At 39.8% G+C, this 124,919-nt stretch overlaps 7 protein-coding genes across 7 annotated transcripts; 5 read left to right on the forward strand and 2 right to left on the reverse strand.

The window, feature by feature from the left end:
* Positions 1–24,606: 24,606 nt before the first annotated feature.
* LOC146979437 (speckle-type POZ protein-like A) lies at positions 24,607–35,798 on the forward strand. The gene is made up of 12 exons (XM_085789271.1): positions 24,607–24,777; positions 25,931–26,013; positions 28,132–28,249; positions 28,578–28,699; positions 28,842–28,993; positions 29,457–29,584; positions 30,862–31,039; positions 31,607–31,662; positions 31,887–32,009; positions 33,483–33,625; positions 33,727–33,780; positions 34,291–35,798. Exons 3-12 carry the CDS (start codon positions 28,172–28,174, stop codon positions 34,433–34,435), a joined length of 1,179 nt encoding a protein of 392 aa, XP_085645397.1. The 5' UTR covers positions 24,607–24,777; positions 25,931–26,013; positions 28,132–28,171; the 3' UTR covers positions 34,436–35,798.
* Positions 35,799–37,151: 1,353 nt separating this feature from the next.
* Positions 37,152–57,226, reverse strand: nxph2a (neurexophilin 2a). The gene is made up of 3 exons (XM_085789281.1): positions 56,649–57,226; positions 56,341–56,490; positions 37,152–40,091 (listed from the first exon to the last, which is right to left on the reverse strand). Exons 2-3 carry the CDS (start codon positions 56,383–56,385, stop codon positions 39,348–39,350), a joined length of 789 nt encoding a protein of 262 aa, XP_085645407.1. The 5' UTR covers positions 56,386–56,490; positions 56,649–57,226; the 3' UTR covers positions 37,152–39,347.
* Positions 57,227–61,515: 4,289 nt separating this feature from the next.
* LOC146979439 (UDP-glucuronosyltransferase-like) lies at positions 61,516–65,742 on the forward strand. The gene is made up of 5 exons (XM_085789269.1): positions 61,516–62,416; positions 63,736–63,867; positions 64,011–64,098; positions 64,705–64,924; positions 65,230–65,742. The coding sequence occupies exons 1-5, from the start codon at positions 61,556–61,558 to the stop codon at positions 65,510–65,512; spliced, it is 1,584 nt and encodes a 527-aa protein (XP_085645395.1). The 5' UTR covers positions 61,516–61,555; the 3' UTR covers positions 65,513–65,742.
* A 6,504-nt stretch (positions 65,743–72,246) lies between these two features.
* LOC146979440 (granzyme B-like) lies at positions 72,247–74,279 on the forward strand. The gene is made up of 5 exons (XM_085789284.1): positions 72,247–72,325; positions 72,457–72,604; positions 72,773–72,911; positions 73,155–73,415; positions 73,591–74,279. The coding sequence occupies exons 1-5, from the start codon at positions 72,274–72,276 to the stop codon at positions 73,741–73,743; spliced, it is 753 nt and encodes a 250-aa protein (XP_085645410.1). The 5' UTR covers positions 72,247–72,273; the 3' UTR covers positions 73,744–74,279.
* Positions 74,280–97,578: 23,299 nt separating this feature from the next.
* Positions 97,579–99,150, forward strand: LOC146979441 (granzyme B-like). The gene is made up of 5 exons (XM_085789282.1): positions 97,579–97,708; positions 97,840–97,987; positions 98,142–98,280; positions 98,506–98,772; positions 98,940–99,150. The coding sequence occupies exons 1-5, from the start codon at positions 97,657–97,659 to the stop codon at positions 99,087–99,089; spliced, it is 756 nt and encodes a 251-aa protein (XP_085645408.1). The 5' UTR covers positions 97,579–97,656; the 3' UTR covers positions 99,090–99,150.
* A 19-nt stretch (positions 99,151–99,169) lies between these two features.
* On the reverse strand, positions 99,170–102,924 carry rabl3 (RAB, member of RAS oncogene family-like 3). The gene is made up of 8 exons (XM_085789286.1): positions 102,829–102,924; positions 101,930–102,021; positions 101,506–101,635; positions 101,300–101,414; positions 101,043–101,193; positions 99,993–100,064; positions 99,582–99,620; positions 99,170–99,451 (listed from the first exon to the last, which is right to left on the reverse strand). The coding sequence occupies exons 1-8, from the start codon at positions 102,872–102,874 to the stop codon at positions 99,395–99,397; spliced, it is 702 nt and encodes a 233-aa protein (XP_085645412.1). The 5' UTR covers positions 102,875–102,924; the 3' UTR covers positions 99,170–99,394.
* Positions 102,925–103,078: 154 nt separating this feature from the next.
* On the forward strand, positions 103,079–116,109 carry gtf2e1 (general transcription factor IIE, polypeptide 1, alpha). Its single transcript, XM_085789270.1, has 6 exons — positions 103,079–103,253; positions 103,808–104,103; positions 106,700–106,857; positions 112,785–112,980; positions 113,230–113,465; positions 114,465–116,109. Exons 2-6 carry the CDS (start codon positions 103,814–103,816, stop codon positions 114,923–114,925), a joined length of 1,341 nt encoding a protein of 446 aa, XP_085645396.1. The 5' UTR covers positions 103,079–103,253; positions 103,808–103,813; the 3' UTR covers positions 114,926–116,109.
* Positions 116,110–124,919: the final 8,810 nt, after the last annotated feature.

Here is a 124,919-nt window from a genome sequence, read left to right on the forward strand (position 1 = left end):
TCTGTTCACAGGCAAATTACATCTCCACATTTTCCTCTCTCAGAAATACATAAACAGGAATGACATTTGCCTCTGAGCAAACAGAGGCTAATGCTGCATTACCGTCAATCAGTCAACTTGGTAAATGTTTGTCTAAAGTATGATGGATGATGTGTCGACAACATTAAAAGGCAACCGCTTCCTAAACCTGAAATCTTGCATATTCAGAGACAGCCGGCGTGATGCTCCAGACAGCCGACCGCCGACGCCCTGCTGCTTGACGCTTACCAGAGGCGGGATATGGCTGCTTCTTAGCGGACGGCATGTTTTTTCCTTGGAGAGAGACACATCTGGCCTTGGATAATCTCTCCTTAGTCTTCTGCTGTGTAATACATGCAAAGCTGTGCTCCATGTAATTCCCCAACTGCTCTTTTTTTTCTCTTGACAAGGGTAAAAACGACCAGTAGTTTTTTTTCCCCAGGGTTAGGGTTACACTATACAAGTGTGAAGAGAATAAGACTTTCAAGTACATTAAAGGTATAATAACTTTGGACTTGTGGCTGATTTTTCCTTATTTCATTCCTGATTGTTAAAAGAAAGTGTGTGGGTGAGTAAAATACAGTAATCACTGGAAAAGTAATGGCAGGTGGAAATGTGGTGGCATTGTACAGTTGTACATTAGCATTCCTGATAGTGTGCAAGTAATACATAAAAATGTCATAATTATGGTTTGTGAAAGAAAATCAGGACAAAATTGAGATTGAGCGTCATGCAATGTTAATGGTAATGAAATGAGCGGTGCGTGGCCAGATGCCTCGAGCCTTAGCAGTATAATATGTACTAGCAGTGTCTCACTTGTTTATTTATTAACAGAGGAATTGTCTGCTTCACTTGCTATCACTGAGGCTTGACAGCTACAGAGTCCAGGTGATGCATGAGCCAATATGTGGACTGGAGAGAGCTCAACGTCGCACATCAATATGAAAATCAGTTTCTGGTAGAAATAGCCCAGGGCAGTACATCCAACCTCAAAAAGTGACTAATCTTAGGGTCATAAACCCTGCACAAGAAGCCCAGGGTCTTTTCAGAGAGACAGAACTCAGAAATGCCATCATTTTCCATCCCACAAGCCAAGGACCTCGCTCCTTGCATTAGCAGATTTCTTTTAATAGTGTGTGAAATAGCAGGGTTGCCAGAACTAAGCAAGAGCAAATAAAAGAGAGTGAAGGGGATTGTGAAAGGTGACCTTAGTCTCTGGAGCGGCAGATTAAAAACTTCAAATGCTCTGCCAGAGGCTGTCCTAAAGAAACAAAAAGACCACAGGCACGATGTTACAGTAGATGGAGGTGGCTGCCAAATATCATCTTCTTACAGAGAGGGATTATGAATTTCACAAGGCAATGGTGGTCCCATTGGTAGGAATATTAGTCCACACATTGTGTTCCAGATCTGCATATATTTCTGTTTATTTTCTCTTTTCCTGACTTTCAGAACTTGGTAGCAGCAGTCTGCTTCTGGAAAAACACACACACACACACACACACACACACACACACACACACGCACACACGCACACATACACACACACACATACACACACACACATCCAATGTCTCTTAAAAATCTTTTTATGATAAGCCGGCTTACATGACTTACACAAACTTACATGGCAACTCTGCTTCACTATTTGAAGTAAATCATAATGGCCATGCTGACACCATGTCTTTTTCATCCTGTGAAACTAAACTGTTGCTGCAACTATAAATATAAAAATGCAAGTCACAGAAGGATTTGTTCCAGAATCGGATTATTATCTTTTTTATTTTATTTTATCTAGCTTTGATTTGATCAGCAGGTGCAAATCTCATAAAATGAAACATTTTAATAGGATTCATCCTGTGTAGTTTGGATAATTGTATAAAGATAAAATTACAACAGTTTTGAAAAAGCACTCCTCATATTGTTTCCAGGCAGGAGGTGCTGCATCCTGTTAGTTTTCATTTGAATGAGTGGACATTGCACTATATAGGTGACCAGGCAGCACTTTTCCCGTCTCTCCAGTGGCGTGATAATAACTCCGCTCTCTTAATTACAGACTCGGCTTCCCAGAGAAATAAAAAAGAAAAGCAAGAAAATGATTTTACTCATGAGGAAAGTGAAACAATGGCTCTCCAAATCCTTGAATGGATTTCTATCTCAAAGCTCATGGTGGAGACGGTTTGAACTGTAGCATCGCCGGGTGCTTTAATTACTGTTCAATGACTTTACTCCGAGTCCTTGGCCTAGTTTAGATCTCTTATCAAAAAACAGCCATGCACTGAGAAAAGATTACTTTTTAAACTCTGGGAAAAGGGGAGGGCAGACAGAAAACAAGCTGATGCTGTTGCACAAATACATGGAGGGGGACACAGCCCAGAGCCATTTGGAAAGCAATAGCCCATTCCAAGATGTGGCATCGAGCTGGCATCCACACAGCTCTTAAATTCCTTTTCTCGAGCCAGATGGCTATGGAATTACACATTTTTTAATCTAAAGCATGAACCTCTCTGGGCTTGGGGAAATCTTCTTGGGATAGCCATTCTGGATTTATTTGCAGAGGAGACATCTCTTGCCCTGGAGGCCACATTTGATGGTAAATACGAAGTTTGACACTGAATGTCCTGAGTCCACTTGGTTCTACTCTAGGAGATAAGTCAAACCCACAAACTTTTACCAACATGCTGTACATGGAGGCAAGCACAAACACTGTCTTGCTGCTTTGTTTGAAATGCACCATACTAACAGCCCATATACTGATATAAAAATATGATTTCAGTGATACAGAAACAAAGTGGGATTTTGTGGGGGTGGGGTTGCATATTATCTTCTTGTCACCAGCAAAATGGTAATTCATTTTGGGTGCAAATAAAACAATTGAAACAAATAACATATAACAATAACATTATTTAGTGGGTAAATTATGTTGAACTGGCTAGTTTGATAAGCTAAGCTAACTGGCTGTATCTTCATTGTATATCAATGGGCAACTGCACAAGTGGCGTCAATCTTCTCCTGTAGTCCTCCTTTCACAGAAACATATTTAAACCCCTGTTTGTTTTGTTGTTTTTTCACCACATAACAAATCTCATTTTTATTAACATCACTTTTCTATGATAAGAATTCTCATATGACATGTGTTGAGTGGAGTGTTGTTTTCACCCTGAGAGTTTTGAAGCACTTATTTAAAAATGAGTGTGAAACTGATCTGACTGGTGCTGACTGGTAATATCACCAGCATAGTGTTGATTACTCTCTCAGTTACTCAGGCAATCTAGATTTGTGATATCTACATCTCTTAATATCTTTGCAGTGGCTGTTCATGTTGCAAAAAAATGTCAAGTTGACAGTGGGCTTAAATAAGCCCCTGACTACAGTAAATGGCACTTATACCTAGTCAAGAGGCTTTTACTGGAGGAGACATGTCTAATTTTGCAAACAAAAGAAAAGTCTGCCAGGTGCTTGGCGGTCTTTCCAGTCTGTGAATGCAACATAAAGCAATGCACTTAAAGGTTAATTAGAAAAATTATCTGTTGAGCTGAAAACAAATGATACCACGGAGTCCCCCTGCTGGCAGACGAGTTAATCTATGGCAGGTCTCCTCACTGGTCCACCTGCGATCCGTCTCCGTCACTCTGCTGACAATCCCTGCGGCCCGCTGAGAGGATATGCTCCATCGCACCGCTGTGACTAGCCTGCTAATGAATACAGAGGAGCCCAGGACATTCAGACGCCCACAAAATGGCTGGGAAGGCTCCTCTGGCTGCTCAGATCATTCTCCGGCCGGATGTCGGCTCAAATGAAGCGGAACATGGCTACTAGACTGAGAGTGCAGAGAGGAACGCCAGTCTGTGCGGACAGTGATTGCTCTGAAGTTTGAGATTTATTCAGTGAACCCCAATAGATCCCTAAGGGTGAGAGAATAGGTTGCAGTTTATGGGCAATCTGATAGACAGGGTTTAATCTATGTATGAAGATTATGTGGTAAGAGGGGAATATAGGGAATGGCTGAAAAAAAACTACTTTGAATGGATGGTTCATCCTCATGGCTGACTTTAGTATCGGTCCAGATAAACACATTTTTATGATCCATTAAACGTTCGTATAGGGTTTAGAAACTTGAAAGGATATTAAGTTAGATAGAAAGACATTTACAGTAGTGGCTGGTTTCGTAAAGCAATGCAGGTAGCATTTTAACCTTGTCTCAGGCAATTGAATTCATCCCTGTTGGGTGCCTGCAGTAAAGCCTGCAGAAACATGAGCTTAGGATAATGAGAAAGGAAAATGTGGTCTCCAGCTCCATGGAAGATATGAATTTCTCAAGATGTGCTGGTCATGTGTTTGGCCAAGACACAGCAATTATGTTGAAGATATCAAAACAAACATTAATGACTTAATGTGTAGGCTATAAACCAAAATGAACCTGTTAGATGAACGTATATATGTTTGGGTCAGAGTGCTATGTCACAGCTTAATTTACCGTCCCTGCTGACATTCACAGCATGCCATCAGACACCCTGCTGCATTCCTGCTTTCATTAGCAAAACAACCAGCACTCAAATATGACCTGACCTACTGTACTGACACAGGAAGAACAGGGAGAGTGAAGGAAGTGGAGGAAGCTTAGAGCTCAACACCACATCATTTAGCTGTCAAATACTTCACAGCCTCCTCTATTTTAAAGATCCACTTCAGGAGTTCATTTTCCACATATGTCAGAGAAACAAACCTACGGAGAAATTAATATGTGATACAAGTGCAAAAAACCCCCAAGAAGATCTGAGAAGGTGATGGTTAACCAAAGAGACTTTTCAGTGATTTGGAAGAAAAAAAGTGTAAATTACTCAAAAAAAAAAAAAAAAAAAGTTGAGTTGGCCTCAAAGCACAACTCAGCTCATTCACACAGCTCCTCGGATATGAAACACACCTCAAAAAAGCTCCCAGCATGTTACAGCCTACAGCTCAGTCACTGACTTACAATATAGAAAACATTAGCATAAACATGTCTTCAACAGTTTTCACCATTTTGTAGACAAAACATTACTTACTATAGAAACAAATGGTGCAAATGAAGGGATCCCACCAGAAATGAGACCTCTCCCTCTTATTGGTGTTGTACAGTTTTCTCCAGTGTGCCATCACTTGAAATGTACAGTGACATTTCGTATTTTAATATTTCCATATTTTCTACATGTCATACTAACGTTTTAGTAAGACTTGGATTTGTATACAAAAATGACATATTGTCAACTGAGTAATGCAAAATATGTCAGGGTTTTTCACTCACCATCTGCTGAGACCAGGCTGGGCATGCAGGATTTGGCCATATTCAGTGACGATGCAAATGCTATTGTATAAATCATCAACAGCATATAGTCTATATGTCTGCAATACATCGTTTTCTGAAGGTCATTTTGAGTACTTATACTTAAAAAATTAGATACTTAAAGCAACCATTGTGGTCAGCATCCATGTGCACACACCCTGCTTAGCACTGAGACTAATACCTGTTCTGACAAAAAATCAAGGTTGATTTACTCATCCTAACGGCTGCAGTTACTCAAGATTGTTCAGTTGTTCTCATTACCAGTTCAAGTGAGATCTGATGTCTCAGGGATGAGGCCATATGTTAGCACGGACGGTCAGTGAAGTGATTGACAGTCGACCACGGGGAGCCTGTTCCCCCAGGCACTAGGTACACCCATGCCTGTCACAGCAGAGGCACACACATTCACAAGTACACACAGTCATAGCCCATATTTTCTTTTTCTTCTTCTTCTTCTTCTTTTAAAACCAAAGTCAAGAGGCAGTCCATGTGATCTGCCTCTGATATGATAGATGTGACTCAAAATGGCTTGATTTACATATGCATATTGTATTTTGATCAGGTATGTTTCCTGTTTCCTAATATTTTACCTCCTAACATCATCCTGGATTTAAATGCTTTGTTTCATATTTTAATTTTTAATGAAACTAAGATATTCTTGATGAGACAAAATGTTGATTTTTTATCTGAGTGTAGGCTATACACAAATCAACACAAAACACTGGCTGAAGAATATACTCATTCAACTCTACAGCTACTACTTAATGATGCACTTAAGATTCATGTAATCTGAATCAATAAAGGCTGGAAATGCATTTCTACAGATATAACAAACTGGAGTCTCTGGACACTACACATCCAACAAATAGGTGCATTTAACTGTGTTAAACATCACTTACAATACACAAAGGTAATGGTGCATATGGGGCATTTTGATTAGTTTGCAGAGTTACCTTACATGCAGAGAATATAAACACGTCCAGAGGAAATAAACATATTCAATGCAATTGTACTGGCTCCTACTAAAATGGGTCAGATTAGGTTGAATGCTACTTAGCAGCATTTGTCAGTCAGGAGCAAGCAGCACTTTTATATATGAGTTTTGAAAGCAATCTATAACATTTGAAAGAACTCCAAAGAGACTAGATTTTCTGTGCTCAAACAGCTGCAACATCAGTCAAAAACACTGCATATTTATTTAAAGTATAAAGGGAAAATAACAAAAGACAGACAAGCTGCACTGGGAGAAGTTAACATCAGGTGCAAGGATGTGACACATATCTATAATAAAGTTTAACATCAGGTGCAAGGATGTGACACATATCTATAATAAAGTTGTGAGTGAGAGTGAGATATGAATGCAACCTGGAACTTCTAACTGGCCATCTATTCACAATGGTTATTATGGTTAAGTTTAGATTTTGGTATATTTGTTTAGCACAAAAAAATGCATACAACACTGTGCAACCAAATTCATGGCTAATATATAGCAATGACAGCATCGTAACAAAAGCATGAGGGCAGGATCTACAAGGCTCTGGAACATGTTGTAAACAGACTCATTATTCAAATGACTTAGGTGAAAGCGAGCGTGTCTGTGGCAATAATAATCACTCAGTGAACAGGACAACTGTGTTTAAAACCTCAACTATAACATACTGTAGTCAAATTAACCAGTCAGAGTGTAAATTTTACCACCCTCCTTTGTTTTCTCCTCTAATATTTAAAGCTCCACATTAGACATCTTTCTAAAAATGTACTAGCACTTTAACTATGTCGCAACTAAAACCCAGGAATCAACTTGAAAGGTGCAACACTATGATTGCTAATGCTCTTGTCCAAAACTATGAAATTAGGATCAAGTTGTAACAAACCAGAAATCCTGTCTACATATTTTTTTATCAAGTGTTGAATTTTGGTTGTTTGTCTCTTTGAAAACATGGATGACACTTTTTTTCTCCACAAGATACTGTACATGATACAGGTCGACAGTTCCTGTTAAGTTGATTATTTACTTACAAGGCTATGCTGCTAAAGAGTTGGGAGATGACCTCTTTATAATTATTATTACAAGTGAAGTCATGACAGAGTCATATAACCCATTATCACAAATCATTTCTCAGATCTATTAAGGGGTTTCAAAACATGAAACACCTTTAATCCTGAAACCAACAAAGAGTATAGCTTGAAGGGTGTCAGTTTACAGTATAAAAAACATGTCACTACTCAATCACAGAAATTTTTCCCCAGCAACCTGAGATTAGGAGATGGTCTAAATGTGCACTTATATTATTGTTAGAAACTTTTATTCAAGTGTCATTTACCCACTTTTTTTTTTTTTTTTTACAAAGTCTAGACTTTGTGTACATAGTCAAGCCATATTCCTGAAACCAGAACTTCATTAGGATACCATTTTAATATACTGTTCCAAAACTCTTTTCCCTCAGTCAGACACTTTGTAGTCTCCAAGTTACAGTAGCAAACTTCTAACAGCGCAGTGAGTGCATGTGTTGTATCAGCATGGTTGATGTCACAAAGTGTCCCCAGAAGACCATCATAATTGTCCTATGAGTGATGACAACCACTTCATTTAGTTCTGCATTGACTATAATAGGGCTCATTCACTGTGATCCTCGAATGACATTATATTATGAGGAAGACGGCCATGTCTTGAGTGTGACAGCACAGGGTGTAAAATCATGTCCCCTTTCATCAAAAGAGTTATGATCAGTCAAGTTGGGCTCATAACAAATAGCAGGCTTTGCGCTTTTATCAGCAACGCCGTGACCCTCAACGCTGTGACCTCATCATTAATATGGGAAGGCCGGATGATAGATCAAAGCATGGTTCAGTGGAGCATCCCTGGGCCAGAGCTGGCCTTGAATCGTTCATCACACCAACCCTATGGGGACTTTACGAGGGTCTGGGGAGAGAGGACGCTCTCCAGGCTGTCACATTTGTTTAACCGCTTTTGATAATGGCTCCCTTTTAAAAAGATGATACACACAGGAATTTCTCATTAACATATAGTTGTGATTTTAGCCGTGACGACATCTTGTAATGTTAATGAAGCTGGACAGTCACAGAGTGGGTTCAACAATGTGTTTCATGCTTGTGTTGGTACAGTTTGGTTCAGGCTCGAGTCAGAAATACTGAAAAAAGCTAATAATCTGATAATGCATGCCGCTACAGTAACTGGTGCTTGAAATCACAGAACAAAATATGTTAAATACAAATTTTGGCCATATGAAAAGGCAAAGAGACTGAAGGGAAATGCCAACAATGAGCTATCACCTATGTGAGTTGGCGATTTGAAAGCATATTTAAATTGAGTCCAGTGCATTAGGCTCAAACAACAATTTTGATAAGATTAACATACCTAAATCCATATCATCTGATAAGCTTGGAAGTAAAAACTGACAAAGTTGGTTAAAAGGCCTTTGTGTGCCTAAAATACGCTGCCTCTCTTTAGTGGAGGGAAACCAGCAAAGGGGAAACAGTTGTGCAAGCAGGTGTCAGGTCACAAGGGTGGTTAGGGTAGGAGCTGAAGCACAAAAGTGTCCAGAGAGTGTGACCCTCTGCGTAAATCTGCATATTCGCATCAAGTCCAATCCAGAGCCAGTTAGAGACAGAAACTGGACTATTAAACCATTTAATACCAATAATATAATCACGTAATATAACTCAACTTCCAGAATGAGCCAGGCGTCTCTGACAGATGTTTCCTGCTAATGGGGGAGGGGGCGAGTGCTGAGTGGTTTGGGGAACAATTTGAGTTTCAGCCATAATTGAGCAAGACTGACCTGATTTCAGTTTCAGCTCAGTTTTACTTTTAGCTGGTACAGACCCTCACTCTGAGTCATGAGCTCATACGATCATTTTAACTGAAATACCTAAAGCTGACATTAACTAACAGTGACTCATTCATGCTGCCTACACTTTTACGTGGAAGAGAAAAAAAAACTAATAGCCTACACATCACTACGCCATATCTGTTCAAAATAGTTTCTAAAGTTGGATGCAGTTCCTTCAGTTACACTGATACTGAAAAGGTTATGCTTAGCCCAAGGGCCAAATTTAGTGTTCGATTTCGATTTTGAAAACTACATTAAAAAAGAAAGAGGACATTTTACAGTTTTTTTTGTTTGTTTTAATGTAAGGTATTTTAACCTAGAGCTGTTATACTATTTAGACTGGATCAATAAAATCAATATGACACATCATATTGCCGGGGATGACTTTGTGGCATACAGTACTGAAAAAAAACTGTCTTCTCTTTGTCTTATAGACAGCATTTTTGTTATGTGATATACCTGATAACATTAGGCTTAAATGGCAATGAATGCATCTGCTTAATTTTCACACCACTCACACTTTGAGCTGCAATAATCACACCTCAAATTATGTGAAGTTCCTGACATTGAGGTACTGAGCAAAAAATATATGTATATAACAGCTGATTTTCTCAGAATTAACTATCTCTGTTTTAACCTCCTCCGTGTCTATAGTTGATTAATTGCAGGGTTAGCAGCAACAACAGCTTCCTTGACAGCAGCTTGAATTTAAAGAAGACCGGTAGCTTTGTACTCTGTGTCACTAAGGCGAGTGAAGTCCTTGCCTTCTGACTGCATCTGTAATGGTTTGCTTGGTGGTTTCATTATAACCTCTATACTAATAATAACTAAATAATACAGGTGTGAAGGATTCATATCACTAGTTTGGTGTCTGGGTAACTTTGGCTATACGTGACTTTAATAAAGCCTTTGAATGAGTTGGTATTTTGTCCCAGGAGGCCGAATTCCAGGTGTGATAAAGTGACTTTGATGAAACATCTGGGTAACACACTACTACACTTGTGACTGTTCTATGAGGCCTTCATGAACCATTGCAACAGAATGCTGAAATTGGGTATTTTGTTCTTGTATTTCCAGGCGCAAATAGGGGACTTTTATTTTGAAAAAAAAAAAAAAATCACACTTTGTTATTCCATTGTAATGTCACGTAAAAACTGTATATAATGTGTTATGAAGCTGTCGTGAATGCATTAAGAACACATTATGAAAGGTCTTATGAATATGCTATGCACCCACCCGTCAAGTAAAGTGTTACTGTAAAGTGTTATAAATGCTTTAAGAAGATATAGGGAAATCCATAAAAGCTGCTGAGGTTGCATAAGCTTCTTTGTTTTTGATTTTCTCTTTCTACAGTGTTTTAATCTGCCATGAACAAAAGCTTGATCTGTTTTTAACATAAGATGAAAGGGAAATTATTGACAGTATAAAAAAAACACCATATGAATATAATTTTGGTGAAATGCTGACAGATGTTACTTAATCTTCAAGTTGAGAGCATTAAAAAAAATGTTAGATTTGTGTGGAGTAACAACACATTGCAAAGGATTTATCAGATTGCGTTTTTGTTTGTCGAGCTGTTGTCACGATGTCTCTGAGGTTTTTCGTCACTGTAGATCCTTCTGTGTGGCTGCAGCACGATGAGCAACACACAGCCAAGTAATCTAAATAATACAACTTGATGAATTCCCTAAGATTTAATATGACCTTCATAACCTCTTCCCATTTCTGAGTCTCTGTGTACAGTATGTGTGTGTGTCCGTGGTTTTTCCAACTTTTCATTGATTCTGTGTGATTACTGACTGAATCATTCAAATCCAAGATGCATGACTTCAGCCAGACATACTGTGCTTATTGCATTCAGGAAGTTCCATGTTTACCCATCTGTCATGTTTTTCACTAAAATGTTCTATGTGCACAAGAATCTCTCGGGGGTTAAACTTTTCTCCCTGCTGATCCGGAGTCATTATTACATTTAAATCTGGGCTTTAACAACATCCCAGCATCACTATATTAAAGTTTGGCTGTTGCTGTTTGGCAAAAAGAGTTTACGTGACTCAAACACCTTCCCTAAAACTACTTTTGAAATCTATTATAAAAGTCACTCAACATTTCTCCTCATGGCCTACACGACTTTATGTTTTGTTAAAGTCCAGCCAGCCGTATCCCTCAGGCTGCTTTTCACCTACGATAAGAGGGACAGTTTCTTTCAGCACAGACAGACATAGCTCAACTCCTACAGGTAGCAGCTGACATGACTATTAGTCTTTCTTCTGGTACTTGCAGGTGTCAGACTCGCCGGTGCTCACTTGTCAGAGCTGCTCTGTGTGCTGTCTGAGGTGATTCATCTTCTTGCCAGCATCATTAACTTCCTTGTGAAAGGACTGGCAGAAGGAGACTCACAGCAGAGCTCCAAAGAGTTTATGTGCCTTGTCAGAAGCTACTTTCCCTCCTCTATAATCAGATTGAAACTCTTTCTTCCATATACTTTTTCAGCTTTTAATTGTTGTTCTCAGGCTCCTCTATCTCAGGATGGAAAAATGTTGTGGAAAAAAGGAGAAGGGGAAAAAAGACTCCTCAGAGAGCCAAATGCAATGCAATATTTAGTTCATTGTTTAAAATGTTTCATTAGTGAATTAATCTCATCCTGGAAACCATTCAATAATAGAATGAATATTACAATTATGATAGTGGAGTTAAGAAACCAACTAAAAATACTAAAAAGATTAAATGTGGTCACATTATTAATGCAGACACATTTATCATCAGTAAAAACTAACTAACAAACAAAGAGACAATGGCGTAAACACCCAAGGCACTATTCTATTTTGTAATTTCCCCATTAAACTAATGGGTTTCTGTGTTTACCATTAATTGCTTCATTTCTGCTGTAGATGTTTATTTCTACAATGGCATATGTTGACTGATTGTTTGCTTTGTTTAGGCTCCTAAATGAAGCCACTTAATTAGTGATTGAAACGTAAAGACCTGTCAAATTAACCCTTTTTCCAGTACATTACGTTTATGCATTAACAGCAAAATGAATTCTTACGCTGGCACAAGTTACTGGTATATAGGTCAGACTTGAAACAAATGATAAGTCTGGGCTTGATGAAGCTCTAAAAGATGTCATCATGTGCTACTGTGCACAAGAGCAATGGCCTGCAGCAACAATAATATACAAAGCATATCTCCTATGTAGCACAACACTCGGGAGTTTGTGAGAACCACTGAACCCGAATCCACTTAATATTCATGTATTATGGCTGCAAATGGTCAGATGTTTTGATGTTTTCTTTTCTGTGTTTTTGAGAGATTCTCAACTTCTTGAAACCTTTATTAAACGTTTTTTGAATTAACAGCAAATGAGATGTGTCAGATCCCTCAGATTGTTTTCTTGCGGGAGAAAATAACAGGAAGCTCACCCCCTGACCTTTTCCTCCAAAACGTACTTCTTCTTCAGGTGCTTGATAACAAGTTATTATCCAATATGGCAGCCTTTTCAGAGCCAGAGAAAAGTGGCAGAGGGTCTGGACCAGGGTGTTATTAAGCTGCAGTATGGGCACTTAAGGATTTCTATGGACTGTCCTTCAACCTCGGAGTGTTTTATTATGAAACTGCTCAGCTTCAGATTCAGTTTGGGTCTTGTCGTCTTTTGTTATTTTGCGGAGGAAAGCTTTCCCTTCCTAAGCTTGCTGTCTGAGAGGAGATATATCTGAATTCTATTAATGTTCTACTGTCAAATATATTCATTAAATTTAGCCCCTTAGTGCCTGTGGCTTTACTTGTATCATCTGAATTTAATAATACTAGAAAGTACATGCATTCTTTTGATCTGATGCAATTGCAGACCGGTTGTTGCAGAACAAAACACACCCAGGTCTTAATGGAGCTGTCACCAATAATAGCTGTGACTTCATTCTATGCAGTACTATACAGGTGCTATGTGGTATTATGTGTCAAGTGCAGAGATGATGGCGAAATTGTTGTTCCCTGGGCACTGCGGATGATTCTCGTTCCTTGTTCAATAATGCTGCTCATAGAGAATACACGCCCATTTGTTTAGAATCGTTGTTTGCTCTATATATGTTGCAGACAATTGAGCCAGCAAACCTCCCCCTTGAATTTACAGTGTTTGTTAATAGGGTTATAGGAGGGGAGTAAGAGGGGGAGAGTGCTAATGGGGAAAACACTGGATACAGGGGGAGTTTCATCTCTTGTGTCTCCACTTGATTAGTTTAACAGCTCCTTTGATCTTTTGCTGTGATTGAAGTGTTTAAGTGGAACATGGGGGGCAATGGCAGAGCTAGAGAGCAGGCACCGAGTAATGTGCCACCAAATGCCTATGAGGCACAACATCTTAATGTCAGGGGGAAATTAAAACACTTTTCCATTACCAGGGCCCTTGAATCTTAATTCATTTGTCCACACGCAATACAAAATAGGTGACAAGGTCAGTAAATACTCATTGAGTAAGATGGGAATGTTGACCTTTCAGAGAGGGTAGAATTGAGAATATTTTCAAAATATATGAGAAGGAGAGTTCATATATTTCAGTTTTGGATATGAATGAAGCCTTCACACACAGCGGCAGCTTCCACTGATTAAAGCCACACTCAGCAACTTCTCACATCCGCAACCATAGCAATGAGGGATAACTTTTAAGATAACCTCATATAGATCCTGGGGATATCAGCAAACAGGGCACTCATGTTTATCACACTGGGTGCACTGTTGGTCACATTTACTCACCCCTTGCAACAAGGCAATCTTTCAGTGGGACCTATTTCAATTTATCATCATCTTTTAGTTATTTTTTCCCCTCATTACAATTATGTACATTGTTTGAATATGATTTGATTACTTCTCAAAATTAAATGTGGATTTTCAAATAATGGGTCCTCAGTTTCATAAACATAAACCGCTTTCTCATTTGAGGACAGAAACAGTCAATTTTTGCTACTTCAAATAAAAATGACAGTTGTCTCTGGCTTGCTAGTTCCATGAGTTTGTTTAGAACAGCATTGCTGCATCACCTAATCATATGGTAAAGATGTATTTGTCCATCTTATAATACCCAAACCTTGGGCAGGTGAAGTAGGTGAAAAAAACAAAAAAAAAACAATCGACAGGTTGCATTCATGTTCATTCAGTTATATAATAATAATATTTTTTTGGAGAAGTCACTGTGATTTTGATCTTTGACCTTTCACCACCAAATCTAATCAGCTCATACTTGAGTTCTAGTGAAATTTTCTTTTACCAAATTTGAAGAAATACCTGAGTGTTACTGAGATATTGCATCTATGAGAATGGAACGACGGGTGAACAACCTGGAAACAATCAGGCTTTTGCTCACTGGCATGGAGGCATAAAAGTGTCAGTGTGGACACAGCCTCGGATTTCCTTTGAAAAGTCCTGACCTCCAAGATGGAAACAGCTGGGTTAGGATGAACTCCACAGTTGGAAAATAGAAATGTATTTGTATAAACAATTTATTCAACTGGGTAGAGAGTCTCTTTCCAACTGTATTACTTTTTTTTTTTTTTTACAAGAATCTTACAATGGTTACTTTTAAGCCAGTCAAGTTATCGGATCAAATTTTTGTCATTTGTCAGACCATTATTTATTTGTCTGCTTGTCAACCATCATCAGCCTTCAACTCGTGAAATCCTGACACTGGATCTGTACGAGTCATAAGCTTGAGGTATCTTCAAGACACACTTCACAACACAAACAATTTGGTACCTGTAATGTTATGTCAATACCACTGGACACAAGACAGATGTTGTTATTACTTTGTCATTTCAACATTTTGCACCAGTTGGAGAACCTCAGAGATCCTGCTGCGCTGCACCAGAATGTCAACTAATGACCGGACAGTCGGAAAAGAGCAGCAGATTTGTTACCACTGACAGAAAGCAGTGATGGATACAAGACTTGGTGAACATCCACAAAACAACAGCCTGCAGACAGTCTTAAAGGTCTAGTAACAGTAGCTGCACAAGGTGTTACTGCAGATATATAAATAGATGCCTAATACAAGACTACAGACTGTGAAAGTAAAATGTCATATTGAAATTGTGAATGAGTTCAAACAATAATTAAATTAAACTTGTTTTACAGAGAAAGAGTGTTTCGTTATTTTCTAAAACATTGTCATTCCTCACTGGTGTTGCCACTGTTTTTATTTCATGTTAAATGCAAAATCAGTATTGCAGGACTACAGTATGTTGATCAAGAGCAGCTGTAAAAGTGTGATTGTAAAATTGCATTCATGTGTTCAAAGTTGAATTTTAAGTAAATGACTTCTGCTTAACATTGCATCAGTTTATGATGTTCCACTTTAATTATCACTGGATGAATTGTAGTTGCATTGTAATGCAATGTTTCAACTATTTTTAGATTAATTTCTTTTTCTGACCTTATTTTGTTTATAGACTTATATATACCAGTGGGAAAACCTCACTCTTAATAGGCACTAACCACCGATGTTGCATCCTCTTCATGGTCTCATTAGCTTCTTCTTGTAAACTTTTAAACAGTAAAAAGGGGTTTGCAATATCTGCTCTTACAAATGCACAGACATGTTTGTGGTTTTGGAAAATATTTTCAAAAAAATATTTACACACACAACACATATTGTGCCAAATGACCCTTAGTTGTACATTCAAATAAATCTCTGATCAGTGTAGTAAACCTCAGCCAGGGAACAGAATGATCTCATTTTATTACTGATATAACTAAATAAAGATACATTAGGTTAGCTAACATTGATTTACCATGATGCATTCAATAAAACTGACTTGTATTAAAATTATAAAAACTGATTAGACCCTTGTTTTAAAGGAGTGTTAGGATAGAAATTACCTTTGAGTTGTACAAATGCACAAAATTACATACATATTAACTCACAGACTGACAGATATTTAATTAAGATAATAAGTGTAAAAGCAAAGGACATAGTCTTATATTAGATGTCTATTTTTCCTGTTAATGTGTTTTAATGTGACTTGCTGAACCTGGTGCCACAGATTAAGCTGAATAAACAGTGACTTGTGTGGTTGGGGTACCTGAAAGATTTTCTCTGTCTTCATCACCAGTGAGTGTGAAATAACAACATCTGTGTTTATGTTAACACTAAGATTAAGACAGTTTACCACCAACCATCTAAAGAGCTGTATAGGTTCACAGTGCATCTGTAATTAATCTGTAATGAGGGACCAATCTTTAAAACATTACATTACATTTACCAGACATGTGGAATATTATTTCCACGGTGGTCTCATGTGGTATAACTATAGCTACCCTACATGTCACCTTGAGAGAGCACAGTGAAGTGTGGAATTTTTTTTTATGTCACCTTGACCCTATACAGTATGAAGCATAAGGGCTGTCAAAATGACTCTGACTTTGGCGAATTCCTTCAATAGTCGGGTCTGGGCTGCCTGTTGTTGAGCTTGTTGCCTGCGTTAGCACAAGCTTAAATCAGTAGAGATTATCCACAGATTCTTGTTAGAACTCCAATCACTCCAATTACATTTGCTCCAAAGTGACTTTTCCCAGTCATCCGGCCAGGGATTTCTTTAGCCATCAATTAGAAACGTCGCTTCTAATCTGAGCCTGCTTCCCAGACACTGGTCATTTCCCATTAGAGTCATTTTCCCCAGGATCCCGTGGAGCGATAGACATCTCCGCCGCTCAATAGAGGAGACGTGGAGGAGACCATAATTAAAGAGGTGGCATTTACTCTCAGTCAGGCTCTCTCAGAGATCTGAATCTGCAATTACCTTCCAGAAAATAGCATTGTCAGGACAGGACCCACGTTAATAATGGCCCCCATCTCTGGGGCAGGGTACAGAATGCAATCATTTCCACTGAAGCCGCACTTTGATTGTTTATCGCTTTACCCTGGGTTATCAGCCACTCTACTGTAGTGAATGTACACAGAAGGAAATAATCCTGCAGGCCACTAGCCGGGCCATTCAAGTATTTTGCTGAGCGGTGACTGCGCTCATAAAGGGTAACTTTAACACCATGCTCATAAAGGTTGTAATATCATGGCTAGGATTCACCAACCAGCCGTCACTAAGTCTCACTATCTATACACTTGCCTTGCTCTCTCTTTCTCTCTCCCCCTATCTCACACACACTCCTTCTATCTCATTCGCAAATACTGAAAGTGCACAGACTCCCCGAAGCCGCTACCAACCCATGCCTGATGCCTGACTTTCCAGATACTTTATCAAGTGCATAAGGACCATTTGCACAGAAGGCAATTAAAAGCTTTAGTGGTTCCTGCAGGCAGAGGGGTAGTTTGGGGGCCCCAGTCGACACATGAGCCAGCACCTTATTGGAGAGGGCTGGCTTTGTGCAGCAAAATGGCTTCAGTAATTTATACCAAATAGACTGCAGGTAGGGTATGAGAGCCAAGAGGAACGCATCTGCATTAATCAATATGAAATTATCCTGGACATAATTTGTGGAGGGCAGCCATGCACCTGCCTAGAAATGTGATTGGGGGAAGCCTGCACATAAATAAGTGACTAAACACTGCTGAAAATCTGGTGGCCAGAACAAGAAAAGAGATCCAAAATCAGATCCAATTGTCTGTCAAATCCCAAAGAAACAGAGGACTGAAAGGGGAGAAATGATTAATGTTCAACCGCGTTCAAAAGTACTAAATTATGAAACACACTGGGTGCTTCTGACACCAAGTCATCATGCTTTATTTGTGCTAAACAGATTAGATGTACCATTAAGTAAATGTGACTTGACCTAGAAACAAATTTAGTTGTAAAGAAGACTGGTTCTCAAGGGTTGTAAGGAAAGAAATCTATTAGCATGGTAAATTCTGGTGCCAGAGATAAGCGTGTCCTTAAAATGACCATATGCAAAGGTAGCGATAGTGAGGATGGCCAGCGGATTATCGCGTTTGCATATCTTCTAATCAATCCACTTGTGGAGTTCATGTGTAGAGGCCAAGATCACAGTGTCATGATTTTGAATCAGCCAAGTGTTCATTTTCCTCCGACTGCAGTTTTTTTCTTTGTCCTAATCATAGGCCACTTCTTCCTTCTACTGATACGCCCCTCCACCGCAGGCTCCCAATGTCATTAGTGTCAGTAAATAGAGGAGAAGCCGAGGGCATTCTGGACATGGTCTGCCCCTTCTTTGGCAGCTGGTGACCTTCCTGGTCTATGCGCTCCATGACTTTCTCTCCAGTTTCTTTTTTTTTTCAGGTTTCAGACAGCCCAGCTCTCTTTATCACTCCCCAGGATCAGCAATTGCTCACCGACAGTCTCTCAGTAATGCATCCATGCTGGGTATCTCTTCAGTGCACAACAGTGTGCTTTGCAAATGCAATATACAAGGAGTGAATACAAGAGGAGAGTGGAGTGTAGAGAGTTCAGTGGATTTCAAGTACCATCCCACACAGGAATATTTGAAGCTATGAAATGTTACTTTAGGCAAGATTTGAATAGCATTTCACCTTCATTGTGCTGATTTTAGACAAGTAACAGGAAAACACGGGGGTCAGGGTTACATGTGCTCTAAACCACCAGGCTTCCATCTTGTTTGTGATGGCAAGATTTTCTATGTAATGTTACACCTGTCAGCCTGATCAACAAAGGCATAAAGTCAGATAGGAGAATATCTGTCCTATTTTCAAAGATGAAGTTTTGTCAAACCCAAATTCCAAGAGGAATCTGGCTTTTTTACTTTTCTTGTTTTTATTATGATAATGCAGACTGTAACCTTGAGACTAGAAAACAGGGGCCACATTTGAGTAAAACAACAGGTTGTGTTAAATTTTGTTATTTAAGTTCTTGGTGACTCACAAGTAGTTTGCCAATTATGCAGAGTGAAATACTGAAAAACATCTAGAGCCCTTCCTGTGATACATGCTTCATAAGCATAGTAGCAGAGGCTTAATTGGTTGAATTCCTCTCTTGGCAGACAAGGAACTGTACCCCCAGGCATAGATAAAAGACTTCTAAACTCTCTTTTGTGGAGCAAGGAGATGAAAGGGCAGAGAAGACAGGAGCTTGTGAGGAAGAAGCCGGTCCCAGCTGCCAGTTAGTGTGCAGGTGTAGCAGACGAGAAGAACGACAGGTTATCACGAGCTCCCTGCTTGGGAAATGAGACGCCTCGTCATCAAGTCATGATGTCTTATTCCTCCCTCAACTCTCGCACCCAATCACCCTCATTCCTGACATGACAGACGGCATGTTGTTTACAAATATGAAACGCTGACTGTACAACGGTGTCTGCTCAGATTTAACAACCTCATTTTGCCACAGTTAATATTAAAAAAGAAAGAAAAACAGGATTTAAAGACTGTGAAAGCTACATCTTGCTTTTTGTCAGAAAATGATTGATTATAATGTAAATGTAAATGTAAAAAATCAAAATGGATACATATAAATATTTTACATCGGAACATCAATAATGTTCAAACAACAATTAGTGTACACATGAAACAGACGATCTAAGAGAATAGGAGGAACAACACATTACACATACATTTACATAGTACTTTGTTTCATACTTTGGCAGACATGACATGGCATAGGCTACATTCAAACTGGTAAAGGAGACAAGGTAACCAGTGATGCTCCAATAGTGACTACTGCATAACCCAAGTAGACTACACTGTCCCTACCCGAAGAGGTGAAGCCTGTTGTTGTGTAAGTGCCTGATATCTTGCCTGTTACTAATTTACTGCAGATGATTTACAAGTAAATTGGTCTTTCATTTGTCTCACATTTTGTTCTCTTAAAATTAAGGGACAGAATAAGCTACAATTTAGCCATCTGTAATTTAGCCAAAAAAGGGGTAAATTACTGTCTGCAGTAGAAGCAGTGCACTGAGCATTCATCAGGACTAATCATTTACTCTAATGTTAACTGTTAATATACTGTAGGTTAACCTAATGTGGGATGTTGTTTAGGGTGTATTAAATTCACAAATATTAAAACTGTTCATTTGCGCTATTATCCATAAGACTATATGTATGTATTCTTAGGTTTCAAGGTTTTACCACAAATTGTGATGGTATAACATTATTACAACTGACAGTAAATATAAATGTACCTGATTTCAAAAATAGTTGTGAAAACTATACTGGTAATCATAAAAATGGACAGCTTTTCATTTAAAGAGGAGAAGAAGATGATTGATGTTTAGATTTTGCATTGACATCATATCTAATTTAGTTTTAGAGTTTCTAACTACAACACAACCTTTGTTATATGGACAAAAATAACCACTACAGTCACTACATTTTCACTGAAAATCTTACAACATTGTTTCAAAACTGTCAAACTACTTTTTGTTTGTGAGCTGTTCATTTGCACCACTGCTATCACTTTTCCTTGAGAGAATCGCTAGCCAGATGTAGTTGTATTCTGCCGCTGGAACAACATTCAGCAGCATACACATCTAATTCAATACAATATCAGTCTGTCAAGTGCACAAAGAATCATGGAGAAATTATCACATTAGGTTTGTTCCCTTTAATCAAGTGAAATGTGGAAGAATGTGGTTGAAATGTGTTCATCTTAAAACTAATAACCATGATTCAATTTCTCAAGAATGTCATAGTTCATTTGATAATCAAACCAGGGAGAAAAAAATGTGCATTTTGGATAAATTAGTGTCTCATTTCCATACCAAGCGGCACTATTAATAACATGGAGCTAGTGTGCAATTTCTCTCACTGCTCCATGGGAAATGAGCTATGAAGAATAGCAATAATTGTCAATGGACATCTTGGCAACAGAGCATCTGCTTCATGCTGTATAATCAGCCCTGTCAAAATCGTGAAAGGGCTCAAAGATTGTTGGGAAGGAAAACAAGGAAACCACTTAATGAAGAAGAGCGAAATGGAAACAAGTGTAATTTAATTTTGTTTGGAGTTTCATTACACTCAAACCCTCTTGCAGTCTCCTCACAGTTAATTTTCTGCCAACTCTGGTGTTAAACTCTCGTTTTGTAACACTGGACACTTCTGGTTCATCACACAAATGTAGTTTTGTATTGTCATTTTTTTTTGAATAAGTGTTGGTTTTCTGGCAGTGTCATGGGGTGTTATTATATAAAAAAGGTAACATCACAATGTAATTATAACAGCTAAAAGCAGTTTTGAGGCCTTTTACCAGTTATATTTTACAAAGTACAATACGTAACAGTATAGGAAATCCTATTATATGTGTGAATGTCTGCTGAAGAGCTCAGTTATCTGAATCTAACCAGCTCCCTGAAGGAGACAAAATTTCTTGTCATTTTAGGGAGGGTTAAGCACATAACGGGGGAAATGGTACTAAAACCTTTCTTAGTGATTATATCTTAGTGAGAGCCCCGGTCCAGAGTGCAGGCTCAGTGGAGCTGCACATTTTAATATCGGCACAGTGAGAGAGAGAGGCACTGTGCTAAAAATTCATACACAGAATACATATTACATATATATATATACATATTACAGTATATAACAGTTTAAAAGCAATCTGAATGTGAACTGTCAATGTGCAGCTGGTCTGGGAATGTCTTATTACTGCATAACACAGAAATTCTAGACAACTGTGGCTGTAGAATAACCTCAAATTGAAGATAAGAGAATAGACATGAGGCACTATGACATTTGACTCTATTTGCTAAACCATACAACAAATTCTCTTATCAGTTCATTTTGAACCTATAAATTGATTAAGATAATTATGTCACGTGTTTGATTAACACAGGCAATACATGAGAGGTGTGCATATTTAACAAGTGTGAGCTACATCAAATTCAGATGCAGGAGATAGAGGACACCTTCGATGATGGAGACAAAATATTCTAAGTGGAAGGAGATTCTAATTTTACACTTTGCATAATTTTCATGAAATATTCCATACATTTCCTGACAATCACTGTGATTAGTTTGGCAAGGAGATTCAAGGTGATTCAGTAAAAGAAACTGATGACAGTCTACAGAATTATTGGCATTTTATTAGGATGGGATTAGACTCATCATGATACTTGGCTGTTATCATATGTATAATCTACAGTTGTTTGTTGTTTTAGTAGTAGTATTTTATTCATTATTATTTACAGAAATGTAAAAAGATGACAATAACAGGTATCCCAGTTATCTCAAAATAACTGAAATTTAAATGGAGGCAAGTGAAGTAAACTTATGAAACTATAAGTGCCAGCACTTCACAAAATACCCATTTACTGCTCCAGATGGATGAGAAACTCTTGTGAATAAGGGATCTGTAGATAATCGGACCAACTAATGCCTATTTTCTGTGCCCATCTTCTCAACATTTGGATATTAGCATATATGTTATTACTTTGATTCAATCAAATTGGATAAAACTGAAATCTCTGGTCGCTGCCATCAACTCCTTTGTTCAGTATGATGACTTGATTTCCAAGTCACTGAGAGAAAAATAAGAGCACGACCGTTGTCAGACTCCATTTTTCTCCTGACATGACCATGTTCTGATAAGGTCACAGGGGCTCGTCTTGTCACTTTTTTTTTCTTCCTGCTCATAAGTTCCTTCTCTATCATTCTTCATCACTGAAGCCATTGAATACTTGTCAGGAATAATATCGGTGGTATTTTAAGATCTTCTTAATTAGAGCAGTATTGTAGATTGGAAGAGGAGGACTGTCACAGCCATTGTCTAAGGACATATTCATGCAGAGGGATATTCATTCCCAAGGAACATATCAGATAGGACAAAGACACAGAGCAGGTATTCAGTGCCATTCATTCTGAAGCCAAACATGCACTAAGAATAGAAACACAGCAATCAAACTGATGTGAACCTGAAAAAAGAGCTTTGCATTCAGTATTAAAAAGTGAAATGCGCCATGTGCACACACTACAGTATGTGCTGCATACAGAGTGCTAGGCCTAGTGCTTTCAAAGCTGATAAATACAATTAAATGATTATTCCTGAGACTCCCCTTTCTCGGATTGTTGGACTATGTTGTCTGTGGACACATTCAGCAAGGCCTGTTTCCCTGCCCTTAAATTAAACTGATTTAAATTCATGATAAGTATGCCTTTATCTCTCCAACTGTGATCTTATCATCCATCCTTTCTACTTCAAGATGGGTCACTGTATCATCGCTATGGTATTAAAGACTTTTGATGTGGGCCCCAGAATCAAAATGTGACATTTTGCTGCTGTGTTTACAATATAGTATATGACCAAACTGAAACTGGCTTACTTAGGTGTTTTGGTGTTTTTCATCACTCTGAAGTGCAAAAATCCAAATGACTGTACCACACTCTGTCCATGAATGTAGACTGATTGGTGCTGAGGAGCCATTTATCGCTCATAGTGCAGAACAATGTCCATCCATCTGAAAGGGAATTAGTTATCACTGGCCTACAGGGAGTCTTTATGGTGTATTGTTTCAGAGAATGACTTACCCCAAGCTGCTTTGTGTTTGCTAAACGAGAAACATCAGAAGCAGAAAGAAGAGACAGTGGCTGAGAATGAGCTGCATTTGGGGGTTTCATCTATCGAGACTCTGTTCTTTACTTATTTTTCGATGTCTGTATAGCCTATGAGGATGGGCAATTATGGGCAGATAATAGGCAGATGATGAGTAGGCCTACACCTACTCTGTCCATATACATTATTTGCATTTTCCCATATGAAGACCCTCAAGCATGCTGTGAATGAATACATTTATATTCAGAATTCTATGTACAAGAAAAAAAGACGAACCTTTACAAATTATAACCTCATCGACCCACACAGACACTATAGCCTATAGGTACTTACACTAAGTTACACATGTAGCCTAACTTGTACAAGAAAAAAAGACAAACCTTTACAAATTATAACCTCATCGACCCACACAGACAATAGGTACTCCTACACTAAGTTACACATACTTTCAGATGGGTCAAAGTTTAGCCCACTTGTTGGCATCTTAAAAATAGTAATGTACCAGTATTTTACAACATATAGCCTACAAAGTGACTGAATAGAGACAAAGATCGCAATAGACCTAAAATAAAATTATATTGTAGTTTTAATAGCCTATGTTTCAGAAGGGCTCTTGATTTAGGCCTAATTTAGTTTAGTTTAGTTTAGTTTATTATTACGGGACAATGTACAATACCATTAATCAAGAACAGAGAAGAGATGGTTGCAACTTCAAACTTACTTACTGCTACCACTAAAAAATAAAAAATGAAAAATTATATTATACCTTCATCATACTATCATCTATCAGTTTTATTTAGGGTTCATTTTGATTTATTATTATGGTGGTACTAGTAGCAGTAACAGTACAAGTATGTTTGGATGAGGGGAAAATAAGAAAAAGAAAAAAAAGAGATGGACCAGGATGTTATCCAAATGTGGCGCATGCGCACTGGCTCTATTTTCTAGCCTGTTAAAGATACCAGCCAGCTAGACAGATGTAAGCTAGCACAGATATAAATTAGACAAAGAAGCCTTGAGAAGAGATTGAGTGAAAAAGAGTTTAAAGTAACCGAGGGTGAAAGGAGCGAGTGTGACACAAAGCTACATGCGTTGTCCGATATATATGGAAGTATGAAATTGAAAGGTACGCCGTCACCATGTCTTTTTAAACTTTTTGTGAGCATCAGTGCAGAGATTAGCTTCAGCTAGCTGCTGTTTAGCCGCGGTTGTTTTCCCACCAGCCGAAAACGTGAGGGTTTACGTTAGCTTGGGTAGTTAGCATCCTGCCACAGGAATCAGGCCCTTTGTTTTACACTGCGGGCTCTGCACGGGACATGAACAGTTTAAGTTGATGTGTCGTTAGCTAGTTTGTGGTTCAACATAGGACCATTTACCGTGAGTCCGACCGGTTGTATGGGGAAGGATTTACTGTTAACAAGCTAGCAGATCAGTGTTAGCTGCATTTGCGGTCCAATGCTAAAGTGAACTTAACATTAATCTTGCTAATGAGAAGATTCATGTTAGCTTGTGTTAGCTAAATACGTATTTCACACATAATTGACAGATTCGCGAAATCCTATTGTTCTTCATTTTGATTATGGGGGCTTTGCTTGATTATCTGTCTGTATATGTTTATAGGAGGCGAATCGTGAAGCGATATTGATGGTTTGGGATTTAGTGTTGACACTTTAGCTGATGTTACGCTAACATTGAGCTGTTGCTCTCCACTGATTTCGATTACATTGTATCAGACGCAGTCACATCTGCTTACATCTCGTATAACATATAATGTTGGGCCAGAGCGAGCCGTATAGCTCAGTTAAGATACGACAATTTAACCTTAAACTACTGCGAACTAGCTAGGTGCCTTTCCGGATAGCATCACTTGTGTTGTAGTGAAGGCGAGGTGGCACGACCCAGCTAAGATGTTAGCCAAACAAAGTTGCCGGTGAGTCCTGAGTTAGCTCATTTAACTGACTGGTTTATGGCCCTCGGTTATTGACAAAGCTTCACGGGAAAGCGTTGAAATGTGATGTGGTTGATTATGATACATGGAAATGTATACAAACCCCACATTGCCTGTGTGGGCTAACACAAATTGGTATCTGAGTATCTTTTTAATAACGTGGCATTCTTGAGTGGTTTGATCGCTGTCACTATGTTCATTTATGTCCCTTGGTAGATGTGACTGTTCTGGTTTATTGTGAGAGCTGTGACTTTATTGCCAGATGCTTCAGTAGCGTTAATAGCACTTCATTTCCATTTTCAAGGTCTAATTTTTGTTTCTTTATCTCTAGAGTGGAACATGGAGATGGGGCCATGAAGGATCCTGTGATAACTTAGAAAAACTCCATCATTATACATTTCAACCAATCAAGAGGTGATGAGAAGGTTTTCATTTCATTGCTTGTGTTGCATGATACAGTACATATCTATTTAACATATAATCATCATATGTAAGGGTGGCATCAGTGAACTGTACAGTTGTTGAATTTGAGGCCTGGTAGCCCAGTGTTGTGGTACTTTATGAGACTTGGAGGCCCGTAATATCATGAAAGGTGAATCACATTAATAGAGACAACAGGTATCATTTAGTGTGGTCCCTGCTGGCTTGGCCATACGTGCACATTGTCTCACAGTTTGAATACTTTTACCCCAGAATATTGAAAAATCAAAAGATAAATAAGAGATTTTCAATGTAAATGAAGAAAAATGCTGGAAACATGTTGCTTAGGGGACACAAAAGAATTGAAATTTAGAGATGAGAGCTGGACGGACAGAAGTTCTAGCCATGTCATCCTTTCCCTTGGCTTTTAGTGCTTCTTGTCATCTTGCCATGGATACATCTCTGTTGTTTGTAATTATTGCATCAAGCATTGTGTCAGTGTGCAGTACATGAAAATGTGTGTATGGTACATTTTTAAATGAACGATATAGTTGTATTGTATTTGTAGGTGTTTGCCTCGCTCCATTTGCCACTTGCCAAAAAAAATGACATTGTGGACCATATTTATACCTTGCAGAAGTAACAGGAAATACCCTAACTTTGAGATTGCTTGATCGGAGATATGATGTGGCTTAGAGGCTTTGACATGGAGTTCACTTTGTAAGAAAGGTGAAATGAAATGTGCAGACACTCTTCACAGTCTCAGGTGAGGAGGGAATGTAATACTCTTAGGCCAGGTGTTGCTGTACAAAACTGTTAAGCAACTAGCTAGTTCACTTCAACAGTGAGTCAAGAGCATGATGTGAGAAGCTGTTTGTTTTTTTCCACTACATGTTTCCAATTAAATTATCTCAGGTAAAATTGTGCAGATAGCTATCCAGATATCTTCCTTTGTTTACATAATGAATCGGAGACTAACACTCAATTCTCAGGGAGGCTGAGCTCAAGTTATGAAAAAATCTATGTGTTGACTAAAGGCATAGTGTGATTTAATGTCTCCCTAGTGTCCACAGTTAATTTGTGATTAGCAGACTGCCCCATCTGGCATAATGTGCCATTTAAAAACTTTAAGCTGCACCAAGCACACATACATTTAGCTGCTCTGCTGTAATCGACAACAGGATTGTGTTGATTCTCTTTACTTGATGCCACACTATAGGGATTTGATACGGTTTGCCTGTGTTGTATGCATGGTGTTGTGCAGGATGAATGATATTATGTTTTATATATTTATCCCTCATGGAAAATAGATTATTATTAGTTAGCCAGGATAGTAGCAAAAAGCTTATCAGTACAATAAATGGGGGAGAGGAGAACATGTTGTGCTGTAGCTCAGTATTTGTTGAGTTGTAAGTTCCAGTACATTTGAAAAATAATTCTGGAAACTTTTTTCAGTTTTAAATAACACTTGAGATTTCACCTTTTAGAGATAGTGTCAGTCTCACTGTTTATGGTTCCTGTTTGGTCGTCTTTCAGAAGTTTGAAGTGTGACAGGATACTGAGTGTTTGACACCGCAGCTGCTTTAGTCTGAGGTGTTCTAAAAGTGATGAAAATAATGCCATAATTTCACATTTTCACACCATGTCATTAAATTACAGGAGGTCTGTTTTACCTGTGGTCTTTTTCACAGTCATTTCTTCTAATGATCTGGAGAGTAGCTTTGAACATGTACATTAATGTGACCAGCCAGGGAGTGTGATTTTTCTGAAGCTGTTTTCAGTAATGCTTTCCACACTTAAGTAGGTACTGATTCTAGCATAGACCACACAATTTGCTATGTTACCATAGATACATTTGCATCATGTGTCACCATACCCGTGCAGCAATTGCAGCTGAATTCACATATTTTGACTTTGCCATGAGAGTTCAGACTTCTGTTTTTTCCATCACGATCACAAGTCAAATTCCAGGGAAGGATTTTGCCATCTTTTTTTTTTTTTTTTTTTGCTAGACTTTAAACTATTGGTTAAAAAGTTAGTTGATTTAGTAAATGAAATCTGTGCTTTTAATTTTTTGCAAAACTAATGATATCTACTCTCTTGAATGATTAGCGCTTAAAGGACGTGAGTGAGTGGTACTCCGAAGCCAGTGATGTCACGGGTTCCCACCCCTCCTCCTCCTGGGGAGATGTCAAGTGGACCTGTGGCAGAGAGCTGGTGTTACACACAGGTATGGGCATAATGGAACTAATTGTGTCATGTTGTGTACACAAAAGAGCCAGATCATATTTGAGATGCCAGTTACATTAGGTGTATCTTTTTGAATAGTTTTCAGCCATAGAAAAGGGAGAGGGAAAGCCCTGAGCTCTGGTATTTCCTTCTCAACGTGCACTGCTACTTTTATTTTTCCTTCTTTTGTTAATACGCCTTTTCACAGCAGACAGTTTGACGTGCTGTTAGTCATAGAACAAAAAAAAATAGAAACAAAAAAAAAATAGAAACAAAAGAAACAAAGCTTTGGTCTGATGGTTCCTTATGTTTCTCTTTCTGGTTCCAAGGTCAAAGTTGTGAAGTTTTCCTACATGTGGACCATAAACAACTTTAGTTTTTGCAGAGAAGAAATGGGCGAGGTGTTGAAGAGCTCAACCTTCTCCTCTGGTCCCAATGACAAAATGAAATGGTAAGTACTTCCGTTAAACAACGCATTGGAGTGGCATTCCTGAAGTGTCCTCAGTGTTGTTTTGACACAAGTGATAAAAGCAGTTGTAACTGTCTTGTCTAGTATGATTAGTAACGTGCAGTGGCATCTGTTTGCTTTCCAGGTGTCTGCGTGTCAATCCAAAGGGACTTGATGACGAAAGCAAAGACTATCTGTCATTATATTTACTACTTGTTAGTTGTCCAAAAAGTGAAGTCCGGGCAAAGTTCAAGTTTTCTTTGCTGAATGCTAAAAGGGAGGAGACAAAAGCGATGGGTGAGTACAAGCAGAATCATCACCACATCCACTCATTATTATGTACGTTTGGTTTTCCTTGTGTAGCCTCACTTCAGGTTATTTTCAAAGGCAGTAGACCATTCACGCAGCAGCCGTAATCCTCTGATGCGATGCTCATGGTGGGAAGCCCAAATTCTGTAACTCATCTGAATGTCAGGAATTTGACAAATAGTTGTTGTGGAACACTTCATGATCAATCTGCAACCGGAAACACGATGGATGATGTATGACTGCTTGTTTTTAAACCTGCTACACTTTACCTTTGCACTATTTATCAGTTTGGTTTGGTTTGGTTTGGTTGGAGGTAAATAAATTTATCAACATTTCAACTCTCGAGCAAGGTGTTTTTCGAGGCTTCCCACCCTCAGTGTGAAAATGATCGTCATGTGATATGGTATGGTTTCTAACAAGACTGAGTTATTTGTTTTCTTGTGTTTTACAGAAAGCCAAAGAGCATATAGATTTGTCCAAGGTAAAGACTGGGGCTTCAAAAAATTTATAAGGAGAGATTTCCTCCTCGATGAAGCTAATGGACTCTTACCAGATGACAAGCTCACTCTCTTCTGTGAGGTAATTATTACTAAACCGTTACAATTCTGTTTACACAGAGCCACACTCTCCTCGCTTTTACCTGAAACGAAGGTGGAACTTTACAGAAGTGCTTAAATGACATGTGAATGGGATTGTGAAGAGTAATTTTTCCCCATTGAATCTGTTGCTCATTCTCCAAGGTCATGGTGCTGGCACACACGGCTCTTCTCATCTGTCCACAGAAAATGGCAATCTCTCAAATGTGTGTCCTTTCTTTTGGCGACGACATCCTTTAAATATGCCTGTTACATGTTGTTCAATGAAGCAGAGAAGATTTAGAGTTTGGATATCAATCATTAGTGAACTGACTGTGGTGTTGAGACTAAAACAGAAAGTTACTGTGTATAATTTATGTGAAAAATGTGATCTCCAGCTCTGAAATGGGCACAAAGAGGCTGTATTGTTGGACACAGCTCCTAGCATTATTTGGTTGTTTCAATTACTCTCCTCTTTGCTGACTGGCTGAATGATCTGAATTTGGATTGCCAAACCCCATAATGCCAAGTATGTCTGTTCAGCCTCTGTTATTCTCATCTGTCTTTATTGTGTAGCAGTGTCGTATTACTGAGCTGCTGATGTGTTGTACGTGGGCTACAGATCATTGAATCTTGGCCAATAATAGAAGATCATTATAGTGCTGAAGAATTCATACTCCAAGTGTTACTCTTAGTTGAATCGCAGCTCAAGTCTCTAATTCTTGTCATTGTGCATTTACACCAGAGTGTAAGCTGCAGTGCCATTTAACTACAACCACACTGATGACATTTGCTTCAAATTACATTAAAATCTGAGGAAGTGAAATGCTTCCCCCTTTTCTCATTATTTACAATGACACTTGTTCTGAAAATAATTGAATTCATTGTGTCAAGAAGAATAAATGTCTCCTAAAATGCTCTCTCAAGGGACAAGTTAAATTGAGTTTCAATGAATTTTGATGTAAATGCAATTGGCTGAATTCTGCCAGGACTGGACAGTGTGCCGGAGAGTAGTTCCAGAAAGATTCAGCATTTTCAGAGACACTGCCACTTTGAAAAATAAATTACATTCAAATGAAAGACAAATGCCTTTTCTCATCAATTAGGTGTTTCAGCAAAGTGAATTAACTTCGGTCTCAAGCGGATGTGTTTAGTCGTTGCAACTGTAGATTTTTCCTCCAGTGCTGTCAGATATGTTTGCTGCTTAATGTGTTGCTATGCTTGGTCTTGATGAGTCATCTTCATCGTGCGCTTCTCCCTGTGATGTTTCTCATGTTGCAGGTGAGCGTCGTCCAGGACTCTGTTAACATTTCAGGCCAGTCCAACATGAACATGCTGAAGGTACCTGAGTGCCAGCTGTCCGATGACCTGGGGAACCTGTGGGAGTGCTCACGTTTCACAGACTGTAGCCTGTATGTGGGAGGGCAGGAGTTCAAAGCCCACAAATCCATCCTTGCAGGTAAGACCGTCCTTGGCCACCGCCACTTAAGCACACAGCAACGAGGAGAGAAGCCTCCAAACAGGCTCCAGCAAGACACGTCTTAATGCCCCCTCGTGGAGAGCCCATAAGCACGGCTGTAGTGGGGTCTGTGTCCGTGGCTTGATTTGTGGCGGCCTAGTTCTGCAGTGGGCACTAATCCACCCCACCACCCCTCCTTGGCCCTGCTTGACCCAGATGATTGTAGGATCCAGGAGATTGAGAGGCTGGCCCTCCTCTCCAGTGTGTTTCCATTAGACATGGTGGCAACTGCAGCAGTCAGGAAGAAAATGCTGACAAAGTGGCAGCTCCACAGATTTTACAGCATTTTAAAGAAGCTGCACCAGTTCAGTTGTAATAGTTTGTTTTGTACAGTTTTTTTTATGTCAGACAACTGTATCCCTTTTTAAATGCTCTTTTATCAAATGTGCTTTCTTTGTCACATAACTCAGGGTTGGTATGTTTTGAATTATTGATTTGTTTTTTCAGCAATTGAATTGTGATTTTGGCTTGTTATATTTACCAGTGTCCAATTTATCTCTTTGACAGCAAGGTCACCAGTGTTTAATGCTATGTTTGAACATGAAATGGAAGAAAGTAAAAAGGTAAGAATATCTGCTTATAATATATATATTTTGTCTCAGGTCATTGATTTTTGCTCATTAGTCCCATTTATGAGCACAGTGGTACAAGTGCCACACAAAGATATTTTTAATGAACATCACCCTCAACTCATTGCTAATAATACTCATCACCATCTGACATGGATGTTTTTCAGTTCCCAAAGTCTTGCTAGTGGTCAAGTAACCATTTGTAACTTTTTTTGTAGAACCGTGTTGACATCAGTGACGTGGACCCAGACGTCTTTAAGGAAATGATGGGCTTCATCTACACAGGAAAGGCCCCCAACCTGGAGAAGATGGCAGACAATTTGCTGGCAGCTGCAGATAAAGTAAGAACCCAAGAAATGTTTATATTTTAATAAGCATCTACCTCCGACTTATCAGCAGTAAAACAGTTTCCTTCAGTTCTGGCTTTAGTTGGTCAATTTGTGTGGTCAGTGTGAATTAAATGAAGTGCAAATATGTAACCTCACGAATCTTGTCTTTAGTTAGACTTGAGATGTTTTTTTTATAAACCAACATCACAGTCCTCTGTCTGACCATTCCTGTCACTATATTAAATTGACAATGTGACACTGCCATCCACTTCACCCCATGATTGTAGAAAAGAGCCAAGGATTGTGCACTTGTCTGTAGCTCTCCTTTTTTTCCCCTTTGTGGTACCTTTCATGAGAGCAATCAAGTGTAACACTATCAGTGTCTTCTCAGAGAGACTGTGCGCTGATATCCCCCATATTTAAACACATTTAAATAATCTCTCTGCCCCGGTTTGTGACATCTGGTTTTCACTCTAACCTCGAGTGTTGCTGCTCAGATCAGGCATAAACACCTCTGAATTTGGATGTGGCTGGAGAGCATGCCGCTGCGTTTAAAATGTTTGGCAACCAACTATAGAAACCAATCCTTCTTTGTGTTTGCTGATAATAGCAGAACACAGTGCTTGGATCCATCAGCTCTTATCAAAATAACTGATGTGCAAGTTTGATTATTTATTTATTGAAAATTGGCACCTTCAGCGGCAGTTTCAGACTTGTATCATCATGAGGTATTAGTATTAATATGAGGCCACTTAATCACTGAAACAGTCATGTTAAAATCTGATGCACTGAGGGACAGTCATGTAGCTTGCTGTCTCTCTGTGCCTACATCTAATGTGACATCTTTTCATCACAGATAAACTATAGAGAAATAAGTCTTTTTTTTTAACATATTTGTACACAACATGAAAAATTACCTCTCAAAGTATAATAACGTACTACTGTTGCTGTATGTTTTGATGCCTATGGTCAACATTGTGTTTGGACTTTGATGAGGAAAATAAATAATAAATTCCTATAGGATGCTCATTTGACAATTTATATTTTTGTGTGTTGTGTACAAGTGGAGGTCAAATTTTGCAGCCACACATTGTGTCTTTTTAGGTTGTGCGTTTATAATCAGTTCACTTCAATAGTTACCATGGCGATATTTCCTCTCTTGAAGGATAAGCAACATGCTGAATTCCCCCTTCATGATAACCCTCATCACCACTAAATTAATAAATGTGCACCATGTGGTGAAGTTGTGTAATTCTGTGTTTTTTATTATTTCCATATTTACATTTCTTCGTTAGTAGTTGAGACGTAATTAATACGATTAATAGATTTCAGTAACTTTTTCTACATGTGCTTTTTATATGTTCTTCAAATAGTTGAGACAAAACCTCAAAACATGAGAATCCTCATTGAATCTTACATGTAACTGCATCATTTTGTGTTTCTGTGTGTGTCTGTGTGTATGCGTGTCCCCCGCTGCCACCCCAGTATGCTTTGGAACGTTTAAAGGTCATGTGTGAAGAGGCCTTGTGCAACAGCCTTTCAGTGGAGAATGTGGCCGACACCCTCATCCTAGCAGACTTGCACAGTGCCGAGCAGCTCAAAGCACAAGCCATAGATTTTATCAACAGGCAAGTATTGCAAAAAAAAAAAAAAACCTCCAGTGATAAATTCCTGCTGCCATTTCTGTTTACCAGCCCTGAATGCTTACCTTTTTATCTCCTTGCCATAGGTGCAGTGTCCTGAGACAGCTGGGCTGTAAAGATGGAAAGAACTGGAATAGCAAGTATGTAATTAGCTGATATATGTGACACAAGATTAATAACACACTCTTATCTCTTCCCCCAACCAGATGCATTAGAATTCATTGTTTTAGCTCAGGCAGACAGAGTGCTATTTGCCTTTTCAGTTTGAAGCTCCATATCTCTGTATCCATGTTATTAATAGACTCATACCTGCATAAACCCTTGAAATGGAATATTTGTAGAATTTTAAAAAGAAGGGAGGTGGTCGCTGCGGGAAGTTTTTCTTTCAGATGATGTAGTGTGTTATTTAAGGACATTTTGAAAGGTTGAACCTAAAATCTGTCGCTGTTGTATTCAACATGCGAATACGTTCCAGTCCTGCGTTCATTTCAACCTATGCTCATGCATAAGGCACTAATGGCCCTTTTCAAGTCTGACTGTGAAAATCTGCTTTTTTTGCTTTGTCATTACCATCCCATTTATGTTTATTGATTTTTAATGTGCACACGTCTTACGTCTGAATGGTAACTTCATTCTGCTTGTGCTTACAGTCATGCTACAGATATAATGGAGACTGCAGGCTGGAAGTCAATGATCCACTCCCATCCCCACTTGGTAGCCGAGGCCTTTCGTGCCCTGGCGTCAGCGCAGTGCCCACCCTTTGGTCTTCCCAGGAAGCGTCTAAAACAGTCGTGACTGGCTGACTGTGCCCCAGGACTTTACTGGAGGCGTGAAGCATGGGTTTACAAAGGAAGGACTAGCGAGGGTACCACTCTTATTTCCACCAAAACTGAACACACTTGAATAAAGAAGAGTGGAGCTTTCTGGCCAGGAATGTGGGGAGGCTGGCACGTGGACGACTGACATCAATGCATTGGGAAAAAATCGGTTCAGTCGGTGTTGCTTGCTTGCTTTGCTTCCCCAGCTGAATTCTGTTCAACCCGGGTAGCAAGTCAAGCTGTCTGCTACTGTTTTTTTCCCGTAATTTTAAAAATGGCCTTAATATATCTGCCATTGCTCTGGGGCTGCTCTAGAGTACTTTGTCTATTTTACTCTGTGCCTGCCTTGTCACAAAGACCAGGCCTCCTCCAGGTTGCACTAGTTCCCATGAATAGTCATTTTGATATGGAGTTCTATAGGAACGTAACAAAGGTTTAACTAAATGGGAAATATTATATATATTTGTAATGTTTAGCCCGTTTTGTGACTAGACATTAAAAAGCATGAACACTTTCAGTGCAAGGTCAGTTCTTTACACTTTTTAAAAGATGTGTATGCCCCATATTGATGGCACCATTTCTATGTAAATGACAGTTGAACCATCTTCAGAAGACTAGTGTACAAGAAAGTCTGTTCTATTGCATATTTGTGGGGAAAAATAATCTGCCATTATGAAGACCCAGTGTCAAACCTAACGATTCATGTAAGACAGAAAAGTGTCTGTACCTTGGCCCTAATATATTAGAACATTGGAAGTATATGGAAGTATTTACTCAGTCTCCCATTGAATGACATATTCCAGATCATACGTCTGTGAACTGTTATAGATAAAATTTTAAGAATTTTTTTCCTTTAGTATCGCCAACTTGCAAATATATATTCTCAATATATTGTGGTTAACTAAAAGTGGAGAGACTAATGCATGGTCATGTTATTGTCAAAGAAAGTGTCCAAGTACCAATTTTGTTTTTAACAATTTATTTTCTGCAATTATCTGACATATTTGTGCAGAATTAAATGAATTGAGTATGTGCAAAAATTTCCTCTAACATGCTTGGATATTTGTAGGATGCTGAGCATCACTTCTACTGGCAATGTTATTCTGTGTTTGAATGGGGGGGTTGTCATGTTTATTCAGTCCGTCTCGTATGTAGTGTGGTGTGACAGACACTTCAGAGGATTTTGTAAATTAAAAGAGTAGCATCATTTTTACATGATATTACTCATCATTCAGCGTCATGTTGAGATGTTGAAACTACTTTTGGTTGGAAGCAAAAAAGATGAAGTTGTTGTCTGCAAGAATGCCTGCATTAATCCATTAAAACATTTTCCAGCAGTACGAAGTGCCCCAGGTTTGTTTATTTATTTTTAATTGGACAAGTCAATGTAACAAGTGATTTCAGTGTGAAAAAGGATGATTATTATCCACACCGTCTCTTTTTAATGACCATATTAATGGATGTGGCTGTCAGACAGGTGATTTGTTTTCTTCTACTGGTTTCTTTTTAAATAGAAGAAACACCACTGGTGATAATCAAAAGAAAATGTGCTTTAACTGCATTAGCTTAGTAACATGTTTAATGTTGAACCTTTCACGCCACATGAAAGGCATTTCTTCCACGTTTTGTGTGTGAATGTGCGGCGCAGGCTCTAATTAAAGTGAATGCGAGGCACCTCTTTCCTGCTGGAACAGAGACGTCTTCATCAGCAGCTCGCCGATCCCCTCCACCCCTCTCAGCACAGATCCTAGGAAAATGCCAGATACCATCTCTGCTTTAGGACGCCTCTTCAACCCTCTATCTGCCTCCGCTTTCGCTCTCTCCAACCAACCGTAACGCCTGAAAGTGGAAATGCCTGCAGTTGCACACTCAAAATTAAAAATTTGTTCTGTAATTTGGATCGTTAAACAAGCGATGAACAATGACACTGGGTCAAGAGTTTAGATGCTTGAATATGAATATGGGCTTGTTAATATGACAAGGTCTGTTTCGTGAGGCTGTAGCAGAGAGCAGTGTCCTGACTTACGTAAAGAAGTAACAGGTTGAGACAAAAGAAATGCTGCATCCCTGGAGGTATTCTGTGATGGATTGGATGTTTTTAACTACTACTTATTTTTCTATTCCTTCAAGTGTATAATCCTTTGTTCCCCAGGGTGTAAAATTGCCATTGTCAGTTCGTGAGGAGTACATACAGTATCAGCTGTGGCTGGAGAGAGCATGTGTGGACTTTTGCTAATTTTTTGCTTTACATTTCTAATGAATTTTCCCTTTGTGATTGTTGTTCTTAAGCAACAAAACCTGATAATTAATATTGCCACTTGAAAACCAGGGGGGAAAGGTATGTTAACATTCCTCTTAGTTTTTCAAGGGTGAGGATGTGTGCAGCAGGAGAGGCTGGTGTGACTTGATGCCTAAGGAGTAGGTGCCTCACCCTGATCAGATAAGAGTAATGGAAGCGAATGAAAAGACCCCTGTCCCTGATGGCCACAGCAAAATGGATGTGCTCCCTGAGGTGTACCTCTGGTATCATCCACGCCTGTGGACACAGATTTATTGCCCATTAAAAAGCTACACTGAAATGTACCTCTTAAAATGGTGTGTTTATCCTGTTGAGAAGTCGTTGTCGGAATGAAATGAGACAACCGCGAGCGCCGACAGACTAGAGCTGACTCAGTGTGACAATATGCTGTGAACCAAGTTCAAATAAGGTTTAATGCCATAAAAACCTAAATTGATCTTTACAATTTCATTTTAACAAAAGTAACCCCCTATGAAATCAAATATTCCAAAATGAACATTTGTACTTACACTATACACACATCTGTGCTCTTATTCATATTTTACAGGGGAAACCGTTAAAACAAGATTAAGCTAGCAAGAAATCAAAATAGGTACAATCTGCAAGGATTACAAAAAATGGAAATCAAGGCAATCTCTAACTAGAAGCAATAAATATGACATCTATCTACATGATACCTCTGAACAAACACCAAAAATAAGGACCAGTATACTCATTGATATATTTCTCTGGGGGAAAAAAAGAGAATAAATTGACATCTTTTACTGTGAAGCCATAATTAAACACGTTTAGTTTTAGAGTTACACGATAATACACTGCATTTTCACAAAGGAGTAGAACTAAAACATCAACATAGATCAACTTGGATTTCAGTATTTCCTTATCATACACCGCTCCATGTGCGTTAATGTGACAGGGTCATTTACAGCAGATGAGGAAAGACATGAGATACAGCGAACAAAGAAACTGCCATGGGATCAGTCAGTAGCACATGCCCTGGCCCTAAATCCCTTGGATATGTGCTAACAACGCAGCGTATGGTATTTAATGTGTTGACCGTTTTAAACAACACCTTTTTGAAAATGTTTTTTTTTTTTTTTTTTTTTGAATGCTAAGTCAAAACACATGACACCGTTTATTATGAGCCTGGATGTTTTCCACTTTTACACAAAAAGTTGTTTGGTTTAAGCCTGCTGCACAACTGGGAAATGTCTCACATTTTCAAATTTAGTAGTCCCTCTTCTCATTAAAATTCCAGATGGATTCTGTACTTTTACCTTCTCTCTTTTTTTCTTTTTCTTTTGCGTTTGGTTCCTCCACTCTTGGTCTTAGGTAAATGAAATTTCCCAGGCTAATTAAAGCCTATTAAAGACAGGTAATGTCAGGGCTTGTGGCAGGACCATGACAAAGTGCTGATAATTGTCTGCCAGACTCACTAAATCCACCTGTCCTGCAATTATCGCCCCTACCCCCCGACCCCCACCTTTTCTGACACATTAATCCACTGCGGGTGTTGCACGGCAGGCTGATGCCTCAAAGTGCATCCTGCAAACACAGATGTTGGATCTCAGGCTAGTTTAGCGTACACATGCCTTATGATGATTGTAGCAGAAAACCAATACATTTTAAGGAACAAACAAGGCAGCAGCCAGGTTACACATGGATGGATACCTACATATGTATGTGTTATAATTTATGATCATGCTGTCTGGTTGCTTTTGGATTAGATTTCTTTGATCAATTTATTTTGAGTTGGGCACTTACAAATAGGTTCAATGAATCAATCCACTTTATTTCAGTCCCTACAAGAGACAGATAACAGATAAAAGATAGGTTGTAAGGGCATGTTAATTATTCAGAGCTACTTGAAAAAATAACCATTAATCACACTAATCTGAAATAATGGAGACTGTCCCGCCTGTGTTCTGTTAACAGGTACAAATGGATCATAGCTCCACTTTGAAGACAATGAACAGACCACTTTGACTAATCAGTCAAAACGTAGAGACATTTCAAATAGAGAATATCTAATTTTATGCCCTGTTGAATAATAATTCAAATGTCTTGGTATTGTAATTATTAACATAATTCAAAGTCTTGTCATATTTCTTCCCATAACTGACTGTTTAAATGAGGTGAGGAAATTGTTTGATAATGCTAGCATCATTGCAGCACTGGCAGAGAAGGCTGCTATATACTTCCAACTGAGAGGCTGCTCGCCTATGGTCTAGCCTCGAAGAAAACATCTGGACGACATGCTAATTATTCCTGTGGTTTACAGAGAACATGTGCTGCTGTGATATGAAGGAGTCACTCAGGGTTGGTAGCTAGCTCTGAATCCCAAGTCAACCCCTAAAGCCCAGTCCCTGGACACCTAACTATCTGAAGTGCTAGAGCTGTGTACTTGTGCAGTACATACAAAAGTTTTAGAATAATGTGCAGAATCCCTCCTGTGTGTGTCCCATTTTAAGTTACACCTCATGCAACGTGACTCAGGTATTTAGGTATTTCGGGACAAGGAGCTTAGAAGTTGACATTTACATTATTTGAGGACAAAACAAAAGGCCGATGCATACTAACAGCCGCTAGGTCATCCTGTGGAGGAGTAGGGTGTGTCACTATGGTAGTTGTAGTCGGGGCAAACCTTCTGTACCAGTTTATAGTCTACACTGTAAAAGGCTATATAGATGCATATGACTTTAAAGGGTTTCGAGCACAGCCAGGACACGTGGCTCTGCGTCTGCTCGTGATAGCACACCTTGGACGGGTCAAAGCCGCACAGGGCAGTCTTCTTGTTGCGGTCCGTCTTCTCATACTCAATGCGACAGTTGAATGATTTGGTGTCTTTGGTCTCCAGCGTGGACTGCTGGGCGATCTCAAACTCCACCACCTTGGAGGGCGGCACCAGGCTGACTGAAACGTTCCCCATGCCCGTGGAGTTGTGGCGGAAGTAAACACTAAAAGTGCCATTCCCGTGGTCCACAATCTTCCCTGTGATCAGCAGGTTGAGTTTGACAGTCTTAATGTTGGAGTGGAAATCCCCCCACCCGAACATCTTTTTGAACTTGCCAGTCTTGACGATAGGCCTGCGTTTAGTTCTGGCCTGTGCACCCTGAACATCTGTCTGGTTAGATAACCAGTCCCAAAAGTCCTCCATGTTCTGCAAATATGTTATTTCCCTCATGTTGCTCTTGAACCCGGGGGAGCCCCTGGCAAACAAACGCAGGGGGTTGAGCATCCGTGGACTGGCCCCCGAGGGAGAAATCTTCTGTTCATTACTGTCTCCCCACTCAATGAGCTCTGTGGCCCCTCCATGCACCTTCCTGCATGTGACCTTCAGAGGAAACAGAGCACAGGTAGACAGAAAAATTACATTAAATGATACATCAGAATTTAGTCTTTGCACTTAAAAACAGTTTATTAGATATTTTCAAATGTTCCACAGTTGCACAGACTGTGTATCTGTGTACCGACTTTAATGCTTGTTATGTTTCCATGTTGCACAGAAAGCGTCTGAAAAGGTCAGCGTAGTTTACACAGGCAGTAATACCTTTCACTGACAATAGCACCAGTTGTCTAATAACTGAAAATATTAAAGCTTTACTTTACAAAATGTTCTTCAAGAACATGCTGCACTTCAGTCAGATTGCTGAAGAAAATTCACAGTCTTTGAATTTGATGTTTTATTAAAAATACATGGAGTTCAGGGCAAATCTTTTACACAATAAAATTGATAAAAGAATCAAGTTGTCTTTCTGTACTTTACGCACCTTAGAAAAAGTAGTGTCAATAAAATTCATAACCCACAAGTGAGAATTTTCTTTTATATATACTGTCTGTTAGTGAGACCAAAGTCTACTAAGCTAACATTGGATGGGATATGACACTGACTGATTATTCACTTCATTCAGAAACTATTTAAGCAATTGAGAATAAATAGCTGCTATCAAGGCCTACAAGAGAAAAGAAATGTAACATTGGTTCGCCCAACAACAAAAAAATATTAAGATGGGTTATGTTGTCATTGGATATTTCTTTAGGAGAATCAGAAAACAGTTATGGTTGGCTTTGTCCAGAGTTAAAAAACAAAACAAAAAAACATTGCCCTTCTCTAATGCTCACGTCACACGTGTTTATTTGAACATAGCCAGGTTAGAATTGTTGCAGTCACTTTGTTTAAAGCTGTGTCACTCATCGTGACTCAACTTAAACCATTTTCCATTAAAAGTCGACACGCTATAGCCACTCTTGAACGTATGTATTTAAATGTTGTTGTTTTTGGGGGGCTTTTTGCCTTTATTTGATAGCTCACAGTAGAGATAGACAGGAAAGGGGGAGGCAGAGAGAGGGGGAATGACACGCAGGAAAAGGCTGTCCGACACGGGATTCGAACCGGGGCCACCTACGGTGAGGACTGTAGCCTCTACATGGGGCGGCCGGTTTACCCACTGCGCCACGCACCTCCCCATGTATTTAAATGTTTAGTGTCTTTTAAGCCCATGTGGGCTGGGCACAAAATAAAATGTGCATGACACATCAAATCAATCAATCAATCAATCAATCAATCAATCAATCAATCAATCAATCAATCAAAGCAGTAGACATGCTACTGTACCATGTGGGCCTACCAAAGGCCCTTTTGCTTTAAACATTGGTGAATAATCCTTTGTTTATTTGATGTGTAAATATGATTTTGTGTGTGGTGGTCTGGTGGATGAGGATGATTGCAGGCCTGTGCAGTATAGTGAATAGCACTAAGTAGACATCTAAGTAGACTTGGTTGAAGACAGAGTAACTTAAGTTGAAGCAATATTGCATTTATGGCCCTTAACTGTTTGTAGTTGCAGTTCTGGTTGTTATCTGCTCCCAGTGTCAAATGTGACAGTGTAAACATATTTATTGTAATTAAATTGCATTTCTATAATTTAGTTGCTTCTTAAAACTAGTAACAGCAGAGAACGTGTCAGACACTGAAGTATAAGGGAAGATTCATGGATGCACAGCTAAACTCCCACAGAGCTCTAATTTGCATAAAGCTACTAATATTTTAGGACAACTTGTCAGATTACATGACAATGAAAATCCCCTGAACTAAACACGTGAGCTGGTCCCAGATCAGTAATACTATTCTCATAAAGTCTATATGCTTATGAACTTTAGCTTATAGTGGTCCCCAACAATAAAATCGGCTTTGACAGTGGTGTGGTAAAGTATGTGCTAAGTGCTAATCCAGAGGCAGCAATGAACTATGATCCCTGCTTGTGCCTCAAAGCCTTTTAGCTTCAGGAGCGATTCCTGGTCCACTTCAGATAAAGCTTTAATAATTCACGGCAATAAGCTTAGCTAGTTTTATTAGTAATTAGTAGTGCCGGCTTTCCCCAGGCCCGGTTGTAGGGATCACTGAGAGAAGCAGATGTTGAAAGCACCGAGCAGCGGCTGTTTGAATTCTTACTGAGCTGCTGTGCACTTCTTCCAGACTAATTATAATTTTGCTGTAAGCTTAACTGAGGCACATGTATACAAAGCTAACAAACTACGCCTGTCTGCCACAGTTTGTTTTTTTGTTACACTCTCACTTAAAAACCTTAGAGACTGTCTTTACTACGACACTGTCCGATACAGTAACACCTTAATGTAGCAGGCGGAATCGAATGGTTATCTGGATATGTAATGTGGAATCAATGCGGTTCCCACGGACAGTGAGCCCGGCTGATCTATTAGCCCTCACAACGCTTAAACAAGACAGTCGCTCCCTGTAAACACGGATGAATGAGGCGACAGAGTAATAATGTCCCTCTGTGTAGCTCATCACGTCCACAGTCATTTAATCAGCCAGTTCCAGTGTCAGTATTCCCCAACGATACTGGCACTTAGTAATACCTTGTGCTCAGCTGTTAATTTGATTAGACTATTACAACATCACAATAACGGGTGATGCTCAACATAAAATCTGTGGGACTGAGGGCTCCTAACAGGAATATTCCTGTACTGCTGTGAACTCGTCTTACAGCCCGAGCTGTTATATCCATTTCACATTGGGTGTCACACTGCGCGGCTTCGGAGGTGAAACTGAATTTTGTCTTTCAGCAGTGTAAATCTCAGGTGAGCTTTGTATAGGGTGATTATAATGGAAATGAGAGAGGAGTTTAAGTATGATGAGCAACTGGGGAAATTGCTGTGACAACAAGGGGATCAGCAGAGGGCTATCTAATACTTAAATGCCCCAAGAGAGATGAAGAACTGGGAACTTGAAAGCTCGCGCTGACACGCAGGCTTTGGTTTCTTTCTTTCTGGCTGTCTCCCTGCACACATGTAGCGCCTACACACACAAGCACACTTCCTTCATTTAGGCGGAAGTGGTGTCTCTTAAAAACAGACTGAAGGAATCCGAGTTTTTATATAACAAGACGCTTTGAAAAAAAAAGAAAAAAAAGAGGCAAGGTCTGATGAAGGAGAATCTACAAAAGCTTAATTAAGATTTCTTAATCGGTGCTGCTGTGCTAGAGGCATTTCAGGGCCACTTGAAACAAGACATTATTATGATAATAACTGCCGACTTATGGAGCTGAAAACACCAGACCTCATTTCAGCAGCAAAAGAGAAAGTGCAGCGGATATGTCTGTGTGGTTTCGCTTCTTCCTTTTCCTGTAAGTCCTGAACCAAAACACAGAGGTGCGCACGAACCCCCCACCCCCCCAGCAGAGATGTTGCAGTTATATTCCCCAGCAGTCAGTGGTAGATGTGCTTTATAAAAGAGTGTGTTTAGTGACACAGCGGTGAATTTTAATGATACATCTACCAGTATGAACAAAATATATTTCCAGTCCTACTGTCTAAAACATACTGTATTTTTTCTTTGACATAGCCTACCATACAGATTTCTCTCACTGACTATATCACATTATAAACACTTCATACTTTATATTATAGTCACAATATTCAATAATCATTATCAAACTGTAAACCTCTCTGACATCAGGGGCAATGGGTTATTTGATTTATTAGCAAAATAATATGTCTTTTGTGTAATTAAAGTTGGAGTTATGATCTTAGACCTGAGGTTATATTCTGTTTCTCAAATACGTTGTCTGAGTGTAAATATTGTGGACTGTAGGCCCGATAAGGGATTCTCAACTTAAGTTCTATCTATCATCATATTTTTTTACTTATCAGTTGTTTAATGCAAGCAGACCCACCGGTTTAATTTGAAATATTAAATTGATTTGCACAAAAAGAAAAAGGGGAAAAATAAATCTTGATTCATAAATAGCTACACTTTGGCCCAGTATTAATGTTGGTAATATCAGATCAGGCAACATTTACTGATCTATACCATACGAGAGCAGGGTCAATATGATCTGCGAGTTTCAGCTTATCACATATTTAGCTGTGTGAGCCCATATGTCATCCTATAGTCAGTAATAAAAAATGCAAAATCTATGTCTAGAATCATTTAGAAACAGTGTCAGTGTCAGAAAAGTTCATCAATGAATCATAAAATAATCAAATTTAAAAGGCTCCTATGACTAATTCCTGTTTGTTTTTTTTAAAAGGCCAATATATTATTGTCAAATATTTGTATCAATATTATCCTCCAAATAAATGTGCCTACGCTGTTTATCATGACTTTGCATATTATGTATGGCTGTTTAATCACCTCAGGGCATATGATCTATTTTAATGATTTCTAAGGAGAAAAATATTCAATACAACCTCAGATGAAAACAGACTTTCAAAAAACTGCTACATTTTATTTTCTTAACTTCTAAAAAAGAAAATTGAACAGTGTTGGGGCATTCTTCTACTTCTTCAATACGCAGGACTTCATTATCTTATTAGATCTTCATTGACTCTTCAGACCTTGTCAGGCAGGTGATGAAATGTCATAAGGCATCATCACCTGATTAATTATCAGACTCTTCAAACTTTGTGATAACTCAACCACCGGTGAGCTCTGAAAATGAAGCTAAGTGAAGCTTAAAAGGCAAGGCAAGACAAAAAGCAAAAGAGAATATAAAAACATATCAGAATGCTTCCAGCTTGTCATTAAGAAGTACACACGTGAGTGAGGAGATCAATACAAGATCTGGAAGAACAAGAAGAGATGGAGATAAAATTGCACATCAGCTGGGCAGAAAGAGAAACCTCCATTTGACCGTAAAAAGGTGCTGCAGGAAGGTTTTGCGCTGATGCACAAACAGGGTCTACATTCCATCGCAGAGAAATGTTACCTGTTATCTCATCACAAACATCAAACCAGAGGCAATTTGTGAACAAAGATTATATTAATGATAAACACTTCGCCAACTGATAGAGTTGGAAATACTGTGGGTCGGACACATTGTGAGGAAAGACAATAAATAGGACAACAACCCAAAGCAAACCTGAAAATCCACCATCAACTACTTCAAGAAACAGAGGCTGAAGCTTCTGGAAGGGGCCGTCTGATTTGAACATTGCTGAAAATCTGTTGGTGGATCTTAACCCATGCTGTGAGAGCAAAGAAGCATAAAAATATCTCAGAATTTGAAGTGATCTGCAGGAAGAGCGGGTGGAAATTCCTAAATCAAGAATAGAGAGAAGAGAGACTCATCTGCTACAAAAAAGCATTTGCAAGCTGCGATATCTGCTCGAGGGCATTACCAAGTACTGACTCAGTAGGGTGCCCAGACTTTTGCAGATGCCATACTTTTTTATTTCTTAAGTTCATGAAATAAAAAGTAACAGAGCATTAACATTTGAAAATGTCTATTTTGATATCAGCTTTCTGAGGGGTTTGTATTTACTTCTTCTCACTTAAAAAAATCAACAAAATGTCGTACGCGCACTGACATTTGCACACAAGTGTGGATGTCAACGCAGGGAAAACTTGAGTGTTTGGAAAGTTCATCCTCTACAACATCATTTAATTGCAGGCGCTTCTCTGTCTGCACCTGACAGGCAGTTACTTTGTATATCACACTTGAGGCACAGCTGGATAAATTACCTTTACATCTTTTTTCACAAGCAATTATTCCTCTAGATCTATATGGCACTTTCTTTTACATGTGTCAAAAGTAAATTCACCGCCAAATATAACTCTGCCTGTAGACCTTGGTTGTGCGAGTAACTGCAAATTATTGTTACTGCAGAAGGGCTCCCTTTACTTTTTAAGTGTTTTCACAAACTACCTTGAACAAAACCTCTTAATTTTGCATGAATCATCTAACTAAATGCTTATTAAAAATATGTGGTCTGCATCTTTCTCCTTTACTCTATTCTTCCAAGGGCATGTTTGTATTGCTTGTGTATTTCTATGTCCACTTTGTGCATATGTAAATCTGACTGCATGTGCGATTTTTACAAGTTTCATAACTATTAATGCCACTGGTATAGTAAATTCATATTCATCTGTGTGGCACACACTGTATATTTAATTTAATGGCACATAAATCAATACTAAACAGAGGTTTTAGTGGAACTTAAATAGTGACAGTGGCCTGAGCAGCATGAGTCACGATGAATCAGCCTCAACATTCATTTGTAATGAGCATTATGGAGCTGGCTGTCTGCTTGTCCCGTGGGTAGACATATCTTTTAGAGGCCTGACATAAAGGTAATTGCCACAGTGACCAGAACTAGCCTCTAGAAAGTTATTAAGAAGACAGTGACATCTGGCTTCCGGATCATCTGAAGAGATGCAGTGAAAATGCATTTGCAGTGAGCAGCCGGCAAGATTGTGCTCGGCCATGATGGGCTCTGGGCCGCGGGCAGGGCAACGGTACTGTTTTGATGGTGACTTGTGAAGCAGCCGCCCCCCCCTCCCGCCCCCCCATGACCTGAGATCTGCGTACTCATTCTTTCTGTCTCTTTTCTGGTTCTGCGTGAGTCGTCTTCATCACCAAGTTTCTTGTATGTGAGCTGAAATGATCAGCTCTTCCGTAGTTTTTTTTTTTTCCCCAGCACATAAGGTTGGTATATGCGTCTGGGGAGAATTGGTTTCAGGCATCTTTCTCACAATAAACAAAATGGGCAATTAACCTGCTCATCAGTGCAAGCAGAGCAGTTCCAATGATGCACTCCACTGTTCTTCATGGATTTATCTGTGCAAATTGACCTCACTTTGGTGGTGCAATTCATTTCTCTGCTAATTTTCTGTGTCTGAAGCTTCATTAACTTGATGCGCTTCCACGTAGTAAAAATCTGGACGTCCCACGGAAATTACACCGGCTTCACCGCTGCCTTCCCCGGCATCACTGCAACACAACACCTGCCATATTAGAGCTGCTCAGCCGGCGCTGCGAGCATTAGACCACAGATTGTTGCAGAGCTGGATTGACTGCAGCTTCTTGCTTTCAAGTATCTAACATGACAAGCCGCTCCACTCACATTAAAACCATTCTCAGGCTGCAATCCCCTGCCCCACGTCCTTCCCCAGCCATCCACCTGATGTTACAGGGCATATCATTTGTAATGATTCACACCCAGAGCCGGTTCCAGGAGAGAAGGCCCTGGAGGCGCATAGCCAGCACAGAGCGAGAGTCTACACGCTGCTGAAGAATAGATTGGTGCTGTGATCGCTGGAACAGCTTCACGCTCCAGAGCCATCACTTTTAATCAGAGGCTGTCCAGGGAAACACATGGCAGGCACTTCAGCACTGTGGTGGATCGCAACAGCAAATCCACACCAGGGGCACCTTACCAATCACGCAAGGCTATGGTTAGGGTGTGTGTGTGTGCGCATATAGCATATCTACTCCCCTTTAGTATAATCCTTTAGGCCATTACCCCATGACCTCGGTGTGAATGAGACAGACTACTGCGTCTAATATCTTAACACACATACTTCTTAACTAACACCCCATATGAAATTTGAGGCTTAATTCATACATACAGAGTAATTCAGGTGAATGTTAAGAGCAGTGGTAATCTAGATGATCATTGCGCTTGGTATTCCTTTTTATGGTGTATTATATGAAATACAATTTCTTCATGAGGTTGTGTGGTGGTAATGCCAACCTCCAAAGGCCTAAAAGCTCCAGTCACCACCTTTCTAAACTGACATTAGCAAACTCTGACTGAGTGTTGATAGAGACAGGAGTGGGGATGACACGCTTCAGAAAATGGAATGCTGATGATTTCATTAGTATAATCCCAGTAGCATCACCAGTTCTCTATCTCCACAGTGCATTGCCACATCAACTTTGGGTGTTTGAGTACGCGCTGAATAATAATTGTGCAAATTTGGTCTCCTGCTTCACATTGAAAATGCACTGAAAACTGTGCCCAAAATGATTTCACGGGAAGACAAAAGCACTGCAAAGATCATGAAACAATATTCTGCTGCACCTGGTGAGTGTTTTTCTTTTTCATGTTCCCCAATGATGAGCGTTGCGTTCTCCTACAGAGCCGCAACAGCATAGGCGTCCAGCCACTTTGGAGACATAACCTAAACCTTCACGCTCCTTGAGCTGTGTAATGTTTAATACTGTCGGATGCAACACACGAATGAAATGGGCATACGGAAATGTGTTGCGTAAATTAAAAACAGGAACTCCAGTTTTCACTCTAAATTCCCCTAGTTAGTTTTGGTGTGTTGCTTAAGAATAATTAATACACAGTGCAACTTAGTTGTCAGCACAAGGACATTTTTTAAAAGCAGAAAATTGTTGTTTTCTTTCAGCAATATTGGCTGTTAATGAGTTTTATATGAACTGACTGAAGTATTCATCTTACAGTTGTGTCCCTAAACAAGATGCTGTACCTCTACCACTTGTAGTGCTGTTGATCTGCCCTGACCTCTGACCTCTGACCTCTGGAGATACACTGAGAGAGCTCCATCTATACTCCTCCCTCTATGTAGAATTTTAAATGCCAACTACTTGTGTTCCACTCAAGTCTTGTTTGATTCTCACACAAACAAATGTGGTCATCTTGAGCACTTTTACGTTTTTCTAGTCGACTAGCTCTTAATGTATTAAACTAAGACGAACCTGTTTCTGTGACAAAATATTATCTCATTGCTTATGATGTCACTCGAGGCTGCTCGCATACCATGATTAGCATAAATTATAGCACATAACATATCCCTCCTGTGGCTAGCATAAATCATATGATGTGAGTCATTAGTCATGTTTCTACTGTCAGAGCTTTTTCTGTTATTTCTCAATCACATAAGCTCCTGTACTCCTGTGCTCCTAACAACTGACACTGACTGAAACAATGGCTCACATCACCTCTTTTGGACTTTGATTGACTTTTTATTTTTGTTGGTGTTTGTCTAGGTCTTCCTATGGAGAATTTAGTGACATTAAAGCATTTCCCCACAGGAAATAATACACTGAACTGTGCAAATTACAGTGTGTCTCTGCTGCTGCTGCTGTGTGGAAGCTATGAACACCACATTACAGAAACGTGCCTCAGTGTTTCCTAATAAATAGAATAATTACAGGAAATTATAGCGCAGTTATCTCCGACCTCATTGACACACTTTGTCTCCTGTTAGAGCAATCAAGAGCTCTCAAACTATCTATATTTCTAACTATTTATCTAACCATGTAGCAGTCCTTTCATACCTAGTACCACAGCAAATAGTCACCTACAACGTAATCTGTAATTTTTATGTTGAACAAGAAAATATCAGTGATTTTGTAAAATGTTGACTATAGAGATCTGTTGGACATATTTCCATCAGCGCAGAGCAGGTGTGAAATGTTATCTTTCAGGAAAACCACTTCATCTCTCATTAAACCAACTACAACTTACATGGAACTGTGTTGGAAGCAGATGCAGCAAACCAGTGTCATTATCACACTACACGACGCTGCTGTTTTTGTATTATTACTTCAGCATTAAAGCCAGATTGCACCTATTCACTGTCAGGCAGTGGAAAGTGACAGGTTATTGTAGCAGACTACTTCTTCAAACAGTAATTGCTTTTGTGTGTTTTATCATGGTAGTCTTCAAAAAGGAATCAAAACAGATTTTTGTTTCCTTTATCTGGGGAAGACGGATATCAAAATAAGACTTTTTTTTATTAAAGCTGCTGATAGTTGTGCTGTTCAACTGCAGCATCTTTTACATTTACTTCTAAATGGGGCCATTCATACACTCCCAAGGTATTTACCCCGTAGTTTACTTATCAGGACAGATGAAGCCTGTAAAACACCATCAAGCCTAAGGGACTCTAATACTGTCAGCTTATTACTGAGCAGTAATGAAGTTACAAACAAGACACATCCAAATCCTTTAATTAAACTAAAGCAACTATTACACATAGAACATACTTTTAAGTTGCTGCAGCAGAACTGATCCTCTCAGTTGTTGTTTCTTTTTTTTACTGTAATGTATTACTGGAGAACTATTATTGATACATGAACATGTCAGTAGCATGTCAGTCCTAATCAAGAGGGAGCTTATTAACTGTCACTTATACTGTATGTGCTATTAGTCAGTGGCTATGCATCACATTTTTATAATTTCAGTTTTTATTATATCTTTGATTATACTTTTTAAAATATATTTTTAATATAGGTTTTGTATGTAATAATGTAAACTTAATTGCAATGCTATTTGCATCTTTTTTTGCAGAGGAGGGCCACAATATCTATTTAAGAGTTAGAAATTATAGGCTGTGATAGACCTGTAAATGAAGGATTCATTCCCGCACATCAGTAACTCTGAAAAAGAAAAAAATAATTAAATCAATCACAAGTTGTGGGGAAAAAAACATTGTGATAATTTATTTTTGATCCAAATCTTTTCATTGCAGGGAATTTCATAAAATCTGACTTGTTAACCTACAGTAGTCACAATTTAAAAGTCTGTCTCCAGACATTTTGCAAATTATCTGCAGGAGATGACTGACATTTTTCACCTACATCGCTGGCAAGGCCATGAGGTGAAAGTGGGAAGTTGGTGAGCATGGCTCGGTGTGGGAAATTTAAATGCAGTGATGATGTCAGGTGTTCAGTAAGTGTTAACAAAGATCCCACCAGGAGAGAGGAAGCAGAGCGGGTGGAGGCTCTGGGACGAGAGCCTCCAGGTAATCTGGATACTTGTGTTATCGCAGCACCTGCCAAATGTGACAGCAGCAAAGCCCCTAACACTTCACTTTTAGGCAGGCGTTACCTTTCAACGCATCATCAGTTTCATAATCCCCTTACATGGTCAAAGCGCCATCTCTTGTGCTGGCTCCTGACACCTGCAGCGCACCTCCGTATGGCTGATAGCAGGGATTCAGGAGGATAATACCACAAAGCGTGTTGGACTCAGTGTAATTATCATTCTCATGACTAATTTCAAACACCTTCTACTTTGTTCAACAATAGTATATGTGCATGTAAAACTCCTCAGATAATACTTGAAGAGGAATGGCATGTTGTTCTTAAATTAATACTTTATGTTACCCGGTTCGAGTTCATTCCTGGAACACGTCATCTAAATCTGTCTCTCAAAAAAAAAAAATTATATTGACAACCTTTTGTCAATTTTATGTTTTCGCTTCCACAAATTCATGCTGCAAACGATACAAGTGTTTTATTCAGAAATGCTTTTTGCTTGATTTGCTCAAACACACGTCCACTGAATTTGACAGAGCAAATGTTTCTGTTCTGTGAGCAGATTGCGCCACGACTGATTTCACAGAAACAGCTCCCTTTGAAGAAGAAACAAGAGTTGGGAAGACGTTGCTTCCTTTTTCTCTGAGTAGCTCTGAAGACAGGTACTTCACAAGAAATACACAAAGACAGAGCGGAGCTGACAATGCTTTGTTAGGGCTGAAAATGACAAGCTGAAAAGAGAGGCCTCAAAGCACAGAGCCAGAGGAGGAAATGCAAAACTGAGAATAATCAGAAGGGAGATTTATTGTACTTATTCTAAAGCTGTCACACCTTGCCTTTTACAGGAAAGCAACAGCGTTTTAATTAAAGAGGTCAATCATTCTCCTGCTCTCTGACATGTGGTGTGATTGCCTTTTCCAAGAACCAACCAGGTGGTAATTAAGAACTTCATGTGTCAGAGTGTTTGGAAAATATGAAACTGTTCAAAGGCTGAAACTTTGCTGCGGCGCCCGCTTGAGTGGTGGTTTTGTGTGATTACGGAGCTTATTATGAGTTTGGTAGTTCAAACACAAATGGAGAGCTCACAGGTCTGAAAGCAACAAGACAGCTATTGCAATACTTGATTGAATAAAAGACGACGTGACACCAAAATTCCTGTGGCGATATTCTATCATCTGCATGCAATTTAGACAAAATACCTGCCAATATACGATACGATGCCTGCATTGTATTTTGTTGCAGCAGAGCAGTAAAGAGCACTGCAGGCAGTAAAAGAGCTGCTAAACATCGAGGCTGTGCATCAGAGAGTGCCGGATGTTTCTGACCCTGCAGAGCAGTAATGACAACGCTATAAGGTAGCCGAGCCTCCAGATCTAACAGCGCCTCGGGCTGCACATTGCCCATAAAAATTCATAGCTGTGGACCAAGATCAGGAGACTCAACATCATATTAAACATAATGTTCCCTGCACCACAGCCACCAGAGTGGGTGCGACGTCTTCTGAGAGAGCTGCTCAGCTCTCCACTCCATTCTCAACAGTTCACATCACAAGAGGAGCTTGAGGAAAGTAATCGCGCTGTTCATAACTGCTCGACTTTAATCTTTAATGGTCCATCCAGCTGCCAGATTAGGGTTGTTGTCAATGCAAAGGGCAATGGTGTCACACCCATCAATCATTAGGAGCTTCTTTCTCTTCATTTCGGGACCTTTATCATGGATTTTTTTGCCAGTACGTACAAAATTATGATCGATGATTAGAAAAGTAACAGGTTCCAGGGCTCAATACAGTCAACACCACCTGTAGTAGCTGCAAGCTACAATTGAGGGATTTAACTCAAAGAAACAACAACCTTTCCTTCAGAGGTCTGAGACAACACACAGGCGGAGGACTTCAAATGCCACAGACAGTATTGTTTATGAGGGATTATCCAGTCAAGCCTTCTGGCTAGAAAGATTGTGACCCCAATACGAGAACAGATACACATCAGCACCATGTAAGCTCCAAAATGATTCCTGGAAGGCAGCACATGCATACAAGGCCCCTTCGCTCTGTCAATCCATGTTTAATCACTTCCACAGAAAATTTCTACTGGTCTGCCTGACATTTTCTCTCATATTTTTCTCCCTCCCCACCCAATTTCTCTGGTGGGCTTTTGAAGACTTAAGTTCCACACTTTTTTCCCCCCTCTCTTTCTTACAAGGCAAATCCTGGGCGAGGTTGATGTGAAGACCAGGCAGAGCAGGGATGTGAAGAATATAAACACAATTTTTTTTTATTGTCCAGAGGAAAAGGGAGGGTGCAGGGGGTTGGGCGGTGGGGTCTGTAAAAGAGACGAGGACCTTATCACAGCCCAGCAGCTCTGTAATTCGCCGCCATGATAAAGTGGCAGCGCGGAAAACCTTACAAGGCTGGCACAATCCAAAGACGGATTAGGTTTTTCTGACATAAGCTTCCTGAAAAACTAATCAATCAGCCCATGCAGTATTATCAGAAGCGTGAGATTAAAGCGCTGCTCCTAATCCCCCCACTGTACATTTTATTACACTTCCCAGTGTTAGTTGCCTTTAAATACACAATAAATAAATAATAAAACCAAACCTAATTGAGCATGGGGAAGGGGAAAAGGGTTAAAGAGCCCTTAGAGAGGGAATTTATGTAGAATTTGTGTTTTGTTATGAAGACAGGGATAAAACTGTTGTCCTTGCCAGAGCTCTTTTTGACTTTGAATAGAGCCTCACTGTCTCACTTCAGCACTGCAGAGGAAAAAATGTAAGTGGAGAAGAAGAAAAAAAAATCCTCTGGTAGAATTTTACAACAATATTAGCTGCGAAAAATGAGCTTATTCAAATTCACATCCCAACTCTCCTGTTCTAAGCATTTCCCCCCCGATGGACGAAGAGATAAACGATGAAGGAAGTAGATGTTAATAAATAAATAAATAACTTTTGAAATTAATGCCAAATCCTTTGAGGAATGACTTGTAATCCCTTAAATCAGTGCACATCAAAGTTGCAGAGATGAACTCCGAGCTTGTAGCGGATCCCGAGGACAAGACACGTTGAGCTTACTCGAAACCAGCTAAGCTTTGTCTCTTTAATGCGTCACACCCTTCTGTCAGGATGCCTGCTCCCTCCCTGCACAGTCCGACCCTGGACGGCGTTTTACAGTAACAGGGAAGGTAGCTATACTTTTAATACAGAACCTCTAGGCATGGGCCACGTAGATGTTTTGTCATGGCATAGTATTACCAAAGAGCTCTTACCCCCCCGACAATAAGATACAAAGGTGTAATAGACTTTGTCATCGTCTTCTCACACTTAATCCCAACCAGCATTGAAAAAACCCACTTTCACTGCATGCAATCTGTGGAGCAGAAGCAGGGCAGGACAGGCAGAGAGCAGGGCTCTCAAGTCATATACATTGTTCTGCTGTCATTGCACGGAGGATAACTGCAGCAGATGTCATGAGGAAGAATGGATTCTCCCAGGATGGCTTTGACCCTCTTATTTGTCCCTGGGGTATGGCACAGATGCTGGGGCTGAGGTTACGTTTTCCCTCATTTGATTCATGCTCAGAGTGTCTTCTCTATGAGTGTGTGTGAAAACACAAGACGGAAAATGTGTTTGTTTGTTTTTTTTATTCTTATTTCGGAAGGTTGTCCCAGACACTGAACCTCAGATTAAAATAAGAAATCAGCGACTGTCCTGCTGGTTCAGTTGTCTGAGGTGGATCCTGTGACGCCATATGATGCCCCAAGTTGAAATCTGGCCTTGCAACTCTGTCCCATCCTAAAGAATTCCTCCAGTGACATACTATGAAAAGAACAAAAATTGTTCGGATCTCAAGGAGTTTTGGTGCACCTATTTCATGCTTTCACTAAGCGTCAGCCTGGTATTTAATAAGCATTCTTTAGACCAGGTAAAGTGGAGGAATATTGATAAGAGCCAGTATGTCCCCAGTCAGACAGTGGTTGGTCTGCTGGGAAGGGAGCCACTGAGGCATATGAAGAGAGCCTCTCCTGGGAGGCAGCCTGTCCCTCTCTCTCTCTGGAGGCGAAGCTCCCAATGGGCATAAGGCTGATTACAACAGCAGCCGGAGCAGACAGCAGTTTGCCGCTTCATCTGCACAGTTCAAGGCTATCTTTAAAGAAGCCCTCCTAGAGGACAGCACAGATGTGAAGAACCTCTTCAGTCACATGGCATTTTCTGTTCAGGTCTGATCACGGCACGAGCCCGTAAAGCAAGGATGATCATAATAAAACTCCCACTGTTTTCAACCAGAGGACAACACGAGCAGCTGCTGGAAAGAAAAAAAAAGACCTAAAACTTCATATTTCTCTAAAGCCCATGATCTTTCTTTGAAGAGCTTATTCCTGCAATAAAAACAGAATTAGACTGCAAAAAGATTATGTCCAAAAGCTTAAGACAATCAGTCTCTGGTGAATACTAAATAATTTCTTGTGTATTCACGGAGACTTATGATTTCATCACATTGTATAAGTTATCAAGGAAGAAGAGTGCAGGCCTTGAAAACCTGTGAGTGTAATTTTCACCTATTATTCTCAGTTGACAAATTATTTATACTTTTCAAATTTTATTACTGCAACAGCACTTATTTTGGGTTCCACACAAAGGTTTGTAAATGATTGAAAGCTAAATAAATTTCAATGGTCCTTAATTACAAATACACCTGAATAAAGGAGGAGGTGTGGTGCTGGTCTTGTTGAGACACAAGTAGTGGATGCAAAACACTAGTACCAAATATTAAAAAGATTGAAAAAAAATGCTGCACAGTGGAAATAAAGTGTAAACTCCACAAGCTTCCACATCAGTCAATACCGCTTCATGTTCAGTGAAGGCGATTGATGTAACCACATTAACTCAACTTCTCCATTAAGATGCACCGCAGGAATCTTAATTAAAGACCACAATGATGCTCGTTAACTAAGAATGTATGCAAATGTGTTTTACATTATACAAATATGCCTTTTTATATATATCTGATTGAGAACGCTGAATGCTCTGTGATAAATCACTTAAAAGCCAAATAGGAATTATAAGTTAATTAAGTTACTAAGAAAATTAACAGCACATTGTATAATAAATAAATAAATAAATGGTGGTTCTTGGCAAAAGTAGAACCTGCTGTGGAAAAAAATACTGGACTGATGTTATGAATATTTATTTTCTTTTTCTTTTTTTTTTTTTTTAAATATCCTCTAGCAAATTAAACACATGAGATTAATGGAGATACTGAAGAAAGCTCTGTTTTAGAAATAATAAACTGCATTTGACTGAACAGACTGCAGGTTCACAATGAAAGCAAGCTCACCCCCTGTAAAACTGAGACATAGCACTAACAAATTTACTGCTGATGACTGCGTCCACTCAAATTAAATGGCATGAATTTCTTTCTATTGTCCTTTTGTTGTGGTGTGGTGAGTGATTTATCTGCTATTGCATGAAAAAAAAACTCTGCGTAACCTCTTTAGACACTCTTGTCCATGTTTTTATCAACTGGCATTCAGTCATCTCAAAGCTCACCTGGTGCAGGAGGAAAAGAAACAGGAACGTTTGCAGAGCACTCATCTTCAGTGACTTCTCGACTTATTCAAGATGAGCGGCGCTTACACCCTCTCTGGAAGATTTGGGGAGAGGCAGACGCACATGCCGCAGAAACATCGCTGTGATCACCTGCGAGAAAGATTCACGATGTTAAATCACCACAGTTTCTGAAAACGTGGTTAATTTTGAAAAGGCCCACACACACACACCCGAAAGAAATGGGACATTTGAATCTGAGAAAATGATGAACTTTTGTTTCTTACCGTTTCGTTTCGGAAAGGCACTACCTCATTTAGATGAGTGAGGAGACTGGAATGAGCATTGTTCAATCCACTTTCGGCAAAGAGTCCTAAAATCCTCTCACAACGCCTCCGCCTCTCAGGATGTTGAGTGAATTTTCCCTGAGCAGCTGGGACTCTTGGATTTCTCTACAAACAAGGTTCAGCGGCTCAGTTGAAACAACACTCCACTAAGTTGAGAATCAAACCAAAGCGAGATAAAAAACTGTGGGCTTTATTTTCCCCGCTACTCACTCCGGAGCAATGTTTTTTTTTTTTTCTTTTTTTAATAAGATGTCGATGCACGCGGCAAAGTGCAGCCAAGTGAGCCTGTATCCCAGTGACAGGACTGCAGCCGGTCAGACAGCTGTCCGCGCGCTGTGCGCTCTCCTCAGCTCTACTTCAGTGCGCAAAATCCTTCGCTGCGCGTCTGAAGACTCCAAGGTCGGCGCGCATCCGTGCAGAGTCAGCGCCAAAGATCTACCTCTGAAGTCTTACTCTCTCCATCTTGGAGACAACTAAGAGCCTTGATGTCACTGTTATCAGGTTTTGTTCACCAACACGTCCACATGTTTAACCCTTTAGAGGTTTCGTTACGTGTACAAATAGTTAACACTGTGTTTTCATAGGTGCTGTGAGTGGGTGAGCGGGTCTAAGAGAAATGTGACCATGGCTGCTCTGCACTTTGTGACTTGTTCTTAAAGGTGTGTGCAATATATACAAAACTTTAAAACAACACTTTATATTATTCCACTCTATGCGGTAATGCCCCCCAGCTTGCAACTACAGCCCTGTTAGGAGAGTTGTTTGATTCATAGTAGAAGCACCATGGTGAGTAATATTAATTCATCTGGGAAAGTGGCTGACACAGCAGTCCTGACCACACAGTGCAGGCTGCGGAGAGGTCAAGCGCTGACTATGTCTGTGCTTAAGGCAACAGGATTTTTCTACTGTAGACGAGACTACTTGTTTAGGGATCCACGTGACTCTGGCACCATCATGTGGCAACAGTCAAGAATCTCACCAAACAGGGAAGACTTGATACAAACACTCAATACACAAGATCAAATGTAGCTGTGCATTCAAATAGACTGTGCAATTGTATTTAAAAGAAAAACGTGTCACATTAAACAGTTTAAGGCCGCTCTGAAAATGATTTTAGTCAGATGGGGCCTTCTCATACGAATGACCGAAGCTCATGGTGCATTACAGGCTGTGAAACACTAGAACAAATAGTGTCTGAGTAAACAGATTTTCTTTTCTATGAAAATAAATACTTGCAGTGCTTACTAACTGGATACACATTCAGTGTCCTTATAACTGTTTTCTATAGTGCGTTATAAATTAACAGTAAGCAAATTTTACTCTCACAAAACTTGTCTCATTTAGTCATATAAATGTGTTATATGACAAATATGTGCAACAATGGGCCCTTACTGAAGATATAGAAATACAAATAAAAGCAAAGAGTGACTCTTTTCTGTGCCCGCATTTGTTCAGACATGTTTAAGCCACAAGGGAGAATGTGCATGCTGCTTGCTTAGTGCACAGACATATTTATCAACCTATTTCCCCACCCAGCATAAAGCAACCACGCCATCTGTAAACAGAAAACACTAAAGCCTTTTATTTTGCAGAAACACATATTTGGATTGTTAAGCTTACAGTTGACACCATGCTGTAACACCCACTGCCCTGAACTCTAAACACTGATACTGGGCTGCCTGTGACTTTACGCATGAGCTGGATATCAGCCAGCAGGGGTTAAACACTTCTGTAAAGAGTCATGTGATGCAATTACATGATAACATTGTGTAACTGATTAATACACACAGGCTGCTGCTATCTAATAAAGACAAATGAAGAAAAAAAGAACAGGTCAGTTTCTATTGATCCACTCACCTTATCAAATCACCAAGACAATAAAACAGAAATTCAGGACTCTGTCTTTGAAATTTGAGATAAACAAGGAACGGGTTAGAGATTAGATCTGTTTATAGGACGGCAGTACAGTGGCTTGTTAGACAAACATTCCCACCTTGTCTTTCATGTCACAACCCTGTTTTTGAGTGAATGGCTCAGTATTTAGTGAATGTAGTCACAGTCCTGCACATGTAGCGATAATAACTGATTCAGCAAACCAACAGAAATTATTTTCTAATATCTACTGGGGGTGATTCTTATGTCTCTGGCACCACCATCTGGTTGAACAGTAAAGTAATGTAATTGTTTTATGGCAAAATCAAAACTTCATAAGTTTCTTGTTAAAAGGCTGTTTTCATAAGTCATGAAAGCAGTTAAGAAGTCAGATGTTCCTCTCATTTAAACATTTTAATTAAAAAATTGACAGTGCAAAAAAGAAATTCTTCGGTCATAAAAAGCTCCAAATATGAACACAATCCACACAAACTGTGCAAGTAAATTGGCAAAATCCATATAAAAAGCAGTTTGAATGATTGATCTTGAATTAATTATGTTTTTTATTTGGCTGTGCAGGCAGATATAACAGACAGCAGCTTGTCTGTAAACTGGCACACAACACGCAGTGTCGTCCAAAATGGCGCATTTCATCAGGTTGTCAGCATGCTGTCTGGTGAGATTTTAGCTTCTATGAGCACATTAACATTTCATTCATATTGAGATTTTTTTTTCCCATTCTTATGACAGCTTTTCTGTGAGCTACACATGATGACACTACTATGTTGTTTGAAGCTAGGAATGGTTATTACGGTACATGAGTTCTGTCTTGTGGTGAAGGTAAAAGAAAATAAGTAAAATACTGTGTAGCAATTGCTACATACTGAAATTACCAGTGTTTACGCAAGTAAATCGTGTGTAGGTTTTTATTCTATACTAGTATAGTCTGACAAGATGGTTTGAGGGTTTTACATTGTAACCCCTTGTTGTTACAAGACTAACAGTAGGCTACATTACTCTGCGTGTTCACACAGGAAGCATTTCAGTCACATTTATCACTTTTATTTCTGAGAGAAGAGAAGATGCAAGTTTAATCAAAGCAGTTGTGTCTATATCTTTATGTGAACAAAATCTATACAAAGTAATGATATGATTGCGCTTGTTTATGAATAATCTCAGACTACTTTTAGCACTGTGACTGAATAGATCCCCGTGGCTGCTGCTGTTGAGGTGTTACTTTCGATTGAAGGCCAGTGTAGACAAGGTCATATGTTATAAGGTGTGATGCTCACATACACACACACACCGAGGCAGGAAACACTACTCCTACACCCTGCAGATACAGTAGCAAAACAAATTGGAAAAACACCACATCTACACAGGTAGCTGAGAAGTTGTCAAATGGCATTTTTCTGTGTGAAAACAGTTATGCGTCAGGAAGCGGCAGCATCTGGGTGCTGCTCCAGCATGAAAGAAGCGTTTTTCATGTTGTTTTCACCAAAAGAACTACACATCAACTCCAGCGCAGGCCCCCATTTCCCTGTCTGTATTGTTGAAACTGTTTCCTCATTGCTCTGTGGGGTTCCTTTGTAGAGACCAAACTGAGCACAGGAACACAGGAAAACTGAATGTCTGTATCATATTACATTGCAATGCATACATTTCACTTAAAACCACAAGTATCAACCTTCAGATGGTTTATATGGGATTCATCCTCTAAAGACCATAACGTCATATCCAGTAGTTGAACAAGATGAGGTCAAAACCTTGCATGTGGACCACTCAGTTGTATTTACTTAACACTCAAACACAGTTAAAAGAGACAGACTGTCTTTCTGTTTTGTGTAGATGTCTTTTTCAGGCTTTTGTCTTAGTGAGATAGATACATGAAAAATTAGATGTAGTTAGCTTGCTTGCTAGATAGACAGAGACACACAGAGGGACCCCCTACCCACACTCACACATGCACACCTCTAAATACGAATGTATATGAGAGACATGAAGAGGGCCAGTTACATGCCCATGCAGAATTTAATGTTTGTAATATTACTTAACAACGCCACTTGTTGTTCTTTTTTTTTTGAATGAATAAATGAATGAACAGTTACTTAATTCAATCTCACTACAAGTACAATAGTCATTGTAAAAAGAAGTTTATTACAGTAGGTGAACTCAGTTGTAACTGAAATTCCACACATTGCATTGTTCGTGTGATGTTATCTTCCCCCTTCCAAAGAGGAGGGTGTCGGTTTCCTATTACAACTGGCTTTGCACGCTACCGTTTTTTTTTTTTTACAATGAGTGTAAGTATACATGTGCGTGAGACTAAAAAGTATGGGGGGAAAAAAGAGGTTAATGGAGGCCGCTTGCAACAGCTCACCGCACGCATGTGTCTGTTTTCCAAGAGTGAGAGAGAAGGAGCGGCCAAGATAAACAGAGAGGACTTTGCACAAAGCAGTTGGTAGGACAAGCTGCAAATCTGCATGGCCACCATGACTTGCAGATCTTACTAACTGTTAGAGTCCACAGCTAAAGAAAAAAGAATATAAGTTTTTCTTACAAGAAACGTTTGCTAAATAATGAAGAATGCAACTTTTGATAATGTTATTACAAAAGACACTAAAGCTTTCTAGTTACAAGTTCATTGTTGGATAAACACACCATTTATGAAATATGAGAATGTATTTAGCCCACTTATAAATGTCTGAAGTGGGAATGAATACACTCAGGCATGACACGAAAGACTAACATGAAAAAATCTCAGAGAATGATTAACTGCAGGCAAACTCTGAATGCAGGACTTGACCACAAACTCCACTGGGATTCTCCACTCTGTCTGTCTTTCCTGATTATGTAATAGCCCGCCTGCAAATGCAGCCTGAACTTCCTGCAGAATTTAAACACACACTCACACGCACACACACACATAAAGGCACCTCTTAAGAGCAGGCACCACTTGCTCTTGTAACAAGCCAGCTTGCACAACAAGAGAGGAGGCAATGAGCAACGGGGTGTGGTTTTCTACACTGGGGCTGGTGGCCTGGATGTGCTGCTCCAGTCTGGGGCTCGTTCAGGGGGGGAAGGTGCTGGTTATGCCTGTGGACGGGAGCCACTGGCTAAGCATGAAGATACTGGTGAAGGAGCTCTCCCATAGAGGCCATGATGTCTCAGTGCTGGTGCCTGAGACCAGCCTGTTGATCCAGGGCTCAGAAAGCTACAAGACTAAGATCTACCAAGTGCCGTACACTAAATCAGACCTGGATGGAAAATTCGACCAGCTGAAGGATGGAGTATTCCGCAACCCACCAGGGATCTCAGACTTGTTTGTCAGTGTGGAGCTGTTGGTTAACTTTACAACATTGCAGGTGACAGGTTGCGAGAGTTTGCTCAACAACCAGCCTTTAATGACTGAACTGAGAGAAGGGGGCTTCGAACTTATGCTCACAGACCCCTTCCTCCCCTGCGGCTCCATCCTGGCTCATATTTTCTCCATTCCAGCTGTTTATTTTATGCACGGTCTTCCGTGTCAGCTGGATTTGAAGGCTAACCAGTGCCCCTCTCCTCCCTCCTATGTTCCTTTGTTTTTCTCTGGCAACACAGACAAAATGAACTTCCCACAGAGAGTCAAAAACATGGTCATGTCTATGGTGGAGCTCTATATGTGCAAAGTAATTTATCGCCACTTTGACGAACTGGTCAGCAGGACCTTTGAAGATGTCAAGACCTACAAGGATCTTATAAGTTATGGTTCTGTCTGGCTGCTCAGAAATGATTTTACTCTTGACTGGCCCAAACCCATCATGCCAAACATGTTTTTTATTGGAGGTATCAATTGTGCAAAGAAAGCTCCTCTGCCAACAGTGAGTATGCTAAGATTTTTTGCCAGAATAAACAAGCATGCAACACATGGTTTCACTTACATCACATATCAGTGCTTTGTGTTGAGTCAAGCTACAACAAGCCCCTTAAACTAAGATGTAGGAAAACCAAACTCCCAACCAATAGTAACTTACAGTATGTATTGACAGTTGATCAAATGACAGTGCTGAATATGAAAATAATAATAATGTTGCATGCATTTTGCATTTTACTTCCTTTTAGCTCATTGTTTTGGTTCCACCACCCTCATATGCTGATCTTATCATCCCTGTTTTCAGCTGTAACAACTATTTTTAGCAAACAAATGTCAGATAGACTGAGCTAAATCAAACATCTAGCAGGCAGAGGTAGATATTGGCTGATCGAACTTCAGTGCAAATGCAGCTCCATCATGTCCAGCTGATGGGTGCAACCATAACTGTTTGTCCACATACTGGTCAAAACAACTTAAAATGGGGATGAATGGTCCATTAAATTTGTTATTGAGCTTTTTATGATTAAAATCAGATCCCTTGCCAAATTATGAAAATTTAAATTTTAGTAGAACATCATCGTCTGTGATTTAAAAGTTAAAAGTTGCCCCTGATTTTCTTTCTCTTTCCCTGCAGTATGTTTTGTACCAGTTAGCAGCTGTTCCAACCACAATAACTTATGCTCTTCATTTAAAGGGAACCTCAAAATATTTCATTGTTATGTAAAAACAACAACACTAGATTTTATGTTTCTTAAAGTACAAGAAAATGTGGATCTGAATATCAAGATTAAATGTTATTAAAATTTAACAACTAAATTATTCCAAAGACTACATAGTATATTTTCAGTGGTAGGCTAGTTGTGGTTTACCGGCCTTTGGTTCACAACATTTGTGAATGAATGGGCGGGCTTGTTTAGATTTAGTGTGTGAAATGTGAGCCATGGAAAGCTGGCTGTTGGACTATGGCCAGTGTAATCTAGGTAAATAAGAAGGAAGGTGGACTTTTAGTCTTTAGTTTTCATTAGAAGCTTTACACAAAAAAAAAATCAAATATGTTCATACAAACACAAATGAGATTTTGCATCTAAGATTTATTTATTGGCTGAATATAATATAATTAATACATTAATATAATTATGAATTAAATTACTTCTCTAGTGTGAGGCAGCTGATTAGATTAAAGTTATATAAAGGCTTTATAATATAAAGGGAAAAAAACTGGGGCACATTGGTCTTTGCCCACTAGATTACATTGTCACGCAACCACCCTAAACTGAACATTTTTCACAAATGGTCATTTTTATGCCTTCTCTAAAATCCCTGCAGGACTTGGAGGAATTTGTAGAAGGCTCAGGAGACGATGGATTCATTGTCTTCACGCTGGGCTCAATGGTGTCCAACATGCCTGAGGAGAGGGCTAAACAGTTCTTTGATGGTTTTCGGCAAATTCCTCAAAGGGTAACTATGTACTTCCTCCAGATAAAACATTGATATAACGTACGTTTTCAACTGCACATTACAATAAGATACAAACATTCTAACTCATTATTACAATGTTTTTACACATCTTCAAAATTAATAAACTATTTTCTATGTTTTAGGTCCTCTGGAGATACACTGGAGCAGTCCCTGAGGATTTACCCAAGAATGTCAGGCTTATTAAGTGGCTACCACAGAATGATCTGCTAGGTGCGTTTCGTTTTATCCACACAAACATATCTGGTGCTGCTATCATGTCATTGTACAATTCAAAGCAGATTTGTTTGTTGCAGTCATTAGTATGCATAAAAATGTTCAATTAAAAACCTATATGCAGTTGTAACTAAGTATCAACAAATGCAAAGGCACAACCCCTGTGCTGAGGTTATTACATAATGCTAGTTTTTAGGTTTTTATACATGTTATTGCACCTCAGTATCAGTATAAAAACTGCTGGTTAGCTGTGTACTGGTGAACTCCAGGAAATCTGGTGAAACTGGCTTTAGATTTTAACTATCTTTCTTTTTTTCATCACATTTTATTCATAGTCATGTGCTTTGTAGCACATAATATATCCACCTGGAATGAAGTGTGCCATAAAAATAAAGTTTTGCTTATTTGCTCTAACAGTAAATACATAATTAATGAAAGAACTGACAGGGGTGCCTCTTCTTCAAATGTAACCCCACTGTTATGATGTTATAGTATTTTATGTTTTTTAATCAATCCAAGGATAAAATTTGAAATGGATTATAGTAGTGTTTTGACTATAGTATTTTCCATTGCATCTAATGTAATTTTCCCTCTGCCTCTCAGCCCATCCTAAGGCAAAAATTTTCATTACTCACGGAGGTACCCATGGTATCTATGAGGGGATCTGTAATGCTGTTCCCATGTTGATGTTTCCACTGTTTGGAGACCAAGGAGACAATGCACATCACATGGTGGCCCGTGGTGTTGCAGAGAAACTCAGCATCTTTGATGTGACATCTGAAAAACTAGTGGCTGTACTAAACAAAATGACCCATGATAACAGGTAAGACAACGAGATGTTCATTAACAAAAGTCCCCTATTAACTACTATTTTTCCGTAGCAGTAGTCAACTAGTGGTCAAAGCCTCCTCAAAATACCTTTGTGAGTTGGTCCATGTTGGACTCCAGTCAGTCCAACATGTTCACAGTTTACCATGTCCACAGTTTGCCTGTTTTCCCTGGTAACCCACATGTAAGCACCTTTAAAATGACCATCAAAAGACACAATTTCAAAGGTCATCTCGGCATTGTTTTCCAAAATCACAAACCACTGGCCATACTTTTGACTTTATTTGTACTCCTCCCCAGTTACAAAGAGAAAATGGTGGAGCTGTCTCAGGTGCACCTGGACCGTCCCATTGAGCCTCTGGACCTGGCTGTTTTCTGGACTGAGTTCACCATGAGACACAAAGGAGCTTCACACCTGAGAGTGGCTGCACATGATTTGAACTGGATTCAGTACCACAGTCTGGATGTCTTTGGCCTTCTTGTTATAATTCTTCTAACTGTTCTGTGGGTGACACTGAAGTGCTGCTTATTCTGCACCCGCAAGTGTTTGAGAAAAGGACCTGGGAAGAAAAAATCTGAATAACGTTTTCTTGCATTAGGGTTTATAAATTCTGTGATGAAGCATATAATGGAGCTTGAAGCACTGCAGTAAGTTTTCAGACTGATGTACCATTTGTATGTGCCATTACTACAGTCCCTTAACATATGCAATACAATGTTTTCATTGATTTACTGAAGTTATAAACTTCCAACTTGTTAATCACTTGGTCATGAACTTGAAAAATATTTTGGAAAAGGTGTATAAAAATTCTCAAGTTAAAAATGCTTTGTGACTGATGTGTCTTCAGGTAGTGAATATGGTGACATTGATTTTGTTGGTGGTCCAATACATTATTATTACCTTCACAGACTTTTTACATAGTAAAGCCCTTAAATGATCACAGCCATACTGGCATAATATCCCAAGAAACATATGCTTTTAACTTGCACATTGTCATTTAAATGGGAAAAGTAGTGATGACTAGGTAACACTGTGTTATTGTTAAGACTGACTAGAACAATTGGAGGAAGAATTAGTCTACATACTGTATATAAAACATGGCCCTCGCCCATTTCCTTCCTCCTCTTCCCTCATTTTGCTTTCCTCCTCCCCCTTGCTTTCCTTTTCTTCAAATTGTGCTTAAACTACAAGTACTAACTATATGCAGTGTGTATCAGAAAGATGTCAAAAAGATCGCCATTTGTACATTTGTTAGGATACATCGAGGATAATCAGAGTACACAAGTGCATACAATTATTTTTAAAAAAGATGTAAACAGTAAAAACTTAAGGGAAAAGAGTGAACATTAAAGAATACCTTTTATTCTTTAATGTTTACAATAAATATATAAAAATCAATATCAAACAGATACTTTTCACTGCACCTAAGGATATTGCACATTTCCCAGGTAGTATAGGTCAGGAGGACTGATGGTATATTTTGCTTTTGCCATCAGTCTCACAGTAGCTGAGAAGAAACTGTTATAGAACCTTGTTTTACGCGTGATGATGCTCTCTCTACTACTGTATGTCTAAGGTTGTATCCAGAGTGTTTGTGCTTAAGGAGGGTATGTGCTGGCCCTGGGTGATGTTATTCTTCCCATCCCAATGGTTTATGTTCAGGGTTATTCAGGGTGGATGTGTCTGATTTTTTGGGGACGGGTATAATGATAGAGAACCTAAATATGCATGTGACTACTGCTTGTTTTAAGGACAAATTGAAGATGTCTGTGTACACATCACAGCACAGGCCTTGAGCACTCTTGGTGACACACCATCCGGACCTGCAGCCTTGTGGGGGGTCACATGTTTCAGAGCCCTCGGGACCTGTGTGTTTGTCACCAGCAGCAGAGTCCTCAGGGTCAGAGGGAAGTTATCTGTATTTATTCTGTCAAATCTGGCGGAAAATTTGTTAAGACCGTCAGGCAGATCCGTGTCTATTATGCTGTTGGCGCCTCGCCTGTTTTTTATGACTGATTTGATGCCCTGCCACGTCCTACTGTACGTGTGTTGTTTTGCAGGTAGTAACTTTCAAGCTTTTGTGAGTGTGCCTTCTTTGCAGCTCTGCGCTCTGCACTTCATATCTGGACTGCTTATACTCTGCTGTCACTTGCCTTGAAAGCCTCCTGCCTTTTCCTGATTTCTTCCCAGCATATGTCTGCATTAAACCAGGGTTTCTGATTTGGAATGACACAAACAGTTTTTGAGAGGACACAGATTGAATTGCACCAGCTGATATAGTCACTGACAGCCTCTGTATAGTCATGTATGTTGCTTTTAGCCTCCTTAAAGATACATATTTGTGAGCTCGAGACAGCCTTGCAGTTTGGTCGTTGCACTTTCAGTTGAGGTGTTGACAATTCTGACTGTAACCTGGTTAGCTTTCAGCTGTTTGGTGTAAGTAGGCTTGAGCAGAATTGCTAAGTGATCTGATTTTCCAAAATGGGGTTTGGGCTCAGCTAAGTATGCATTTCTTAAATTACTATAACAGTGGTCTAGGGCATTATTTCCTCTAGTGGGAAATGTCACATATATTTTGGCAGATTTTTCCTAAGGTTATCGCCCAAGACAATAACAGCACTATCGGGGTACCTGTTCTCATGTTTACTGATCATGTTGTGCAGATTGTCCAGTGCAGCATCCTCCTTGGCAGAGGGAGGGATGTACACAACAACACTGCACACAATAATACATTGCAGTTCTCTGGGTAAGAAGAACGGTCTGCACCTCAGGTATACACGTATGACTGTGTACATATACATGAACGTAGTCCACATGAGCTGACAACCCATTCTTCTTCATGTCAACATTACAGAGATGAGAATATTCCCTGGAGCCAATTTAACAGCTAGATTAAAGCAGAAGTAAGCGATCCGGTCGTTTTGGCTAACTTCCTGTCAGCCGATGGAGTTGGCAGTCCCAGCCCTCGTCCCTACGTCACCGCATGCACGCGCATCCCTTGGCTGCACACACAGAGAGGACCGCCCCTTTATGCCGTTCTCTCTCCTCATTGGATAAAGGTTGTAGGATACAAGGAAATTTTTCTTCTCGGCTTACAGCAGAGCAGAGTGACTGACAGACCCGTGTTTCAGACCAAACACTCTATATAAGTGATTGCTGTCGGAAGATATAACTATTTAAGACTTCTATTAACACAAACATTCCGCTTACTTCTGCTTTAAGCATCAAGTTTTCCATTTACAGTGTCGCAACACATTGAACTGGTGACTTATCAGTCACAGTTTTAATTGAGACCCATGGGCTGCTGTGAGAGCTGGCAGTCGGTAACCCCAGTGCTCTGTAGATCATCAAACACTCAGATATGTTGACCTTGTAGAATGATTATTGAAGACACTCTTCACTTTACCAGTTCCCTAACTATAATGAAAAAAAGAACAAGTGAGGCTGTGTGGATGTATAGTAGCTTCACTTCTGCCATTTACCTGTAGTCTAGCTTCCCCTCCATGAGTATTGTGGCAGAACTGCAATCAAGGTCTCCAGTCAGTGAAGGAGGAGGAAATGATGTCATCTTGGCTCCTACCATGGTTTGAATTCCCTCCAGTGAAAACCGACCCTCCGACAGATCAACTATGTCACACAGGAGAAATTGCTCAGTGGGGGAGGGAAAGATCAACATTGTTGTTAATGACACTATTGGAATGAAATAACTGAAATTTCAGTGGAGCCAGAATGAGTAATGATAACTGTGTTGAATCTTATCTTCCCAGAGAAACATTAGTGATCATGATCTATGCCACCAGTCTCACCAAATGTGTGTGTTACACAATACACAAACAGAATATGACACAGACTGTTGTTACATTCAGTATACCAATGGTTTGAAGTTTAAAGTCTCTCCATGGCTTCAGAAGAACCAGCAGGAAAATCTGAGGGGTTATGTCCAAACATAATAATCTCAGTCTTATTTTCATTAAATGGATACACAGAGTCCTTACATGAAGGGAGATATTATGCCTCCTGAAAATCGAGCCCAGTGGAGGAATGTATAGTAGGAACATACGATAGGGCCAAGGATGGACCCTTGGGGCACCCCGCAGGTGAGTGGAGCTGTGCCTGAGGTAAATTCCTCTGGATGAGCAGAAAAGCTACGATTGGTAGGATTGAAACCATAAAAGTGCAGTGCCTGTGATACCAACACACTGTTCCAGGCAAGACAATAAAATCCTGTGATCCACAGTGTCGAACGCAGCTGTTAGGTCAAGTAGAACCAGGACAGCAGGTTTCCTGAGTTAAAAACAGTTAAAAGTAGGTCATTTAGGACTCTTAATAATGCTGTTTCAGTGCTGTGACAAGCAGGAAAAATTGCAGCTGTGTAAAAAACACTTTTTCTAAAACCTCGGACAAAAACATGTTGTTAAGAAATTGGTCTAAAATTTGACAAGACTGAGGAGTCAAGGTTTTTCTTTTTTATAAGGGACTGCTCCACAGCGTGTTACAGAGCCGCTCGGACATGCCCAGAGCTAAGGCTGTATAGTTTACTACAGCAAGAACAGTAGGTCCCACAGTACTAAAAACATCTTTAAAGGGGTGGGATAGATGTCAGAAGGACAGTTTGTAGGCCGCAGATGCTTAAAATGCATGTAACTCTGTTTGCGTAAAAACCCTATGTCTCCCAGTCGATGACTTTTCCTAAAAGTGTGTTCTACATCATCGTATGCGTTTTCGCGAGTATAAAAGAGAACGAAAAAAAGAGTGATTTTACCTAGAACCGCCAAGAGGTCATTTTGATTTTCCAATCATTGCAATCTGGGCTAAAGAATGTCCATTTAGTCACTCAGTTTGTCAGTTAGTTAGTTAGATAGTTAGTTATTTAGTTAATTAGTCATTTTGACCTCATCCCACAACACGAGTTCAGATATTAGAAAGTTGTCAAACTGTTAAAACAGGTGTCAAACAGATAAAAAATGAAAATTACTCATAAACATTGAACATAACAGTGACAGTCCCTTGCTCTCATGAGAAATGGACATGATTTCAGAAATTTGTAACAATTTTGAAAATTTTTACACACACACTGTTCGAAAAATAGAAAAATGAAGAATTGCCTATATTGGTTGCCTAGCAACAACTATTGTTATTTTTTGTAAAGTATGTGTGTGTATATGAATGTGAAGCATTACTATAAAGTGTTTTGAACTGTGTGTCTGGCTGGCTATATAATGTATATGGCTGTATAAATGCAGTACATTTACCATTTTTGCATTAGAATGAATGGAGGTCAAAATGACCTCTTGGCAATTCTAGGAGTACATGGAATGTTGGCGGTTCTAGTCAGAGAGATCATTTCTTTAAAATTTCATAAGAGACATCATGGAGCTTGTCCTTTTTCCACCTCCTTCCTGCAGTAATTAGAAGCTCCTCAGTATTGAGAGCACGATTGTCATATGTGCTATGATGGCAACATTATACATGGTGGAGAAACCCGAGGATAATACATTAGTGCGTAAAAGGCACACAGGGACACAATGTGTATGTATATGTTTTTATATGGGGAACTCAAAGTAGGATGTACTAGTCTCAGTTGAATACTGCTCCACTCTTTTTTCTAACCACTGACTTCATGCCCACCCGTGTTTGTTAATATGTAGTATGCTCATGCTGCAGATGTCTTGTGCTATGTTGGTTAACCTCTGTGCCTGCTTTGCAACCGTTGAGTCATGCTGGTGTTAAGCTCATAGTTCCATAAGCAGTATTGTGTAAATACTTTCAGTTCTTAAGGGGGTATTTATGTCTAGACCTTGACCTTACTGAAAGCAAGCAGCTTCAGGTAATATCAGTTAGGATTTGGCACAGCATAAATAAAGTGATCTGAACTGTGTATAACTTGCAATGTACAAACTCAACAGGTTAGACAATGGTCATCTTGAAAGTGGCTCTAACTGTTATCATAGCGACTGCATTGTTTAAGGACTTATCAGGACTTAATGTCACCTCTATTTATATAGTATTGTACTGTCTATTGTTCTGTTTGACTGTATGTCATATCACCATACCTGAGGGGGCAAAAACATGAGAATTACTGAGTCACAAGTCCAGGAAGACAATAAACCACCAAATTTGAAACTTGCTTTACCAATCAGTGTGGACAAACAAATTCCGACTCAGTTATCAACAGCAACAGTAAATTTATTACATTCATTCAATAAAAGTGAACTTGTTGCCATATGTAATGAATAAAAGAAAATCTTATGTACACTCAAATGATTCCATCTAGTGGACAGTAGACAGAATAGAATTTAATGTTTTATTGTTATCGGCGTCCTTATAAAAGCTGCAGTTTATTTCAAGCCATGATCATTTGTCAAATATAAGCCAGTGTGAGGGTTTAATCGAGCATTACAGTACTTCTCCAAATTCCTGGATCAAGTGTGTGGTCTTGTATTATAGGGCACGTTGTAACCCCACTAGAATTGAGTTTTCAGTAAATTGGTTTTGAAAGGCTTTAAAGAAGAAAAAAAAAACATTTGCTATGAAGAATTACTATTAATGGCTTAAATTGACTTTTAATCTATCCTCAGTCTCTGAGGACAACTTTGCCTTACAAAAACCTCCAGCAGACAGGTCTTAATCAGGGTGGGTAGAGTGCTTAAAAACAATCAGTGTGTTTACAGCTTAGATTCAAAAACTGTACTTCATTCCCAATAGTAAAATGCAAACACACAAGTCTGTCTTTGAAAAAATGATCAAATTAATTTTGGTCAAGAAAAACACAAAGGGTAGAAATAACATGTTTTGTGTGTGTATTTCATTGCATGAGTCGCTGAATGCCATTGTGGTTCATGTGGCCTTGACACAGTTTCTACATGACCATTTACCTCTGTTTTCATTTACCAATTGGTTTCTAGTAAAAGAAAGTATTCAACAACAGACAAAAATAGACAGTAATTGTTTGTATCTGAGGATGGACTTTTTCATACATATAAATCGAATAAGAAGTCAGGCCCCAGTCTTCTTATCACAAGTCTCATCAATAACTTTTTTTTCGTCTTTTTTTGTTTTTAATAAAAAACCTTTTTCTTTTTGTTTTAGCAAAATGATACATTGTGTGGTGCCATTAATGCAGATTATTGTATGATAATTAAACATTGATATATCAGCCAACTCAAGAGTTGAGAGGGCTTGTAGGTGTTGTGAAGGGGTCTCACCAATGTTGCAGTTAGCACGGATGATTTTCACACCTGCCCACAAAGTTTCCGTTGTGTGAGTTGGAAGGATGACTACAAAAAAGGTAGCAGAGTGAACAGCCCACCACACTCCTCAGGTTTTACCTCTGTACAACGACAATGGCGCGTCTAGTCTGCATCCTATTAGTTTTTTTCTTCTTCTCTCAAACTGGTAAGATAATTCATTTTCTTGATCCGTTTTTGCTGTGGTTATGAATAATTATAAATAATGGATAATAGCAGTTTTTTTACTTTTATTTTTTGAAACCCCTGTTTGTAATTTATTTCCTGTTGTCCTGCAAGGGGCTACTGAGAGTGGCATTGTAGGTGGTAAGGTCTCAAAGCCTCACTCCAGACCCTACATGGTATCACTCCAGATTCAGAGACAACACACCTGTGGTGGGATACTTATTCGTGAGGACTTTGTCCTAACTGTGGCACACTGCAAGGAGTAAGTTCATTGACATCATTACATCAGTTCAAAATAATAGTGGTTTAACATTCATAATTTACTTTCTATATGGTGATATGTATAATCTTAGACTTCATCATCAATGTTTTTAACTAATTTTAGAGTATAACTAAATATGTTTATATCATGTGTGGCTTGGTTTGTCAGCTCTCAGCCTCTGACAGTGGTTTTAGGGGCACATAATTTAAGCAAGAAAGAAAAGAGTCAGCAGTTGATCCAAGTGGGTCGCTACTATCCACATCCAGACTACAATGGAGGACAGAGTAATGACATCATGCTACTTAAGGTATTGAAAAATGTTCCATTTCCAACCTGAAAACAGTATTTTGTACAATGTCGTTGATGCCATCATTTCACTGTGTGTCCTTCACCATGTGCAGTTGATGTGATACGTGGCTTCACACTTCACAGGTTCATAAGCACATTTACTATGAAATTTGGTAGATGTTTGTTAGACATATTGCTAAAATCTAATCTCAAATGAAAACAACTGCTGTGATTTCCAGTTCTTCTCTGTTCTCCCTCACAGTTAAAAAACAATGCCACACTGAACAAGTATGTGAAGGCCATTGGACTACCTAAGAAAAATGGAAAAATACCTGCCAATGTTAACTGCGTTGTTGCTGGCTGGGGTAAAACTGGAGTCAATGAGCCTGCCTCACATGTACTCAAGGAAACAACTGAGAAGATTCAATTCAGCGCTGAGTGCAAAAACATATGGCAAAAGTACTTTGACACTGGTAGCATGATATGCACAAAGTTTAACAAAAAGAAGGGAGGAGTTTGCCAGGTAATAACAGTAATCAAAGTTTTGCAGCACACCAGCCAAACAACAAATCATCAACTATAATAAAATACACCAATGATGCTAACAAAATAAGGTTTCATGAATTCTTCTCTTATTCATGAAAAAACAAAAATGATCACAGACTGTTAATCAAACCTTTCTGTTTCCTTTTTCTTAGGGTGATTCTGGTGGGCCAATCATCTGCAACAGCAAGCCACAGGGTCTTACGGCTTATACTTTAGCAGAAGACTGTAATAATCCCAAGTATCCTCATGTCTTTACTAAAATACACTTCTTTCTTCCCTGGATTAAGAAAATCATGCAGGCATAGTTGTTGCATGAGCCAGCTAGCTTCATTTGCTTTTTACAAAATTACTGTGGAAGTTTTGCCAACTATGTACATGTGTATCTTTATTCTTATGACTGGAAATCTCATTTAAATGTTTCATCCTTGAGTGTTTCTAGATGAAGATGTGACTGACCAGCAGAGAGGAGAAATGGCAGTCTAACAGTGGTGGGACCGATAGGGAGGACAAATGTGAAGTGCGTCAGTGAGTGTGATGGTTGGTCCAAAAGCCCACGCAAATGAAGACCAAACTCAAGACCACAGCTTTACGCTTATGTCCTGTCAGTCATTGTGCAAACTACTGAGGTTGAACTCTTTTTGATCTGTGAAACCTGTCACCTGAAGAGAAAGGGGAACAGCTTCCTTTAAACTATATGTCTTATGGCGCTTTTCCACTACACAGTCACGACGCGGCTCGACTTAGTAGACCTCACCTGTTATAAGTGAATTCTGACTTTTGCTTAAATAACTGCAACTTCCTGGTTTGTTCATGCTATTTGTATTACGGTAATAAAGTCTGGAATGTAAAACTCACTCGAATTGGATCCTTTGTGAAATAATGTCCTCTATAACTAATTGAGAGATAGGTTATGATGTTATTATTATGTTTTTCTGTATTGATAATAAATAAACATAAAATATAATCTGATCTCAATCTACAGTAAATTACTATGGCAGATAGACGCTATATCATCAAACTAATAGTATGACAACAATTAAAATCCTTGTTTGTTGCACACATTCATTAAACATAATAGTAAGCGGGCCGGTTCTAGACAGGTATATGTGAGGGGGCAGACAGAAATGTGGCGACCCAGGCAGTTAAGGGGGGGGGGGGGGGGGGGGGTAACAATACAATACAAGTGTTTTATGTCTTAATATTCAGACCAATCTCAGCTCTATGTACACCCAGTTTTGTCCTAGAACACTGTATAAAGAAACTAGAAAATTTCCTCTCGGGAAATTTTGAATGGGCCACGGCTACTGCCGATTTTGCCATCTCTGTCAACATGGGAATCAAACCCACGATCTTAAGGTCAAGACAGAGCTGATCAGACAGACACATGATCATCTTTCTATAAGCACTGATATGGAGGAGCTGTAATCACATTAGGTTAACTGTGTGTGTGTGTGTGTGTGTGTGTGTGTGTGTGTGTAATAGGGCCAGGACTCAATTAAAACAATTAATCTAATTAATTAGAGGCTTTGTAATTAATTAATCGCAATTAATTGCATTTTAATCGCATATAAATATTTGACCTGAGAACAGTGAGAAGCATTTTTTTCACATGGATTTTAGTATACCATTGAATGACTGAATAGCTTAAGCAACAAAACATTGTTTTTTTTTTCAAGGTGGTACTTAACCAAGACCAACATGCAAATTATCGATTAATTCATTAATCGATATTTGATACAGATTTAAATGGTCTTTCCTGCCAATACACTATGATGATTACTGTAGTATTTAACTAGGCTACATAAATCACAGTAGCATAAACTGATTTGTTGAACGGACCAGGTGATGGGCTGACTGGTCCTGTCTAACTTCTGTGTACTGGGTGCCATTGTGCAGGGTGTTAAGGCAGCCTTCCTCCACTGCAGTCCCTATGGTCCTGGACCCTCTGGCTGGTGGGGTGGGCTGCTTTCAGCTGGGGGGGACTCTATCAGCTGCTCCCACGAGAGGCATTTGACGCATTTGACACCAACAAGGTTTAACTTTAAAACCAGATTAAATCATGGTTTAAGTTTAAATTCTGTTGCACGTTAACTGTGTTTTAATCACATGAAGGTGTGTGTGTGTGTGTGTGTGTGTGTGTGTGTGACTGTAATCACATGAAGCTGGCTCTAGAGTCTGTGTATGTGTGTGTGACTGACTTGACACATAGTTAGTTAGCTGCATCCTGTGTCAGTCTGATTTAGCTGTGTCGGTGTTTATAAACATTTAAACGAGTGCCAGGTGGATTGTTTATGAAGTTAACGAGCTCTGGCCTGAGGATCAAAGAGGTTACCACGGCGATAGGGGCCCCCGCAGGCTGAGACAGACAGAAACGTGGAGAAAAAGAGCCATTTTCTGCCTCTGCACCGGTCTCACATTTAGGCTTAGCATGACAAAACGGTAACTCCTATCAGAACAAAACACAGATCAACGTTGCTCTAAGGACTTACTGAAAATTTTGGTACGATTTGGTGTTTCTACAGTAAATATTTTGGCGACGCTGGCAGTTTTAAAACATCAGGCCGTTCTGCTTCTCTCAGAAAATATTTGTATTGGAGTCAATGAGGAGCAGAGACAGACGTGGCCGCACTTAGAGGCTCCGAGTTTAAATTCTGTAAGTCTCTCTGATATTTTGAGCAGATGATGCGATTGAGGATGAGCTCGTCTACAAATGTGGCCGAAATTATGTGTGTAGAGTGTAAATTGTGGCCGTTTGGAGTTTGGAAAGAGAAAAAATCTGGAGTTTTTCTGGCATCTCTCCCACTCTAACCGATGATGTCACGCACTCTGACACGAACATTCCGTGCAATACACAACCATTATAATCTCAGAATTTCTCCAAAAATGATCATGGTCATTGAACAGGGATTGATCAAAAACTATATGACCTATCAAAACGTGGAGTAATACGACAATACACAAGACTTGTGTCTACTGTTTAAAGTTTAAATGGAGTCTCTAGGTGAAAGTATGCCTGAGCAGTAGACGTTTGTTAAACTCCAATGATTGGTCTTTTTCGCTCTTTTTTTTTCGCCCGTCCCATTGACTTCAATGCAAAAATTTTGCGCAGTTTTTCGCGACTCACGTCGCGAAAAATTCGTAAACTGATGAGAAAAGTAATAGCACACCGATCCCGATCAAACCGTACGTTTTGATATATAATTTGTCCTGCAACTCTTCGAGTGCTTCGAGTGGAGGTGAACTCTTCGAGTTGCAGGACTAGTAGCGAATCGAAAGTTGGCCGGAAGTGGAAAAATAACTAGAAAAAGCATTTCCAAGAATGGAAATGGTGTGAATGCTGAAAGCAGCTGAACACTGTTGCAGAATTAGCAAACAGTGCAAGCAGTGATCACCATACAAATGTTTGACCGAGGTAGGAATCGAACCCACAACCTCATGGTCAGTAGACTTCCACTCTGCCTCAAAGCCACAGTATACACACAGTTACAGAGACTGTTGTCTGCTGATGATCTGCACTCTGTCTCACTCTGAAGTTAACGAGCCCAAAGCTGCACCTGTTGGAAACACACTGTGTCAACACCAAGAAAGCTTGAGAGTCAAGCTTGAATGACTTAGAATGAAAATGTCTGTGAATTTCAGGCTGAGAGCAGCAGTTTCAACATGAAGCAAGTTATCAGAAGTCAACAGAGGACGACAGGGAAAATAATTCACTATAATTGTTGTTGAGGCAAGATTTCCCACAACCTCATGATCACTAAACCTTTACTCTGCCGCTTTGCCACAGAGAGCACAGACATAAGCATGTTGCCATTGTAATGTGATGATGTGCTGCAAACTGTGGCACTAGGAATTAATGCGTCTCTTAACGAACACCTGTAACCAATTGAGGGTGGGGGAGGGGAGCAGAATTCAACATAACATAAAAAGAGTGGTCCCCTTGGACTCAAACCAGTGACCTTGGGGTTGGCAAGCAGCCACCTTACCCACTGGACTACAGACAGAGTTGTGGAGAAGAGAGGTTGAGACTTTGATGAATGTGCGATTTTTCAATGATGCTTAAAAAAAGCAGAAAATAGTATAAATGAGCCACAACAAGTAAGTAGAGGACCTTTTTGTGACTTGTGACAATTTTTTGATGAAATCAAACAAAGTATAATGCCCATTACAGTGAATTAAAAAGTTGAGCTCCTGCTACTCTGCTGTGAAAAAAAATGCATTGGGCTGAATGGCAGAGAGAGAGTAGCCTGATGCATCAGCCGCTTATTTCATTACATTTCAAAAAGCGTCTGAACACCAGCCGTAGAGATTCGTTTGCTTCCGGGGGGCGGTTGCTTCCGTTTGCTTCGACTAATCGCTGCTGCTTGGCGGTGACGTATGCTATGCGCCGGAAGCCGGGTGGTTTAGCATTGTAGTCTTTTTGAGCATATTGAAAACATGTGTAGGCTATTGACATCCCACCGCCGTAAAACAAGAAGAAGAAGAAGAACATGTGTATTGACGAGTGTTGTCGTTTCTGTTCCTCAAATCTACGCATCAAAGGAACAATAACGCATTCAAAGATTGTATTTGACAGTAAGACAGAAAGTCTGCTTTCAAAGTTCGGTTTGAATCTGATCAAAACACCGCTTCACTCCAGTCGGATGTGCACGAAATGTTACCGAGTACTTGTCCGATTACAAAACGACACGGATATAATTAATACTTGGAAAGACAAGGAGACATCGGACACTGGAGCAAGTGCAAGTGTCGTTGAAAAAAGAGACAGAGAACCCACTCCGTCTAAAACTCCGAGGGATATAAAGAAATCTCGCAAGTCCACCGTAACGTCAACGTTACCTTCACGGACAAGTGTTACTGAGGTGGGTAAAACAACTCTATTTCTATATTCATGGTAGCCTAAAAGTATTAGCCAGTGTGTGTATATTTTTCCGCTTCAGTTTTTAGATAAGCCCAAAACGTGATTTAGCCCATTTTCAATTGCTGTAATGTTAGGTGCTAAACGCCTAGCATTTTTTTCCATTGTTTTGGTCAGAGGCAGGAGGGGGGTCACTGCAACAGCCCACATATGAGTTCACATACACTCAGAGCACAGTCATATAATGCAAATGTATTCCTTGATCAATGTGTTTTGTTTTGTTTTTTTTACTTTGTATTTGCATGAAACCCTTATATACCGTTTATGTTGTAGGTTGTCCTGACATACTCCTTACATGATACAAGAACCTTCAAATGCCAGTCAGACGTTGCTGGAATTATTGAGAACTTGGCAAAAAAGAACTTTTTGAGAGCTGCCAATCTCATCTCACAACACAAAGAGCTCACCAACCATTTACGTCCCAGTTTTGTAAACATTGTTGAGGCTGAGTGCAAGATGCTGTGCAATCCATTGCATCAGTTCATGCTATGGAGGTCAGGTGCAAATGACATGCAATCATTCTCATTCGTGACACTGCATGAGGAACTAAAGCAGATGGCCCCATTCCTAACAAGTCTACTGTCAAGGATCACTGAAGACTCTGTGCCCCACATTTGCACGGCAGCATCAGTAGCTTTGAGGGTAAGGCAACCAAAATTATCTGCCCTTGCATATTATGTGGACTCAGTTTTGATGTATGGTGGCGCTAAAAGGGCTGTTTTCCAACGACTGTCAAAACTGGGAATTTCCACAGTCCGCCAACGAGCAGTTGGGAAACAAAAAGAGCTTGCACACATCTGCACAGTTCCTGTGTTGTCCCTGAAAAGGGAATTGGAATATTTCTACAGCTCCCAGTCACAAGGCGCGACATCAAGTGACGCCACAGCTGCAGAGATTCAAAGAAGCTTGGAGGATCTTACCATATCAGGTCAGCTAGCTTTAATATATTTTTTGTTTTATTTTTATGAGTAGCTATTATTCCCTGAGACTTTCATTGTAAAATATAACAGACTGATTTCTATTTCCTTTCAGACATTTCAACAAGTGCAGTGCCCACAACCACAGAACAGAGCAGCACTACAGGGACCACAGAGCAGCTTACACAGGAGCTGGATGGCTGTGATGTTTTCACTTTCAGCACCCTGTCTAATGAAGAAATGGCCGATTTGAGTGTTGCACTTCTGCCTTCTCCACCACCTCCTCCTTCACGGGTTCCAAGTACCTATTCAATAATTTTTGACAACCTTGATTTTTTCAAACACACACATCACCAGTCTACAAATGTGCCAAACAAATCTATACACTGGATACACCACATGTGTGTCATCGACCGAGTCCCCACACTCCACCTGGAAAACTCTCAACCGACAAATAGCTTGACAGAATATGACCTTGGAATGTCACTTCCTGACAACCAGACTCAAGCCAACCTCTGTCGAGAATTTGTGGTGTTGGGAAGCCGAATCCTCACAACGTATCTGGAAGTGTTCAAACCCTTCTCAAATGTTGTTGTGCACCACATCCCACACCAGTATTCTGAAGCAATGTCCCAGCCTTCAACCCATGTAAGTCGTTCTTATTATAACACAATGAAAGAAATATTCTTGTAATGTTTGCATTATTGCATCTGCCAAACTAAAGTAGTACATCTCCTGAGGTTTTATACACATTAATTGTAATTGTTGTTTTTTGTTTTTTTTCTATATGTAGTTCCCACTCGGACTTCTGTTCAAGAATGAGTGTCAAACTGGTGACTTGGTTGACGTTCTCCAACAGCTTCAGAACGAGTAAATATCAAAGGATATGTATCTTCCTGACATTGAGGGACAGTTTTCCAAACATGGATTGAACCCTACTGAAAGAATTGGAATTGTTGAAATGTTTTTGTCTAGATAGTCCATAATTATTTATAGAAAAAATGAAAAATTTGTTGAAAATCATTCTTTAATGGTCTGTTCTCTGTAGGTATGTCCCGTTATCTCCTGATGGTTTGGAGAAGATTTTCATTGGAGGCGACAGACTTACAGAGAGCAACTGCAGGAATGTCCAGTTGGCCTTTGCTGATGGAGAAACTGAAAAAGACAGACTGGAGGGCCTCGCATTCAAGTTTGAAGATTGGCATGCCATTAGAAATATATTTTTGGTCTGTACTTGTCTTTCCCAATAACAAAAATACTGGCAAGGCTAGCGCTGCCTAATGCTTCCGGCATATTTCATTTGCCTCCAACATATAGTCTGGAAATTGATGTCCTAACTGTGACACCACACATAAGTATGCACAAGTACTTTACATGGAATATAGAAAATTTTACCCGTAATTCTGTTATTAGGGCCACGGGCAATCGCCCCGGGCACTGGTCCCAACAGCTATGAAATAGCTGCAGGGACCAGTCCACACAATAACAGTAGTGCCCGGGCTTCGCCCGGGCACTACTGTTATTGTGTGGATTTTTTCTTATTATTAGTGTGACTGCTGAAGCAGTCACACTATTGTTCTTCTGTTTGGCCATTTTCTTCCGCCTTTTTACGGTCTTCTTCTAGTCCTTCATACTTTGTGCTATTTCAACAATTCATATATCAAAACGTGCAGCTTTTTTTGAACTTTATCGGCATTACTTTTCTCTTTTTAACTATTTATACTTTTTCAAATATTTAACTTTTTCACAAAAAATCTCACATTCATCAAAGTCTCAACCTCTCTTCTTCACAACTCCACTGTAGTGTAGGGGTTAGGGTAACTGCCTGCCAACCCTAAGGTCACTGGTTCGAATCCAAGGGAAGAATTCTTGTTATGTTATGTTCAATTCTGCTCTCCTCCCCCGCCTTCAATTGGTTACAGGTGTTTGTTATCTCCTTGATTACTCATACCAGTTTGCAGCACATCATCACATTACAATGAATGACAACAGTTTTGAAAGCAGTGTGCTCTCTGTAGCCGAGTGGCAGAGTAAAGGTTTAGTGATCATATGGTCATGGGTTCGATTCCTGCCTCAGTCTTTTCACTTCATTGCTTGACTTTTGATTCCAATTATTCAGCTGTCATTGGACAGTCTTTGATTCCTCATAGTATAAAGCTCATTGTAACTCAGGTTATCTGTGGCCATATGGTTAGTGTGTTAGGTGTTGTGCTATTTCAACAATTCATATATCAAAACGTGCAGCTTTTTTTGAACTTTATCGGCATTACTTTTCTCTTTTTAACTATTTATACTTTTTCAAATATTTAACTTTTTCTGCAAATTAAACTCTAGACAAATTATTTTCTCCAGTTTTGTAGCCACACTTGTCTTCTGGCTAAAATTCTGGTCAAAAATGCAAAGAGACTTAGATAATAATTTTAAATATTTTTTAAATGCAGCCAGGGAGCTCTCTGCTCTCATTCAGCCCAATGCTGAGAATTCTCCACAACTCTGTCTGAAACATGCTTATGTCTGTGCTCTCTGTGGCGAAGTGGCAGAGTAAAGGTTTATTGATCATGAGGTCATGGGTTCGATTCCTTACTTTTTTTTTTAAGCAGAAGCCAGTGATCCTCTTATCAAAGGTTTTCTTTACCCCTCACATACTGTCTCTGTCTGTAGCCTAGTGGTTAGCTTGCTGGTCTGGAGACCTGAAGGTTGCTGGTTCAAATCTTGCCTCAACAACAATTATAGTGAATTATTTTCCCAGTTGTCCTCTGTTGACTTCTGATAACTTGCTTCATGTTGAAACTGCTGCTCTCAGCCTGAAATTCACAGAAATTTTCATTCTAAGTCATTCAAGCTTGACTCTCAAGCTTTCTTGATGTCAGAGTGAGACAGTGTGCAGATCATTAACAGACAACAGTCTCTGCAACTGTGTGTGCACTGTGGCCTAGAGGCAGAGTGGAAGTCTAATGACCATGAGGTTGTGGGTTCGATTCTGACCTTGGTCAAACATTTGTATGGTGATCACTGCTTGCACTATTTGCTAATTCTGCAACAGCGTTCAGTTGCTATCAGCAGTCACACCATTTCCATTCTTGGAAATGCTTTTTCTAGTTCTCCTTCATCTTCCGGACGCTTTTTCGGTTCGCTACTAGTCCTGCAACTCGAAGAGTTGCAGGACAAATTATATATCAAAACGTGCGTCCTGATCGGGATCGGTGTGCTATTACTTTTCTCAACAGTTCACGAATTTTTCGCGACGTAGTCGCGAAAAACTGCGCAAAAATTTTGCATGTAAGTCAATGGGACGGGCGGAAAAAAAAGACCGAAAAAGACCAATCATTGGAGTTTAACAGACGTCTACTGCTCAGGCATACTTTCACCTAGAGACTCCATTTAAACTTTAAACAGTAGACACAAGTCTTGTGTATTGTCGTATTACTCCACGTTTTGATAGGTCATATAGTTTTTGATCAATCCCTGATCAATGACCATGATCATTTTTGGAGAAATTATGAGTTTATAATGGGTGTGTATTGCATGGAATGTTCGTGTCAGAGTGCGTGACATCATCGGTTAGAGTGGGAGAGAGTGAAGAAACATTCTGTATTTTTTCTGGATAAATTGCCACCACGGCCACAATTTACACTCTACAGACATAATTTTTTCAGAATTTGTAAGACAAACTTGTTATCTCTCATGTCATGTGCTCAAAATATCAGAGAGACTTACAGAACTTACAGAATCAGCCTCTGAGTGCGGCCACGTCTGTCCCTGCTCCTCATTGAGTCCAATACAAATATTTTCTGAGAGGAGCAGAACGGCCTGATGTTTTAAAACTGCCAGCGTCGCCAAAATATTTACTGTAGAAACACCAAATCGTACCGAAATTTTCAGTAAGTCCTTAGAGCAACGTTGATCTGTGTTTTGTTCTGATAGGAGTTACCGTTTTGTCATGCTAAGCCTAATTGTGAGGCCGGTTTAGAGGCAGAAAATGGCTGTTTTTCTCCACGTTTCTGTCTGTCTCAGCCTGCGGGGGCCCCTATCGCCGTGGTAACCTCTTTGATCCTCAGGCCAGGGCTCGTTAACTTCATAAACAATCCACCTGGCGCTCGTTTAAATGTTTATAAACACAGACACAGCTAAATCAGACTGACACAGGATGCAGCTACTAACTAACTATGTGACAAGTCAGTCACACACACACACACAGACTCTAGAGCCAGCTTCATGTGATTACAGTCTCACACACACACACACACACACACACACACACACACACACACACACACACACACACACACACACACACACACACACACACACACACACACAGGTAACCTAATGTGGTTACAGCTCCTCCATATCAGTGCTTATAGAAAGATGATCATGTGTCTGTCTGATCAGCTCTGTCTTGACCTTAAGATCGTGGGTTTGATTCCCATGTTGACAGAGATGGCACAACCCGCAGTAGCTCCCGTGGCCCATTCAAAATTTCCCGAGAGGAAATTTTCTAGTTTTAATATGCTCCACAGATCTATCACCAGATTTTTTACAGTGTGGACTCTGCAAAGGACCATGGAACTCTCCTTGCAAACATGAATAAGTTAAGGTACTTATTATAGAGTACAACATGTGTAGATATGGAGATATAATGCCTTTAGATTAATGCCATATGCTCTGTTATGTTTGTGTATGTATGATCTGTTCTTAAAACCATGTGTTTATACATGCTTCCCAAGGACTGTTCTTCTACTGATGATCTTCGCCAAACATGAATTTGTCTTGGATATATGAACTGTGTGCATGTTTATGACATAAGCAACAGCCACCATGAATTGGGCTGGTTTCCGCCAAAATGGTAATGTGTTTATTATTGTCCGTCTTTCTACTCATCTATCTACCTGTCTGTCTGCCTCTCTTTATGTTTATCTATGTATTTATGTATCTGTCAATCCATCCATCAAACCATTACCATGTATGTCTTATTTTCTCTGAGCTTTATTTCTCTCTGTCCTGACATATGTTACCTTTGTCTGTGTGTGTATGTCAACTTTTTACTCTGTCTCCCTTTTTTAGCTCTGTATCCTTGCCTGCATTTTTTTGGTCTGCTTTCATTAACAAGTGTCTTGTTCTCTCCCTCTTCTAATTCCTCTTAAATATTGTTTACTTTACTACATGTAAAATGTTTTTTATCTGCAGTCCCTGCTTGGAGACTGCCTAACAGTTATGTATGAAATAACAGGCGATGAGGTGTACTGGTAGAAGGAATTAATGAGCGAGGCGGAAGTGTTACTTCACGTCGGTGCTAGCTGGAGTGAAGTTTGCTTCTGCCAAGTTCATTAATTCTGTATAACGGCACACCTCAAAGGCTGTTATTCCGCTTATCACACGGTTGCAACTAATGTGGAGGCTGCAAAGAATGAACGTCAGTTTAAAACATAGTCTACAAAAGGGCGTAGCTAATGTATATACAAGCCTGATCAGTTGCTCTACTACTTTCTTTTCAACAGTGGTTATCGCTACAAACAGTTGAGTCCACTGTAGCTGTCAAGTTCAACTGGCGTTTTACTATAGTTGGTATGGCTGCCATTCAAACGAGCATTGTTGAGGTGATTAAACTTTTTAACCAGATCTACTTCATACAGTAGTTGTGCTTTAGGAAGACTTAACACACAACCTGCTAGCCAATCAGTATTTAGTACTCCATTTCACCGTGTGATAATCAGAAATACATATTATGTGTATTCCTTCATCATCACAACAAAACAGAAGTTATTTTTTTCTATATTGACATGCCTATCCAATAACTGAGACTTTGACTTCAAGGTGCAGCAATGCAAAGCAAGGCCCGCACGCTGCATACAATGCCTACAAACAGTTTGTCCAGGTTGACACTACAGCCCTTTTCCTGGCAGCAGCGATGGAACACTTCAACCTGGATGATGTATCAGGTATTTAGCCCAAATAATTATCTGAATCAGTGCATTTACATGTAGCCAATAAACTGATATGAATCAGTTTATTTATTTACCAAATTGTTTGTCAATAAATTTTTAGACCTGTTTACACGCAGGTAAACAAATGTCACGTTTAGAGCATAGGCATGTTAAGCAAGCCAAATATGTCAATTTTCGGTTCATTCAAATCACAGAAAGATTATTACAAGATACCACACAGATTCAAGAAATTTTATTGGCTGCATGAAAATGCAAGATATAAAACAAGGTAAAAAGCATATACCATGGCCTAACATAATTTTCCTTATACTTTTTTAGCCAAACCAGAGGGTTTTGTTCCAGACCACATCCTCCAAGGCTCTGATGAACAAAAGAGGGCCTGGCTCCATGACAGTGTGGCAGAGGTCGTCAATAAGTTTGTCATGTTTGCAGACATGTCTGAACTCTCAGCTGGCATTTCAGAAGAAGCAAGAACACATCAAAAAGAAAAACTCCCGTGTCGTGAACCAGGGTGCTCAAAAGCATTCATATACTCCAAGGCAAGAGTCAACCATGAGAATAAAGTCCATGGTCTTGTGGTGGCACCAGCTCCAGCAGCTGAGCCTGTGCCCTCCAGTATGGACGACCACAAGAAATTGCACACAGAGGCCAGGCTTAGCTTTGGGTTTCTTCTTGCAAACTTTTTGGATGCTGTGAAAGAAGGGGATGGGGAGCGTCTTATGAGGCTGTATAAGGTGGCGTTGCTCATCTATAAGGCTTATGGACATACTCAGTATGCATACAGTACCTTCCTCCTCACTGTGCAACTTAACGCAACCTTATCACCTCGGCTTGCACACAACTTGAAATGGAACAGATTCTGGAATGGAACGGGTGGTAAAGGAAGAAACAGTCCTCTGGATCTGCACCTAGAGCACTTGAACAATTTCCTATAGGCCTTCCTGAAAAACAAGGGCCCAAACTTGACAGAAGAATCTGCTGACAGGGTCGGCAGATCTGTTGGTGTGTTGAAGGCGATGATGGACACAACGGACAAAGAGCTGCAGGTGACACGCACAAGTGGCACCCATCATCACGCCAACTTGAGGGAAGATGTTTTCGTGTTGCTTAGAGTATTTAGGGAGACAGAGGTTTTCAAAAGCCAACCAGGGAGACACTTTTTGGCTTTCCCCAACTTTGAGCGCAACATTTTTTCCCGTTTGAAATATAAGGACCTGTGGCAGTGGATGCGTTCCAAACTGAAAGAGTTGAGAGCTATACCCATTTAAAGAAATAGACATGCAAAGCATGTAGGGACCCAGGTTTTGATAAGACAAGGCATGAAACATGTATGGCAATTATTGCATTGTGGGAGTGTCTCAAGCACTCATGTAAAGAGAGCTATTCTCAGATGTAACAATCTTCATTGTCAATGTTTAATAATTTATGTCATTACACTTTGCATTATAGTAATTGAGTAAACAATGTAAATTGTTGAAACTTTCTTTGATAGTGTGTTATCATAGATGAATAATATAACTTATTATTGTTGCAAGTCATGTGTCTGGTGTTGTCTGTAAAATAAGGTTTTGGAAACAGGGGATCACAACATATTTTTTTTATTTTGGCTCGGTTATATACATATATACAGTTGTACATCAAAGAAGCAAACATTTAACAATATGTACTGCAAATACATTCCTCCATGATAATGTGGATAATTTCCTTACTCACATATCTGACTCAGAGCTACTAACGCGGCTTCTCAGTGCATCATCTGCATCAGAACAGTCATCAGCATCATCGAAATAGGTACCATAGTACAGATCTGGCTCATCCAAGCTCTCGCTCAAAACAGATTGCACATCAACATCAACATCACCAAAAACCTCAATAATGATATTCAAAATTTCTTTCGCATGGTCAAGCTTGAAGACAGGGAGGTTAACAATAACATATTGCAAATCAAATATGTATTGGCAATGGTTCAAGACTGAAACAACCAGTTCTTGACTAAATCCTGTGCATGCCTCTTGTGAAGTGTACAGATGAGTGGAGGAGTTTATCAAACTAGTCCTGTAGTCATTAAGCAAATCTGCAATCAAAGATTTGTCTTTTTCGCTCACCTGTCTAGACCTCAAGCTCACAGTCTTGCTTTGTGTTGCCTCGTAATTTGGAATGGGCTCTGCACATGTTCCAGGGGAACAGGAACACATACTGTGGCAGAATGTGCAACACTGGTGGCCTGGCTGGACGCTAATGGGCTCCTCTTCAAAATGAGCATAAAGGCATTTTCTGATACACTGATCTTTAGCAAAAGAAACCAGCTCTCTAACCTCTTTCTCAATGTTCAAGTACATTTTAGTGTTGTACAAAATGGCATGTGCTGGTTGACCACGTCTGCCAGCACGACCCACTTGTTGGACAAGTGTTTCTAAATCACTTGGTAACCCATACATGACAATGTGAGAGACATTTTGGAAATTTAAGCCCATGCCCAAAGCTGTTGTGGCCACAACAACTCGACAACTGCCTTCCCCTCTCAGTGACCTCAATATTCTTTCTTTGTTCTGTGGAAGAGTCTTGCTGTGGAATATTCCAATGAGGAGTTTGTCATAGTTACGCTCAGGGTCGCAGTTTACCCAAGCATGTTGTTGTAGTTCTGCCTTTAGGTAAGCATATACCTTCCCCACCATCTTCATCGTTTGGCAGTAGATCAGAACTGGCTCCATCATTTCACCTTTGATTTTTATGTCATTGATTAACCAGTCAAAACAGTCCATGGTGTTGTGTGAGGTCTGACACAGTCCAAGTCGGATGTTAGTCTTGTTGGGGCTTGCAGTGACGTGAACAGCCTTGTCCATAAGCAGGATCCTGGAGATTCGTCCACGAGATCTGATGTCTGCTGAAGCAGTCAGCGCCAATAAGGGGGTTCCTGAAAATAGCATCAATAAAAACTGTCACTGTAATGGCCATATGCAACATCTTGATTAATTTGCTGATCAATGCTTAGATCCATGTGTGTTTTCAATGCTCTTTTGTCTGTTGTAGGTATTGGCACCGACCCCCTAGGGTTTGAATTGAGGGGTCTAGATGATACGATTGCATTTCAAAGACTAGTATGTTGGTGTGAAAGTACTCTGGGGAGAGTAGGGTGTGGCGACATCTCAAGTGATTGGAACAATGAATTAACATTTTACATTTCAAAGAATAGCATGTAGGTGTGAAAGTATCTGTGGGGGAGAGTAGGGTGTGGAGGCATCTCAGGTGATTGGATTAAAACAAAGGAATGTTCAAATTTACCACTACATCAACAAAACAGCCTAAAATTGATTCTCCTCACACAAAATGCTGTTTCTATACGAAATGTTATTTTAAATAAATAAGTAATAGATTGGAAAAATCAAGGAATGCATACGCTTCTCAACTCACCCTCTTTGACGATGGATCGCAGCTCTCCCAACTTCGAAAAACTCTCTCTGAATGGTGAATATCCTTTGGTAGCTTCGCCCCTGCGTGAACGAAACGGGAAGGAACATAAGTGTCACATAATGATAACTTGCTAAACAGTATGGCCATCACTACCTTCATTAAAATGTGTTGCTAAATTTCAACATTATAGGCAAATGTTAGTGCTTCATCTGAACCGAGACAGCATTTCCTATAACCCCTATGACAAAGTGATTGGGACATAAATGGCATTCAGAAGCATAAACGTCTATATTGTAATGTCACGTTGTTTTAAGTTAACATGGTAACGTTAACTTTACAACTAACTGTCATCAGAAAACAATTAGTGAACAAAAGTGAATCAACCAACATCGGTAACATGGCATCATTTGTTATAGGCTAATTTTCATACCAATTACATGAGTGAAATTAAAATACAATTCAAGCAAATAGTTGTGACTTTAACGTGTGCGAACTCACCATTTATACGTTACGTGCACCCCATCCACGACGATACCAATGATGTTGTCCTGGTACACGTTGGATGATAGCATTCCTCGCCATTTGGTATTGAGTATCCAAGACTCAGGACTCCCGAAAACGATGCTGAATTTTCCGTTTATTATGTCCTGGTCATCACTAACGCCAAGCTGGCCTGCTGTTACACCCAGTATCCCTGCCTCCTTCATCTGGTCTTCTATCAGGGCAAGCAGGGGGGACACAACGATGACAATAGGGTTAGCATTAGCGTTTGGCTTGCATAATTTCTTCGCCACTAACGGGGCCAGCTGGTAAATTAAACTTTTCCCAAACCCGGTAGGAAGAAATCCAAAAACGTCTTTGCCCTCCAAAAAATTCGTCAAACATGCTTCTTGTTCTGGCTTTAAGTCTTCAATATCCGGAATAGTTTCAAGCACAGAGCGTATAGCTTCGCCGACATCCATCTCGTCAACTGTTTACCGCAGCTTGGGAAGAACTACACCGGTATTGAAGTTTGGGCGCTTCAGTTCAACGTCATTGCCCGTCATCGCCCGTCATCGCCCGTCATCGCCACATCTGCTCGCTGATTGGTCCGGCCGCTCTGGCGGCCGGAGCAAACCGAAACGCATTGCTAGTGTCCTGACTACATTGTTGAGGCAAATGAAATTTGCCGGAACCAGTAGGCGGCGCTAGCCTGGCTAGAGAGAGAGCACCCAGGCTGCATTTAAAAAATATTTTTAAATTATTCTCTGAGTCTCTGTGCATTTTTGACGGCATTGTGAGACAGAAGACAAGCTTGGCTACAAACTGTATCCAAAATCATGAGTGTAGAGTGTCATTTGTAGCTTTGCTGGCAGTTTCAGAAGAAAAGTTCCAGTCGCTTTTTTGGATCTCCTGCACTCTGACCCAACCCCATACACACTCATTGAAAAGTGTGAAATTTGTCAGAAATCCTCATGTGCTTTTAAAGGATTTATCTCAAAAACGGTACAAGCTATGAAAAAGTTGTAAATACAGGATGAATACATTAGAAGTTTGTCTACAGCTCAGAATTTGAATGAAGTCTCTAGCTGAAAGTATGTGGACGCTTTAAAGGCTGAAAGAAGTAAGAAGATTTGAAGAGTTTCAAGACTGTTCCAATGCATTCTCTATGGGGAAAAAAAAATCAGAAATAGTTGAATATTGCAAAAAGTATGAATAGTTGAAAAGAGAAAAGACATAGCACACCTGTCCCGAAAAGGCTGAACATTTTGATATTTGAATTGTTGAAATAGCACAAAGTATGAAGGACTAGTTAAATGCCGAAGAAAGGCAGAAAATGGCCGAACCGAATAACAATAGTGTGAATGCTTCCAGCATTCACACTAACTAGAAAAAACATTTCCAAGAATGGAAATGGTGTGAATGCTGAAAGCAATGCTGAATGAGCTGAAGAAATTGTTGAAACAATGCTGAATGAGCTGAAGAAAGAAAGAAAGAAAGAAAGAAAGAAAGAAAGAAAGAAAGAAGAAGAAAAGGACAGAAGGAAAGAAAGAAAATGGGAAGGGTAGATGGAGAAAGAAAGAAAGAAAGAAAGAAAGAAAGAAAGAAAGAAAGAAAGAAAGAAAGAAAGAAAGAAAGAAAGAAAGAACAAAAGGACAGAAAGAAAGAAGACACAGAGAGAAGGGTAGATAAAGAAAGAAAAAGGTAAGAAAAACAGAATAATAGAAGATAAAGACAATAGAGAATGAATGAAAGAGACAGAGGGGTAGTAAGAAAGAAGGAAAGAAATTGGGGTGGATAAATGAAAGAGAGAGATATACAGAGAGCGGTAGAAAGAAAGAAAGAAAGAAAGAAAGAAAGGCAAGGCAAGGCAATTTTATTTGTATAGCCCGTTTTTACAAACAGTTTGTCTCAAAGGGCTTTACATGGCATCACAACAACATCCTCTGTCCTTAGACCCTTGCATCGACTGAGGAAAAACTCCATGGAAAACCCTTTTAACAGGGAAAAATCGGAGAAACCTCAGGGTGAGCAACAGAGGAGGGATCCCTCACCCAGGACGGACAGACGTGCAATAGATGTTGTTACAGACAAGAAAACAGAAAGAAAGAAAGAAAGAAAGAAAGAAAGAAAGGGGGTAGAAACAAAGAAAGAGAAAAGGAGTAGAAAGAAAGACAGAACAAAAGAAAGAAACAAAGAAGTAAAAAGAAATGGGGTAAAAGAAAGAAAGAAAGAAAGAAAGAAGAAAAAGAGAGAGGGGGATGATAGATAGAAAGAGGTAGATGGATGGATGGATGGATGGATAGAGAAGGAAAGATAGAAAGAAGTTATGTAAAATACAAATGAAGGAGTAAAAGAAAGAAAGAAAAAGAGAGAAAAAAGAGACAAAGGGTTTGAAAATAGATAGATAGATAGATAGATAGATAGATAGATAGATAGATAGATAGATAGATAGATAGATAGATAGATAGATAGATAGATAGATAGATAGATAGATAGATAGATAGATAGATAGATAGATAGATAGATAGGACACATGTTAAAAGCTGCGTCCTATGTCCTGGCTACACCTGTAATTGTACTACTATTAATAGAGTTGGAAAGACTAAACGTCTGAACTTAAATTCATGAGAAAAATATAAATTGTTGGAGATGTTTACATCAAAAGTATAAAATCATTGAGAGGCTGATGAATGTGAGCTGAAAACCTGTGTGTGTGTGTCTGGGTGTGTGAGTCTGACAGTCTCTCTGTCTGCATGTACATGTGCAGAAAGTAAAACTGTTGATTAGCGCCACAGAACTCCTCTCTCCCTAATGATCTGATTGATTACACCTGTGTGGCAGCCTGCCCTCAGAAGTTACCATGGTGACTTTTAACTGCTTACATTTTACTGTGTGGAACAGTGTTGTGTTTGTGTGTTTGTGTGTTTGTGTGTTTGTCTGTTTGTGTATGTGTGCATGTGTGACTGTGTGTGAGTGTCTGTGTGTGTCTGTCTGTGTGAGTGTGATGCCTGTGTTTGTGCGTGGACATCCTCTGTCAGTCTGGTTTATCATGTGTGTGTGTAGGGCTGTGTTTAAAAACATCTTAACGAGCGGCCAGGCTGCACCTGCACTGTTCTATTTATAGACTTTGATAACGAGCTGGCCGCTACAGCTGGACCAACTGCACACAGAGCAGAGCAGAGAGATTTGAGCTCTGTGCAGCTTCCGAAAACAGCCCATAAAAAGAGAACCGTACCTCTTATCAGAATGTGGCCATGACTACTGGGGCAAGGAGACCTTCCTGAGCACATTGATGTGCATTAAATGTTTGTAGGGCAAAAACTTTTCTCAGGGTCGCAAGGTAGAAAACGGGGGCATTTCTGCTTTTCTAAAAAAATCAGCTCCTACTTTTATATTGAAGTGGATGAGCCACTGGAGCGGGTCTAGCTGCACAATTAGGCTCACTGAGACAATTCTGTAAGTCTGTCTGCTGTTTTGAGCACATCAAATGAGACACGACAAGTGTGGCTACAAACCGGTGAGGAAATCATGTGTCTAGAGTTTAATTTGTGGCCGTGCTGGCAATTTATCCAGAAAAAATCCTGAATGTTTTTTCGATCCCTCTCACTCTAACGATGATGTCACTCACTCTGACCCAACCCCATACACACTCATTGAAAAGTGTGAAATTTGTCAGAAATCCTCATGTGCTTTTAAAGGATTTATCTCAAAAACGGTACAAGCTATGAAAAAGTTGTACATACAGGATGAATACATTAGAAGTTTGTCTACAGCTCAGAATTTGAATCAAGTCTCTAGCTGAAAGTATGTGGACGCTTTAAAGGCTGAAAGAAGTAAGAAGATTTGAAGAGTTTCAAGACTGTTCCAATGCATTCTCTATGGGGGAAAAAAAAATCAGAAATAGTTGAATATTGCAAAAAGTATGAATAGTTGAAAAGAGAAAAGACATAGCACACCTGTCCCGAAAAGGCTGAACATTTTGATGTGAGAATTGTTGAAATAGCACAAAGCTTCGCCCGGGCACTGGTCCCTGCAGCTATTTCATAGCTGTTGGGACCAGTGCCCGGTGCGATTGCCCGTGGCCCTAATTATTTAATTATTTAAATCAGGAAATTTGATGTCTACTTTTTTTTTTTTTTTCAAATCCCTTGTGAACACACCTTCAGTCACGAGAAATAACTTTTTTTGTGCTTGAAATAGGTGTACCAAAGTATAGCTTCACAAAAGCAGTGCAATATATGAATAAAGCAATAGATAAGTGTAGAAAACAAGAGTCTAAAATGAAATTTTGAAAAATCGCTTTTTGAGCATAGCCTACATGTTGCATTCATTCTATTTTCACCAAATGTCTCAAATGTGAGATAAAAGAGGCTGAATTTAAGATTAGGCTAAGCTTCATGAGATGTGTGTAGGCCTATATGAGAAATGAGCATTTTTTTCTCCAAACAAAATATTTACTAAATACAGGATACAGTTTAAATGACTTGAATTGAACCCTGGTTGGTACCTTTCTGATCATGTGGTTGTTTAGGGGCACAATCCTAAGGAAAAGGGCAATGAAGAGATTAAATCTATCATCTCATTTGTGCCTTTTCCAGCGGATTTTTCAACTACTGTAGTAAATCTTGTCTATATTCAGTTTGTGGGTAAAATATTATTTACTTTCTCAACTTCTTTTTTTTCTTTTTTCTTTTTTTCTGCATTGTCTGAGTGGATTACCACCACAAGGGTGGAAACCATATCCAGAGCTTCATGCATTTTTTTTTTTTTAATATACTTTAGTGACTGCCACCTGCCCTCCCTGGGACGTAGCTTCCGATAGTTACACTTCTGTACAGTAGGTCAGGGAGGGGTGTGCTACACCGTAGTGAAATGAAAAGGGGGAGGTGAAGGACTGTGAGAAAAAAGAAGAAGTGAGGAGTGGGGGACGATAGATGTTGAGCTATACAGTAGATATAGTGCATGAAAGAAGGTGCAGGGAGGATGTGCCTGTGTGCTTGTGGACACTGTTGACAGCCCATCAGGGGCCTGGGGCCAGTGTGGTATCCATCAGGGCAGCAGGGGCGCCCCGAACCCCCAGCCAGCGGCCCATGGAAGGGGGCCAAATGGGATCCCATGCCCGGACCGGCAATGCACGGCACCGCCACAGAGCCAGGGCCAACCCCAGGTGCGCCGGACAGGGAGGCCTAACCGCCACCCTCCAAACCCCCAACCGCAGTCTTTACCGCTGGGGTTCCAGATTTTGACCTTCCCAGCCTTCTGTGTGGGTTGTGTAGTGCATTAAAATAGGTGGACTTGGATAGTGGACGAGAGACTTCCCGGACACCACTGATCCATGCTCAACCTGTAGGTGTGTGTAGTGCTTTAAAAATTAAGGGACAGATGGGGAATAGGTGGGGTGTAGGATGGGAGGCCCTGGCACACTACTGCCCCACGGCCTACTCCATCGTGGGTCCCCTTAATCCACAACAATTCTGCCCCTTAGAGAGTGAATGTTTTGTGTAAAATATAAGTGAAAGATGTGTGGAAGTTTTAAGGAAGGTTTAACTTTAAATGGGCTGGTGTGGGTCTGATTCACGGGTTGGAGGTGTGAGACTGTGGTGTCATCCGGACCCCACTGGCAAGAGCGGACGAGGGAGGGGGTGGGGCGGGCACAGCCAGCCCACGGCACCAGAGGTCGGCACCGCACACTGGATGAACCAGCAGGCCGGCCACAGGACCAGGGACCAGACAGGGATCCCAACACCTCCGGGGACACCGGCTGAGCGGTCCGGACGAACCCACAGCCGAGGGTGACCCCTACTTTCTCAACTTCTAAAAGTTTGATTTAAGGGGGCAGGACGGTTGTTTAAGGGGGCTTTGCCCCCTCTTGCCCCAGCGTAGAGCCGGCCTCGATAGTAAGTGAACCCTTGGATTGAATAACAGGTGGAATTTCCCTTGTGTACAATAACAGACTCAGATAAGTTCTTTCAGTAGCTGCTAATCAGACTTGCACAATGTTCCGGAGGAACTTTGAACCATTCTTCATACAACCACCTGGATTTCTGGAATGAGCTGCTCTCTGAGGTCATTCCTTAGCATTTGTACTTGATTAAGTGCGTGTGCAGTGCCCTTTTTACTATACATAGAGCTGCATGTTCTTCCCAAATGATTTAACTTTACATACAATTTTATTTTTGCCACATTGATCAAGGAGAGTAGCCACAGAATGCAAAGACCTGCAGCCACACTGGCCCTTTGTAGAATGAGTTTCCCATCCCTGCTCTAGAGGTTGGCTGGGAGGCCGGGCTGACAGGCATAAAGACAGAGTGCTGGCTGGCAGGCTGCATAGAAGGGCATGAAGAGTCTAGAGGCCAGCCAGGAGGCCAGGCAGAAGTGCATGGAGACCTTGAAGGCCAACCTGGAGGCAGCACTGGAGGAGAACGCTGCAAGCAGTAACAGGAGGAAGGACCACCTACCAGAGATCAGAGACTGTGGAGGTCCGACATCGGGGCTGGACTACGCCGAGACAGGAATGGCGTCTGCGGGAAACTAGGTCACAGGGAGCTGAGGCCCAGCCAGGTTAGGGACTGAAGAAGATTTAAATTTAGATTTTTAGATTTAGATGTATTTTGCACAGTTAAAAATACACACAAGTAAAAGGAACAATTTCATAATATACAGTGCTGGAAGAGGCGAAATCTCAGAGAACTTATTAGATGCCTCACCTATAGTTAACAAAAAATATAATACAAAATGAACAGTCAGAAATATATAAATAATAATAAAAGAAAAATGATCATAAGGAAATTACATAAAAATATAAACGATCAAAATACATTAATAATAATAAAATAAATGAAAGAATAAAACAAATAAACAAGCAAAATAAACAGTTTTAAGGAGATAGCACAAAAAAGTAAATGTGTGTCTTGTCAGTACATCTATGGTTTATGCCAGAGCAGTTACAAATTAACAAATTAAATGATGTTTCAGACATCCTTTGTAGTCTTTTACAGATGAACTTAGGCCAAATAGGAATGTGTGTTCGGTGTTCCATAATTTGAAGAAGTAAGGGACCGACAGGTGGCTGTGGCCCAGCCAGAGAGAGTCAAGACTGCAGCTGAGCTGGATATGGGACTGGGGACTGCAGGTTTGCCTGCTGAGTGTTGGTGGACTGAATCCTGGTGAGTTGGGAACCTACGTTCCTGACCAAGTCCTTGTACTCAGCAGGCAAAACCCCAAGCAGCCAAGCTGTCTCCATGATCCTATCATAAACAAGGCAGTGGGCAGATTCTCTATGGCCCTGGCCAGACTTCTCTCTGCACTGAGCAGCCAGGACATACTTCAGTTCATTAAGATCTTGAGAGAGGAGTAGATCATGTCCATTATTGGTTGGTTCATTCTGTCAGGGATTTGAAGGAAGTTGACCCAAATTCAGACTCAGACGAAGACAGGTATGGTGGAGTGATGACAAATAGGATTTATTAAACACTTACGGAGAACACAAACAACACAGTCAGGAAATCAAAGGCAACACCGGGCAGGAACACATTGGAATGAATGCAGATGAACCAGCAAAGTGCAATGGGAAAAACATGGAGGTAGAAATACTTGAGGGAATGCGACAATCAAACACAGGTGAATCACAGGAGGGAGAGCAGAGGAAAACAAAACATGGGGACAACATACAGACCAAGAACTGAATTTACAGTAAATTTATTTTGGAAGGTTTTAAAGAAAAAAAACAAAAAACATCTGACATGAAGAATTAATAATTGACTTCTAATCTGTCCTATTGTCTCTGAAAAAAACTTAGCCTCACAAACACCTCCAGCAGACGAGTCTTTATCGGGGTGAGTAGAGTGCTTAATATAATCAGTAGCTTGGATTCAAAAACTGTAGCCTACTTGATTCCCAATAGTTAAACGCCAACACACAAGTCTGTCTTGAAAACAATCAAATTCATTTTGGTCAAGAAAAACACAAAGGGTAGAAATAACAAAATCTATGTGTGTATTCCACTGCATTAAGTGGTGAATGCCTTTGTGGTTAATGTGGCCTTGACACAGTTTCTACATGACTATTTAACTCTGTTTTCATTTACCCTAAACACTTGGTCTCTCGTACTGTAAATGTTTTTTATAACTGATCAACAGTGACAGTAAATGTATCTAAGTATGGACTTTCATACAAAATGGGACGAGAAGTCAGGTCTCAGTCTTCGTATCACAAATCTTATTGATAACTTTTTTTCTTTTTTTTTTAATAAATACTTTTATTCTTTTTACTACTTTTTTTTTGTTCAATGAGACATTGTGTGGTGCCATGAAGTTACACATGCAGATTATTGTATTGATGATCAAACATTGATATATCAGCCAACTCAAGAGTTGAGAGGGCTTGTATGTTTTGTGAAGGGGTCTCACCAATGTTGCAGTTAGCACAGATGATTTTCACACCTGCCCACAAAGTTTCCGTTGTGTGAGTTGGAAGGATGACTACAAAAAAAGGTAGCAGAGTGCACAGCCCACCACACTCCTCAGGTTTTACCTCTGTACAACAACTATGGCGTGTCTGGTCTGCATACTATTAGTTTTTTACTTCTTCTCTCAAACTGGTAAGATAATTCATTTTCTTGATCCGTTTTTGCTGTGGTTATGAATAATTATAAATAATGGATAATAGCAGTTTTTTTACTTTTATTTTTTGAAACACCTGTTTGTAATTTATTTCCTGTTGTCCTGCAAGGGGCTACTGAGAGTGGCATTGTAGGTGGTAAGGTCTCAAAGCCTCACTCCAGACCCTACATGGTATCACTCCAGATTCAGGGACAACACATCTGTGGTGGGATACTTATTCGGGAGGACTTTGTCCTAACTGCGGCACACTGCAAGCAGTAAGTTCATTGACATCATTACATCAGTTCAAAAGTGGTTTAATATTCACAATTTACTTTATGGTGATATGTATAATATTAGATCATCAATGTTTTTAACTAATTTTAGAGTATAACTAAATATGTTTATATCATTTGTTGCTTGGTTTGTCAGCTCTCAGCCTCTGACAGTGGTTTTAGGGGCACATAATTTAAGCAAGAAAGAAGAGAGTCAGCAGTTGATCCAAGTGGGTGACTACTTTCCACATCCAGAATACAGTGGGAAATATGATAATGACATCATGCTACTTAAGGTAAAGTAATTGCAAAGTGCAATTCTTCCTGTCATATGGAGTTGATGCATCTAATTTCACACATTTGCACTGATGCACCTGAAGGTGTTGTGGTGCATTGCTTCACTTGTTTACTTGGTATGCACTGTGATGTCTGGGAGATGTTTCATGAGAAATCTTGCAAAAAGTAATGTAAAATGAAAACAACTGCTGTGATTTCTAGTTCTTCTCTGTTCTCTCTCTCAGTTAAAAAACAATGCCAGACTGAACAAGTATGTGAAGGCCATTGGACTACCTAAGAAAAATGGAAAAATCCCTGCCAATGTTAACTGTGTTGTTGCTGGCTGGGGTCGAACTCAACCTGGAGTCAATGAGCCTGCCTCACCTGTACTCAAGGAAACAACTGAGAAAATTCAATTCAGTGTTGAGTGCAAAAACATATGGCCACAGGTCTTCAATACTAAAAGCATGATATGCACAAAGTTTGACAAAAAGAAGGGAGGAATTTGCCAGGTAATCAAACAGTATTTGAAGCAGACCAGCAAATAACAAATCAACAACTACATATAACGAAATACACCAATAATGCTAAGATTTCATAAATCTTTCTTTTATTCATTAAAAACAAATATCATCTATCACAGACTGCTCAATCAAATCTTTCTGTTTCTTTTTCCTAGGGTGATTCTGGTGGGCCAATCATCTGCAACAGCAAGCCACAGGGTCTTACAGCTTTAACTGTAGATGACTGTAATAATCCCAAGTATCCTCATATCTTTACTAAAATACATTTCTTTCTTCCCTGGATTAAGAAAACCATGCAGGCATAGTGGAATGTTGCATGAGCCAGCTAGCTTCATTTGCTTTTTACAAAATGACTGTGCAAGATTTTGTCTGTATACATTTTTATCTGTATTCTTACGACTATAAATCACATTTAAATTTTGTATCCTTTGTTTGAGTGTTTAAAGATTAAGATGTGACTGACTAGCAGAGAGGAGAAATGGCAGTCAGTGGTGGGACAGATAGGGAGGACAGATGTAGAAAGTACATCAATGAGTGTGATTGTTGTGGTGTAAAAGCCCACGCACATGAAGACCAAACCCAAGACCACGGCTGTAGTATCAATGTCTCGTCAGTCATAGTGCAAACTCTTGAAGTTGAACCGCTTTCGATCTGTGAAACCTGTCATCTGCAGAGAAAGAGAAAGAAACTTGCTTGACTTTAGCTTAAAATTTTTCTTTGTAGTAAATACCTGTAACATGGTGGTTTGTTGATGTCATTTTCATTACAGAAATAAAGCCTGGAGATGTAAAACCTACCTGACTTGGGTCTCTTGTGAAATATCTCTTCTCTATAACCTGTTAAGAGATAATTATGTTTCGAGTTATCTATAGTGAGGCAAAATTCACATAACCAACTAATTAAAAGAGATTGTCACTTGAAGGTACAAACTAGGTGCAACAAAACAATACAGGAAATTGAAAACAACTGTTGAAAAACTGCATGACCTACATGTCAAAGTTAATATTTTGGAATATTACACTCAGTAATATCATCAACAAAAAATATTGCTCACACACTTCCCTCAATAAATTACTATAATTTAATAACATCTGTCTGACAGTTTATGCTCCCCTCACTAAACTCAAAGCAGAGAGGTGTATTTCTTGTAAAGACAATCACTAGGGACAGAAAATAACATGCATATCGTGTTACTCTGGTTTTCTCACCTTGTCAAAGAACCTGCTAAGCTTCACTGCATTTGATGTGCCTGCAGCAAGGTATCTTGGGTTAGTGCAGTCCTGGAAAAATATAACAACACATCAGCCACAGACCACAAACCCTATTCTTTCTCTGATGAAATCTTATAGCTTTATGTATATTTAGAATGTGTAAGTGATGGCAGCCTCCTTAAATTGTTCTGGCAGCATATGTTTTTTTGTTTGCAGAAACATTTTCTGACCATTTTTCAAAATCTTTGATGAAATTTTGCATGCATAGAGTGCCGAAGCGGAAGCAGCCCCATGGGTCCTCAATTCGAAAAAAGTCTCCATACGAATGAATGGGAGTCCAAGTTTTATTTCGTGATCCCATTGAATTGTGCCATGACAAAAAAATATGTCCTCGACCTGTTTAAAACATCACGTTTCATGCCGAGAAATCAGCAGTTTGTTGTAAAACTACTGTAAAATAAAATTCCGAGAAGTCCATAACCAGAAAGACTACAGGTCGCGTAGGTGACATCACACACCAAATGCCGCCCTTTCCCGTGTCAGTTGGTGACGTATTTTTTGTGGGACACCAGATTTGTAGTCCGCAGAGCGTCGTCACACAAAATACATTCTTCTGTTGCCGTTTTACGATAAACTGCTGATTTCTCGGCATGAAACGTGATGTTTTAAACAGGTAGAGGACATATTTTTTTCTCATGGCGCAATTCAAACGGATCACGAAATAAATCTTGGAGTCCCATTCATTCGTATGGAGACTTTTTTCGAATTGAGGACCCATGGGGCTGCTTCCGCTTCGGCACTCTATTGCTGCCGTGGTGTGTTATTTAAAAATTCCACTAGGTGTCGCCAAAGTCAAGGATTTTAAAATTGGTTTTCTATTTTTGTGACCAATTATAACACATTTGACTTTCTTATTTTGTTTACTGTAAGGTAACAACCCCAAGCAGAAGCTTTGTATTACTGCACAAAGGCTGCATCATTCATTAATAATTTCATGATTGGATGGACCTTAAGGTTACAGCTTGTAGTAATGAAAGGTTGACCTACAAGATTGATCTCCTCTGAAATGAAGTCCTCAGACAGGAAGGCTGTCCGGGTGAGGACTTCATTGCGTTTGTTCTCTGGGATCTGGTCAAACTTGGTGCCAATTAGCAGCAAAGGCACAGGATTCTCAGCAAACTGCTCTCTGTCATAGTCACTGCAGAGAGAAAAAAACATCAATGAATTTACCAATAATCAACATTTTCAGTCAACAGCATCTTTATTTTTGTGTAAGTGTGTACCAAAAACACACATCTGCATACCCATTTGAGACAATGACTCCTGTTGGAGAGGAATCCCTGTTCAAAGCTTCTAGTGACCAGCGGTAAAGATTCTGAGAGGATTTCTTATTCGTCAAGTCATGAACCAATATAATGCCTGAAATAAGCAGAAAATTAGAGAATAAACCTGAATAATATAATTATTTGTTTCTTTGGATTTGTTTAAATAATATGATGTTACCAATTACCGTTAACTGAATTGTAGAAAACTGCTCTGGTGCTTTTGACACTGGTGGCACTGCCCACAGATCCTCCTACATCCCAAAGTTCAATGTAGTAGGTTTTCTCCTCTGGGGTTCCTTCCTTATAATCTTGAACCTGCAGTTGAAATGATTATTTCAATCCTTTACTCATTTTATTCCGCAAAAGCATCGCTAAGTTCTGGAATGTTGTGGATTTGGATGTGTTAGATATCACAAAGCCTATATTAGCAGGTCAGCATAGAATGATAATATTACACCATTTTCAAACTTTAACTTTATCCAGAATTGTTGTATAAAGTAGCCTATAGGCGTACATCATTTATCTGAAGTCACTTTAGAGAATCAACAGTATCACTTCACATTTCAGATCAATTGAATATATGAATTAGGAGGCGTTCAGCCTGCTTACCCGTACATCCACGGAGCAACCCACAGTCCATGATGGATTTCCTAAAACCTGATTCTGACACAGAAGGTGGACTAAGGAAGATTTACCCACTCCTGCAAAATATGTAGATGATTAACAACTTTGGCACTAGCACAATTCAATTACTCATAGGGCACACATTTCATTGATGATAAAAAAAAAAATAGTCACATTCAGTCTTGTCAGTATGAAATTACAACTACTGACTGCAAAAACAATCAATATATGTTTCACATGCAAGTGTGTGAATGACCTGGTTTTCTGAATAAAGTATGTTTAATCTTATCTAAATGTAGATCACAAGTGTAGACAAACACTGTGTGCTCAAGATATTTTATAAAATAATAACTTGTAACAATAATCCTTGTTGAAACCTTTAATAAAATATAGTAAGTGAACCCTTGTATTCATAACTGGTTGAAATTATCATGTGCCTTATTTCCATCATACCACATACTAACTATATTCGTCAATATTGAGCTGAGCCAGAGAATTTCTAATCGTAGACTGGCTCTAGCTGAGCTGATTAATGTATCTTACTTCCGCTAACATTGTCTTATTAAATTTCCACTTTAAGTGCTGATTCGTCTTCCACTAAAGCGATGTTCTAGGGTGAGAATTTAACCCTTAAGTAAGCGATGGTCATTGTGAAGAAAGAGAAGAAATCATTGCACCTGAAATGTACAACTTTAGTCATGTTGTGTAAGCTATAGCCTAAGTTACAGGTTTACACTAATACTGAACTAGAGTTTGGTGCCTAAATGAACGATTTAACGGGTTGCAAACCGGGTGAAATTCATACAAACTAAACACATGTTGAAATACTCTAAGCAAATGTCTATACAGATAAAGTTAAAATGCTAAAATGTCAGTTAACTTACCGGAATCCCCTAAAACTAATACCTTTACTCTGTCTAGAGAAGCCATTTTTGTTGACAGCCGCGTCCCGGAAGGAAACTGGTAAACCCCGCCTTCAAGGTCTCATCTGATTGGCTGACCGACAGCAAAGCTATTGGTTGAAACTAAAATCAGTCAACATTACTTTGTTTTGGTTGGCTATTGCGTTAAAGTTTACACCTCGGCCAATTGAAATCCAAGAAAACCTTTCTCTGTGGTTTTGGTTTGCCTTCCGGGACTTTCTCTTGAAAATCGTGAAGCATGCTAACTAGCCCAGCAACTTGAAGACTGAAATGTGCAAATGTGAGAGTTTTGCTGAGTTTGTTTGAGACCCAGTCAGCGTGTAAACTGAAATGACTTAAGGAGGTGTTGACGGCTCGTAGCACATCGGTGAAATTTAAAGAGTCGGGTAAGATATGCGTTAACTGGCTGTCGGGTTTATGGGAAACTAAATATAAAGACTACAGTTTTAGTTACCATAAGATAGCGTCAGTACGCTCGATGTAAATAATGTCAGACAACGGCTGCTAAATTGACTAACGTACTACTATTACAAGTCGACTACGGTGTGTAACCATCCTGCTGCTAGTCACTGTTGGTTGTCTTTGTTCGAGTAAGCTAACGGGAAGCTACCGGTGAAATACGTTAAGTTGGCTGTATGTAACAGTAGGCTTAGCTAAACTGGACATATGTCAGTGTAAAAGTTGTGCAAAAGCATTCAAGTAAAGGGAGGATGGAGAGGAAGGGACATTATGTGAAAAATATTGTTTCCTCTCCCTTCAGATTTCATCAATGCTTCCCAAAAGGATTGAAATCTTTATCTAAATTTGTTCAGCTTTAAATGGCCAATGCTATGTACTTCTAGGTTTATGCTTATTGAAATCTGACGTGCTCATCCCCAGCATTGTTTACAGAAGTGCCTACCTGCAGTCTCAGATCTCCACGTTTCATTTCTCCTCGCAGTAGAAGATGATAGAACCAGAGCTACTGACCGAGGTCCCTGCCTCACTGAAGCGGCTGGCCAAGCAGGTTGTAAGGGGTTTCTATGGAGTGGAGCATGCCTTGGCCCTGGACGTGCTGATCCGTAACCCATGTGTACGTGAGGAGGACATGCTGGAGCTGCTCAAGTTTGATCGTAAACAGCTACGCTCCGTACTCAACACCTTGAAGTCAGACAAGTTTGTCAAGTGCCGCATGAGAGTTGAGACGGCCCCTGATGGCAAGACAACAAGACACAACTACTACTTCATCAACTACAGGTGTTGTGGCTTATTTCTAATCTTTGAATTTAGCAGTGTCTTCAATGCTCCTTGCTTGCAGATGGAGTTTTGTTGTAGGTGAGGTCCAGGGAATAAGAAGTAGATGATGCCCTCAGGGATTTGCATTATCAGCCTGCTCATCCTGTCAACAGTATTTCACTGAGCAATACTCATCTGCCAAAAATTGTGCTAGCATTTAAAGCAAAATAACACAACAGCCACTTAATTATGTTTAATCTCTTTTAGTGATGCTCCCCAAATTCATTGCGAATAGATGAAAAGCATATTTGATTAATCCTATGTGGTAACACTTTATTTTAAGGGGTCCTTGTTCCTGTGTAGTTACCTAATTAATTACAGTGTAATTACCAATGTAACTGCATGTAATAGCATGTACTTACATTGTAAATACATTGTGTAATTTGGTGTACTTACAGGTCCTTGTTACACTTGTAATAAGAAATGCTTGTTACAATACCTGGTCAAAGTGGCCACTCTCTTTGGGGAAGGGGTACATCTGCAAGAAAAATGGGTGAAACCACAACCCATGTTGCCTGGGCAACCTTTTCCATCAATCTTCCTCCTGTCTCTTGAGTCTTGGAACATGTATGCTGTTACACAACTTAGTCTATGTAACAGTTGTGTTAGTACACCTTTGTTACTCTTTGATACAGTGTAATAAGCACATTAAAGTGTACCTGGGATACCTCAGTCCTTAAACATTAACTGCAATAACCAGTGTCTTTGATAGTGTACCACGTGTGCTGTTACACAACTTAGTCTATGTAACAGTTGTGTTAGTACACACTTGTTACTCGTTGATACAGTGGAATAAGCACATTAAAATGAAGTGTACCTGGGTCGGGATACCTCAACTCTTATACATTAACTGTGATAACCAGTGTCTTTGATAGTGTACCACGTGTGCTGTTACACAACTTATTATGTAATAGTTGTGTTAGTACACCGTTGTTACTCTTTGATACAGTGGAATAAGCACATTAAAGTGTACCTGCTGGGATACCTCAGTCCTTAAACATTAACTGCAATAACCAGTGTCTTTGATAGTGTACCACGTGTGCTGTTACACAACTTAGTCTATGTAAAGATTGTGTTAGTACACACTTGTTACTCTTTGATACAGTGGAATAAGCACATTAAAATAAAGTGTACCTGCTACATACTTACATGTAACATCATGCAGAAACTTGGCACTCAAGTATTTTTACATAAACCAATAACTAGAATAGCATTTTTTCAGAAAATGAGACAATGCTGGATAACTCAATTCATATGGAACTGAAAACATCATCAGCAATCTGTATGCATAAACCACACACTCAAAAAAATGCATTTCAGTGTTCCTTTATCGTCCTTTATTTTTATTATCCCCAAAAAACCACAAGGCTTGATCTTTTCCTGTCCTTTAATGAAGTCCTCTATTTCTCCTCCGTAAAACTGAAATGATCACAGAAACACAATTTACTTACAGTACTTACAGTAGCATTGCATGAATAGGTACACTTCAATTAGCATCCAGATTAACAAAATGAAAAGAGTTAGCATAGACTGAAAGCTAGCAAGGTATATTTACCGAAAACATAACTAATTATGTCTTAATTACAAAAATACACAATCATGTAACACTATTGACATATTCTACTCACAGATAGACATTCCCCAAGGCAAAAGCGTCCAACAATATTATTTAGCAGTCTGTTTAGCCGTCTGTGCTCACTTTTACACCCGAGCATGAGAAGTGAGCATGCAACAGAAAAAACACAACGTAGCTGGACTTGACGAGCCGAGCGCTCACTTCGACGCGGTTTCTCTGAACCAAAGAGAAGACCACTCACTCAGACATGGTTTCTTTGAACAAAAGCACACACTTTTTTAACCCTCAAAGATAGTACAAAGACACTGGTTATTGCAGTTAATGTATAAGAGTTGAGGTATCCCGACCCAGGTACACTTTATTTTAATGTGCTTATTTCACTGTATCAAAGAGTAACAAGTGTGTACTAACACAACTATTACATATACTAAGTTGTGTAACAGCACACGTGGTACACTATCGAAGACACTGGTTATTGCAGTTAATGTTTAAGGACTGAGGTATCCCAGGTACACTTTAATGTGCTTATTAGACTGTATCAAAGAGTAACAAAGGTGTATTAACACAACTGTTACATAGACTAAGTTGTGTAACAGCATACATGTTCCAAGACTCAAGAGACAGGAGGAAGATTGATGGAAAAGTTTTCCCAGGCAACATGGGTTGTGGTTTCACCCATTTTTCTTGCAGATGTACCCCTTCCCCAAAGAGAGAGGCCACTTTGACCAGGTATTGTAACAAGCATTTCTTATTACAAGTGTAACAAGGACCTGTAAGTACACCAAAATACACTATGTATTTACAATGTAAGTACATGCTATTACATGCAGTTACATAGGTAATTACACTGTAATTAATTAGGTAACTACACAGGAACAAGGACCCCTTAAAATAAAGTGTTACCATATGTTTGGTTAATATCATTCTTCATTGTAAGAACATGTCTCTGTCAACAACACTTCTCTCCATCTACTTTTACAGAGTACTTGTCAATGTGGTCAAGTATAAATTGGATCACATGCGACGGCGCATTGAGACAGATGAGCGAGACTCCACCAATCGTGCGTCTTTCCGGTGCCCTTGCTGCTTCTCCACCTTCACTGACCTAGAAGCCAACCAGCTGTTTGACCTTATGACAGGTAAACCTTCAAAATACAATCTACAGTTCTGTAGCATGTCACAGTGTGGTTGATTTTCTGTATGCTTTAGACATTCTGGCTTCCCTAGTAAATTTTAGCTTGCTATTTGCATTGTGGTATGATGATTGGATGTACCTTTTGTAAAGGTGACATGATGATGAATAACATAACACTTGTGTAGTTGTCTGTTGTAGGAAGTAAATCTGAAATTTTATTGCCCATTAGTTGGAGCGGTTTCATTACCTTTTTAATATTATCACCTTGACTTCACTTGCACAACATGAGGTACATGACACCCGAGTGGAGTAAAATTCAGAGTAACAGGTGCTCAGAAAATCTTTGTGCTCTTTGTGATACTGCATTTAGTTTGAAATAAGAAGAATAAGGGGTCCATAATTAGTCTGGAGCTAAAATTGATTTGTTGAAAAAAAAAAAAAAAGTAGGAAACAGGGAGACGGAAAATAATGAACAAATGACAAGTTGAGTACACAGATAAATTGCACTTCAAAAACTCTGGCTGTTGATCTGAACTGTGAATGACTGTGTTTAGAATATTCTATTACAGCAAAAGGTAACATACGTATTTCCACTCATGCCATACACAAGGACACAAGAACGCTCTCTGTAAACTTGCTTTTCATAAACACTGTGTTTTTTAGCAAGGTATTTAATGGGTCATTTAAACTGTTAATCCTTGAGATACTTAAAGTGCAGCAATTTAAATCTGCAATTCATTCATAAAAAACAGATGCATCTCCTTAATTAAGGGGTCAGTCTTTCCCGAGGCAGAAATGCCTGATGTCTCTTTTTGTGATAAACTGTTACTGAGCCTAGTCTACTGTATGTGCTTACTGGTGAACTGGGCAGTACACCTCTAGATGGCAGTCAGTACTCAGTTCTATGAAAATATCTACTCAAGTAGATTCATTAATAACAGGTTCATTCAGTGCAAGTCCGCAATAAGAATGAAATTGCAGCGCTTATTAAAAAGATGGCCCTGCCTCCAGGCCTTCATTAAAATGTAATAATTTCAAAAACAGTCCACCTTCATATGTTTGTGGTTTCTCTGGTCCAACATGAACACATTTCTAAAGGTGCACTGTGTCTTGCTTGTATTATCAGTTATTTCATCCTAAAATTATAGTTAATATTTTAGTGCATCTACCTTTGTTTTTCTGTCTATCTGAAATGATAAACATAGCCATGTTTGATATTGACTGTGAAAAGATGCAAATTGAAAGACTAATTGGGGCTAATGATGTGGAAGTGGTTGAGGGCAAGCTAGCAGGAATACATTTTCTGCAAATTAACAGTCTGCTATGTCAAAGTTGACTTGGCATTGTGAGGACAGTTCACTTCAAATGTCTGTTAATCCAGCTCCAGGACATGACCTGTGTAAATCAAGACATCTCATTAGCATTGCACAGTCATTTACTGTGTTACCATAATTGACTATTTCATACTAATTAATGTAGATTACTATTTAACCCTCTGGTATGGGTTTCAACATGTGTACTTGCAAAACAGTACTATACTAGTGCCAATTACTCTTTTCCTTCTTTTGGAGAAGGGAGATAAACTCCAACAAGTACAAGAATTAAAAATAAAGACAGGGAAGAAAATAACATACAAACTATATCCCACCTGAAGGGGCCCCAGTGTCTGTTGGTTTTCATGACAGTTTGATTACGTTTTGAAACAGTCAGTGACTCCAGGCCTGTCATTAGAACTGTAATTTCATTTGATTTAGTATTAGTGGGCATTGTTGGCTGATCACACTCTCTACCACTGTGTAAGTTTCACTACTAGATGCTTCTCTTCAGTGTAGGACCTAAATCTTGTCAGACATAATTAAATTGTTTATCATTGAATGGAGCAGCAGTTCATAAAATATGTGTTATTAAGTGAATTCCTTTCACACGACAGTGCAAGAAAAAATATTTACTCTCCGATGGGTAAATTAGCCTTTTTCTTCACAGCAGAAATGCACAAACAGCCTTTGGGCCTCAGATCCTCTTTCAGCCTGCCAAGAACGGTTTTAATCAAGCTGCATGGTTCCATTTTTGCCTTAGTTAAAAATAATAATGATATGTGATCATATGATGTCATTGGATTGGCCAGAGTGAGATCCTAGGTGTGCAGTGATGCTGACAGGTTGGCTTACCATATTAACAGAACCTCAAAAAAAGGTTCATCTGCTGCAATCCATCATCTCAACCTACAATCCTGACTCACCCTTTGTTCCTCTCACCCACCACATCTCTGCATTTATACACTTTTTTTTTGTCTGCCTTTCCCTGTCGCGCTCCGATTCTCACCCTGTCTCAATATGGGCTGGCAGCTGTCCAAAACCTTGCTTCTAAATGGGCATCACATCGCTCACTTATCACGAGCAGTTATCCATTCTGTTGTGTTTGTGCTCGCTTTTGATAGGTGAGCAACCGAAGCGACCAGAAAGTCTTAATCATCTTAGGCAGAGCGTGGGTGAGGATATGCAGAATTTAAAAGGAGGATGAAGCTAAATATAACTATGGCAGAATGGTAGACATAGACTCCCACATGCATTTAGAAAATCATTTAGTTGATTAACAACACAAAGAAGTGACCACCTCGCTTGAGTCGCACAAGCTTTCTCAGTTTAAATGAGGTCTACTAACATCTACAAGGCTAGTGTTTAATTGTATAACATTTTAGCAGGAAGATGCACTTGATATCCATGCTGACACAGAGAGGCTCATTTCAAGATTAATTTCCCTGGCCTGAGACATAAAAGTTACAAATGACAACCTACATTCAGGCAATACTAAATGCATGTAGCAAAATGTGACGAAAATCCAATCCTCCTAACAGCTTTCCTCTTAATGCAAACTGATTTCCTGATTGTGCAAAATGTCCTGTAAAGACTGGGAACAAGCCAAGTAATGTATCAGTGACATAAACCAAGCATTTAATGTTTACTTACATTAGAGGAGCTCTAAATCCTCAGTACCAGTATATTTGTTTTTCTGCAATTCGTCCACCCAGTATTTCCATCTGAGTAAAGTACAGCCCCAAAGATCTGCTTCATGTCATTTGCTAAAAATGCATGAATGCATGTGCATTTGGGTGGAATAATAATGCTACAGCAGAATGTTGTGCTTTTGATGATGATGATGATGATTATCTATGTTTCATACTTCTGTCATCTAAACTGTGTTCATTCATAAACTGTAGTCATTCTTGAGTCTGTCAGAATGAGGCACCAGGCTTCAACCGTCTGCCAATCCTGAGGTTGATTATTAATCAACCAGCACTGTTGCTAGGAAACACAGATGGGGTGTGCTACACACACACACACACACACACACAAGTGTTTAAAAGAAGAGCTGAAATGTTCATGATTTAAATTTAAATCTGTTTTGATTCGGTCAATTGTTGGGAATAGTTGATTTGATTTGGTTGGGAGTCTGAAAATTAGGGCACCATTTTGATGAGTATGAATACCCTTGACTTTGAATTTGAATTATTTTTATTTATGTAGTGTGTTTTGTAGTTGGGCTTACCACATATTTTTCTAACACTCTGATTGTTTTTATTTATTTATTTTTGTCTCCATCATCATTTGAATTTGAAATGACTTCTCTTATTTCTCAACTTCAGCTCTGCCTGACAGGCAAAGCAACATGTTTATGGAAATGTTGTATCATGCACTGAATTCAGTAATTGTGTGGGTAACCTATTATACTGCATCCAGTGTGCTGAAGCCAGATTGAATTTTTCAGTCAATGTAATAATGTGAAGTATAAAATAAAAAGAAAGCAGACTAAGCAGACTTCCAAGGTCCTTGACAACACGTTTGAAACTTACTTTGGAATGAAGGATTTATCTACTTAGTCAGCCATGAGTCGTAAAAACCCCAAAATGATGCACATAACTACTTGAGAAAAGAAAATGCACAATAATTCTACGATGAAGGATTGATAGCGGGTGTGAGTTTATTGCTGCAGGGGATCCACATTCACAGCTTCCTGCTACAGTTTTAGAACAGTCGGCGTCTTCCTGGTGATACATTTACAATTATCTTGCCAATTCCTTTGCTCTCGTCTCTTGTTTCCACATATTTCAAGTGGTATCCAATGATGCTGTGAAGGCAGTAACCCTGCACTCTGACTGAGGCTGACACAATGGGTACCTGGAGCTCACACAGCAGTAGTCTGATGGACCGGTTGCTTCTTCAGGGCCAGCAACACTCAGTGTGGCCTCACTGGGATGGGAAATGACATTACTGGTCTTCCAGCTCATTCTGACCCACAAACTAGAGCTACACCCTGCAGCTCAGATTTTTCACAATGTGCTCTGTGAATGTTCTAAGACGAGCATTTTTGTGCTCATTCCTCCTGACATTTTGTCTGCACAGTTGTTGGTGGGGAAAAAATTAGGTTTGTTTGTTTTTAACTTTTGCATAAAATCTTACTCTTAAAAACAACCTTTGATCAGTCAGTGCTGTCAAGGGGTTTGTTTTAGACTGGTAGGGCTCCAATTATCATTATGTTTGGGGTGGAACCCAACCTCAGTTTGTGATGGAGACCAGCAGTGGCAACATGGGGCCTGTCTCATTAGTGAGCAAGAGTCTGTTTCCATGCTGCAATGGTTTTCAACCAAAGGTTTTTTCATTTATTGTGATGGAGAGCGACACAACAATCCACAGCCATGATGGTTTTGCTAGTCATGTGTTACCGAAAACAGCAGATTGCTTTTATTATCCACAACTTTTCCATTAGGAGAGGTGGGACTTGCCTCTAAAAAGTAATTTTATCTTTTCAAGCAGATTGCTTTATTTGTTAGCGCTGAAAATGCCCCCAATGGCATAGGTGCAGTGTTTTGTTCTATTGCTCTCTGACTTTTCTTTCCTGGCATCGGCACAGACAGCACTGTGGTATCATGGACTGTTTTCTTTTTCTCACACACACACAGACACACACACTTTTTTCCTCTGTCACACACATAACCACAAGGCAGACATGGGGTCTGTGCAAATGCTGGAACAGCTCCCATTACTGAAACTGAAATCAGCCAGAGAAGCAGATGGCCAAACATGCCCTTCTCTAACTGGTAGGAAGTAAGGTGTGCATGTGTGTTTGTTGTTTACACATAGCGTAGACAAGGAGACAAGGTCCCAAAGCACCAGTAAATGTAACACAATGTTCATAAAATTGTCCTCAAAAGTTCATCACAATGGAATTAACTACAATCTCTGGTTACCTCTAAGTAGATGACCTGCTGTGTCATTGCTACAAACACTGGTCTTGCTCAAGGGTTTGTACTGTTCCGTAGTTAGACATGGTCCACTTATAGTGCAGTGCCAGACGCTGATCAGAGACTCAGCAGCTCATTGAGATTGCTCACCCTGGGTTTGCATGATGGCAGGCAGCTCTGAAGTTGTGTAATTTTTCGTGATGTGCTGTCCCATTCACATCCCTCTTGATTTTTTATGTTAAGTGGCTCAAAAATACTCAATTTGTCTGTAATCATTTGTCACCATATTGAAGCGTGTCCTCGTTGCCACTGTATCAGTCGGCTGCATCCCCAGTTCTGGACTGGTGATGATTTGAGGGCTGAGAGGTTGCGCTCCTGCCCCCAGCCACTCACAGCATAAATGGTGCAGCTAATGGATGGAGGCTAATTAGGCTTGCTAAAGAAAAAATATTCTGGTTAAGATGTTTAGAAAAATAGTTTTCATCCGCTACCGTCCCACTGCCTGCCCACATTTAGTGGCTTAGTGGATTAATTCATGGCTTTAGACATGAATTAATGTACTCGGTACATACAAATTTTGCCTGTGGATACCCAACCTGTTGTTGGACCCTGTTGTGAGCAGATGGTATCTTTTGGCCTACCTGAGCATCCCCTCCCACTCATTTTAAACAAAGTTCTTTCTTTACCCACAGGTACATTTCGCTGCACCTTCTGCCAGACGGAGGTAGAAGAGGACGAGTCCGTCTGTCCTGATGCCCGGACGCTGGTGGCGCGCTTCAATGAGCAGATCGAACCCATCTATGCACTGCTACGTGAGACCGAAGATGTCAACTTGTCCCATGACCTGCTGGAACCTGAGCCTGCGGAGATCCCTGCTCTCAAACAGAGGTCAGTTTGGGACGTGTCTTTAGAAATACACCGGTTTATTCCCCGCAGTCGCCATCACGTGTCTTCCCGAATAGCACGTTGAACCAGTATAGCTGACTGACATTATAGCACATACTACAGTGGAATTTTTATTTGATTCACTAGCAGTGGGAGCTTACAAGTTAATGAATTACATTCTCATGATTATTCATGTTTAATTAAAGTGTTATGATGATTGTTTAAAGGTTATATTCTCAATCTTTCCTCTAGTCGTGAACGTGCTGCAGCAGCCGCTGGAAGCGCTGCCGGCCCGCATCGTGAAGCCTGGTCCAACAAAGGCTCGTCCTACGCCGACCTGTACACCCAGAATGTGGTTATCAGCATGGAGGAGCAGGAAGAGCAGCAGAAGCAGGCCAACGAGGGCAAGGCACCTAAGGAGAGGCCTGTATGGTTGACCCAGAGCACTGTGCAGGGCGCTTACAGCGAGCCGGACATGCTCAAGAATCGTAAGTTCTCCACTTGCTGAACCCAAAGCATCACACCCACATTGCTGTAGTTGTGTAATTTGAAGCAAATTCTCTGCCACAATCTCAAGATCTCCTTCTCGACACATTAGAAGACATTAAATTCAACATTAGATTGCCTCCCACTCTCAACAGCAGCTGCTGCTGTTTTCACCGTCAGTAAATCATGGCATGGCTCGCTGAACAAACAGGATTTTTCAGAAAATTGGGAGATGATGGTTATGGAAGGACCGTGACGAAGCTCAGTCCAGACACACACCTGTGGCTGCTCTTCTCTGACCTTCAATTTCAATCCCCACTCTCTTTGTAGTTGAAACGGGCCTTTACAGGTCAACTCAGGTTATCTCCTCCTGTCAGAGTGGTCGTTCACCACCCAAGGGCACGCAGCAATCAGGCCTGGCCATATTCCAACTGAACTGTGATTGCTTAATTGAAATAATCTGACTTGATTAGTGCATGGCTGAGCAAGGATTGCTCATTTATAAAGTCCATTCTTGTGGAAATTGCATAAATTATGTCTTCCAAATGTCCTGCATTAGAGGTGCGTCTGTGTTTATGTCTGTAAGGAGCCTGGAAACAGACAGGTAAGGACATCTGAAGGTGACCTAGTTTAAATGCTTTTGTGCATTGGCTTTAAAAGCTGTGATTCAGGTAGTTACTTGCAATAAGTAGTCTGCCAATACCATCTGTGGTCTGTCATCTTAATTTGGCATAGTTAAGTTTTCAATTACTACTTGATTCCATTTTTTTTTTTTTAAAGATGATAAGCTTCTATTATGGATGTCAAATAATTGGGAAGATGTGACTCTTGATGACATAGACAGCTAGAGAGATGTATCCTATCCTCCTAGTTGTTGAACTACACACAACACACAGTCCACTAGTGGTTGTGTGGAGGCATTACCAATGTTCAATGCTCAGCAGAAGAGGCAGAGGGAGCTATAAGATGGACTCAAGTGTCTTATTTTGCTGTTTCTTCAGGTGGAGACCTTGTACCCGAAGTCCAGGATGGAGCAGCTGGTCAGGCAGTTGGCCAGGTAGATGAAAACGAGGAGGTGATGCGCGCTCTGCTCATCCATGAGAAGAGGGGAGCAGCAGGAGCAGGAGCAGCTGGAGGCGGGGCGAGCGCCGCCGCCAAAGGACTGGCCTCGGCCACGGCCAACGCCAGCGACTCGGAGAGCGACACCAGCGAATCGGACGACGACTTCCCCTCGGGTCCTCCCCCTGCCGCGGCTGCTCAGCATCGGGCCGCCGAGCAGGAAGAAGAGGACGATGACGAGTTCGAGGAGGTGGGGGATGAGCCGGTGGTGATGGTGGGAGGTCGGCCATTCTCATACCGAGAGGTGAGTCAGAGGCCAGAGCTGGTGGAGCAGATGTCCACACAGGAAAAGGAGGCCTACATTGAAATGGGACAAAACCTCTTCCAGGACATGTACTTCTGAACACACGCATCCACACAACACCTATACATTATTCCCCGAATATATCCTTCTGCTGTTTCACACTGTCAGTGGTGTTTTCAGAAGAAATGTTACCGGACATCAACTTATCTAGAGGAAACAGGATGCTGCTCAACAAGTATTGACAGTCAGCTAGCTTCATGCTCCTGCACTGTAAGGACCAAGGACATGCTTTGACAGTGTTGCCTAAGGGATCACACTTGAAGTATTCTGTCAGAAGTATTTCTGAAAGTTGCCAAACAACAAGGAAGCTGACCAACTACAGTCTGTGCACAGTGTCAACTAGCTTTTAGTTTCTTTTTTTTCCTTCTCCCAGCTGTAAGTAACAGGATGTCTCCACAAGTCACGCCTCTAGCTGTGTTTTTTGGTTTATTCATCTACCTAGAAGCGACATGAGCAGCACTTAGTACTAAAAGTCAATTTTTCTTGTGTATTGTGCTGTCATAACTGCCAAAAAAAAACCAGCTGAATGCAAAGCAGGGTTGTGGCTGAATACACCGAGGACGGACTGGAGCAGCTGAGGCGCTAACTGCTTTCACTTCGCTGCCGTGCAGACAAGGTCACGGCCGAATACTTTGTGTTTTTTCTGAGGCACGTAAACAGACTGGATTAACAAACTCATCTCAGGCAAAATGTTGAATGCAGGACAAAAGGACTATGGGTAAATCGTTGTAGGGTAACCGTGCAACAGTTATTAATTAGAACGGTGTGTGATGAAAAGCACTGCAGTACAGGCAAATGAATCAGAGTGTAATAAATGTGTTAGCTGAAGTCAGATTCTGGGAGGGGGGATGAAATGCTTGTGGGCAGACATGTAGACTGTAGGTGAGAGAGAAGTGTGACATTTGTCCTCTCACATAGAACACTGACTCTAGTGGGAGTGTGCAGCTTTTCATTATGTCTAACACCATTTACAGGTGAACCTCATACACCACACTGTGCTTATGTGTTTGGACACGACTTCATCCCACATCATGTTCCTATGTTACGACCTTGACTTAAAAAAAAAAGAAAAGATTTGCAATTTGCAACCATTTCGAATTTTTCGTTTATATTCAGAAAATATAAGACTGTAATAAAGAAAGTGTGGATCTAATTTTGAATTTAGCTTTGGATGTTGTTTTTTTATTTGTATTCACTTTGTACAAATAAATTTTTTTCTCTTAGTTTTTTCTTGATCTTCCATGAAATGTTTACTTGTGTTCTCTACACAGTGTAATGCCTCCTGCTAATGTGTGTCAGGAGGCCAGTGGTTCCTCCACATTTCTCCCTCTAATGCACAAGTTAAACTAATGTGATGCTCCCATTACAGTCTGGCACCAAATCCTTCTCTGCTCAGTGCTGAAAAGAAATTTTCAGACCGCCTGGGTTTTTGCACTAGTTTGCATTTCTTGTATTTCTTTCTATCTCTCCCTCTTACATGGAAGTGGCCAAAAAAAAGGCAAAAGGTTTACTCATCTTCTTCAATACATTTTTTTTTAAAAAGCAATAAAGTATGAGCATAAAGGCATGTCAGCCACAGCTAGAGGAATATATTATATATGTTCTCATTGACACAATATCAGTAAGGCCTTGAAAGTATTTGGCACAACATTCTTTCAATGATGGACTTATACGATTTGGGGAGTTATGGGTAGAGGTCACTGTGACCTCAGTTCACTTATTAAAATGTATTTTCTAAAGGTGAGATTGTTCTCGTGTAGTCTGACAGTATCAGTATTGTACAAAACCTTAGAATTAAAGAAATAGAAGAGAATCTTGTGACAATTTCACTCCATGGTCATATCTTCCCAACGACTAGTCCCATCTTACCAGGTCAAAATAGGTGGCAGTGTTCTTTTTCTTTTCTTTTTTTTTTTTTAAGGCATCTGCTGCTAGACAAACACATTCTCAGTTCTCCCCCGGATGTGTTCCAGCAGAATACAAGGGAGGTTTGTAATATGGTTTTCTAAATAATGACTGCTTTGATGTAACCACAGTAACCTACAGCACTGGGTCAGCTACTCATAATGGGGGCAATTTCACCTCTAAGCACAAGGCTGAACATTGAATGTGGGCCTGGCATTTACAGAAATCAGGCCTTTTCAAATAAAATGTTAAATGTTAAAGCTGCCATGATGCCTGCTGTAGAGAAAATTAATCTCCCTTTATCTTTTGAAGCAATATTAACTGGAGTACTAAAGGGAAAAAAAATCATTGGCTTGTTTGCACTTCAAACCCCCAGGGTATTTTTTTTATTTTATTCATGGTTAAAATGTCCTTATATTTGTGGTAAACAGCGCCAGTGATTTTCTTTATACATCCCCAATATTGTCAGATTCCACAAAGTGTAAATCTATAGTTCACCCTTTATATTGAAGCCATCTGTTAGAGTGAGACAAACACAGGCAGTTGCAAAATGGCTTTCTCTGAATGGTAAATGTCAGCCTCCCAGACAAGTGGACTTGTAGGTAACAATCATAAAAACTATAACTTGTCAGAAATCCATACCATTATCATGTCAAGTCTGTGCGGGTACTTGTCTGTGAGTGGGGAGGAAATAGCTGTGGGACGGTACTTCAGATGTCAGTCATTGTCACAGATGCAACCAGTGCCTGGAGCTCACAGAGCCTCAACAGGAGGCCTGTCCAGACTGGAGGGCTCTCTAAGACATGTGAAAATGATCCTCTTTCAGATGTGTGATAGATGATGATAACAGTAAGACTTAATATTATTTAATAATATGTTTGAGTAACTGCTAGCAGTATTCTAATCCATGCATACTAATGGATGTGTGATCACTTGTGCTTGTGTTATATGTGAAAACAGTATTTCAGAATGCTAATGCTGCTCTGTGTCTGCTGTGTGAGTAGTGTGTAACGTGTAATTAGGCAACTGTTTCCCACCAAGCGAGCTATAACTCTTCCTTTCTGCTCTGCCAGGAACAAAAGCATTGTTGCTGGAGGGCCACCTGCTAGCTGAGACTTTAAAACTACATCACCCACTCCCTCATATTGCACAAGCTTGATGTTATTGATTCAAATACTTGGCATTGTTCTTCTTTGAAATGCATTTTGTTAAAGGAGTTTGTCCTTTTCATATGCCCTTCATACATTAGACATAAGGTGCATGCAAATCCTGTGTTTGCACCATGGACTGGGATAAAGACCTAGCCTCCATGAAGTCACCCATAGGTTTCTAAAGAGCAATTTTGAAGCTCAGTGTGGGCCATTGTGCTGTTTATTTCTGCTCTGAAGTTGCTCATTTTGAAATGGGCGTCCATGGGGATTAACTGACCTTTGGAGTCAGCCTCAAGTGACCATTGGAGGAAGTGCAGTTGTTGGTACTTCAATGTTGGCTTCATTTTTCAGCCCCATGAATTCCACTTGATAGAAAATCCCTCCAATTAGTAGAGTCGAAACAGACCGTTACATTCTGAGCCCTACAAGTTGCGTGTTTTGGACGTATGTTTCACACGTTGTACATTATTACGTTTGCCGTATTGGATTCAGTTTCAAATGTAAACCTGTGCAGAGCAACTTGGTGAGGTCTGACACCCCTTGGGTAGACCTACAAGCCCATACATTCCTTTTAAGTTAGAGGATGGACACCTGTAGGGCAAAGCATAAAGGTCAGGGTGAAAACAGGACCTGGCCTCATTAAAACATCCCCCACCCTTCAGGACAGCTCAATTAAAAAGCCAACCTCATACTGTTCCATTGATCTGCTAAGGCAAGTCTGAGAGTGAGGAAGTAGGCTGGGTTGTAGGGAGGGTGAACACAAATCAGCAGGGATTTTACAAAGCTATAAAAAATCAGGGGACCTTGAAGATCAGGTGTGGTGTCGTGATATGGTTGTTAATCGTGGATACTGGAGTTCAAGCACATAATTAGTTAGCTTATCCTTGATGATATGCTTTTGTTTTTCTTCCCTGTATTTTGTACACTGATTTGGATACAAATATTCACAACTGCACATGATCTCATTTGTTTGTGAAAGACAGAATCATTTAAAGGAGAGGGAATTAAAGCAGAAGTAAGCGATCCGGTCGTTTTGGCTAATGCTGCGTTCCAGGCAGGCTTTTGAAACAGTAAATTACAGCTTCAAGTCACAACTTACGACTTTGTAGCGTTCCAGGCAACCCACTCGTGTTTTTCCGACCTGTTTTACCTGTGAAAGTGCACTATAACGGCCACTCGTAACTTCTGACCCGTGAACTCGTACCAGATTGAACTGGTACGACTTCACAGGTCGGAAAAACACGAGTTACGAGTTTCCTTGAACGCACCATAACAGTCCTCGTCCCTACGTCACCACATTCACGGCGTCCCTTGGCTGCACACACAGCCCTGCATGCCGTTCTCTCTCCTCATTGGATAAAAACTGTAGGATACGATAAATGTTTTCTCCTCGGCTCAGAGCAGAGCAGAGTGACTGACAGACCCGTGTTTCGGTCCAAACACTCTATGTAAGTGATTGCTGTCAGAAGATATAACTATTTAAGACTTATATTAACACAGATATATCACTTACTTCTGCTTTAAGGTTGATATCCAGGGATCAAGCGGTATATCTCTGGGAAAGGATTTGGGGAGGCTTGGTGTACAGCTGTGTGAGTGGGTGGACACTCTGGAAGGCAGGTTGTAATGACTCAGATTTGCTGATTATTTGGCACGATGATTACTTGAGGTTTGATTGAGGTGTCTCCGTCAGTCTTTAGGCTGGAGGAACAATTAACTTAACAATTGACTGAGTTTGTCTGTCAATCAGCCTGTAATTCTCTTTCATCACCTGCTTTGAAAACTGAGAGCTCTTACAAAGTCTATTGATATAACCTATCCACTTATTCATCCATTTTTCTGTGTATGTGTTGGGAGGGGCGGGAAAGAAATGTTTAAACCATCTGCAATCTGAAATATCTCTTTAACACAAACTCAGAAACCACTGTATTGAATTACTATTATTACTGTACTGAATGGTTACAGCACTGCTAGAGCTGGAAAGCTCTTCACAGCCGCTGTAGAAATGTTACCAAGCCTGGTGAAGCGTACTGCTTGTTTTTAAGTACTGAATATTTTTCTACATTGAATTGCATTTGCGCTTTTGCAAATGTGTGTTTGCATCTGTAGTACTAGCTACACTGCTGATTTTCATTTACATAAGGTTTCTTTTAATACATATTTCAGCTTACTATTTATATAGCAAATTTTGAAATAGGTTTCTGGTCCTGGTTTCAGTTATCACTCATGAGGGGTAATTTGTTTTGCATTAATATAGAGAAATGTATAATTTTGGTAAGGAGTGGAAATTTCCTCTGTTTTAAGCAGACCTCGAACTTCTCATGTTCATTTTCTCTATGGTTTGTGCAAATCAGAGCCAAGTCGAAGGCAGAGTGCCTTGAGAGAGAGGGTTAAGACTAGACTCGGTGTGTGGAAAGTACACATTTTTCTTCCAAGCTTCTGGATGAGTATGAACACTGAAATGTGGAATAATATAAGCATGCATGGTTAGTAGACAGGAAGCTTATTAGAGTTTGTAAATCTTATTGGTAGTATGCTTTGGACACTGCCACTCAAGCTACTGCAGTGGAGGTGCCAGAGAGACCTGTGTTTCTGCACATGGATCAGGACGTGTTTCTTCATCGCTCAGCTAGCAGCTCTAGACTGACAGCTCAGACTATCACTAACAACGTTCTGTGTTTCCAAAGGAACAATGAGTACAAAAACATTTTCCTTGAGGATTACAAATGAGCTCCAACAGCGCACCATGATGTAATTTATGTGACATTAACATGGGTAAAAACAACGTCTATAATTTTGGATAAAGCTCACAATAACAGTATACAGCTGTTCATTCAGCTCAGGGTTATATGCCTGAATTTGTAACTGTAGACACATCCTGTATCAAAATTGAATTAAATGGATAGGCTACACATCTTTGTTCAGCCCATTAAAGACTTGTGACAGTCGTTCAAGAATTAAATGATCATGCATCTGTAAAAACAAGAGATCAAAACCGAGAGTTTTACGATGTCAGCAAGCAAACACATTCATGTTCACCATTGTCCACTTCGTTCAGTGTTGTTCAATGCCGATGACTGTGATGGAAATAGACCTGTAGGTATTAAGTCCTAGACAAACTGAAATTCATCCTGACAAGCTAGTTGAGACATCAAGTTCAACCGGGGACATTTGCTATAGTAGTTCCCCATCCCTCTTCCTTTATATCCTGACTCTGAATTAAAGGCATAAAGATGTCAGAAAAAGACAAAAAAAAGAAAATTAAAAAAGCACAAATATCAACTTCATAGTGACGCCAGAGGAAATGTCAGGGGATCATCAAAGTTTCCTGACATTTCATCACCGTCTAAAGGCTTAATCCTGCAGACACCATGCATACCTGTACCTAATTCAATTGTAAATCACTGAGTATTTGTTGAGATATTTCTGTCTGGATTTGTGGTGGAGCAATTATTCCAAGTAAAGGGCCTCATCTCAGCATCAAACAACGATATCTATTCTACAGAACATGCCTGCTTTAAGTTTAACATTTTAAAGAGGTTTATTGTAAGATTTAGTACATTTTAGTTGATCCAATATGGCGGAGCAGGGCTGGGGCTAATGGTTCCTCATGGTTTGGAACAGTTGAGACAGATTACAGCTGAGCGTGGTGAGATGGCAGACACTAAGCAGGGAACCTACAACACAGATAACACTTTCCATTAAACGGTAAGCTCCAACCTTCTAACAAGCCAGTGTGGGGATGTGGGTAGGAGGTCTGACACATTCACTCTACAGGGTCACATGATGTCTCATGATCACATGACTGCAATCAGGAAGTGATAAATGTTTGGGAGATGCCAGTCAGCCTTTCTTTGTTCTGCCAGCCAACTTTGCACAGCTGAGCTGGGTTCACCTCATATACAGGTATGGGGGGGGGGGGTCATTTAGGTATATGTCGGTTCAGTTGCCATAACCTAGATTTAATACTTATTTATTCTATTTTATTAGGATAATCTAGCGTGTTTACTCCTCGCGGAGAACACAGACCACTGCATGGCCTTTTTACATTGACGGGACCACCACGTTGTGACTCCAGCTGTGGAGATATGGACACTGATATGCTGGTAAATTATATAATGCCACTTTTATTGAATGTTTTAAAACTGTGTTGAAATGTCTACTTAAAGCCTCTCTTTGTGTCTATAGCACTTGGAATGTTCAACTACACCTGAATAATTAACTGCGATGTGGGACAATTGAGCATACTTGCCAAGTAGGCCTATATTTATTAAGTTAAAGGTTGAACATGCTGTGATGTTAAACTGGGCTGGTAACTAATGTGTTTTATTTCTCTCTTAGAGAAAGGACCAGGCCAGCCACTGTTTTATTGTTAAATCATCGACATTTTGTGAATTTAACTTGTTTTGGTTCTTTTTCTTCTTTTGCCTTCGTTTCTTTTTGTCTCTGGGACCAATGAATTTAAATGCTGTTGATGCTGGTTGTACTCCTCTCTTACATGTGTTCTCTTCTTAGGCTGTCTCTGTATAAGGCCGGATTTGCACGGGTGTACTCCTCCTTCTCTTCAGGGTGACCACATGGGTGAGACACTGTGGTGTGTAGTCTACCTATAACCGCAACACGGTGTGATATACTGTAGTGGTGTATTGATATTTTATGTGTGTAGTGCTTGCTGTGTTGCATGTGTATCTCGGTGTTGGGTCTGCTGTCTCTCGTTTCTGCTCTCTCTCCAGGAGCCCCCTGAGGAAGAGGGATTTCTGCTCGTGCCAGTCCGACCTTTCTTGACCGAGGAGTTTCAACCAGTTATCTTTTGCAAACACTCTATTCATAGCGTCCTAGACTTAATGCTTTTACACTGGATATTTTGTATTTTTACTACTTGTAATAAATTTGTTATTTTTATACATATTTGCCTCATTGTCAGCTGTCCCTATTGCGGGGAAGATATAGTAAAATAGCCACACTATAGGTAAAGGAAAAACTGAGGGGTCCCCTCTGCCCACCATCAGGGGGTGGCGTTGTCAGACATTTCGTGGTTCTGCTCCTTGTCAGGCACCACACCAGTATGTGGGTTTTAGGGAAGAACAACAACCAGCAACGAACACCTGACAACTAATTGAATTTTCTCTCAATTTCCAAATAGAGTAACAGGAACTGTGCTGTAAGAGACACAGACAGGCCACTAACAATAGGGATGAAAGATCCTTGCCTAATCATTACAGCTTTTTTAGAGAAATCAAACATCTACCTTTTTATCTGTCTTGTTTGAAAGGGATGCTGGAAATAAGTGGTCGCTCTGCTGCTGGCCGTATTGAGCTCCCATCACTGCAACCATGACAAATGCCTGTCCTTCTTTAGAAACCGTTAACCTTTTGTGGAACCATTTCATATCCACTTTGAAAAGAACAGCCATTATTCACTTTATTTATTCATGAAAGTCCCCGCATTTTTCCGTACCAGCCAAGGACAGGAGCTGCATTCACTTTGGCCTGGCTACAGTTATGCATCTCTTTACACATGCAGTAGCTCTAATGTGCCTAAATTGCTGTTTTATCGCACCAACTGTTATATAAACATTTCAGTGGTGGAACCCAGAGCCATGGCAACCTTTTCTGTTTTGTCCTTACTGAGGAGCTTATCTTCATCATGGCATTGACATACTTTATTATATGACTTTAACCAACTACAGAATTTCTTGTCAGCTTCGTTGCAGATGTGGAAAATGTATAACTTTAGTTTAGCTTATTTATTTGTACCATAGAAAAATAAGGACAATTACAAAAATAGAAATGAAACAAGAATAGTAAGTGTGGGAGAGGTTAAAAACCCTACTGTATATGGGCTTATAAAAAACACCTCAACAACAAAAAGAGTCAAAAATAAAATTATAGGTGCGTATAAATGTGAAATTACTTTGTTATTGACAAGCTTAATATGCTCGGACCATGACAACCTCTCATCAATTAAAACGACCAAAAATTTGGTGAAAGAAACCTGGGTTATATCGTTACCCCCAATTGAGATTTTAGCACTGGATTTACTTTTCTTTTTTTTTCATTTCAGTAAAATTAGATATTTTTAATTTAATGATAACTTATTTATCTGGAACCATTCAGACAATTTAATAATGCCAGAATTTGCTTCACTGATTAAAGAATAAAAATGACTGTGAGTGAAAATCAAATTAGTATCATCAGCAAAAAAAGTATAGTGGAAGAAACAGTCGCAAGATCATTAATGTAAAGGAACAATAACAGAACAAGTATGGAGCCCTGGGGGACACCATATGTTATTTGTGCTCTGGAAGATGTACAACCATTGACATAAACGATTTGTTCGCGATTTGAAACATAACTGGCAAGCTAACTATATGAATAATCCTGGAAACCATAACAATGTAACTTAGAAAGCAAAATAGTGTGGTCAACAAATTATCAAAGGCTTTGGATAAAACTAAGAAATATATAAGATAGATTTAAGGGAACATTGAAGCCACCTACATCTTTAGGTCACCTCACTTTTAATGCTGTTGTTACCCATCAGAGAAGCCCAATGTCAGCTGCACTTTAAAATGACAACTTTTGACATTCAGTGGAATAAAGCAACAGAATTACATAAAAGCAGGACACACAGACACATGGTTAATTATTAAACAGCAACATTACCAATTCAAAAGTTGCACTTTGACAGCTGCTCAGGAGAGGTGTACCTCTAAATCCGATAGAAGTAATAATATAGTGAATGTACATCTCTGATCACATCCCAGAGGTCCGTGCAGCCTGAGGAATGTGTAGGAGCCTGATCAATGAAAACTGATGAAACAGCTGTGTCTCCAGTGCTTTGTTTGTGGCGATGTGTTACTGCTCCTCCTTCCAGTGAAGGGACCCCTGAGAGTTGATTTGAGTGGACTATTGACCTCTGATCATTCCCTACTCCATAGGGAGCTGGGACTATCACTCTCTCTCTTCTCATGGTTG

This window comes from Trachurus japonicus, chromosome 10 (assembly GCF_045865225.1).
Source record: "Trachurus japonicus isolate A0001 chromosome 10, Traja_1.0".
In the NCBI taxonomy this organism is placed as follows: domain Eukaryota; kingdom Metazoa; phylum Chordata; class Actinopteri; order Carangiformes; family Carangidae; genus Trachurus; species Trachurus japonicus.

What these genes read in the sequence shown, in the direction of transcription:
- LOC146979437 (XM_085789271.1), top strand. Translation starts at nt 28,172, where the DNA reads ATGTCACGGGTTCCCACCCCTCCTCCTCCTGGGGAGATGTCAAGTGGA. An exon ending in GGAGGAGACAAAAGCGATGG is followed by an intron (nt 28,994 to 29,456) that starts GTGAGTACAAGC and finishes TGTGTTTTACAG; the next exon opens with AAAGCCAAAGAGCATATAGA. An exon ending in AGCTCACTCTCTTCTGTGAG is followed by an intron (nt 29,585 to 30,861) that starts GTAATTATTACT and finishes CTCATGTTGCAG; the next exon opens with GTGAGCGTCGTCCAGGACTC.
- nxph2a (XM_085789281.1), bottom strand. Translation starts at nt 56,385, where the DNA reads ATGAGTGCTCTGCAAACGTTCCTGTTTCTTTTCCTCCTGCACCAG. An exon ending in TTCTTTTCCTCCTGCACCAG is followed by an intron (nt 40,092 to 56,340) that starts GTGAGCTTTGAG and finishes TTTCCTCTGAAG; the next exon opens with GTCACATGCAGGAAGGTGCA.
- LOC146979439 (XM_085789269.1), top strand. Translation starts at nt 61,556, where the DNA reads ATGAGCAACGGGGTGTGGTTTTCTACACTGGGGCTGGTGGCCTGGATG. An exon ending in TTCGGCAAATTCCTCAAAGG is followed by an intron (nt 63,868 to 64,010) that starts GTAACTATGTAC and finishes TCTATGTTTTAG; the next exon opens with GTCCTCTGGAGATACACTGG. An exon ending in ACCACAGAATGATCTGCTAG is followed by an intron (nt 64,099 to 64,704) that starts GTGCGTTTCGTT and finishes TCTGCCTCTCAG; the next exon opens with CCCATCCTAAGGCAAAAATT.
- LOC146979440 (XM_085789284.1), top strand. Translation starts at nt 72,274, where the DNA reads ATGGCGCGTCTAGTCTGCATCCTATTAGTTTTTTTCTTCTTCTCTCAA. An exon ending in TTTCTTCTTCTCTCAAACTG is followed by an intron (nt 72,326 to 72,456) that starts GTAAGATAATTC and finishes TTGTCCTGCAAG; the next exon opens with GGGCTACTGAGAGTGGCATT. An exon ending in ATGACATCATGCTACTTAAG is followed by an intron (nt 72,912 to 73,154) that starts GTATTGAAAAAT and finishes TCTCCCTCACAG; the next exon opens with TTAAAAAACAATGCCACACT.
- LOC146979441 (XM_085789282.1), top strand. Translation starts at nt 97,657, where the DNA reads ATGGCGTGTCTGGTCTGCATACTATTAGTTTTTTACTTCTTCTCTCAA. An exon ending in ACTGCGGCACACTGCAAGCA is followed by an intron (nt 97,988 to 98,141) that starts GTAAGTTCATTG and finishes TTGGTTTGTCAG; the next exon opens with CTCTCAGCCTCTGACAGTGG. An exon ending in AGAAGGGAGGAATTTGCCAG is followed by an intron (nt 98,773 to 98,939) that starts GTAATCAAACAG and finishes TCTTTTTCCTAG; the next exon opens with GGTGATTCTGGTGGGCCAAT.
- rabl3 (XM_085789286.1), bottom strand. Translation starts at nt 102,874, where the DNA reads ATGGCTTCTCTAGACAGAGTAAAGGTATTAGTTTTAGGGGATTCCG. An exon ending in GGAGTCATTGTCTCAAATGG is followed by an intron (nt 101,194 to 101,299) that starts GTATGCAGATGT and finishes TTCTCTCTGCAG; the next exon opens with TGACTATGACAGAGAGCAGT. An exon ending in TCACAAGAGACCCAAGTCAG is followed by an intron (nt 99,452 to 99,581) that starts GTAGGTTTTACA and finishes CTTTCTCTGCAG; the next exon opens with ATGACAGGTTTCACAGATCG.
- gtf2e1 (XM_085789270.1), top strand. Translation starts at nt 103,814, where the DNA reads ATGATAGAACCAGAGCTACTGACCGAGGTCCCTGCCTCACTGAAGCGG. An exon ending in GCTGTTTGACCTTATGACAG is followed by an intron (nt 106,858 to 112,784) that starts GTAAACCTTCAA and finishes CTTTACCCACAG; the next exon opens with GTACATTTCGCTGCACCTTC. An exon ending in ATCCCTGCTCTCAAACAGAG is followed by an intron (nt 112,981 to 113,229) that starts GTCAGTTTGGGA and finishes TCTTTCCTCTAG; the next exon opens with TCGTGAACGTGCTGCAGCAG.